The sequence below is a fragment of the Trichoderma gamsii genome (genome assembly GCF_001481775.2).
Source record: "Trichoderma gamsii strain T6085 chromosome Unknown Scaffold_32.2, whole genome shotgun sequence".
Lineage (NCBI taxonomy): Eukaryota > Fungi > Ascomycota > Sordariomycetes > Hypocreales > Hypocreaceae > Trichoderma > Trichoderma gamsii.
Window position 1 is genome coordinate 282,288 of NW_020171369.1, and position 104,897 is coordinate 387,184.

The 104,897-nt window shown below is 44.5% G+C and overlaps 38 protein-coding genes across 38 annotated transcripts; 20 read left to right on the forward strand and 18 right to left on the reverse strand.

Moving 5' to 3' along the window:
- Positions 1-1,748: 1,748 nt before the first annotated feature.
- On the forward strand, positions 1,749-2,330 carry TGAM01_v208094 (acetyltransferase; the record flags this gene model as incomplete). The annotated part of the gene is made up of 1 exon (XM_018809252.1): positions 1,749-2,330. The coding sequence occupies one exon, from the start codon at positions 1,749-1,751 to the stop codon at positions 2,328-2,330; it is 582 nt and encodes a 193-aa protein (XP_018657520.1).
- Positions 2,331-2,621: 291 nt separating this feature from the next.
- Positions 2,622-4,723, reverse strand: TGAM01_v208095 (hypothetical protein; the record flags this gene model as incomplete). Its single annotated transcript, XM_018809253.1, has 3 exons — positions 2,622-3,252; positions 3,311-3,734; positions 3,793-4,723. The coding sequence occupies 3 exons, from the start codon at positions 4,721-4,723 to the stop codon at positions 2,622-2,624; spliced, it is 1,986 nt and encodes a 661-aa protein (XP_018657521.1).
- A 1,220-nt stretch (positions 4,724-5,943) lies between these two features.
- On the forward strand, positions 5,944-8,597 carry TGAM01_v208096 (fungal cellulose binding domain-containing protein; the record flags this gene model as incomplete). The annotated part of the gene is made up of 3 exons (XM_018809254.2): positions 5,944-6,266; positions 6,317-7,103; positions 7,161-8,597. The coding sequence occupies 3 exons, from the start codon at positions 5,944-5,946 to the stop codon at positions 8,595-8,597; spliced, it is 2,547 nt and encodes an 848-aa protein (XP_018657522.2).
- Positions 8,598-9,452: 855 nt separating this feature from the next.
- TGAM01_v208097 (hypothetical protein) lies at positions 9,453-10,430 on the reverse strand (the record flags this gene model as incomplete). Its single annotated transcript, XM_018809255.1, has 4 exons — positions 9,453-9,593; positions 9,647-9,871; positions 9,933-10,189; positions 10,262-10,430. 4 exons carry the CDS (start codon positions 10,428-10,430, stop codon positions 9,453-9,455), a joined length of 792 nt encoding a protein of 263 aa, XP_018657523.1.
- A 1,176-nt stretch (positions 10,431-11,606) lies between these two features.
- Positions 11,607-12,822, reverse strand: TGAM01_v208098 (menadione-induced gene-6; the record flags this gene model as incomplete). Its single annotated transcript, XM_018809256.1, has 4 exons — positions 11,607-11,651; positions 11,702-12,145; positions 12,205-12,597; positions 12,649-12,822. The coding sequence occupies 4 exons, from the start codon at positions 12,820-12,822 to the stop codon at positions 11,607-11,609; spliced, it is 1,056 nt and encodes a 351-aa protein (XP_018657524.1).
- Positions 12,823-14,354: 1,532 nt separating this feature from the next.
- TGAM01_v208099 (hypothetical protein) lies at positions 14,355-15,308 on the forward strand (the record flags this gene model as incomplete). Its single annotated transcript, XM_018809257.1, has 4 exons — positions 14,355-14,605; positions 14,654-14,829; positions 14,971-15,220; positions 15,269-15,308. The coding sequence occupies 4 exons, from the start codon at positions 14,355-14,357 to the stop codon at positions 15,306-15,308; spliced, it is 717 nt and encodes a 238-aa protein (XP_018657525.1).
- A 350-nt stretch (positions 15,309-15,658) lies between these two features.
- TGAM01_v208100 (hypothetical protein) lies at positions 15,659-16,577 on the reverse strand (the record flags this gene model as incomplete). The annotated part of the gene is made up of 4 exons (XM_018809258.1): positions 15,659-15,734; positions 15,788-15,930; positions 15,989-16,450; positions 16,506-16,577. The coding sequence occupies 4 exons, from the start codon at positions 16,575-16,577 to the stop codon at positions 15,659-15,661; spliced, it is 753 nt and encodes a 250-aa protein (XP_018657526.1).
- A 2,237-nt stretch (positions 16,578-18,814) lies between these two features.
- Positions 18,815-19,525, reverse strand: TGAM01_v208101 (hypothetical protein; the record flags this gene model as incomplete). The annotated part of the gene is made up of 1 exon (XM_018809259.1): positions 18,815-19,525. The coding sequence occupies one exon, from the start codon at positions 19,523-19,525 to the stop codon at positions 18,815-18,817; it is 711 nt and encodes a 236-aa protein (XP_018657527.1).
- Positions 19,526-20,649: 1,124 nt separating this feature from the next.
- Positions 20,650-21,564, forward strand: TGAM01_v208102 (hypothetical protein; the record flags this gene model as incomplete). Its single annotated transcript, XM_018809260.1, has 1 exon — positions 20,650-21,564. The coding sequence occupies one exon, from the start codon at positions 20,650-20,652 to the stop codon at positions 21,562-21,564; it is 915 nt and encodes a 304-aa protein (XP_018657528.1).
- A 1,117-nt stretch (positions 21,565-22,681) lies between these two features.
- On the forward strand, positions 22,682-25,737 carry TGAM01_v208103 (beta-mannosidase; the record flags this gene model as incomplete). Its single annotated transcript, XM_018809261.1, has 4 exons — positions 22,682-22,884; positions 22,947-23,393; positions 23,447-23,955; positions 24,023-25,737. 4 exons carry the CDS (start codon positions 22,682-22,684, stop codon positions 25,735-25,737), a joined length of 2,874 nt encoding a protein of 957 aa, XP_018657529.1.
- A 352-nt stretch (positions 25,738-26,089) lies between these two features.
- TGAM01_v208104 (hypothetical protein) lies at positions 26,090-26,991 on the reverse strand (the record flags this gene model as incomplete). Its single annotated transcript, XM_024550249.1, has 2 exons — positions 26,090-26,760; positions 26,847-26,991. 2 exons carry the CDS (start codon positions 26,989-26,991, stop codon positions 26,090-26,092), a joined length of 816 nt encoding a protein of 271 aa, XP_024405019.1.
- Positions 26,992-28,007: 1,016 nt separating this feature from the next.
- TGAM01_v208105 (hypothetical protein) lies at positions 28,008-28,685 on the forward strand (the record flags this gene model as incomplete). The annotated part of the gene is made up of 1 exon (XM_018809262.1): positions 28,008-28,685. One exon carries the CDS (start codon positions 28,008-28,010, stop codon positions 28,683-28,685), a length of 678 nt encoding a protein of 225 aa, XP_018657530.1.
- Positions 28,686-29,545: 860 nt separating this feature from the next.
- On the forward strand, positions 29,546-30,662 carry TGAM01_v208106 (hypothetical protein; the record flags this gene model as incomplete). The annotated part of the gene is made up of 4 exons (XM_024550250.1): positions 29,546-29,656; positions 29,711-29,927; positions 30,035-30,599; positions 30,644-30,662. The coding sequence occupies 4 exons, from the start codon at positions 29,546-29,548 to the stop codon at positions 30,660-30,662; spliced, it is 912 nt and encodes a 303-aa protein (XP_024405020.1).
- Positions 30,663-30,865: 203 nt separating this feature from the next.
- TGAM01_v208107 (hypothetical protein) lies at positions 30,866-36,065 on the reverse strand (the record flags this gene model as incomplete). Its single annotated transcript, XM_024550251.1, has 5 exons — positions 30,866-32,127; positions 32,180-32,449; positions 32,520-32,592; positions 34,413-34,519; positions 34,586-36,065. The coding sequence occupies 5 exons, from the start codon at positions 36,063-36,065 to the stop codon at positions 30,866-30,868; spliced, it is 3,192 nt and encodes a 1,063-aa protein (XP_024405021.1).
- Positions 36,066-38,606: 2,541 nt separating this feature from the next.
- Positions 38,607-38,825, forward strand: TGAM01_v208108 (hypothetical protein; the record flags this gene model as incomplete). Its single annotated transcript, XM_024550252.1, has 2 exons — positions 38,607-38,676; positions 38,731-38,825. The coding sequence occupies 2 exons, from the start codon at positions 38,607-38,609 to the stop codon at positions 38,823-38,825; spliced, it is 165 nt and encodes a 54-aa protein (XP_024405022.1).
- Positions 38,826-40,427: 1,602 nt separating this feature from the next.
- TGAM01_v208109 (hypothetical protein) lies at positions 40,428-41,327 on the forward strand (the record flags this gene model as incomplete). Its single annotated transcript, XM_018809266.1, has 1 exon — positions 40,428-41,327. One exon carries the CDS (start codon positions 40,428-40,430, stop codon positions 41,325-41,327), a length of 900 nt encoding a protein of 299 aa, XP_018657534.1.
- Positions 41,328-41,944: 617 nt separating this feature from the next.
- Positions 41,945-43,307, reverse strand: TGAM01_v208110 (pantothenate transporter liz1; the record flags this gene model as incomplete). Its single annotated transcript, XM_018809267.1, has 6 exons — positions 41,945-41,964; positions 42,014-42,187; positions 42,244-42,326; positions 42,389-42,675; positions 42,749-43,182; positions 43,256-43,307. The coding sequence occupies 6 exons, from the start codon at positions 43,305-43,307 to the stop codon at positions 41,945-41,947; spliced, it is 1,050 nt and encodes a 349-aa protein (XP_018657535.1).
- Positions 43,308-44,709: 1,402 nt separating this feature from the next.
- On the forward strand, positions 44,710-45,663 carry TGAM01_v208111 (hypothetical protein; the record flags this gene model as incomplete). The annotated part of the gene is made up of 1 exon (XM_018809268.1): positions 44,710-45,663. One exon carries the CDS (start codon positions 44,710-44,712, stop codon positions 45,661-45,663), a length of 954 nt encoding a protein of 317 aa, XP_018657536.1.
- Positions 45,664-45,788: 125 nt separating this feature from the next.
- Positions 45,789-47,924, reverse strand: TGAM01_v208112 (hypothetical protein; the record flags this gene model as incomplete). The annotated part of the gene is made up of 6 exons (XM_024550253.1): positions 45,789-45,931; positions 45,985-46,817; positions 46,892-47,308; positions 47,360-47,605; positions 47,684-47,790; positions 47,862-47,924. 6 exons carry the CDS (start codon positions 47,922-47,924, stop codon positions 45,789-45,791), a joined length of 1,809 nt encoding a protein of 602 aa, XP_024405023.1.
- A 327-nt stretch (positions 47,925-48,251) lies between these two features.
- TGAM01_v208113 (hypothetical protein) lies at positions 48,252-50,285 on the forward strand (the record flags this gene model as incomplete). The annotated part of the gene is made up of 2 exons (XM_018809270.1): positions 48,252-48,622; positions 48,725-50,285. 2 exons carry the CDS (start codon positions 48,252-48,254, stop codon positions 50,283-50,285), a joined length of 1,932 nt encoding a protein of 643 aa, XP_018657538.1.
- A 481-nt stretch (positions 50,286-50,766) lies between these two features.
- Positions 50,767-51,111, reverse strand: TGAM01_v208114 (hypothetical protein; the record flags this gene model as incomplete). The annotated part of the gene is made up of 1 exon (XM_024550254.1): positions 50,767-51,111. The coding sequence occupies one exon, from the start codon at positions 51,109-51,111 to the stop codon at positions 50,767-50,769; it is 345 nt and encodes a 114-aa protein (XP_024405024.1).
- A 1,640-nt stretch (positions 51,112-52,751) lies between these two features.
- TGAM01_v208115 (carbohydrate binding module) lies at positions 52,752-54,113 on the reverse strand (the record flags this gene model as incomplete). The annotated part of the gene is made up of 1 exon (XM_018809272.1): positions 52,752-54,113. One exon carries the CDS (start codon positions 54,111-54,113, stop codon positions 52,752-52,754), a length of 1,362 nt encoding a protein of 453 aa, XP_018657540.1.
- A 1,136-nt stretch (positions 54,114-55,249) lies between these two features.
- Positions 55,250-56,243, reverse strand: TGAM01_v208116 (hypothetical protein; the record flags this gene model as incomplete). Its single annotated transcript, XM_018809273.1, has 2 exons — positions 55,250-55,416; positions 55,517-56,243. The coding sequence occupies 2 exons, from the start codon at positions 56,241-56,243 to the stop codon at positions 55,250-55,252; spliced, it is 894 nt and encodes a 297-aa protein (XP_018657541.1).
- Positions 56,244-57,254: 1,011 nt separating this feature from the next.
- On the reverse strand, positions 57,255-58,607 carry TGAM01_v208117 (hypothetical protein; the record flags this gene model as incomplete). Its single annotated transcript, XM_018809274.2, has 1 exon — positions 57,255-58,607. One exon carries the CDS (start codon positions 58,605-58,607, stop codon positions 57,255-57,257), a length of 1,353 nt encoding a protein of 450 aa, XP_018657542.2.
- A 769-nt stretch (positions 58,608-59,376) lies between these two features.
- Positions 59,377-61,089, forward strand: TGAM01_v208118 (hypothetical protein; the record flags this gene model as incomplete). Its single annotated transcript, XM_018809275.1, has 1 exon — positions 59,377-61,089. One exon carries the CDS (start codon positions 59,377-59,379, stop codon positions 61,087-61,089), a length of 1,713 nt encoding a protein of 570 aa, XP_018657543.1.
- Positions 61,090-62,253: 1,164 nt separating this feature from the next.
- On the forward strand, positions 62,254-63,161 carry TGAM01_v208119 (hypothetical protein; the record flags this gene model as incomplete). Its single annotated transcript, XM_024550255.1, has 2 exons — positions 62,254-62,369; positions 62,438-63,161. 2 exons carry the CDS (start codon positions 62,254-62,256, stop codon positions 63,159-63,161), a joined length of 840 nt encoding a protein of 279 aa, XP_024405025.1.
- A 4,851-nt stretch (positions 63,162-68,012) lies between these two features.
- TGAM01_v208120 (hypothetical protein) lies at positions 68,013-68,465 on the forward strand (the record flags this gene model as incomplete). The annotated part of the gene is made up of 2 exons (XM_024550256.1): positions 68,013-68,079; positions 68,152-68,465. The coding sequence occupies 2 exons, from the start codon at positions 68,013-68,015 to the stop codon at positions 68,463-68,465; spliced, it is 381 nt and encodes a 126-aa protein (XP_024405026.1).
- Positions 68,466-69,061: 596 nt separating this feature from the next.
- TGAM01_v208121 (hypothetical protein) lies at positions 69,062-70,874 on the reverse strand (the record flags this gene model as incomplete). The annotated part of the gene is made up of 2 exons (XM_018809277.1): positions 69,062-69,964; positions 70,023-70,874. 2 exons carry the CDS (start codon positions 70,872-70,874, stop codon positions 69,062-69,064), a joined length of 1,755 nt encoding a protein of 584 aa, XP_018657545.1.
- A 1,762-nt stretch (positions 70,875-72,636) lies between these two features.
- TGAM01_v208122 (hypothetical protein) lies at positions 72,637-74,554 on the forward strand (the record flags this gene model as incomplete). The annotated part of the gene is made up of 3 exons (XM_024550257.1): positions 72,637-73,180; positions 73,237-73,678; positions 73,732-74,554. The coding sequence occupies 3 exons, from the start codon at positions 72,637-72,639 to the stop codon at positions 74,552-74,554; spliced, it is 1,809 nt and encodes a 602-aa protein (XP_024405027.1).
- A 6,085-nt stretch (positions 74,555-80,639) lies between these two features.
- On the forward strand, positions 80,640-81,750 carry TGAM01_v208123 (alcohol dehydrogenase; the record flags this gene model as incomplete). Its single annotated transcript, XM_024550258.1, has 2 exons — positions 80,640-80,991; positions 81,050-81,750. The coding sequence occupies 2 exons, from the start codon at positions 80,640-80,642 to the stop codon at positions 81,748-81,750; spliced, it is 1,053 nt and encodes a 350-aa protein (XP_024405028.1).
- A 433-nt stretch (positions 81,751-82,183) lies between these two features.
- Positions 82,184-82,815, forward strand: TGAM01_v208124 (p-hydroxylaminobenzoate lyase; the record flags this gene model as incomplete). The annotated part of the gene is made up of 2 exons (XM_024550259.1): positions 82,184-82,266; positions 82,344-82,815. The coding sequence occupies 2 exons, from the start codon at positions 82,184-82,186 to the stop codon at positions 82,813-82,815; spliced, it is 555 nt and encodes a 184-aa protein (XP_024405029.1).
- A 3,134-nt stretch (positions 82,816-85,949) lies between these two features.
- TGAM01_v208125 (hypothetical protein) lies at positions 85,950-87,100 on the forward strand (the record flags this gene model as incomplete). The annotated part of the gene is made up of 2 exons (XM_018809281.1): positions 85,950-86,083; positions 86,134-87,100. 2 exons carry the CDS (start codon positions 85,950-85,952, stop codon positions 87,098-87,100), a joined length of 1,101 nt encoding a protein of 366 aa, XP_018657549.1.
- Positions 87,101-87,751: 651 nt separating this feature from the next.
- On the reverse strand, positions 87,752-88,741 carry TGAM01_v208126 (hypothetical protein; the record flags this gene model as incomplete). Its single annotated transcript, XM_018809282.1, has 1 exon — positions 87,752-88,741. The coding sequence occupies one exon, from the start codon at positions 88,739-88,741 to the stop codon at positions 87,752-87,754; it is 990 nt and encodes a 329-aa protein (XP_018657550.1).
- A 508-nt stretch (positions 88,742-89,249) lies between these two features.
- On the forward strand, positions 89,250-90,245 carry TGAM01_v208127 (NADPH-dependent 1-acyldihydroxyacetone phosphate reductase; the record flags this gene model as incomplete). Its single annotated transcript, XM_018809283.1, has 3 exons — positions 89,250-89,706; positions 89,766-90,115; positions 90,225-90,245. The coding sequence occupies 3 exons, from the start codon at positions 89,250-89,252 to the stop codon at positions 90,243-90,245; spliced, it is 828 nt and encodes a 275-aa protein (XP_018657551.1).
- Positions 90,246-91,667: 1,422 nt separating this feature from the next.
- Positions 91,668-92,153, reverse strand: TGAM01_v208128 (hypothetical protein; the record flags this gene model as incomplete). The annotated part of the gene is made up of 1 exon (XM_018809284.1): positions 91,668-92,153. The coding sequence occupies one exon, from the start codon at positions 92,151-92,153 to the stop codon at positions 91,668-91,670; it is 486 nt and encodes a 161-aa protein (XP_018657552.1).
- A 1,953-nt stretch (positions 92,154-94,106) lies between these two features.
- TGAM01_v208129 (hypothetical protein) lies at positions 94,107-97,614 on the reverse strand (the record flags this gene model as incomplete). Its single annotated transcript, XM_018809285.2, has 4 exons — positions 94,107-94,960; positions 95,952-96,823; positions 96,873-97,319; positions 97,373-97,614. The coding sequence occupies 4 exons, from the start codon at positions 97,612-97,614 to the stop codon at positions 94,107-94,109; spliced, it is 2,415 nt and encodes an 804-aa protein (XP_018657553.2).
- A 1,459-nt stretch (positions 97,615-99,073) lies between these two features.
- TGAM01_v208130 (hypothetical protein) lies at positions 99,074-100,011 on the forward strand (the record flags this gene model as incomplete). The annotated part of the gene is made up of 3 exons (XM_018809286.1): positions 99,074-99,190; positions 99,246-99,545; positions 99,598-100,011. The coding sequence occupies 3 exons, from the start codon at positions 99,074-99,076 to the stop codon at positions 100,009-100,011; spliced, it is 831 nt and encodes a 276-aa protein (XP_018657554.1).
- Positions 100,012-100,267: 256 nt separating this feature from the next.
- Positions 100,268-100,820, reverse strand: TGAM01_v208131 (glutathione S-transferase; the record flags this gene model as incomplete). Its single annotated transcript, XM_024550260.1, has 2 exons — positions 100,268-100,686; positions 100,742-100,820. The coding sequence occupies 2 exons, from the start codon at positions 100,818-100,820 to the stop codon at positions 100,268-100,270; spliced, it is 498 nt and encodes a 165-aa protein (XP_024405030.1).
- Positions 100,821-104,897: the final 4,077 nt, after the last annotated feature.

Consider the following 104,897-nt stretch of genomic DNA (forward strand, 5'->3'; position numbering starts at 1 on the left):
TCCTTGTATGCGGGTAAGGCGGTATTTCCGGAAATACGCGCGGGCCAGTCGCATCAACTTTGCAGCGTGAGAACCTAGACAGCGTCTGCTGATCCATTTAAGCTGTTTGGATACATCACAATTGCTGCCGACGATCCGATCTGTCGTGGCATCTATTACGGAGTAATATTTTGTATTTTAAGATAATGTTTAGTTTCTGTTATTATCTAATAACCCAACATCCTAATTAGGTAGTTTTCGCTACCGTGAGTAAGTAGTAGTCTAAGTAGAGCGAAGAGGCAGCATGGACATACAAGCCTGGAATCTAGTTGCCCAATCTACGCCGCCTATGTAAATCTTGCTTGACAATTAACAAAAAAGGTCAATACTATTGGTGCAGTATAGTAAAATCCCAATACCTGCATTGATATTCTTGCCCAGGTGATGAACGCGTTGAACAACTCAACGTCCCATTGAAACTGTACTGGGTTAAATATTCCAGACATATTAACACGATCTAAGCATAGCGGAGAGAAAGAGATTTTGACAAAGTTCTAGTTTGACCTACATGAAACACGAAATATGTTATTTTCATTTCATTCATGTTTTATATCGGCTGCACAGCTTATAACATTGATTGTGTACTAATTCATATATAAATTAGACTACTTTACCCTGGATTCGCCGGAATCAATTTCGAGGCACTGCAGTGTACCTCTTCAGCGGCAATATACAACTAACCACTTGTTAACCTTTTCATCTTTGCATTATGCTTCATTTCCCTTTCCCTTTCCATTTTCCTTTCTTTCGTCTATTAAGAAATCTTTTGGCCTAGCAGCAGTCTCGTAGAATCTGGTAGTCCTATAGACCATAGAATTGACTGGGCATGCTTGAGCTAAAATCTCTAGCACGCTAGCCATCTGAGTACATCGGTTCGCAATATCCTTGGTGCTGGCGGCATATCTCAAGAATTGCCTGTTTTCCAAATTTTTTGTGCAACTCAATTGCTTACTCGTCACCAATTGAGTTTTGGCGCCTTTCTTTCTTTTCAAGAAATAGCGTGTTATGTTGTTAAATCATGCATGTACGCAAAATCTGTACGATGCTTAAGATCTCGCTAGTTCAATTGTGGTAGAAGGCATCCTTTGAGGCGCATTTACAAACAAAGTACTACCAATATCTGTTCGACAATGCAATGTCTTCATAATAGTCTCATGGATAGGGACCTAAACTTAAATCTGGAGACGTGAAATCTTGTCCATGGGAGGATTTACAATACTCTGAAATCTGTTCGACCACGATGATAATTTCGGGAAGTGTGAAAATGCAAATTGTGAGATAGCCCAAGCGGTGGGTCGTTTAGTCGCCACCACAAAAAAGAATAAATAAGGATTAGTAAGAGCTTTGCTCATTGTAATAACATGTTTCTGTCTAAATGGTCCTAGAGATTTGAATTGACTCACCATCCCGGAGGGCAGGATTTTGTGTTATGTCTCCTGGTTATGTATCAAAGTCTAGAGGCAAGTCGGGGTCGGGATCGGAGTCGGAGTCGGAATGGATACCCACTGGCTACTTATTAAAGTAGCTCTTATCCACTTGTGTAATGGCAACCAGAAGCCTAGACAGCAAAGTCGAATTTCGTTCAAGGAGAGCTGGACGCAAAATGGTATATAAACTTGCATTTCCCAACACATAGAGAGACTGTGTCAACTGTTTGTACAATAAAATAAAACGAAGTCGTCACTTGTCCTTATCCTTAGCCAATAACGATGGCGCAAGTCTCGGAAACCATCCTTACACTGAAAAAGAGCGTCATTCGACGTTATCGTGCATCAGATGCCGACGCAATTGTTCGCGGCGCAAATACACATCTCGTCTCCCAATACATGTCAGATGCGTTTCCAAGCCCATACACACTTGAAAGCGCTGAAAGGTGGATCAAAATCGCCAGCGAAGAAGGAGCCCTTGAGTTTGCAATTTGCACTCTTGACAGTAACACAGTTATTGGCAGTTGCGGGTTTCAACATCTGAAGGGCGTGGAATCAAGAACAAAAATTCTTGGATACTGGTTATCGCCAGATTATTGGGGTCAAGGCATCATGACGGAAGCCATCGCCGGATTAAGTCAATGGGTATTCGAGCAGGTTCCTACACTACTAAGACTGCACGCCAGCGTTATCGAAGAAAATGGAGGAAGCTTGAAAGTCTTGAAGCGAGCGGGTTATCAGTATGAGGGTACCAAACATATGGCAGTTTACAAAGATGGGAAGATAAGCAATATTGCGATGTTTGGGTTCACCAGGGATCATTACGCCAAGATGGCTGGGAAGGAAAACGGAACTGATAACTAACAGGATAAACAAGACGTCCCACTACGTCATAGAGGATATCTCAAAGGTGTTTTGCTACGGCTAGAATCATTAGAAGAGATATTCGCTACTTATAGTATAATGTAGCATAAAGGCTCAGAATAAGAGCTTAATGGTCATAAAGGCAATCGCTCAATAGTTGATCATTCAGATTGTTTATTATTTACAACTATAAACAAGTAGTCTAGCATTTAGATGATATGGGGCACAAAGAATGCTGTTGGTTGAGAGAATCTCGCTGAACAATAGCCAAAATATATATCCTTTAAAACCTTATTCTAGCCAATTGAACGTATCGATCTCGTTCAAATCATGGGGATGGATTATGTGAGAAGTCGATCGCCGGGATGTCGTGTCTTGAACTATGCCAGCAGCTGTACGAGGTGAAATGTTGAGGACTTGGTCTAAAATTCGCATGATCAGACTGCTCGCCTTGGAACATCGATCTGTACAAGGCACCCGGAGCATTAGCCATTCGGTAAAAGCGTTGAGTAAGCTAAGTTGTTGAATAATAGCCGAGGTAGGAGTTGAAGATATAGATGGGCCGTCATCGTGCGCTAGAAGAAGGGTTTTACATAAAGTGACAGCAGCTGGAACCGCGTAGCCTGTGATGAACCATTCGTAGTCTCCCTCCATACCCACAAGGCAATCATTCCGCGTCCAGAAAGCAACTGTGACTGATATGATATCCAAGCAAATATTAGTTAGATTCTGAGTAGCCTCGGGTTGCATATGGTGCGATAATCTTTCAATAAGGTAGAGATTTTGAAGATGCTCTAGTCGAATGAAGAGTTTGGTGTACAAAACACGAGGAACCGGCGATTTGGACTTTTCGTCGCCATCGGATAATTGAAGCCAGCTAGGAAGTTGACTGTAAGTGTAGACTTGCTTCAGCTTTAATTTGCTGCGTTTGGAGAGACGTTAGTCTTAAGATGTCTAGATCAAGGCGCAAGCGTACTTACATCAAATCAGGCAGAATTTTTCTTTTATTATTTAGGGCAATAATCAGAATTTCTTCTTTCAGGTGCGCAATCAAGCTTCTTGCCCGAAGAGTGGTTGTGGAATAGATTTCACCACCAGTATTCCAGCCATAGTTATCAACTTCTAGCGAAGGAGGGTTTGCAGTTTGAGCAGGCTTCTTGTGCAACAGAATAGTATCGCAGATATCCAGTGGCAAAGCCGTAGAGCAGTATTGTGAGGTGAGAAGAGGAATTTTACCCGAGAATATCGCACCAGATTTATCAAGAACATAGATTGCGGTGAAAAGACGGCGTTCAGACTGCTTTTTCGAATGACGGTCCTGTAGTGAAGAATCAGGCATAGCATGGAGTCGCAAAGAGCATGCTAAAGACACCGTGTCTGAATGAAGCTTCCAAAAATTGGCATCTAAAACGATCTCATTAGCACTGTTGGCTCTATTAAGGCGACAATAAGGAGTTCTCACTATCAGGTCCATCCACAATAGACGAAACGATGCTTGTCCGGTACAAAAGGTAAAGAAGAAATAGATTGCTGGCTTTGGCCAAATGACAGAATCTGATGCAGCTTTTCATGATGTCGAAAAATTTGGCCACTAGGACTCTGGGTCGATATTGACTGATATGCACTCTGTTATGAACAGAGAATATAGCCCAGCTGCTGAAGAGTAGCCCGATTATCTCCCATCTTATCCTTGTGCCGGAGAAGGATGTGTACCAGTCTTCCGATAGATAATCCTGGTCATTGGATAGTGCTTCTGCGGTATTTGAGAATATTGTGAGGGCCAATTCCTTTAAATGCTCTCTTTGCTGATCCTGCCGGAATGCAGAAGGATAAGTACGCCTTAGTTCGGTCAAAATCTGCGTTGTAGAGAACGGAAGCCACCCGTTAAACATATTGATGACGTGAGCTTTACCAAGGATTTGTTCGGCCTCAAGACTCGGCAAGCAAGACAGGGCATCCAAAGCGGTTTGTAAGTCGTCGATGTCTACACCTAGTAAAGAGCTTCTCTCATCGGCTAGTGAGCTGGGGTTTGGCGGCACGCTTTCGTAGTGACTGAGAACATTGCTCTCATTCAGCGGATTTAGGGTTGGCCCATTAGACGTCAGTTCGACAGCTTCAAATATACTGCTTGGTGGTAAAGAATCTAGCGTGGGGTCATTTGGCGGACACATGGAATGAGCATTGCTGGAATTATCGGAGCTCTGTGGATGCTGGGGGCTCGCTGCAAGATATCTGCAGGGCCTCTTCACCCGACTTCGCTGGCAGCGTAGACATGCTGGAAGAGAGCGATCACATGCATACTTTCGTTTCTGGCAAGGCTCACAAGCAGCTAGACGGCCATTTTTAGTTCGTGGAAAAGGGGCGTTGAGTGTTGATTCATGCGGTTGATCCATTATGTGATGGAAGATTGAGTTTCGCGACGGCTCTCAGAAGATGGGCGACATCAGTTTTGTTTTACTGGACAAATACGTGTATGCAGTGGCACGTGATAGCGCTACTTTCAAATATAGCACGTAAAAAAAGAATAGATAACGATGTGAAGACAAGGAAACGAGACGAGGCAACAAGTTCACAATTGAAGTTACCCCAATGACTAGTTATTAACAAAGGGGAAAGAGTTTTAAATAATTACACTTAGTTGAGAGGGCCAAGTAGAGATTCATGATACATACCAAAAGCCTTCATCCGGCCTTCTTTGGCGGGGCTTGATTCGCCACGGCAGTGGCCTGCTGGAACATTGAACGTAGAAAGTTATAAGAAGAAACACAGAACAGCCAAGGAACTCAGCACAAGTTGAAGAGATATGGAGAGCAGGGCTATTAAAACAACAGAAAACTACATTCAAAACACAGCTCACACAGGAGAGTTCACTTCGAGGCGCAGCTCAAAGAGGGGCACGAACGATGGCGGGAAGTCAGCGTAGCCTGACGAACCACTAGGCGCGGAAAGAAGAGCGCAAATGCAAGGGAATTATATGGTGCGAGCAAGGAATCAAGGAAGTTTACGGGAAAACGTCAGGAAGATAAAAGGGCTAGAAACACATACAGCGGTCACTATTGCCAAGAGAAAGAAGAGTGCAATCCATCAGGCCACCGGCTGATTTAGATGCGTGGTCCCAGGATTGATAGTCTAAAACAATCGGACAATTGAATAAAAAAGACGTTAGTCCACCTATCAAATAATATAAAAGTTTCATCATGACCCAAAAGAAGCGAAACGCATCTTTATACGTAAATGCAGTCGATTGCAGTTAACAGCCTAATATACCCCTACGATTCTCACATAATTGGTGCGCATACAACCTCACAACAGAGGTCCACAATTCGGATATAACTCAATTATCCTCGATATTAACCTCTAACTTCTTTACATCGCCAGCTTATACATCTGGCGCATTTAAACTCTAGCCTATAAGGATATATAGGATCTCGCTATGTTAAGTATATATTAGGCAATAGCTGTCTACAGTCTTGTCATACATACGGTATTTAGATTGTGCCGAACATTGGCATATAAAAGCCATTACTTTCCACCGATGTAGAAATGACCGTTGCGTCGACTGTAAACTTTGTCCACTGGCCGGTTTTGACTGCGGTCATAGCATTACTTTGCCATGAAGTACGCTTCTGCGTTTGCACTCCTTCTCGGAGCTGCTATTCCTGTACAGGCCGCATTTACGTGGAAGAATGTCAAATTTGGCGGCGGCGGCGGCTTTATCCCTGGAATTGTCTTTCACCCCAAAACGAAAGGCGTGGCCTATGCCCGAGCAGATATCGGCGGTCTCTACCGTCTGAATTCTGATGATTCCTGGACCGCCGTTACGGATGGCATTGCTACTGATGCCGGCTGGCACAATTGGGGCATCGACGCCATGGCTCTTGATCCCCAGAACGACGAAAAGATATATGCTGCAGTCGGCTTATATACTAACAGCTGGTTTGTACACCGACTCAGGTCTAGACTTGATAACTCTGACACATCTATAGGGATCCCAACAATGGTGCTATCATCAGGTCATCAGACCGTGGTGCAACCTGGTCTTTTAGCAACCTAACTTTTAAAGTCGGAGGCAACATGCCCGGGCGTGGTAATGGAGAGCGCCTAGCTGTTGATCCGGCCAACTCCAATATTATCTATTTCGGGGCTCGGTCCGGAAATGGTCTATGGAAATCTACAGATGGCGGTGTCACCTTTTCAAAGGTAGCATCATTTACAGACACGGGTCCCTTTGTACCAGATCCGAGTGATACTACTGGCTATAATAGCGACAAGCAGGGACTGCTATGGGTAACATTTGACTCAACAAGCGGCACTACTGGTGGTGCAACGTCGCGGATATTTGTTGGTACTGCTGATAACATAACTGCTTCGGTATATGTGAGCACAAATGCCGGCTCTACGTGGAGTGCAGTCCCTGGACAGCCAGGCAGATACTTTCCCCACAAAGCCAAGCTCCAGCCAGCAGAGAAAGCACTGTACTTAACTTATTCCGATGGTACGGGACCATATGACGGCACATCTGGGTCAGTATGGAGATACGATATCACAGCTGCGACTTGGAAAGACATAACTCCCGTCAGCGGATCAGATCTCTACTTTGGCTTTGGCGGTCTCGGTCTTGATCTGCAAAAACCAGGGACACTTGTCGTGGCTTCACTTAATTCTTGGTGGCCAGATGCCCAAATATTCCGTTCCACGGATTCAGGCACGACATGGAGCCCCCTGTGGGCATGGGCTAGTTATCCTGACATGACTTACTATTACAGCATCTCGGTAAGTCAAACTGATGATACATCTTATCATTACCATTGACCACTGACGAATGTCAAGACTCCGCTAGCGCCATGGATCAAAAACGATTTCATCGATGTAACCAGCGAAACACCCCCTGGGTCACTTATCAAGCGCCTTGGCTGGATGATCGAGTCACTTGAGATTGATCCCCTGGATAGCAACCACTGGCTCTACGGTACTGGTATGACGATCTTCGGTGGCCATGACTTGACTAAGTGGGATACCATTCACAATGTGACAATACAGTCGCTCGCAGATGGCATCGAAGAAACTGCTGTTCAAGGCCTGGCCTCGGCACCTGGTGGAAGCGAGCTGTTGGCAGCAGTTGGAGACAATAATGGCTATACCTTTACAAGCGCAAATAGCCTTGGTACTTCTCCCCAGAATATCTGGTCGACTCCAACATGGACGACCTCGACCGGTGTTGACTACGCCGGTAACTCTGTCAAGAATGTTGTCCGAGTCGGCAACACCGCTGGCACTCAACAGGTCGCAACTTCATCGGACGGCGGTGTCACATGGAACATTGACTACGGCGCTGATACAAACATGAACGGAGGCACCGTAGCCTATTCCGCCAACGCCGATACAATCTTGTGGTCGACAGGGTCATCAGGCGTGCAGCGATCTCAATACCAGGGCAGTTTCACGTCTGTCTCCAGCTTGCCAGCAACCGCCGTCATCGCCGCAGACAAGAAGACGAACAGTCTCTTCTATGGTGGATACGCCTCGACCTTTTATGTTAGCAATAACACAGGCAGTAGCTTCACAGCTGGGCCGAAGCTGGGTAGCACAACCTCTATCCGGGACATCATCGCCCACCCAACAACTGCAGGCACTCTATATGTTTCCACTGATGCTGGTATCTTCCGTTCCACTGATTCGGGCACGACCTTCACTCAGGTGTCCACCAGTCTTACAAACACTTACCAGATCGCTCTTGGCCTCGGCTCTGGATCAAACTGGAACCTGTATGCCTTTGGCACCGGCTCAGCTGGCAACCGCCTTTATGCCAGCGCAGATAACGGCGCAACTTGGACGGATATCCAAGGTAGCGCCCAAGGCTTCGGCGCCATTGACGGTGCCAAGTTAGCGGGCAGTGCCACTGTCGCTGGGCAAGTTTATGTCGGTACCAATGGTCGTGGTGTTTTTTATGCTCAGGGCACAATTAGCGGCGGCACCGGTGGAAGCTCTTCCTCCACGAGTAGGACCAGCAGCACCACCGCTGCCAGGAGCAGCACCACACTCAAATCTTCAACTGTGTCGACTAGCCGGACGTCAACTGTGATCTCGTCGACTCGTACCAGCTCATCTTCGAGCCCTACGGGATCAGGAGTTGCACAGCATTACGCTCAGTGCGGCGGCGCTGGCTGGACAGGCCCGACGCAGTGTGTATCACCATATACTTGCCAAGTGCAAAATGATTGTAAGACAACATCTCTACCTCCTCTGCCCCCCATGTTATTCTCCTAGATGAGATTACTAATTTGAGATGCGTAGTTTACTCCCAATGCGTTTAAGCAGAATGAGTTGACATCCTTCTTGTGATACTAGAGACAATTGAACTTGGTGTATTCAGCGTGAATAGTGCAAATATGAATGCCAACAACGAAAATTTGACGTGTGAGTAGGGTAACCGCAATGGTACATATTTTCCCGACAGTGTATGCAATTCCCATTCGTCCTAGTAAACGTCCAAAACGCCTCCATGTGATTCGTTTTCGCGGCTGTGAGGTATCCCAGCAACTTTCCGTTCTGGCAGGTACTCGCTTAGTTGTAAGAGCTACTTATATAGAAGCAACATCGCTCATAACCGTCATTCATTGCTGGGAGAAGGATCAGGTCTGGTGTAACAGATAAGCGAGCAAGTATCTTCTCAAATTCCTACGTGGGCATCAGGAATAGCCAACAATATGTAAGCATGCGTAGCTTATCAAGATATTTCTGTTACTATTTTTGGACACTGGTAGCTAGACGTTTATTGTATGTTTTGTATTAAAATGGATCAGGGTTTCCTGAAGAGCGTACTTTATCATAGCCGCGCACGCCTCTTAGCTTTTGCTCCATTAACCATGAATTGTATATGGCAACGGGAGTGCCATAAGCGTAGCCTTAAACTGATTTTGCAAAGTTTGTGCGATGTTGAATAATCTTGTAGGTGTGATTGGAGACATGTTTTATATGAGGTAGCGTGCAAATTTTGAATGAGCTGACTATGTGTGTGTGTATATGTGCTCTATGTATACTAAGGCTTTGAATATGTACAAAAAGTATATACGTTTGATTTATGTACACTCAAGGTTTACAAATATACCTTGAACATGGAACTTAACATTGGTTGAACTTGCTGTCAGAGTAGAGCCAGCCAGTCATCCGATTGGCAATATCATTGACATATGAGGCTGTGGCGCCCTGGCCATCGTTCAGATTTCCGCTGTTAACTGAGCCCGAGTTATAGCAGCGGGCGGCCTAATTATTACTGGTCAGAATCTGTGTGATATAACTTTGAGTAAATGACTTACTTCATAGATGTTTCCATATTGGTTGATGCACTGAACAAGGCCATCGCCAAGGGAAGTTCCCTGAGTTCCATCGATGACCATTTGAGTAATACTAGACTGCTGAGATGAATCGCTGGCTGAGTTTCCAACAAATGTTGCTCCACCATCAGACTGCATCAAGCCGGGGTTATCTGGCTGAGAAGGATCTGGGTTGGTGCTCGGGCAAACATTGACACAGCCAATGGACTTTGGGAGTGTTAGCTGATATAAACAGAAATTCGTAGGACATGGATGAAAAGAAAAGTACCTCTTGCAAAATTGTTGCCAGAATGAATCTATGATCGACCAAAGAAGCCTGGGCAACTTGCTGGATGGCATTCCAGATTAATCCAGTCTGCTCTCCACTGTTGCCAGGTCCAAAAGCACCGGCGCCATTTGAGCAAGATCCAATTCCCAAGTTGGCACACGACTGCGCCATGGCAGTCTTGGAGTTGTTCCACATCGCATCAAACTCGATCCATTGGGAGACCGGAGGGAAGCTTTGCCAGCCGCCATGATAGCACTCTGTGACCACTTAGCATTCTTGCATTCGAGAGACCAGACATGTTAAAGTATGAAACGGTAGGGGAAAATTACTGTAAGTGTCTGATCCGCCGTTTCCAGTGCCGTCGAAGATATTGGCATTGTTGTTGTTTCCTGCTCCACTGCTGAAAGCTGCCGAGCTGGTAACTTTCTGGCCCGAAGGATTGGAAACAGCTAGCGCCAAGCTAGCGAAACCCAAGGGTACGGCGATTGTGAAATGCATTTTGATGCCTTTGCTTTGACCTGAGACAACTATAAAATGATGATGTGATGTGGGATTGATACTTTAAGTTTGAACGTGGAAATGATCAGCCTTTATATAATTGAGACGCAATGAACATTTCACGATAATGAACGATGAGTGGACCGACCTAAATCAACCAAGGAAAGAGTAAACACGCGATAAATCTGTAACTGTCTTTCTAATACTTTACATACGATACTGCTCAGCGATGGCCGAAATAGGAAACTTGGCTGCAAGATACCTCTTGATAATTGGTCCATCGTGGGATGCATCTATTGGTGGATAATAACAATTTGCCGTGTTTCCCGTATCTGGGGGAGTTGCAACTAATACTAGTACGAGGGAGCCCTAAAGTAGAAGGAGGTTGAAGCATTTCGGCACCTCGGTCCGTTTACGGCGGACTCGTTTTGGTTACGTTTAAGAGTTTTAATATAAATAGTCTGTATATACTTTATCCTCCTGCCGGAGAGGGAAACATTTCGTGTGAAAATGCGTGTGGAACTGGACTATTACTAACAAGGCGCTTGCGGATATCTAGAAGTAGGCAGTCAGCGAAAGGTGAGAAAGAGAGTTACTAAGCCTAAATGTAAACATATTGTTCCATCAATGCGACAGTAAGGGTTCTAGCAAGGCACAGAGGCTATAATATGGCAAGTTTGAGACTAACCGCTGCGAGAGAAGCATATTATAGTAGAGATGACATATTTTGCTCAAATTTGATTTGCGCCGGGAATTTATACAGCAATAATATCGAACGACCAACTTGCAGCAAGTTATGGTTTCATTGTCTGGTCCCTATTTCACCGGCGACGGTGATTTGCAATTGGCATGCATTAACTCTTTGCTTCAATATTAATAATCACCAGTTTACGGGTTTGTACTAAGGTGCGGAGGAGCTGAATCTCGTCTTACACTCTACAATTGACATCAATTGTACTTTAAAAATGGAACGATTATAACCAAAACTTCTTTTAAGTGTAGATAAAATAAACATTATAAGACCTTTCTTGTCGAAATCTACAGCGCTAAACCAGTGGAATCTCATCAGTCAATGGAGATCCGAGACGCATCGGTGCAAACATAACCAATAATGTTGGACCCCGTCGAATGTAATCGATTTGCGACTTTGCTCTTCCTTCATGATTCGGTAGCTTGCTAAATGATTTTAACCACAACTTTGCCAACATGCTTTCTGGCTTCCTAAGAGATGCATTAGTACGTGTATTGCATAAGAGACAGAGTATACTAACCAGATATTCGAGACCGTCCCTTAGTTCATCCAGCTTGAATACCCTCTTATCCAAGACAGGCTGGATTCCATTGGCTTCTATTGCAGCCATCATCTCCTCCATCTGATCTTTAGAGCCGATATGAATACCACGGAAAGTGCAAATATTCACTAGGGCATCTATGATATTTGCTTTTCCAGCTTCCGTGCCGGTTAAAAGTCCAATCACAGTAATAATCCCCTCATGTCTAACTGCCTGTACGCTCTGGGATAAAGTGTCAGTGCCGCCGACATCAATGACATGATCAAAGCCTTCGCCATTGGGTGTAAACTTTCTGGCTGTTTGTCCCCAGTGTTCATCTTCATTATAATTGATGATATGATCGGCACCAAGGCTCTTTAGCAAATCGTATTTCGCGGGGGAGGATGTTGTAGCAACGACTCGAGCACCTCCTGCTTTCGCAAACTAACGTCCTTGTTAGATATCTCTTTGGTCGAATGGTGTTATGAGCAGAGTAAACGAACCTGAATGGCGAAGAGGCTTACGCCACCAGTGCCTTGAGTTAAGACCCATTCGCCCGGCTTCACGGCCTTCAACCCATAAAGTGCATTCCATGCGGTTACACCGCAGTCGGAAAGGGTTGCACCTTCGAGATAGGACAGATTAGATGCCAGGCGCACAAGCCAAGACTCTTCAAACACCCCGTATTGCTGAAATGTGCCATCATAAGAGCCGCCTATACTGCCATTGTGTAATGCAGCCACGGTCATCTGGCCGGATTGATGTCCTGGGTTAAAAATGGCTGTGACTCGATCTCCTTTTGTCCACTTTGTAACTTTCGATCCAACTTCAACAACTTCGCCGGCTCCATCAGATCCGCCTACCACAGGCAAATTCAGATGGAAAGGATAAGCGCCCTATGGATGTGATTAGTAAGAGATGGATATTTGTAAATTGCGGATTGAAACTGCCTTTGGCTTTGGGATAAGATGATCACGATAGTTCAACGAGGCAGCGTGTAGTTTAACCAAAACTCCGTGTTCTCCCACTGTGGGGACTGGTCCATCGGTAAAGTTATACTCATCAAGGTCTCTCCCCTGCCCCATGATAACCCATTTTTTCTGTGTTGTAGGAAGAGCCATTGTGGTTTTGTTGGACAGAAATAGGTAAAAATTGTTGAAAAGGATATAATGAAGATAGCCAATTAATGCAAAAATTGTACTTGTTGTTTTACTTTCTTCTCGACAGCTCAAGTGGTCGAACGTCCACGCTTTTATAGTCACCTATATGGCTACATACCTACAAGTAATGTATATGTAATCATCAAAACGTTTTCCTATGACCCAATTTTACGACATGATGCATATCTTGCAGTATGCTTGATAAGAAGCACAGTGCGACGTAAGGCTAGCTACATCTCGATATCAAATCGACTGTAAAATCCAAGGGGATGTTTTTACTAAACATTATTTGCTAAGCATCCCTAATCAAGTTTGGACGGGGCGCACACGTTGCAATAGACACTCGCATGGATCGACTTATTGCACGATGTAGCTCCTTTTTACCTAATTGTTGTTCCTAGAATTGCGTATGTCAGATCAATTACTGTACATTCTTAAATCCCACGGTTACAGGTGATGCATCATACTATATCATTGGCTGGCCTCAAATTAAGTCGAAATATATATATGCATATCTATGCTCACAACTCTCTTGTATTTGCGAACTGGCAGGAGGTGTATCAGTGTCGAGGTTTTGTTCCACAGGAGATATTGCCCTAAACAGGAAATATTTTCAGCAGCGATTTTGCTGATTAAAGCTAGCCTGGGGCGGTACAGAAGAACACAACACCAAGAATCTCACTTTACAGGGTAGTGGTTGCGTAATTGTAACGATTAGGTGTCATTAACAAGAAATCCATTACAAAGACATTCCAAATCACATGGTGCTCAACGCCCTAGATCAACACAAATTGCGTCGCACTACCTGATACACAGTTTATCTACTGTGCGCTGCAAGACCGGCTGCGCTGCAAGACCGGCTGCGCTGCAAGACCGGCTGCGCTGCCGATCGGAAGGATCGGAATGAAGATCGAGTTTAGCATACCCATGAATGGAGTATACCTAGGAACGCTGCACTTCGCGCAGGAGAGTGAGAGCGAGACGCAAGCGCTTGAGAACGTGGAACGCAATATTGACGGCAACCTGGAAGCGCATTTGAACTATATCTGAAAATCTGTGATTACTTCCTAGAAGTGTACTTTACTATCGTTTAGGCTGACAAAAGAATTACTATATTCGGCAGTTGTAGCTAATAAAATAGCATTGCATTAAGCTTTTGACTACTTGAAACATATAAAAATCTAAGCAACAGCAAAGTAAACATTTTTGCTTGCCGACGAACAATAAACATTGTAAGAATTAGATCAGCGCTAATAAACATTGAAGAAACAGCCCAAAGACAATGCGTCTTTGAGTTACAGCCACTGAACCTAGATACAAATGTCAGAACGTAGAGCTGCTAACGCTGTGATTCCATACAATCTATTGCTTATATAGATAACAGATGTTGTTTTTATGCCATCTATAAAGCCAACAGCCCGCTTGTCGATCCATTACACGTCTTCTTAGTCAAAACGTAACAGCATTAAGACACATTTACATATCTTTTCGAAATGTCGGGCCAAGGCTATCTAGACAACACTGCCTTACACACGCAAGCAAAATGGCGATCAGCCCTCCTCACATACCCGGGGAATCTGAAAGAAGCTTTACGAGAAGCGCAAAAAGATGCCAAGAAAACTATGTATGGCATTGCTCAAGGTATCCCTAGCTCTTTTTTAACCAAGGTTTACGCTTCTGTGAGGCCAGACTTTGTCTGGATTGATGTTGAGCATGGAATGTTCGATCGGATCGTCCTTCATGAGTATGAGCATTCCTATCTATGATAAGAAGTGAAGGCTAACTTGAACAGTGCTATCCATGCCGCTCAACATCATTCAGAAGGCAAAACAATGGCCTTGGTTAGGGTTCCCAAGGAAGACGAGTGGGCTTTAACTACCGCACTTGACGCTGGTGCAGCTGGAATTATCATCCCCCACAGTGAAAGCAAGGAGGAGGTTGAGGAGTTTATGAAGAAAGTTTATTACCGTAAGTGTCTTAACAATGAACATGGGATAATTGAGAGCCACATAAGCTTACCTCATCTGAATTGACAAGCTCCTCTTGGCAATCGTTCGTTTAGTCCGTGGGTTTTTACTCCTGGCATCTCAGATGCTTCACTATATCCAGATGATGCGTTCAACATAAAGAATTCAAACAATCATGTCGCTGTGATCCCCCAAATAGAGAGCGTCAAAGGAATTGCAAATGTCGAACAGATTGCCTCAATACCTGGTGTCTCAGCACTTATGTTTGGGCCTGGAGATTTCATGGCAGATGCAGGACTGCCACTTTCTCTGGGCAAACCTCATCCCACCCTCGTTTCTGCTATGGAGAGCATGTCAATGGCAAGCAAAAAATACAACAAGCCACTCTGGGGGTAAGTAAATTTCTGGAAACAGAAGAACACATAAATATGCTAACTCAGCCTAGTGCCGCCACGAGCCTCGAAATGGTTCCACAAATGATTGAGTCAGGTTATCGTGCGATTATGTTTCTAGATGTATGGTCGATTGCTAATATGGTGAAATCTACAATTGAGAAAGCAAAGGGGTCGGTTGCAACTTAGACAACTCTATAATGAATGCGGATGTCATTTTCACGTAATAAAAGCTGATGTCCCTTTAATTCGCATATATGGATCAAAACATCTTTGCATTTGTGGTACTAAGCCACATGCGCTTTGAAGCCTTTAAGACTCGACATATAAAAAGAGTCCATCAATGCACATCGCTTTTCAGGTTCACCTGAAAGAAGAAGCAGTCAAGTAGGCAAAACGTGAAATTACTCTATTCTATCGCTGCATATTATACATTAATTACCACGGCAGCGCATCGCCGTTCCAGCTGTAAAAGTTCTTCTTTCCAGGGGTAAAGGTTTGGATAACTTTGACCCTAAAACAAAAGTTAACCAAAATTTACTCCTTGGTGGAGATGGCAACACTTACATTCCAGCGACGCTTTCTGGGACTTCAATGTCGTAAAAAGGGTTCATATCGGTCTTCACCAGTCCAGGATGAAGTAAAAGAACAGGCAGACCCTGCCTGGCCAGAACGGTGTCAAGCTCTTTTCCTAGACGGTTCAAGGCAGTCTGGTGTATGTTGTGAGTGAAAGGTCTCGCACAAGGGATATCGAAATAAAGTTTTTACCTTTGAGATGTTGTACATCGCTGTCGCGTCAAATCCCTTTGCGATTCCCTCTTCGTGAGCCGCAGCAACCTCATCGGCCAGCTGCATGGAAGCAAACGAAGAAGAAAGGAGAACCAAAGATTTTCTCTCGTACTTGGATTTCAATAAGAGGGGCGCAAATGCAATAGCGGTGTGATAGGCGCCAAAAACGTTCGTGGTCATGTTATCGATCAATGACTGAGCACCCACGTCAAGTATGTTTCCAAATCCATTCAAAACGCCGGAGTTGTAGATGACAACGTCCAGAGACTCGACCTGCTGTCCGATCTTGGTAGCAGCCTGGTTGATGGAGTTTGAGTCATCGGCATCGAGAGCCAGAATTTGGAGCCTTCCTTTGTTTGAGTCGGAAAGAGCCTGAAGGTCAGTCGCCTTTTCGGGGTTTCTGGCAGTAGCAAAGACAGTGGCTTCAGGGTAATCAGACAGCTACAAGTCGCATTAGACTATAATTGTTGTGTCGGATTCAATGATATGGACATACCGCCTGCTTTACTAAGCCCAAACCAATGCCACGTGAGCCACCAATAACAACAATAGACTTTGCTTGAGACATCTTGGCTAGGTTGATTGGAAATGAGTTGAAAGATTCAGGTTTGTTCTTTGTTTTCGTTCTGAGTTTACTTTAGAGTGTGAGTTGATGCAATGAAGTATCTGTGTTTGTATTTTCAGCGATGATTCAACGCTTTATTTATGAACCACCCTGTATTCTTGTGATTTCTATAGATGACTATTACAAATTGCAGTATCAACTCAATTGGCAATTGATCTAGTAGAACACGAAAGCAATAATTTATAATTCGATGAACAATATTTCGGCTAGCAGCCGCTTAGTCTTCTGAAATAGGAAAAATATAGGCCTATTCCCTAGCTCTTTTCCCACTTAGCTTTTACCTCAATCGCCCAGCAGCTCGCCCAAGCAACCGTCTGTGATTAGAAACTTTTTACTCAGCGGCATTCACGAAGTGGGGTTGCGTGGACAATTGCCAAAGACGGAAAATCATGACAAGGCATGATATGCCATAAGAGGAAATTCTTATTTTGCTATAAGAAGGTAGCGGCGTTCGTATCGTCCTAGCACCTGACGTCATGGCTGCGACGAGAACGAATTTTTGCGCTGTCTAGAGTAGTGAAAGCCGATAACGAGTGCTTTGGTAAAGCTATAATTTTATAAACATTTTGATTTAAGATGCAAAGCAAAGGATTTCATATGTATGCATGCTATATCGTATTCAATACAATTTACACCATTGGTGTTCTATTTCTTTTGTCTTTACGCAGTACCTACAGGTGAAGTACCACTAGCTGTCTCATTCACAGAGAACATGTTCCAAGTATATCGTGTGGCTCGTCCAAGATCAGTAGTGTTCCACTATTAGTATAAATTGATTGTTGTTTATCTACTCTGGTCTCTGAGAGAGCAAACACAGAAGAGTAATGTCTCACATTCCAGAGCACGAAATGTCAGGCCAGCGAAGACAAAGCATTTCCTGGTGAGTTGCCAATCGGGGGTTTTAAAACACCGAATTACAGCTAACCTCATACCATGGATATCTCAATCAGGTAAGATAATAGTCGCATATGGAATCAAATCCCTAATGTCGTAAAGCTCCCGGGCTTTATGCCCTATTGCTACCAGAATTCAGAGACTCGGATTGACAAAGTTCAGCTGTAAGATGTAGGCTTAGGACAGCGCGCATCATAAAAGCCACATACATCAGCAGCAATGCTTACAAACTGCTGATCCAATTAACGACTAAGGATAATACGAATAACGAGCATATGGCTACATGTATCATAATGCCGTTGGAACAGGAACGGAGACCAGGCTGATATGATAACTCAGCCCCTTAACATGCGCTAGCGGTGAAATGCGGCTTTTCCCGCCTAGTGATTACTATTCAGGCTCAGCTTATAGCCTAGCTGCTTAGAGATTAGTTGTCGGCGCGAACATTCGTAGAGAACTATTGGAGCACGACATTATTATTTCGGGAACAAAAAGGCTTATTTGGCTTATCGACCGAGTTGATGTTCCCTTTAGGCAAATGCTTTAACAAACGTTGGAAAGATACTATTTCCACTCTTTTTCTCGTGGCTCCACAGCATGATTGAATGCGAAAATCTTCGCACCTAGTATTGGATGATTAAGTCTAAGACATGCTGGATGACATAGAATAGATGTTTGAATAGACCACGTGGCAAGAATGAAGTGACTATATCTCTTACCGAAGTGAGTATTGGCACTTATGGTACCTAGTTACACTAACAGTAGACGTTACTCGCGGCATATGAACTCTCATATCGCTGCTACCCTAAATTACATACCTATATATAGCTATGTAAAACTGTTCGCCATGAAGCGATGTATAAAACCTTGAATCTTGGCGTTTATATCCCACTGTATATGTAAAAACCAGGTTTTCACCCAGCTCGATCACACCCCTCTAGCAACGTAGACTTTTCTCTCGAAGAATTGGCATGGGGGGTAATTCAAGCTTTCCAACCTTTCCAACCTGTGAATCACGTAGCAAGTAGCGTGAGGCGGCTAGCAGTTATAACCAAGTGTCCTGTGCTTCCTACCAATCGTTAGTGCTCCTAGAGGAATCTTATTTATCGATTGATGACTCTCACTTCACAATGAAGCAAGATGGAAAGTGAGTGGTATGTGTAGTAATAGTGCGATACAAGGTACAAAACATCTAGATCAACGAATAATACTGGGGATCAATGTGTTATGTCAAGTTGAATATGAATTGGATTGGTCTAATTATACTACTTATATTTAAAAGCGCGTTACTGCTTGTCCGCCGCCGCCGCCGCCTCCATTCGCTTGACAGTGTCTTCTGTAGTCCAAATCGCGTTGGCAATGTAACGGAAATTCACCATCGCAGCTTGATAACCGTCGCCCTCATCATTTTGACCAGCGGCAATGGCATCACGTACAATCGCAACCTCGAAACCGGCCTCGACAATGTCGCGCACATGATTCTCTAGACACAGATTCCCCACGGGGCCTGCCATAATCACCTTCTCAACGCGTCGCATACGTAGCTGCCTAATTAGATCATTTGAAAGACACGACAAGCCTTTATGAGGAGACGTGTTTCCTGTCTTTCCATCCATAAGGTATTTCTTCAGTCGCTCAGGGTAGTCGGCACCTGAGCCATGAAAGCCTTCCAAATCGACGGGGTCTTTCCGACCAACAAAGCCTTTGGGAAGCTTTACGAGGTAGTCTGTAATTGTATTGTTTGGAGCATTCCACTGATGATCAGATGGATAATAGTAATGAGGCGAGTGGAGGACATAATAATCGTTCTCTTTCGCGCACTTCAAAAGATCCTCGATATGATCAAAGACGTTAAGCTCTTTCAACTTGTCCGCGATCATATGATAATAGCTTCCAGTTTCGAGGAAAAATTCATTTTGAATGTCTGTAAGAACAAGGGCCGTGCGCTTTTTCTCCAGCTGCATTTCTGGATTGTGGTGCGTAAAAGTGAAAGACATCTTTGCAACGTGGAGCGGATACTTTGCAACAAGGTCGAGTGTCAGTAATGGAGTTGTATAAGATTTGATTGAGATTGAAGACTAGTGCAAATATGTGATTTCAAGAAATATATGTTGAGATACTGTTGTATATGCTGAGAATCTGTATATCGAAAAAGTTGATTGCATGCAAGAGTTGCCATGAGATGGGAGACAGAGCGACATATATATAGATATGTACGTAGTTATAGATAATTATTGAGATAGGTTTATGCATCCCTCAACATCACACATTCGCAAGCTAAGTCTACAGAGTACAAACCACGAGCATGTAGGTAGTACGTAGTAATCGGCAAATAGTCTGCATCTAGACGTACTATTTAGGAGGGTGGAACTTTAGCCATTAATCAGCCATTATATTCGCCATGCTAGACCAGAAAGGGAGATTCGTTGGTCATCAAATTGGCTCTTCTGTGCACGCCACTCTGCTACTGGGCGTCGGACATAGTTTAGTATCAATCTCCGAAAAATAGTGAAACTTCTATTGGAGCGAATTTCTAGACTGTCCTTTTCGTGCCGGCCTTGAATAGCTATCGTTGATCATGCCATTGCCACTCACTTGGAATCAAGAGGTCTGCGATTATATAATTCGTTTGACAAATACAGACAACAATGCTTCTATCCTCAACCATTTTTAATACAATCTTGAAATCTTCAGCGTAGCGCTCCGGAAAGGTAGCAATGAAATTCATAGTAATGTTGATTGATCTCGGTACTTGGAGACAGTTCAAATGAATGACTTAGCATTTTTTTAACTTTAAGCGTGTATTATACCACTGTGAATAATTAGCGTTATCACTATTGACGAGCCGGTTCTTCGCATACTCCGCTACATGCGTACACAGAACACTGTTTAGACCTAGAGTATACGGAAGATGTGAATGGAATTATTCATCATCAATTAGTCACCGGCTTGCGTGATAGTATTTCTTAATGTTCATATATGATGTCATGCTTGATGGAGGACTGGTGAATAGGTATATAAATAGGCTGGTTATTGGACTTTGAAAAGACCAAACATCAACAGGATAACTGCAAATTTCAACATTCACATCACAATTTCTAAATCCAAATCTTGAAATATAATGGAGCGTGCGATTACGGGTCGAAAAATTGCCATTGTCGGGGCCAGTGGCCATCTTGGCAAGCCGACTCTCAAGGCACTACTATCCAAAGGTGTTCATACCATCACCGCAATTCAGCGCAACGAGTCAACAAGCAACTTTCCATCGGAAGTACTTGTGAAGAGAGGATCATTTGAGGATGAGTCTTTCCTTGTGGACGCTCTCCGGGGTCAAGATGCGGTCGTCGTAATTGTCCCGATTCCTAATATGGATCTTGGAGACCTATTTGTACGCGCAGCTGCCAAGGCGGGAGTTCCATATATCCTGCCAACAGAGTTTGGTGTTGATGCTCCAGAAGTTGAGAATGAGCATTCTATGATGGCACCAAAAGTAGCGAGACGCAGACTCGTTGAAGAGCTGGGAGTGAGCAGCTGGATTGCAGTGATAGTCAACTTTTGGCTGGATGTGAACATTCAGATCGGTCTCTGGGGCATCGACGTTAAAGACCGAAAGGTGGAATTGTTTAAGAACGCTGAGGCTAAAGTTTCGACGACGACTGTCTCTCGGTCTGGAGAGGTCATTGCTGCACTTCTCAGCCTGCCAGAGACAGAGTTGGCTCAGTACAAAAACAAATCTTACTATTATTCATCTTTTGAGCTCTCGCAGCGAGATATCTTTGAAGCTGTTAAGCGGGCCACGGGAACACAGGACGCAGACTGGGATATTAGAGAGAGGGATGCTGCACAGGTGATTGCAGAAGCTGAGCCGAAGATACGACAAGGTGATGGCTACGCAGAGTGGTATAGACTATTCGCCAAGTTTTTCCAAGGCTTCAAAGGTGGCAACTACGAAGACAAGGCTATCGATCTGGAGAAATATGGTCTGCCGAAGGAGAACCTTGATGTGGTCGTCAAGCAAGCAATTGCTGAGTTGTAATTAAATTGTTGGCTTTTGATAGAGCGTGGATCTGTTTAGACTTTCATTTTTTCTGAATTCAACACTCTTGTACTATCATAGCCTTAAAAATGTGCTTTTGCGATATGATGCGAAAATTCTTGAACATGAGAAGAGCTGTTACCAATAATACACTAGATCTTCTATGTAATCCTCGCCACTTTTCGCAAGGCGCAAGTAAATTGGTAGGACAATGATTGTATGTGTAGTTGTAGCTTAGGATGCTGAACACCTTAGAAACAGGCATGGATAATAGACTAACAAGCCCGTGCTCCAAGAAGAATGGCCTTACATCATGCTATTCCAATTGTCAATTACCTAATAATCACTCAGTAGTCGGCCATGTCAACTCCAACCGAACACGATACCGTCACCTCTAAGCACACCACAAGCTGTGTTCTGGATGGCGCTTCTTGGCCTCCTCGGCTAAGGCTAACCCGGGTCCGATTGTCGCACCCCGCAGTATCAATGCAAGCCTAAAAGTTCACTGCAACACCCCGCATTTCAACGCTACGGCCAAGCCAACCAGCTGCGTCACCAGGTTCTCTGCAGTGCTGTTGGTGAGTTTCCTTGAAGCTTGGTCTTTTGATGCGTGGCTTCGAGCAGTCTAAAGAAGGGCTTGCGATATCATGAGCGTTGAGCTGAGTGCATATAGTAGCGTTTTACTTTTAGCTACTGCAGTTGTTTTGTGCTCTAAAGTTCATGCTGCTCTTCTTCCCAGGTTACTAACAACTGTCATGCATACACGTACCACCTTCTGATACGACCTCAAATGGGCCTGTTTCTTGCCGATCATCCAGAGTATGGTTGCCTAACTGCCAATTGGAAAAGCAGTAGGGACACGGTCACTGGGATAAATGCTTGGTCACAAGGCCTAATGCCAAGTTGTGATGGCAATTTAAGTTTAGAGGAGGATACTTGATGTCATCTGCCACCATGCAGTATCGCGTTTAGAGCTCGCCAACATCGCTTGCAGTTGGTATAAGAGCTTGTCTTCTATCGTTGTTTTGTAAAAACACTACATCTGTTCATCTTTGAAGTGCCGCCTACCCCTCAGAGATAAGCCGAAGGCTATCGATACGGGTCGTTAAGGTACATCATGGGGCTGTCTTCATACACACGGGCCGTTGGCACAACTGGCGTGCTGTTGGCTCAGGTTGCAAAAGCATCATACAATGTTTTAGATCTCTCAACGCAGCAGTGGACTCTTACAAGCCCAAATTTCCCCAATATCTCCGTTCCTGGGAAGGTCCCATCACACGCCCACGTCGACCTCTACGCGGCGAACATTATTAGTGATCCGTATGTCATGCCAGAGGCCTGAACGCCAGAGTATAGTATAACTGACATGACAATCATCACAGTTTGATCGGATTAAACGATTTCAATCTCCGCTGGGTTGGCTTCAACAACTGGACATATACCAGTGACATCAATGGACTGTACGATCAGCATACTGCGACCAATGTGCTGCACGTACAGGATCTGACCAACCGCAGGCAAAACCCCAAGAACCTGACCAGCTACCTCGTCTTCAACGGGCTTGATACCTACGCTGCCATCGACTTCTGCGGAAACCAGATTGCCAACGCTGACAACCAATTTCGTCAGTGGGTTTTCAATATCTCCGAAGCTCTGGCATCCTGCCAAGACCAGCAACCTCAGCTTGTTGTCAGATTTGGCGCTGCACCCAATATCTCGGCAACCATTGCAGCGGAACCCGGGCAGGAGACATGGCCAAACGGCATTGATGAGGTTTATGAGATTCCCAACAGACAGTTTATTCGGAAGGAGCAGTCTGATTTTGGATGGTGTGTTGACTCTTACCCATGCCGAGTTCTTATATAGCTGACGCCATCTGTAGGGACTGGGGCCCAGCCTTTTCTCCTGCGGGCATTTGGCAGCCTGCATACCTCGTCCAGCTTGATGGACCGGAATCTGTATACGTTAAGAATTCGGCGTTCGATTTATACCGACATGGCCAATTGAACAATTTGCCACCAGATCAGACGGCAGACTGGGTTTTTAATGCGAGCGTGGATGTTGTCGGAAACATCCCTCCTGAAGCATACCTGAGATACTCAATTGTGGACTTGGACACTCAAAAACAGGTGAGCAGTGGGAATCTTAGTAACATTGAGAATGGAGGCGACGTCATCACCGGCATTGCGACTCTCGACGCTTCTGAGTACGAGCTCTGGTGGCCCAATGGCCTCGGTGCGCAGAAGCTCTATAACGTGAGCGTCGAGATCATCTCAAGCCAAAAGAACATTGCCGCTGTCACCAAGCGAATGGGCTTTAGGACTATAGTACTCAACATGGAGCCTATTAGCGACTTACAGCTTTCCCAAGGAATCATTAATGGTAGCAATTGTATGTCACCATCTGCTCTTGTTCCCATGCGCATCATATGTGCCAGCTCAACTAATTTGGAGCGCAGTCCACTTCGAAATCAACGGGCACACCTTTTATGCCAAAGGCAGCAACTTTGTTCCTCCAGACCCTTTCTGGCCGCGTGTCACACCTGAGCACATACAGGAGATCCTCTCTGATGTTGTCGACGCTAATCAGAACATGCTGCGCGTCTGGTCCAGTGGTGCTTACTCACCTGACTTCATGTACGATCTGGCCGATGAGATGGGAATTCTGCTCTGGTGCGAGTTCGAATTCAGTGTTTCTTTGTATCCAGTCGCGCCAGCCTTTCTTGAAAATGTCCGCCAGGAGGCTGTCTATCAAGTGCGCCGCGCCAACCACCATCCGTCTTTGGCACTCTGGGCCGGTGGAAACGAAATGGAGAAGGATGAGCTACCTGCTGTGAAGTCTCAAGCTCCGGATCAGTATGAACGCTACCTGGGCGAGTATCTAGAGCTATTTCTCAACACATTGCTACCTGCCGTCTATGGCAACTCTCGGAGCATCAGCTATATGCCCTGCAGCACCAACAACGGCTACTTGGAACTCAACTTTAGTTTGCCGATTCCCTTTGTTGATCGCCTCTACAATACCACGCCTGGTTACTTGTACGGAGACAGCGATTTTTACGATTATAACGCAGCCGATGCGTGGGACATTAATCATTATGTTGCTGGTCGATTCGCCAATGAGTTTGGTTTCCATTCCATGCCCAGCATCGAGACTTGGCGTGAGGCCATTCCCGACGACCAGCTCACCTTTAATTCAACCATGACCGTCTTGCGAAACCACCACTACCCACCCGGCAGCCTTACTACCACGAATACGGCTGACCCTCTCAGAGGAATGGGCGAGATGACACTGGGCGTTCAGCTGTGGTATCCAAAGCCCATGAAAACCGACCCCGTCGCCAATTTTTCTGCTTGGTGCCATACCACCCAAGTTTTCCAGGCTGATTTTTATCACACCAAGATTCAATATTATCGTGCCGGTACGGGTATGCCTCATCGGCAGCTAGGTTCATTGTATTGGCAGCTTAACGATATCTGGCAAGCGCCGACATGGTCAAGCAGGGAGTACGACGGTCGATGGAAGGTCAACTTTTATGCGACAAAAGACATATTCCAACCTGTTATCATTGCCCCAGTATTCAATGTCACTACAGGCATACTGGATATATATGCGATTTCCGATTTATGGAGTGATGTCTCGGGTGAGGCCAGTTGGGAATGGATCGGCTATGATGGCAAACCAGTTGGGTCAGCCAACTTATCTGTCGAAGCGCAAAAATTCACAGTCGGGCCAGTCAACTCAACAATTTTGGCAAGCATGAATATACCTCAACTGACAGGCAACGGCAGTCTGCCAGCTGCCAATGCCGTCCTGATCGCCAACATTACCGCTACCGGGACACCACCTAATGCTCAGGGCACTAAGACTTATACCCACTCCAATTATTACACAGCTACACCTCTCAGTAAAGCTAAGCTGGTTGATCCAGAGTTATCAATCCGTCAAGAGGAGAATGGCTTCACTGTCACTGCTGAGAAGGGCGTCAGTGCATTCACATGGATCGCACTGGACCCGAGCGATTCGAGCGCCATCGTCACGTTTGAAGATAATGGTTTCTGGCTTCGACAGGGCCAAAGCAAAACGGTTGGATACAGTGTTCGTGGATCAAGCCCTGGCTGGGAGGGCCGTGTTACAGTGAGCAGCATCTGGAACAATACCCTACCTTCGTGATAGAATATGTTCTGCCGGCGCTATTGTTATGTACCTATTAGGTCCTTATGAAATACCTCTCCTGAAGCCAAATATTATCTTGTTACGGATGCAAATGCTGGCTTTTCGAGTATTGTTTTGTGTCGGTAGTAGATCATAGAAACTAGGCTTAAGCAAACGCAACCCCCCCGGGTCAACCTGCTTATTCTGGAATCGAACAAATGTCTACTACGCTACACAACTACTGATCCGATAAAATTAGTATCATTAGAATGCTCTTACAGCTAGGACTGTGTTAGCATCTGAATGTTTATTAAGAGCAGAAACTCTGCCCTTGGTAATTAATATATGACCCCCACAGCTATACTGTTTATCAAGTTCGACCTTTGCTCGTAATGGATGCCTGGAGAAACCCTTTCGAGACAGCCTCATGAAAGCCTCTATGCCATATGCTAGCCATTTTTCGATATGCCGAATCATTTGGGTGCGTTCCGTCAACCAGCTCATCAGCGTTAGGCCCATCTGCGCCATGCATATCTACGAGGACTATCCTCTTGTGCTCTTTGTATTTTTGTAAAGCTAATTCTTGAAACTGTGCATTTGCCTGTACTATTCGCTGCTCAGTCAAGGTGTCCGAGTTCAGGAGGAGTGTAGACAAGATAACCGTAGAGCCTGGGCATGTGCTCCAAATGTACTCCAGTAACCCACTGATGCGATTCCCGATTTGTCCAATGTCCAAATCTTGTAGACAATCGTTGGAGCCAGCGTTGATGGTTACGAGATTGGGCATTTGGAGAGGTATGGATATACGTGCTTTTCGGTCGATCTGATCAATCGTAAATCCCCGCCATCCTTCGTTCCGGTTATTAGGCATCGCGCCGGATTTTCGCGACCCTACCATTTCCACGGTATGACCGTCCGTAGTGAGCATATCGTAGAGGAATTTCCGGTAGCCATTTTTGTCAGAGGAACCAACGCCATATGTAATCGAGCCGCCAAGTGGCATTAGACGCAAGGAGGCAGGCTTTGTGATGCAGGCACTACCTATAAGGACAATGGAAAACAAGATACCATTAGTGAATCGAACCGTATAGCTTGGAGGTTTGGCTTTGCGTTGGTTACAGACATACTTGAAGTAGGGCGATGGGACTCTCCTGACAATGGAGATGACGATTCAGTGCTATAACTTGAATGCACTGTACTCGTATATGTGCGGAGGGGTTGGTGGCTACTTCTAAGTAGCGCGGGACGAGCGCATAATGCAAAACCGGACATTGTACGGGTTCAAAGACGCTGGAGTGATCTGATCTGCCAGATTAGAGAGGCCATGCCGACGTCTCTACGAAGGAAGGAAGAGAGTCGATTTCAGCGAATGCACAGGCCGTCACTAAGAACAAAATGTACAGCAAGGGCGTCCATAACATTGGCGCAGAGCTAGCAGACATTTCAGGCTAGACCCAGAGCTCTGTGCCATTTCCCCGTAGTCGAACCAACAACTGCTAGAGGTACTTACCTTATGTACTAGACAGCGCTGAGGGTTTTTGTAACGGTTCCTACAGTTCTCCAGTGAGCTTTTTTGCCTTCAGAGGTTACGGAAGCGGCAAATCGTATATCACTTCATGTTTGCTAACAAAAAGACGAGTCGTCATTAGAAAGCGGGATGGTGCGTGAAGATGATTACCTAGATATCTGCATAGGTACAGCTTGTCTATATCTGTACCGCACCTTAGAGATTTACACAGGCGCAAGATAAACATGGATGGCAATCATTGCGGGGGGAAAGAGCGCATAACTGTAGTTGATATACAAAGCTTCTGTTTCTTGTGGCATCTGCATATATCACCACATAGCCCTGAGCTTGTTGGAATCATTACATTCGGCTTAGCTAAATTCGAGTAGATGGCAACTTCACGATAGGCACGGAGAGGCTAAGGCTCTGTAGCCACCCTCTGCGCTGGCTTTGGAAATATTCCTAATCAATTGACCCTTAAAAGAATTGGGATCGCTCACCATTGCCGTAAACTGCGCCATGTACACCATCCAAGAAATGTCAAGGAATGTAATGCGGCGTTCGTTAATGCTTTTGCTAGCAACCTCACATTTTTAATGATTTGAGTGCGAGTGAATTATTAATGCACTTTTTCACTACCATTCAGGCGGCATACTCTCGAGGGCCATTCAGCTATCTAGGACGGCAAAGCCCAACCCAACTTTGCTTTCTTGCATTGATCAAAGTCGCACATTCTGCTGAAATAATTACACACGATACTCTCTATCTACTATTCCCGACAATGTCCGCTACAGAGCCCGAGTCTCCCCTTCTGACCTCGCTCGGCCAATTGATTGATGGCCGTCACTCTGTCCGGCGGTTTTTACCTAAAAAGATATCTCCTGAGATATTACAAAAGTCGTTGGCGTTAGCTCAGTTAACCGCATCAAACAACAACCTGCAGCCTTGGCGAGCGATAATATTAACTGGCAAGCCATTAGACAATCTCAAAAGGGCTCTGTCAGACGCATGGCACGAAGGATGGCCTAATATACCCGACACACCTCATGATTATATGCATCACAAAGAGAACTTTGGCGCAGAGCTATATGGGAAGCTTCTGGCCATTGGTCGGGATGATCATGAGAAGAGACAAGCTGCATTGGCAGAGAATTTCCAGTTCTATGGAGCTCAAGCAGCAGCAATCGTGTATATGGACAACAGACTCTCCAAGTATGATTTGATAAGTTCTGGGTTCTGGATGCAAAATTTCACACTTGCCCTTCGAGCACAAGGGGTTGAAGCCTGTTATATGGCTAGTGTTGCGGGATATCCAGAGCTCTTACAGCGTGAATTGGGGCTTCAAGGAAATGTTAATATCTTGAGCGCGATTGCGATAGGTTACGAAGACTTGAGTTACGTGGGTAACAGTCTTAGGATGCGCCGAGATCCGTGGGCAAATAATGTCGAGATTCGATGAGGAAGAAGCGCTGATAGATGTCTTAAGATTTGTTAATTCTTGTCTAAAATCTGAAAGTACTCGGAGTGAATCTTTGATAGAGCCAAATATCAGGATAGCAATTTCTTTTTAAAATTGCACGGCGAGCAGAGCGCGATATCCATAAGTAAATGTATCACACCCGATACGTTTGCGCACCAACAGTAATATGTGTACATGAGAGACGGTGTCCTGTATGAAAATGAAGGTATCACTAGAGCTTGTTGCATTCTACTCTTATCCATTATATTATCACCATTGTACAAGTGTATCGTCCACGATAGCATTGGCTTGTCCGATAATGCAAAGTGATGTTCACATATCGTTGCTTAAATCTTACTTTAGTGGCTGTCCCTCATTTGTTATCCACTAAAAACTTACACACCTACTAGCAGTGCTCTAGCTTAAGGGGGGAATAGGATTCATAATCTCTACTGTAGTGTTGCGCACCTAAAGATGGCATTTCGATGTATTACCTCCTGCGCGAATGCATGCTTCGAAATCCAAAACACAATGCTTACAATTATTCCGAACAATGCGACATCATTTAACAAGAGGCCGTTACATCAAGACAAGCTTATTCCTTCTATCATTAATAATTGGCAGCAATCAAACGCAGCGATTTGGAAACAAATCCAGTTTCTTAGGCTGCTAAAACAACATATATACTCTCGTATAACCTCCAACAGCAACAGACAGAAAGTCAGCGTGTATCTCAATGATTAATAGCGCACAGACAGAAATCACGGCTTACTTCAATATCTAGACAATTTAGCTTCTGCAACAGCATATTTATCCTATTCAATAACGAAAGTACGACATCTACATATAACAACAGCACTATGCCTGTCACTAAGAGTATCGGGTTCCAAACTCGGGACGGCCTTACCTTGAGGGGACAACTCACCTTGATGGACAAGCCAAATGCGCCGCTGCTTATTATGATTTCCCCAGTATGGCTACATCTAGAGCAACTACAAAGATTGGCCTTACTAACATATAAATAGTTTGGCGTAACAAGTGCACACTTGATGAATACGCAATCGAAGGTTTTTAACAATGGTGGATTTGCCACATTAACTTATGATCCGCGAACATTCGGCAAAAGCGACGGACTGCCAAGGCAACACATTAATTTTGAGAAGCAGTCAGAGGACGTTTTCGATGCTGTGACGTACGCAACATCATTAACGCCAGAAGTGGACGCAAATCGTATCGCTCTCCGTAAGTGCCAACGTCTATTTTGCCCCCCCGAAAAAAAAAAGAAAAAAGAAAAAAGAAAACAAAAAGCAATATTTGATGGTCGTGTATAAATACTAACGTACTAAAAGTCGGGGGTGGTCATGGTGGAGGGATTGCCATCCGAGAAACGGCAGTTGATCCAAGAGTTAAGGCTGTCATCTTGCAGGTTCCAGGCCTATCAGGAGCCATGGATGCGCAATTCTATCCTCCTGGATTGCTAGAGCAATCGAGAGCAGCGGTGACCGAGTTTTCAGAAAAATCTACAAGAAAACAGGAATACATCCAGTTATTCCCTTCAACTGCCGAAGAAGCCTCCACAAACCCGCCAAAAGTACTGCTGCCAGGGCCTCCGCTGTTTGAGTTCTACAAATTTCTTCAGACGATTACTGACGGCAAAGATGTTGACTGGGAAAACAAAGTCACCCTGGAAAGCGCCTATTACAATTTTATTAATGAATTCCAAGCATACTTACCAAGAGTTGCGCCTACTCCTCTCTTATACGTAGCTCCTAGTGGGGATCTCCCTGCTGAGCCCCATGAGGAAGCATACGCGACAGCCAACGAACCAAAGGAATTCTATAAGATTGAGCCATTCGATTTCGCAGGTTACATGTATGGAGGTGCAAAGAAAACACAGATGGATATTGAAGTCAAGTTTTTGCAGAAGCATTTGATGCAATAGATGTTAACCCTAATAGGGGAAAAATACTAGGCTAGATGACTTGGATAGCAGAAACTATATTTTATTTATATCATTTTTCACTCTATTAATAATGTAATTTCTATAATGCTTTCTGTTTAAACACATACGCCTTCTAATGTAAGCCACTTTCAAGATATAACTCAATGTCACCGGGTCTTTAATATCACATAACATAACATTCTCCTTATCCATTACTGATGTCATATTAGAATGCCGTTTAGGGCTGATCTAGCAAACTTCCCACGTTCGTTCCAACGCCAGCCTCCAGCGTAGTCATAAGCGACTTGAAGTCGGCGAATAGAGTGTTTGCTCGTTTGTGGTCAATAAGTGATGAGTTATACAGCATTGAAACCTCGTATTGATTGCGTTGCCGTTTAACCATCAATATGACAGCCCAGTGGTAGTCAGTATTGAAATGATCCAGATCTGGCCTGGGGACAATCTTGGTTACATCTGAATCGCTGGCATCTGTGTCGCACACATCCTTGGATTTGTTCAACTCGGATCTCAAGTTGACAAAAGACTGAACCCAAGGCCGCCCATCGGCGCTGGGGACTACACCAGGAGCAAACCCTTGCTCCCACTTGGTTGTGGTGGTAATGTCATCTTGGACTCGCTGTAGTAGCTCCGTTATAGGCTCCTGCTTGCTCTGTACGGATATTCGAAAGGGTACCGCATTGACCAAAGGCCCCATGACACGCCACACGTCGGCAAATGTATTGGAAGATCTTCCGTGGCGGCAGAGGCCAAACGTGATGTCTCGGTGTCCTGATAGTTTTGCCAGGGCCATTGCCCATGCGGCGAGGATGACCTGTGTTGGGTTCCTTGGCGCATCGCCGTTGGGCTGGGGATGGCTAAATGGAACTGGAAGCATGTCTTTTAAAACATTCTCGACACTGCCGCTAACCACGGCTTGGTCAAGTGGATGGATGTTGGCCACATTCGCACCACGCAAATAATTCTCCCAGAATTTCATGACCTCTTCCTGCGGTGCAATGAGATGCTGATGTTTGACAAAGGCGCCAAACCACGGGCGTTCGATATTCTGGGCTTCTGCATATTTGACCGGGGATTGCAGGATTCGCGATATTTCTTTGTCGATGAGAAAGCGCGTGAAAGCATCGCAATGAGTATGATATAAAGAGATTGCGAAAAAGTTGCGGCCTTGGTGGGCTGCATCTCCAAGAACAAGAGCGTATCGCGCGGCTGGCGCGCCCAGCTGAAGCTTCTGAGCAGTTGTGCTTTCAAGGAGAGACTGAAGGCTGGAAGGATAAGACCAATGCGACGCTGTTTCTTTAAGCAAGGCCAGTGCAAATTTATTTTCGCCTATACCGATGATAGTGGTACGAAAGATTGGATTTTTCATTTCCAGCAGGTATGTGAATTGCTTCAAGCCTTGTTTCAGATTGGGCCCTTCAACTTCGTATATGTAGTTAATACATCCTGTGCCGCCATTCTGTTGATGATGTAAAAAGAACTCTATAAGAAACGGTGTTAGCAAGTCTCTTTTTGACTATTGTCCAATCATGACTCTGTGTGAGCATATACTCGAGCGTGCATAATTCGATGGACGTGCCTTGAATAGAGCTCACGGGCGCAACTTGCGTAACGCTATCTTCTGCGACCCCAACTCGTTCCAGGGCTGAAGCAAGTTGGCCAGAGCTTATGCCAACCATACTATCAGCAGCGACGCTTTCTATCGTTTCGATCGACCCGATACGTGTATTTTTCTTCGCAGTCCCACCATCTGTGCTTTGCTGATACGCACTGATAGTGTCCCACACATTTTTAAACGTTGCATCTAATTCATCACAAACAATGGTCAGCATTCTCGAAAAGAAGCGATTCGTCTGTGTTCAGCACTGCCTTACTGTTAAGAAAAGTGGCCAAGTCGATTGTTTCGATAAAAGACGCGATTTCGCCTAGAAACTGAATAGCTTTGATCTGGGCCGAATTAGCAGCTGCGATTTGTCCATTATGGAAATTTTTCAGCTTACTGAATTACCCCCCACTTCAAGTAGCCAGTTAGCATTTCTTTGAACCTTCTGGGCTGTTATAAGATGGCTGGCTACCTCCAGGGTTACGTACAGGTCATGAAATTATCGTTATCCGCAAATTTATCAGTTTCAATGCCGAGGACATCTGCCCATACCTGGCGCAAATTATCGATAGACGTCATCTGGATTCTTTTGCACTGCTGCAAATTGGCGAAGTTCAATATGTCAAGATCTTTGCCGCTAGCAAAACAGGTCAAAACTTGAGATGCAATGGATTCCTAACGTACTCTTGCCTCGCTTTTATATATACAAAAAAAATATAGGGGATGATTTATCGCCACTTAAATAACAGAAAAAGCTTCAGAATGAAGGTTGGAGATTAGGCAAAGTAAGGGGTGAGTAGTCACATGTCAAGCATCATCACGATATTGCGTCTGCGTCAGATATGCTTCCCATGTCATTACCGATCTTACAAGCGATCGTAATATTACAGGTAAATAAGCTGTAGATGCTAGCGTCCGATGTGTTATTCCAGTGAAATAATCTACCCGTGCGTTGGTATGGAACAAGTTCGCCGACGATGCCTCCATATTTCCTGACAAAGATTACGGAAGACATTATACATGAAACAATTTGGTCAGGTAAAGCAAGCATTATGTTACTAGCTATAGGGAGGCGGCAGGTAATTATTTTCGTCCAGATTTAGACAGGCAATTTGGATGAATTGGTCGGTTGAAAACGCTAGCAGGGCTCTCGATCCTTTTCCAGGTACATGGTAGATGTCAGATTTTGTTGCTACAAAGGTGGGTATAGTTAGGATGCCTCCGCAAAAGACCTTGTTGACTTGGACATACAAGGTCTTTATCATGTTACCTACACTGTATATCAGCGGCGAAGGAACACTCCCTGTTTAAAAGATCCTTGTATATTCGCAGCACTGCCACTATACTTATAACACTGCCTAAGCACTAGCAACTCGGCGTTTCAAAGAGTCTGCCTATATGACACAAGCACAAGTTCATACATATGACAATGGCACAAAAGATCTCCTAAATGACCGAAACAACCAGCAAAAGGATGATATCCTCGAAGGTAAATTACCAATCTCATATCAAGAGTTTGGTAACAAATTTCAGAGGTGCTTATCATTAATCTCTTGTTGCTCGATCAGACAAACGCCAAGCCCTCGGCACAACACTGCTATTCCCAATTTAATGATTATCACGTTTCAATTAAAGGTTTCAGGCATTTGTCTTCTAGAACCAGGACTAAGAACAGTAACCCTTGCTGTGCTTACTTAATACTCTGTTGGTATTGATATGCAATCTTACTTTTCAAAGTTAACAGCCATAAAATCCACCCGGCTCTTATAAACTATCTCAAGGACATATTAGTTACCTATATAGAAGAGGCATCGTTAACTGCGCAGGTGTAGTATCATGTTTAAATTAGAAACACTTCCGTGATGCTAAGCGGCCCGTGTAATGACTATATCACTTTCTCTGGTTAGATTGTCAGCATTCCCTCGCGTCTATCTTTGTTCCACCAATGGCCCTGTCTAGAGGCGAAAAACTTTTTTTTTTTTTTTTTTGGCAAATGAAGTTTAGAGCAGTCCTTTCGCAAATTGCTGGGATAGTTGAGTTCTCATCGGCTTCCCCGTTGGGGTATATGGGATAATGTCAATGAATATAATCTAGGCCGTGTATGAGTCAGCTCCGATTCTACAAGATGGTGTAATAGATGAATAATAGTCTCGTGGATGTTTACCTTTTGAGGAACTTTGAACTGTGTTAAATGTTGAGCAATGTGGCTCTTTAATTCCGACGCAACCAGCGGATGTCCCACTCTGTGTGATGCCAAAGACACGGCGAGTCCTTGTGAAGTAAAATATTTGTTAGCGCCAGATAACAGGATTCGACAGTAAATCGATATTTGCTCACCAATCTCATCGCCGTACATGTTGTCAGCAATACGAAAGCACGCGGCCCCTGAAACTAGCTCGTGAGACAAGGCTACGTGCTCAATCTCGGCAGGACCAATTTTCTCTCCGCCTTTATTGATGACCTCTTTCTTTCTTCCAACCAATTTTAGGTAGCCACCGGGCTCAATGGTGCCAAGATCGCCGGTGCGAAAATATCCGTTGGGAAGAAAAGCCTCACTATTGGCCTGAGGGTTTTCCACATATCCTTCCATAACATTTTGGCCGAGCACACAAACCTCCCCTATAATACCAGGGACTTTAGTCAGCGTAGTAATCGAGGCTTCCTCAACGTTAGGCCCTGGTGCCAGTGCAGTAGATGGCAATATCATCACATCTACGGCATCAGGAATGGGAAAATGGCTTCTGCGTCTCATATTGCCATCTTTCAAGCGGTTGCAGAATATTGCAGGAGCGGTCTCAGTCATGCCGTAAACTTCCAGCAATGGCGGGCCCAACGCGACCAAGCGCTCATATAAATCCGGAGAGATCTCGCTACCTCCACATCTGATAAACCTCAGATGTGGAGAGACACGACCACCAGGTCGCGGGAAGTTTAGAAGCAGTCGATGAAGAGTCGGCACGGCATGAAACCATGTGATGCCGTAATCAGAACATCGCTGCCAGAAGGCGCCCGGTAGCGAATTTGGAATAACGGCGCAGCCTCCCGAGAACAGCGTAGCAAGTAAAGAGCCACAGAGACCAATGATATGATAGAGCGGCGTAATTATCATGGTTCTATCACTGGACGAGAGCTGATGGTTGCCAATAATAATGCGCATAGCAGTGAGAAGATTGGTGTGACTAAGTAGGACCAACTTGGGTGCACCTGTGGTCCCGCTTGTCGAGAGCATGACAACTTTGTCTCCAGGTAGCACCTCATCTCTTGAGAAGATTGCCGCTCCGGCGTCAACAGCGACAGGTGTGCAGTGGCTATTGGTGATTTCATGAGGCCTCAGGGCGAGTTCCAGAATCTGTTCACCTCCGTCTTGCAGTGTACTCGTTTTGTAGCACAATGCTACGTGCACTCCCAGCCGCTGTGCTGCTAGGAAAGCTGGATCGGTCATATATGAGCTATCACCTGGGCCCCGAGCTTCGGGTAGCATCACCACCAAATCGAGTTTCATCTGGGAGAAGAGATCCCTGAACTCGCTTTGCGTGTACTGTGGGTTTAGTGGGGCCGCAATACCGCGCTGGCGTATGATTGCCAGAAGTGTAACCGCAAATTCTAATCCGTTCGGCAATACAAGTGCAACTCTGCTGTCTTTTGTAACGCCAATACGAGCAAGATCACGCTGCAGCGAACGTGTCATTATCGCTAACTGGGTATATGAAGTTGCATCTTTGATCGATGTAGATCCAGCAGAGGGGGAGATAATCGCGGGTGAGCCGTTGCTTTCATAGTTGCTTGGAAAGACCAGGGTGTCGGTACAAGATGCCATGGCGTACGGGAGATTGCGGATGAAGTGTTTTCTGTATCTCCAAATTCAACCTGATGCCTTTTTAGGATCTCTAAGCACTTATAAAATACAGTCTGACCCTTTTTATAACTATGTTCGGCATAACACTGGGCGCGTCTCTGACTGCAAATGCTCATTCTGTCTTTGCAGGTGTTAGAATATTAAGGGGGTGCTTAGTGTATCCGCTTTAAAAAAGGGTAAGATTTATATAAGGCTAGTAGATAAATAATTTAAACGAAACATGAAAGCCTTTAAAAACTGTCATTACACGAGGCTTATTTACCTTGGCAGTGGCTATTTATATCTCTTTTGCCGTTGTCTAGATGAGACATTCGCTGTCGACCTTTCGGCCAACTTAAGTACCTAGTTGTCAACAGATACCAATAATGGACTTCCATCTTTAAATTTAGATCATTTCGTAATACTGGTAGTGTAGAATCTTTGGAGCTACAAGCAGATATCTAGTGCAAGTCTCAATCCGATATATAGAGGATGGCAACGCTGCCTGTAAGTGTTTCTTACCTCACACAATTAAGTAGAAATACTTTCGTTGTTCGCTGTTCATTGTCGGTCACTGTTAGTAGTGTGTTAATATCTAACACCGTCAAATGGCATGCGCGATTGAACAAGTTACCATTCGTAAGCTGTGTTTACAGCTAATTTTGCTGGGCACCCACAACAGCGTTTGAGGAAACGGTAAGGTCATTTAAGTTTGTGATGGAAAGAAGAAGAAACAGTGCCCTTGACATACAAATGATAAATTTGTCCATCTGCGTCACCCAACTTCAACTACCGTAAGGAGTATGCCAAAGTCTGACTTTACTCTATCTTCGACATCGATTTTGCTTACCTTATAATTTGTAGTAGACTACTTCTCCGCTTGTGGTTACTATGTTTCGTGGTAGGCATCAATGCTCTTCCCGTACCTGTATCAAGATCGCACAGGCTGATATGTTACATTGGCGTCAAGTAAGTGGCACGATAGTAACGGAGGTGATGATACTAGACAAAGTAACAACAATTGCGAGGTGGTTAGCTTACATCTCCTAAATCCCAATAGTGTCATAAAACTTTCTTTCAATAATACAATTATCTGTGAGTTTTCTTACTTTGATAATTACGACAATCGATAGTCAGTGCGCCTGATAGGCGTTCAAGCTCCTTGTTTGGATTCTATATAAACGTTTGTGAGAAGTGGGTAATGTCTGCGATTCAAGTACCACATCGGTAACGATACGCAACTGAAAACATGTTACAGGTGTTTGTCATGCAAAGGAAACAAGTCACTAATATTTGGTGGCTTATGTTATGCACATGGAAGTTGAGGTAGTACACGTGAGTAATCTAATACGCGTACCTATATCCATTAGTATGTGTTGCTAATTCTTAGTGGCTAGTATGACTCAAGTCACAAACCATTTAATTTCACAATAGAACAATGCTAAGTACAACCAGGCAAAGAGTTATAGAGATAGCTTTTCACAGTACAATGCTTAAAGTGGCAGCTAGCTTTCCCTCTTCATACTGCATATACTTTTGCACAGATTTTTAGACAGCTAAGCTTCAAGAAGTTCTTTTCTTCTTAGGACGTGACTATACGCATCGAGATTTGTGTAGTATAAGCAGCGTCGAATTATCTAATAGCTCAAACGTGTGATACGTAGTGGCCGTACTATTGCTCCTATAATCTTAGAGTGCATACACGTCTTTGCTGTATTTTAGCCTACGGATCATAAGCGCCTTGTATTCACACATTGTTTCTCTTCGAGAAGAGATATTACTAATGTATTCGTAGGTCGAAGTCAGGTATTTGTAAGTGAAGATAAAAGATTTGTAAGTCGAGGCATATACCACCTAATAAGACAGACATGCAGGAGATGGAATTATATACTAGCGCATAATGTTGCCACCATCAGAAAGAGCATGCCATGACTGTAGGATGAGGCCTTAATGCACCTCCCATCTAATGTTTATGCGGGTGACACATCATGATATTGCTTTGTTTTACAACTTCTCCGGCACGATGTCTGTCTACATCGCCTGTGAGTATTTCTCTTATCCATAGGCCCATTATGGTATTGGGTGTGCGGGCGCACTTGCTTGTCATCTCCAACCACAATATTGGTTATAAGCGGGGAATTGGCGGGGATGGGGCGCCTTGTTTGGAATACGATACTCTCGGATTTCTGTATTTGGTTCATGGTCTTCGATAACCGACATACGGCCCGTGTTAGATCGAAAAAAAGTTCCAAGAATTCTTACCAAATTGGTTCAACGCGATAGACAGAAGATAGTTCAGGAAATTCTATCACGTATTCTAAGTACTCAATTGTCTTAGATTGCGTCGAGAGCGACAAGGCAGTAGATACTGAGGCTGGTCATGCGATCGATAGCAGCAAACGGAAATGAAAGGGTGGTGTATAGGCAAAGAAGGATATAAAGAGCAGATGATGCTTTCAATTCCAACATGAATACAACAACAGACTGCATTCCATTACAGCAATCATTCAAAGTCTTGCCAATATGCGCGTTCTCACGTTTATTTCTATCGTTTTCCTTGGAAGTGCTGTCGCAGCTCTGCCACTCGCTACAAGTATGCCTTTACAACTCATTATCTACGCTTATCTTACTAATAAATGTCATATAGCTGAAGCTGATGCAGCCGTCATTAAGCGCCAATGTGGGCCACCCCCGTTGGGCTCGCACTTTAATGAACGCTGTATTCCGGTCGCCAACGCCTAAGGACAGGCATAGTGTGAAGGTGCAGGAGCGAATTCTGTGCTTTAGCTGGAGAAATAATCCAATGAGATGAAACCTAGGATATACCAGCTATGAGCAAATAAACAAAGATTTTAGGCCAGTCTCACGAGGCCCAAAGTAACTGACAAGGGTTCGCTCTTCTTCTGCCGCATTACTGTCACAAGCCATCTGATGCATGTTGAGGCTGCTTTGTCGTAGATGTATTTATACAATGGAGCACTGCCTTCGAGGGTGTATAGCGTATGCACAAAGGGAAAAAGACCTATTAAAGCTGTGGCTATGTCAAGTGGCCCTTCATGGGGTGTAACACATATCCAGAGTAAAGCGATAATGGCGGAACGTACTTGGACCATTGTTGTTCCACGTAACTCGAATCATTGCTCTTTTATAAAGCCTAGTTACTATCCGAGTCTCAAACTGTTGGACATCCTATAGAATTTGATTCAACTCGTATCACCCACCAGCACTAACTTCCATCGTATTAACTGCGTTAATGTAAGTACGACATGGGAAAGATGTCAGCGGGACATCTGGATGAACAGGAGTGAGTCTGCGGAGGTTGTAGCTTCTACTGCTAGTTATTGTTTTCGAAAGAAAAAAAAGTAACGAAGGACACCGGGCAAAGTTTGAAGCTTATGCGAAGGCGCTGTGAGATCATAACCTAATACCAATTTCGAGTAACACTAGAGTTACTTCTTCGCCGCTTACGCGCTATTATTTGTGCAGATATCTATTTATGTATATAGTATCGCATACCAGGACCAAACCTATCAGATGTCCGAGATTTCATTCGATAGCGATTGATGTTCATAGAGAGATTAAAGCCTCAAGTCGCTGGCGGACATCCTAGTTGAGTGGTAAAGTGGTGGTGTTTACACTCTTTTAGTCCAGCACTACAAAATACTAAACGTCTGGCTAGCTTATGGGCAGTAAGCTGGCTGTTAGACTATATGTAAGTAAAGCCTAAAAGCATAGCTTGCATCAGAGATCATTATACATGAATTGATCACGCCAGTTATTGTAGATATGCTAGATCCATTTCATCGAAATGTACAAGCATCGTATTCGCTGAGAAGTAAAGAACTGCGCAAGGCATGAATTGAACGTCGCTAACACAATCCAAAGAAATTGTGCATTTATCTTTACAAAATTCGACTTTTCATGAAAGCACTCCCTAGCGGATGAAACTTATGGATTTTAGCGCTTGACGAACGCTAACCCTCGCCATCTTTCACAAATAGGGAATTATATTAGCTATAAGAATAGCTTTCTTGGGATGTCGCACCAATTGGCTGGCGGCTCGTTCGGAGGTTTTAGACCTGTCTGCAATGAATCAGCGCTAAGCATCTCGATGCGAGCGCTATCTATAACATAGTAGACCATAAGCGCGATAATTTAACATTTAACATCCATTGCATGTCAGAGTACTTAACATTGAGAAAGGCAAGGATACATATATATTCTGCCTAGATCAAATTTTGGGCAAATATATATCGTGTTTGCATACTGAAAAATATTCACCCATACCTCTGCCTTAAACAACTTCAATATCGTGATACCAAGTGCCATGAAAAAGCCAACAGCATGGACTCAGTAGCGCCACTTCCGCCTCCTCCCAACATTATTCAAGGCAGCCTCGCCTCCGGTGAAGGAATCCTGTGTCTTGGTCTCCCCAGAAGCGGTACTTTATCCATTGTCACTGCACTTCGGCACCTGGGCTATACGCATGTCCATCACGGTGCGGAACAGGTTTTCAACTCGACAAACTGGGCAGCCTCTATACGTGCCTCGCGGGCTTGCTTTCCTGTGTGGCATGGGGCTGATAAATATGAAACTCCACCTTTTACTAAAGCCGACTGGGACGCATTTTTGGGACATTACCAAGTTGTCAGCGATTTCGCTGGCTTCTATGGAGAACATATAGCAAGAGTATACCCAAGGGCCAAGGTCATTCTTGTTCAGCGCCCATTTGACTCTTGGTATCCGTCTTTCGACGCGGCGATTCTGCAGGCGCTTTTTCAACCAATTCGTGCCTTTCTTTTCCAGCGAATCATTGCACCTATTACAGGAATAACTGCTTTCGCGGCGCACCCCTACATGGTGTTTGGAAGCTTCAAAGCGCGCAATGTACGGGAAGCAAGAAACAACGCTCGAGCGGTATACGAAGAACACTACGCGACTGTGAGAAAGATTGTCCCGCCGGAAAATTTACTCGAATTTAACATTGAAGATGGCTGGGCTCCTCTGTGCACGTTTCTTGGAAAAGAGGTTCCTGACATTCCATTTCCATACGTAAATGATCGAAACGTTATTTTGGATATGGTCAACACGCTGTGTTTCAGTCTTACTATTAAATCTCTATGGATTGTCATAAAGCGTTTATCACCAGTCTTAGGTGTGATGGTTGGATACTGGCTCGCACGTCAAGACATGACAGCGCTTGGAATGATTCGCCGGATTAAGGACAACTTACCCTATCTTTAGAAGCAATCATGAACATAGAGCTTCTTTCTTTTACCTAATTATTATGAGTTCTCTTTAAACATTCAATGATGATGCGATAGAGATTATGGATTTAAACACATGATCCTAGACGTCTGCGCAATGGCCAGGTAACTCTCATAGACCAAAGAGGAGAGAATTTCCACGAGATGTTTGAATCTACCAAGAATTCTCTTTATTTTGATGTCTGTTTGATGAACATCTTCTCTTAGAAGAAAGACAAGGTGTTATAGCTTTCTATATCCTAATATGGTGATTTCAGACATCTTTGTCTTCAGCGAAATTGATTCAGAAGCCGAAACATAGAGTTACTTTATATCATCCCTGAATTCTTTTCAAGTCATACACAATCTAAGCTCATTGTCGTCTATCTTGACAAAGTTAATCATTTAGTCCGTCAACATGGCAATAAGCATTTCCCCTTGAAAACAAACAAATCTTCTAGCCCCCGTCGGCTGAAAAGAGGAGGGATACCATAGGAGAAGCATAAGCAGGAGTATAGTCAATGAGAGGGTAGTGGGGAAAAGCTTGAAAAGGCCTCTTGTTCCGGAAGAGTATTCTGCTTACTACTTGACCCTTTGCACATATTCACCATAATATTAAGTGGTATAGAAGAAGTCTATTATCATGGTTAGCTGAATAGTATGTAAAGGGCATGTGATGCGTACCTGGATGCAGATCCCCAACGTCTTCTAAGCTTTGTTGCCTGGAGTCAGAGCTCTCCGCCGAAGCCTGTACTTCTTTCTTCTTGCTGTTTAGTTGCCCAAGGTGCCAGCGAAGAACTAAAGAAATTAAGACCACTGCTACTGACATTCCCAGCGAAGCAGCGTTGCCTTTTTTGTCTGGAGAGCTTGTCAGACATTCTGCGCTAGATTGATTGTCAAGATTTGCTGCTTACAGTACGGTGGGTCGTTGTAGAGCTGATTGCCTGCAATTGAAAAGGCTTGTGCGCACATATTAAACAGTGCCAAAGCAGCACCTCTATGATCGCCAAGTTAGATGATCTGCTTTTTTAACGTAGCAGGCGATCGGTTAATTCTTACCGCCTAGTGTACCCGACGAAGTTCATAGCTGCCCAAGATATAACCAAAACAACTTTTGGAAACATGCAAAACGCTATGATGCAAGTCGCAGCAAACCTGGCATCGCGATTTTCGAGCCCTATGAGCATTGCGTAGCCCACAATGCCCCCAATCGTGGATAAGGCAACGGTCAATCCGCGAGCATTTGTTTTGTCTGCAATTCTAGAGAAAAGTAGTATGCCTAAGCAGGCACATCCATAGACAATGACAGTAAATAGTTGAGCCCCGACTGAGCTGTATCCGAAACCCTATCGATTATTAGCTTTATGAGATATCATTTCTGGCTTTAATAGGTCGGTAGGAGCCTCGGTGGGAGCTTACACGGATGAGTGCCGGTAAAAAGCTAGAGAGCGAAGATATCGTGAAAAGCGATGTGCAGTATAAGATTGTGAATAGCCAGAAGTGAATGCTCAAGAGCAGTTCCAATATTTTCTTTGGCTGTATACGGGCTTCAGATGAGTTGTGTGACCGCTTGCTTCTTTTTATCAGCTCATCTTTCTCTGCTTCGGAGAACCCGTAGCGGACTTCTGAGGGTGAAGTTGGAAGAAAGGCCAAAACAACAAAGGAAAATCCAATGGGCAAGATACCCTCAATCAGAAAGATCCACTTCCAAGCTCTCCAACCATTTACTCCGTCCAGATTCTTGCTAATCCCGTATGAGAGCAGCCCGTTGAAGGCACCGGCGAGAGTTGACGTCGAGAAGAAAATGGCAGCTCGAGTCGCGAGCTCGTGGTACTCATACCAAAAAGAAAGGTCTGTAAAAGAATATAAGTTTTAACACTTCTCCTCTAGCTTCGTAAATATTGCCACTCGGTGAGAGACACGTACAAAATGCGCCGCCTTGAACGAAGGCTTCGGCGGCACCAATCAGAAATCGCATGGCTATTAATTGACCACTGGACTTAACCAGTATCGTGAGCACTGTAAGAAGGCCCCACTGCACATAATGAATGGAACAGTTAGCCAAAGATGTTTCTGGGGTTTTGGAAGGGTGTCACATTACCGTTAACATGGCACCACAAAATTGCACCGGCGCGCGGATTTTCTTAATCAGCAATGTTCCTGGCAGTTGAAATAAGACGTAAGAAACTAAGAACATGGAGGAAGCATTAGAATAATCTTTTGCCGAGAGATGCAGTTCGTCCTCTAGGCCAGCAATTTGAGCATTCGCCAAATCAGAGCGATCCTAGTCACGTATAATAAATAAGCCTTTGAATCACACAGTAGTATTGTTGAAAGTTCTCATTTACCATGGAACCAAAGAAATAGACACTTGAAATAAGTGGAAGAACAAACAAGTCAAGCTTGAATTTGAGCTTCTTTCGTTCCTTCTCGTCCATTGTTGAGTCAAGTGGGGACTCGATATGCGAGATCAGTGTCTCATCTTTAGCCTCTGTACGCGAATCCTCTGGTGTGTTACTAGACATAGTCACTGCTGCTTGATTGGTTCAAATGATGATAGATATTGAAGTGAATGAGAAGTTGTTGATTGAATCGTGATGAAAGTGATTTTTCTTGAAATTCATCGTCTTTGCTAGCTACTATTTGTATCATTTACCAGAGACTCGACAACTTCACAGAAGTATACCGTATAGAGATCTATAACCAGGGATAGCATTGAGATCAGCGACGGCAACGTGAAGCGAAATTCGGTATAACAAGCGAAAGCAACCCGATTGGTTTTGCTTGCGCTGCTGGAAGTGGCTTGGTGTCTTCCCCGCCAACCTTATTGCATACCTTCTTTTCAGCCGAGGACATTAGGGGGTTTCGGATCATACTTGACAGCATACGCGGCCCTTGCTCAGCCTCTACTATGCCATATGCATCCCAAGACGAGCATTCGTCCTATAAGCCTTGAGCAATAATAATATTGTTTGTTTTGAGAAGCTATATTCAATCACTAATATGCGCTTTGATGCGTCTCAGAGTATATGCTGGCTGCGTGCTGTCTTTGCTCTGGACGTTGCGTGACTTTTCCTCAGAAGTAATCTCGAATCCAACTTGTTAGGATCTTCATCTTCCATAGAGTACACACTAATCTATAAGCCATTCGCACGGGTCTTCTTCACTCGAACTAAGAATAGTACAATCACATGCAACACGAGTCTGTAGCGAGTTTCGCATGCAATGTTATCACAGCTCGAGAAGTAGGGAAGCGAGTTTCGCTACTCACATATAAATTATGACTGTTGCCTCAAGAGATGTTTCCCCTGATTATCATTACCAAAGCTGGTAAAGCAGGTCGTCATTGGGCTATTTCACACGCAGCAACCATCCTCATCATGGAGAAACTTCTCAGCACTGCCCAAATACCTACAGAGTTTTTAAAACCCACATACATGATAGGAAAAATTCCTCGAAAGGCTCTTATATCGGAACCACGAGTGTCTTACAGCCTTTATATTCCGCCAGAACAATACAAAGATATCTCACGCGGTCAAGCAAACGGCGCGTCACAACCCGCACTGCCCAAGCTCCCCTTACTGGTTTTTATCCATGGCACTCTACGTGATGATTCTTATGTCGAAAGAGGCCTTATCCCTTTTGCAGAATCCACGCCTTGTGCCATTATGGCGCCGCTTTTCCCTGCCGGACTCGATAGTTCTACCGACTTAGACTCATATAAATTACTTCGATCTCCGACGCTGCGATCCGATCTTGCCCTTTTGGATATGCTAAACGAGGTAGCTCATCGCTGGCCTGGAATAGACACAACAAGAGTTTTCTTGATGGGCTATTCAGGTGGTGGACAATTTGTACATCGGTTCCTCTACCTCTACCCCGAAAGGCTATCAGCTGTGAGTATTGGGGCCCCAGGAACCGTGACTATGCTGGACCACTCAGCTTCCTGGCCGGCGGGCATAGCAAATACGGAAGAGCTTTTCGGGATACGCGTCGACAAGGACTTGATCAAACAGGTTAAGATTCAACTCGTTGTAGGCGATGCTGATGTTGAAGTTCATGGAGGAGCTGAGTTTTGGTCGTGGCTACAAAAGTTCAAGGCTGCAGCAGGCACTGAGTTATTGAGCAGCGCGCAGCCAGAGACGGAGTTGAGCATTATCCCAAGTAAGGAAATTGTTCAAAACAGGCTGGGAACTTTGAAGAAATTGCAGGCATTGTGGAGGGAACATGGCATAGATGCGCAGCTTGACATTGCGGAAGGGGTGAAGCATGAGAGCCTCAAATGTCAACCGTATTCTCTAAACTTCTTGCAGTCACTGATTAGGGAACGATAATTATACTAGAGCATGAATCGACGCCTTTGTGTATCTCGATTTTATAGTGGCGCTGCAGGTGTTTTTCCATTTATTAATAGGTATTTCTCGGTTTGTTATCTTTCCCAATTAGTGGCTAAGTAGTGCTACATCCATTGCTCGTCAAAGTAATTATTTGAAGGTGAGGCTAGAAACGCAAAAAGGTCGTCATATGTATTAGGAAGCCAGTCATTCCAATCGGATGATAGAGCGTCGTGTCGGGGAAGCCTAGGCTGGCCTTCTGGGTCGTCTAAATCTGATGTTAACTACAACATAGTTGCGAAGCAAGTTGTGTAAACTAACCAGTAATCGCAGGAGTGGGAGCTGTGCGCTCACGAATTTTCCTTGCAATTCTTAGGCTATCGTCAACTACGGTAGCACTTGGATCTCCGCTATCGTTAGTAAAGTATTCTGACGAAACTTTGTCCTCTGCGTGTCGAGATAGCAGTCGGATCATCCTCGCAGTTCGAAAGGGCTCGTCTAATTCTTCCTTTGACCAGGCCAAAAAGGTCTCGTACACTTCTTTTATCTTATTGCGCGCCAGGGTTCGCTCATGAGGCTGAATGTCACGGCCAACGGCGAGAAATTTGGCCAAATACATCCCAGCGATGCATAAAACACGAAAAAAGTGTTTTGGGTAATGCGCTGTCTCAGCCTCGCGCTTTTGGAGCTCATGTGATACTACCTCATCTGTTGGAGGCTGTGGAAAGCATGAACGTAAAGATGTATAAATGGTTGTAAGCTGTATGGCTGCATGAAAGCCTCTGTACCAAGTTGCCCACTCTTGCGTATTTGTTGTTTTCCCTAGCTCTTTCGGACTTGATGTCAACGAAGGGATGGAACACAGGCGCAGCCTTGCAGCCAAAAAGTCGATATGGTATCGCTGGGAGACACGGGTTTTAATATCGGCTCCTAGCAGATCTAAATCACGTTCGAGAAGGCCCAACAGAGACAGCTGCACCTGGCTCGAAGAGTGGACGCCGTAAAGAGTCGTGAAGACTCTCATAGAATGTTGCTGTAGCTCACATCGCGCCCAAAACTCGTCAGAAAAATGCGACTGTAAATGTGATTTGACGATTGGTAGACGCCCGGCGACGAGGCTCATTGGTGGCGGAAAGCCATGATCAGTTGCTAGCCTAAGCAGTTGACACGTCAATAGGTAGCCCCAAATTCATGCCATATGTGAAGGGAAATTATTGGGCAGTCATACTCGGTACTGATAACGAAACAGGCCAACCAAGATTTCAGGTAAGCCATTGAGTGAGCGGGTCTACTGTCTTCGGCATGAGCAGGTTCGTGGATGCCCATTTGCTGCACAGCTGAGACAGCAAGGCTGCAGTAATTCCAGCTTGGGTCATCGGTTTGACTTGCGACGGGCATTGGCCAGGTGCATAGCAGTAACAATGCTTGGACTGTGTACGGGCAGCGGATTGTTCTAACTACATGCTCGGATAACAATATGTGGAAAGCGGATCGCAGTTGCGAAAATTGTTGATTGTAAAGAGGATGGTTCCGCGCCGATACCAACAAAAGTGCCCAGAGAAGAATTTCGCTTGTTTGATGTATAGATTCTGCGGAACTTTCAATGTCTATAAACGGAACGTGATCAAAATAATGTTGATGAAAGCTGTAATGCGTTAGCGGAATTGTCTTTCTTGCTCTGAACACGTAAACTTGCTGCTCCAAAAGCTCATTGACAGTATGAGAGTCAAGTTTCACACCGCCAAGCTCATATGTCAAAGGGATAGCGGGCATGCGATTGTCGGTAGGCAATGGAGTATGAGGTATTGTATTTTTGACGCTATCTGTTTCCAGGCCTTGGATTGCAATCGTTGAGCCAGCACCTACGGCTGCAGAAGAATTCTTGTATGAATGAACGAGCCTTTCAAGCTCCTCTTTTTCTTCAATCGCCTTTTCTAAGGCACTAAGGCGGTAAAAAGGACGGAGTGGTTAATAATGTGGAATGTCCATATATCAAGGGAATGTGACCACCATTGCTTACCCTCTAACGATTTGTCTCTTGAATCTTGGATCGAAAACACATGCTTTAGCTTGCTTCTCACATCTAGAACAAGGAGCTGGGAATCGTTGTTGTGCATCACATCGTAGCTTAATCAAAGCAATTAGTCAAGAATAATTGTGGCTCCCCGATATTACAGTCGCCACTTGGGGAAGCTTACCTTAACCTGCCGGCACGTTGTGCATGCCATAGAAGTACGCGAAGCTCGCTTGGTGTCTGGCATCGTCGGACTTGTAGATGGATGTTCCGATTCTATCTACGATAAGGTGTAATGAAGAAGTCAGCTGGATCGCCTATATTCGCTGTAGCTAGAAGAAGGCGGCATGTGCTGCCGATTTTCGCTTGTCGGGCCGAGTGTCAAATCCGGTAAGCCCGAGCGGAATTCGCTTCAATGCCATGTCCAACAGAGCAAGGCTACTAGATGTTATTCAGTGAGATGAAATTTTATATAATTCATGTTAAAGAGCCAAGTAGGTATTGAGAGATGTTGGTATTTTTACAGTTATTTTCTCTCCCGCGTCATATGGTGATATCAAAAAAAATTTGAAACATGGTATCCAGCGCCACCGTGAGTGCTGGGCTGGAGCCCCTGTGCCGCATTATTACCCCCATTGGCATGCTAGGGTACGGCTTTGACGAAGCTGAAATTCAAGATGCTCTGGAATCTTCAGTTCAGAGCGGCATACCTACCGCAATTATCTTGGATTCTGGTTCTACTGACTCTGGGCCAGCCAAGTTAGCTCTTGGAACTATGACTTGTCCCCGTGCATCTTACGAAAGAGATTTGCGAAAGCTCATCACCATTATTAAGAAATATCGCTTTCCTGTTCTCATTGGATCAGGAGGAGGGGATGGGAGTGATGCCCACGTCAAAGAACTGGTGAATATCGTCGAAGAAATATTAGCGTCGCCCGATAACAAGTCAGAATTCCTTCACCTACATCTTTAATTGTCTAAACTGCGCGTACTGACTGTTATGGCTTGTCCTAGTTCTACTCAACTAAAAGTTATAGCAATATATAGTGACATTGGTAGCGACCTTGTCTTGGAGCGTCTTGAGGGTGGAGCTATCTCCGGCTGTGGTCCCTGTGTGCCTCTTTTAACGGTTGAAGATGTCAAGGCCTCGAAGACTATTGTTGGCCAAATGGGCCCAGAGCCATATGTACGAGCCATGTCTGCTCATCCGGATTTCGACATCATTATCGGTGGCCGATCTTACGATCCAGCCCCGTATGTTGCTTTCACCGCCTATCATGCATTCAACCAACGCTACAGTCAAGTCCTTGCTCTGGATAGCCACATATTGGGAGGTTTCACTCATATGGGCAAGATAATGGAATGCGGCGGCCTATGTGCTACACCTAAAAGTCCTTCATGCCAGGCGACCATCTACCGAGATGGCACCTTTGATGTGAAACCCCTTATGCCCGGCGCTATTTGTACTCCCACCACCGTCGCGGCACACACTCTATATGAAAAGTCTCGCCCTGATCGACTTTATGGGCCTGGCGGATACATTGACTTGTCCGCTTCCACGTATTCGACGCTATCTGACAATCGCTCAGTGAGAGTCAGTGGAACTACCTTTCACTCGTCCAAGAAAAGCGGCGAATGTTATACAGTGAAATTGGAAAGTGCCAAGATTATTGGATATCGAACGATGTTCATTGGATCCTTCATAGATCCTATCCTCATTTCGCAGCTCGATGCGCTTTTCCATAGAGTGAAGGGCTATGTGACTCAGCAACATTCCCACATCTCAGAAAAATGGGAGCTGGGATTCCATACGTACGGATACGACGAAACGAACAAAACCGCTCATGTGGGCAATGTCTTTCTTGTTGCAGAAGCACTCGCTGAAACACAAGCAACAGCTACCAGTATTGCTTCTACTGCGAGGGTGGCATGCATTCATGGGCCGTACAAAGGTCAGAAAGCAACAAGCGGCAACTTTGGCTTTGGATTGGGAGGCAAAGGAGAAATTGAGACAGGCCAATGCGCGGAATTCTCGATTTATCATTTAATGCAGCTGAAAGAAGGGGAAGAAGACGCTGTTGAAGTTGACCAGCTGAATAAAGCCGCAAAGAAAAGTCTGTTCTCTTTTGAGGCTTTTCTTATTGGGAAAGGAGATCGTCTCCAGCGCTGCTCTTCACGGCTACATAATGACCTTGCTTCAAGCCTTGAAACTTTATTTCCGCAGCTTACCATAAGCCCTGCCTCTCCAACCACAGCCGAGGCCCCATTCACCCTTCCCCAGACAATCGGCGAAGCAGCAAAAGTAATAAGATCCAAAAATGCGGGCCCTTACGAAATTACGTTTGACATCATCTTCAACAATAAAGAGACTTACGACCATGTGAGAAACACCGGTATTCTGACAACCGAATTAATTGCAAAGATATACAATATCTCTGTGGACGACATAGTGTATTGTGGGTTTTTCGACCAAGCTCTGGCATTCAAGGCCACAATTCCACGCATGCGCAGCGGAAAGCTCGTTGCATCGGGCGGCTTCATGGAAGATGACGTTCATGGATCACAGAAGTATTTGCCTCTTATGAGCTTGAAACTAGATACTATCTGATAAGTACTGGAAACCGATGCAGCATAAGGTATTAAGAGCATAAAGTGCAATATATGGTGGTTGTTTCCGTGAAAAATGTTCACCCAATCTTCTAGACTAACATTATATAGAAATAGACTAGTAGAGGCTTACAAGAGCCATGTTAAGCATTAGGTAGTTCACAAAAGGTTAAGAGGCAGGGTTACATACTCCAATTCTCCTTTTTTTTTGGTGTTACAATTGTCTCATTATTTGCCATTCTTGTTCAAGTTTTGTAGAACTACTCTTTGCCTCGGTTTATCATTCAAGTCTCCTTCAGTTGTGTTTCCCAAAGACGCGCCGTCGCCTTTATAGTTGTACCATTCCAACTTAAATATATGACCTAGCCCCTTGTAACAAGATGACCCCTAATGAATCGCTTGTTGTATTACAATAATCGCCACAATAGCGATCATCGGCCAACCCTTACGACCGCATGGCTCAACGGTATCAGATTGCTACATTAAGCACAAACGTGGCACTGGATGTAAGGCACTCCGTTGCCGCTGGTATAGGCGCATCCTCCGGAGCCGTCGAATGAACCACTAACTGGACGGCTACAGGCAGCATCTGCATAAGCTTGGCAACAAACATTACTTCCACTCCAGTTGTCTGCAACATTCAAATACCATGCATTTGGCAAATTCCACGATGAGCAAGGCGTCCAAATGTTCCAATCGTCAAGGTTGATCGAGCCGACATATCCGTTGCCACAGCCGTTTGCATAAGCATTAACTTGGAAGCCACCTGTAGCAGCAACTGAGGTTGCAAATGAGATTGCGATAGCAATAACAGAGGATGACCACATGTTGTGAATAAGCCAGACGATATATCTATAAGTAAAGTTCAAAGTTAGCATGCTGTATTGAGACATCAAGGGTTGATTACTCACTGTCACGAAATAAATCTCGAAGCTGATGACCTTGAAGTGAGGATATGGGAATCAGATAGGTTGATAGCTTGATAGTAAGAAAGCAAATACATGATAGGGAAACCCCAACCATATATAGCAAATGTATAGCTGTATGAAAATCACCTATGTTATAAACGAGGTTATCGCGATAGTATACTATTGCTTTTCTATTTTCTATTACTATTCAGATATATACCTTCTTAATGGAGAAATGGTTTCGACGAAACAAGCATTAAAATCTGATATCAGAATTTAGAACGATAAGGCTGACATCTAATTGCCTGATAATATAATCAGCTGGCCTGATTCGAAAAATATGGCTTAATTTTCCATTTTATGCTCGAAGCATAGTATATCATAGTATTAACCCTAAGAAAATATCTTCTCAAGCGAATTTTGTCTTTCGGCACCGATATGCATCTCCGTATACTATCATAATGAGTATTGTTGACAAACGTCAGGATGAACCTCTGTACTTTTACATAAACACGGTTTTACAATTACAATGCGTCTTGGTGTAACGTTGGTCTTTTTGCATTAGGGGTCAATGCGTTCGGTGAAAGAACTTACCTAGCCTCCAACCACACTTCTTACGCATGGTTTCTTTCCTGCGAAAGTAAATGACTTCGAATATAAAAGGAAACTTCGCCAACACGGCCCAAAAAAATGCATCTAAGCTTATGTCTTGAGAGTCCACAGAAAGGACGTATTCCATTTGCCACGGGAGACGGCTTTTCGATATCCGCCTCTCTGCTGCTTTACTGTCCGGTAGCCATCTTCTCGAAAACGCAACGCTTGACCCGAGGGCCGGTCCAAACTTCGGAATTACTTACTTGTATTATAAGCTTGACAACTCAATATCAGGGCCCGAAAATAATACGGGGTCCAGCTGTGCCGCCTGCATAAGCTTGATACCGGAATGTTTAACATCCACTAAAAGGGCTAGGCTCGTCAACATATACCTATTTCGACTAATTATGGAGCGGCAGCTGCTGGGTATCTGCAGTAATAGTACTTATCTAGCAAAGCAGCATACGGCCTCGTCAGTGAGAGATGTCTCGATAGCCTCACGCTGTGTTAGGAGATACCTTGCCTAGTCATGCGATCTGAGAATGGGTGCGAACACCTGCCACCCAAAAACACAGCTTCCGAGTTTGGCATTTTTATCAGACACTCTGCTAGTATATGAACCCTGCGTTATGCTAGGCCAGGGATACGTGGCGGACAGAAACAGGCGCGCTAATAGCTTTGGTGCAAGCTCAATCCAGACGCTAATTTTCTGCATGAGTTTAACTGTATCGCGAATAACAAACAGTTATCTCCGGATTGCCGGTCAAATATTCGGGGAGAGGAGTATGCTCGCCTATCCACAGACACGACGTGAATGCCATCTTTTTGCCCACAATGTCTGCCAATAACTCGTGGAAGCGAGAGTAATAAGCAGAGAATCGGGAATAGGTCCCGTTTGGGGACAATACAGCAAATTGAGCAAAGGTTTGCTATCAGGTAAGACTGAAATTTCATTTGATCATACTCTAAAGCTTATTAAATTCCCACCAATTAACGTTAAAAAGAAAACCAGTGCCACTGCCAGTATAAGCAAAGAATAAGTCCCGAACTCCTGTCGCATTGCTTACGGAGCAAGTGACCGTAGTCCATGTTTGCCAGCCACCGGTACTGCGAACGGCACATGTACCGATTAGGGCTCCATGCAAGCTGTCCAAATGCAGCTCAATGTTGCCACCGGTGGTTGCAGAAGCGACACGAGCGGAGAAAGACTTGGCACCATTGGCAAAGTTGACGCCTTCGACTTTAATGTAGTCCCCATTGTTAATGTTGCAGACGTCCAGACCTCCCTCGCTGCAAACTTCAGTGGAAACACCAGATGACCCAGCGATCAACTCCGCCTCTTGACGTTGATAGGGATTCAGCGTGTCTATTCTCGGAGCGCCGGTAGTTGTCATGTTCATCTGGGGGATAGAGCCGTCCGCATTATACACAAATCGCTCAACAGCCACGGACCTGTCATAGCCACCACCTCCGGGTAAGGCACCGTTATGATAAAAGAAATACGAATTTCCCTTATAGTCAATAACACCTGGGTGGTTTGTGAAGCTTGAACCCTGAGTCGGCATTACAACGCCTCTGTATGTCCACGGGCCTAGGGGACCTGGACTTGTTGAATAGCGGATGTCCTCGGAGCAGCAGTCCGCAGCAAAAACATTATAGTAAAGGCCGTTTCGCTTGTAGACCCAGGGACCCTCCTCAAACGAGGTTGTGCGATTCTCACTCCCTGAACGAGCTCCAAAGCCAGCGACAGTAAGCTGGATCATTGCGGGACTGCCGCTATATGAAATCATATCTTGATTCAGCTTTACATACCATAGATCTGGGTTGGCCCAGTAAAGGTAAGCCTGACCATCATCGTCGATAAGGACTGTAGGGTCAATTTCGTTGTTTTCTACCAGGGGATGACCAAGCGCGTCGACATAAGGACCAGTAATTGTGTCGCTTACGCCAACACCGATAGCCATAGCTCCTGTAGCGCCGTGGACCATTGGGGCATAGTAGTAGAACTTATTATTTCGGCTGACAACTTGGCCGGCCCAGGCATTAGCACTAGCCCAACTAAAGGTTTTGAGGCTCATAACTGTGCCGTGGTCCAGCCAGTTCGCCATATCAGCAGTCGAAAACAGTCGCCAGTCTGTCATGTTGAAGAACGTCGAGCTTGGCAGGTCATGATCGGTGAAGCAGTAGAGGCGATTGTTATATACAATTGGTGCTGGGTCTGCAGTGTATATAGTCTGTACTATGGGATTATCGGCTCTAGCTGTGCCAGTGTCGTCCAGAGACACCAGTAAGAAGAGCACAGACAAAGACGCTTTGAGGGTCCACATGTTGGCTCAAACGCAATGATTTCAAGCCAGGATGCTATGATTTTTGGACCTATATTTGAAATAAGAGAATTTCAGAACCCATCCATAATGAGTTATAGATATTCCGATTACCAACAGGCGCCATGAGGTCTCCTTATATAGATGGCATTGCTTTAGCTAAGGACTTTTAATTGAAGTAGACGCTGCTCGGCATGCTCCTCCCAACGCCAGATCTTTGCCGATGATCTGCGGGGAGATTAAGATCAATTTTACCTCAGAAAACAGGAAGATAGAGCAAGCTTTCAGGCTAATTGATTTAGGCTGTTCAGGACGCCTCCTCAGTATCATGCATCATATTAACAGCGTACTGTTACTGGAGCGGCAAACGTTAGCAGCCGTCATATAGGGAACGCTAAAAAACAATAACACTAGAGATCCTAGTTCAGGTATATTACTACAAAGAATTAATGTGGGCCATTATATTTCCCGGTTGTAGTACATGTACGACTCTGAAGAGGAATCTTCTGCCCTTAAATCTGATCTCTGCGCACCACGTTGTATTTTACATTGTGCATTGACACCGAGTAAAAGTATCTCATCCCAGGTAGTAAATATAATATTTTGAGAGAAACTTGGTCTATAGGACGATATAGAGCAATATGTATTGTGCCGAAAGCGCATGTGAAAGAGAAAGTTGTACTAATAATATAATTATAGGGTATTAACAAGGTATTACTAGATAATTGCAGCGTACATATGTTGGGCGGTGTAATAAAGGTATGCGTATGGGTTACTGATGCTGTTGCTAGCATAGCTATTGAGTGCCAGATGACATCCGTAAGCTTAGAAACACAACTACATCGATTATACAATAAGAATACATTATTCCACTCTATTCCACTCCATTGGAAAGGATTAGGCGGACATGCTGATCTGATACTGATCCGACACGGCCTCTCCAAACAACATGATTATCTTGCACAATAGGACACATGGGGTGCTGAAATTGCCTTGCATTCATGAAAGATTGAAAGATTTGGTTACTAGGTATATTATTGGCTGCAGGAGTAGACTTTTGTATCTATTATAGCAAGGTACAATCATCTCCTGACCTATCTGGCTTCACCTGGCAGTAAGACACCATTTGAGTTTCAAGCTCACATTGGCACGCCGTTCAATATCACTTTCAATAGCATTGATTCTTCAATCTCCTTGGCATGAGCCTTCAGTTCATCCACGTCCCAGTTAACCCAAACGAACCTTCCCTTCAAGAATTCGGCTTCAGGGGACGCAAGCCAAACGTGGAAGCAGCCTGGAAGTGCAGCTAGTAAGGGAGTTAGCTATTGCAATTCAAGAAAAGGATATACGCAAACTATTGGCATGAAGATAGGAAACAGTTGGATGTTGAAAGGTAGTTAGCTTACCGTCGTCTTGGCCTGGAAAGCCGGAAATTTCGTTAAGATCAGTTGTAACAACGCCAGGTTGAACGTTAAAAACGCTAAGATTTGGATGCTCAGCCTGTAGGAAGTCGAACATCTTGATGATTGCAAGTTTGAAGGATGCATATGGCCAATATCCAGCAAGCGGATTGATATGTGCAATGCCTGAGGAGATATTCAAAACTTTGGCTTTGGGCGCCAACAAGGGTACCATTGTCTGGATCGCGTTGAACGAACCAACTATGTTGCCCTCAATACTCTCGCGCATTTCCTTCTCGCCGTAATTCGCGAGAGGGGCTCGTGGCTTGAGGATTCCAGCGTTATTGACAAAGACGTCAATCTTGCCGCCGCCAGCCTTGTGGATAGCGCTGGCGAAGGCAGCCTCCAACGCATCACGCTGGCTAACATCGGCACTTTCAAAAACCACGGTGGTAGTTCCTTTGGGGTTGGCCCTAGAGATTTCTTCAGCAGCTGACTGTAGTATCTCAATTCGGCGCCCGAAAATGGCGATGACTCTAGCACCGGCTTCTGAGAAGGCAATAGCAGTAGCCTTGCCAATACCGCTACCACCCCCCGTAATGAAGACAGTCTTTCCAGCAGCACTGAGCTCAGCTCGGGAGGGCAGGATTGCAGGGTAAGGCTTGGTATGCCAAGTCTTGGTGAATGATTTAAACATCTCGTTGCCTTGATAAGGTCCGTCGTAGCCAGCCATCGTTGCGTTGGTAAATTGGTAGTAAGTCGACAAGATTTATCTACCGTTTGCTGATTGGAATAATTAAGCTGATAGGAATTAATAGAAATGACTAAAGTTCATGAGAGGACTCAGTTGTTTATATCGTTTTGTATTGTCTTTAAAAAGAGAAACTGCTGAATTAAAGGCTGTTAAGTTGCTCTCTCCTTCTCTATATATATCTACTGAAATACTATGTTCAGCGGACATTCTCTGCTCCTAGGCCGTTTTAATAAGCAAAAAGGCTATTCCAATCCTATTTCACGTATAGTTCCTGCCAATAGTACTATTGAGTGGTTCCGCGGAAGACTGTAAAGCTGCCGAAGGCTTTAAAATGAAGATACATTCAAATAGCGGCTTACAAAGCATAGGGGATAATCTCGCGTATTGGTAACACTGTTCAAGATAGATGACGTTAGGAGAGCTTCCGCGGCTTTTTGCTTATTTAGCCATAGTTCTCTGCATATATTTGACGACGCCATTAAATGACTTTGCAAATTTTGAAGAAGTTATTTAAATTACTATCATAGTGTGAATTCTTTCACCTCTATTGATCTAGCCCATTCTTATCCCCCAAGTACTGTCACTGTGGCCATTACTATCCGAACTGTTTTGTGTGGCTAGAAATGACGATGTATAGTCAACGTCGTTTGCCATTATGGCTGCTTCAAGGCATCGTCGTTGAGTATGCTGATGCAGTTCAGCACAAGTAGCCTGAAAAGACTTTAGCATTTCACTCCCTGTCTCCTGAACCATCTTATCAACTGTTTGCAAACCAGCTTCAATGAGTCGGATGTCTGATACCAAGTTATTGTGTTGCGGCTTATGCATGCCATTGGCTGTTAAAATCACCATAGCTGTCATATAAGTGCACCCTGTTGCCCTAAAATGCCGTTGCGAGTCAGCTTCGCTGAAAGCGTTCAATATAATTTGCACGAGCATGAACACCTGGGGATTGTGACTGTCTATATCAAAGATGCAGCCTGGAATATCTTACCAGAAGTTCCAACTGTCCGTCATACCCAATACTCCAAGTAGGACCATCAGATCACGCGCCTCATCTACCACTGCCTCCCACTGTTGTGGCAGGCGGGGTACTATACCTTGCCTACCATACCTGCGTAAACTGGCCACCCACTCGGCATCCCACGCATGGGCTTGGTTTACGATAGTTGTACAGGCTAGAGTAGTGGAGTGCAATGCTCCGATAAAGTGTAGCATACCCGAAGGCACTCTCATTATTGCCGCAGAGGCGCTGAACTCGGGCGGGATAGAAGCTTTCCACTGCTGAAGGGCGCAAGCTACGCTCCGCAGCGCATGGGACCGCTCGTTTGGACTATGTTTTTGAGAGCGCGTGGAATACAAATAGTCATATATACCGCCTTCAATTACGGCTAGCTGGATGCGAGTTACAAAGTAATTCATCTGAACGGTTCCGTCAGCGGTGGTGATGAAACCCGAATGTATGCCGGAGTCGCTAGCATTACTCCAGTCTCCAACCTGATGTTCAATAGCTGTTGGCGAGGGTAATTCAAGGTCGATGTCGTCATCAATTTGAATCGATGGCTGTTTCGAGCGCATGCTAAGGTCTTTGTCGAGAATATACGCCAGCCAGAACACACAAGCGCGCTGTTTCGCTTGAACAGTATCCAAGTGCGCCGAGTAGCTGCGGTCATGTAAGCCGATCGCATGCGCTAGACGCATTACTGTGGCAATCAAGATCAGCGAAGGCTGGAGATCTTGCGAGGCCTGGAGTAGCATCACCATGCCGACCAAGACCTGGACATTGAGCAACTGGATATCGCCCAACATGACTTTCGAGAGTACAGATTCTGCTCTATTAATACACTCAGTCGAAGAGGGAACATTATGACTGTCCACAGGAGTGTACCGTTGAGCGAGAGCTAAAACGACGTTTATGGCAGCCCATGCCACCGGGTCTCGTTGCAGGGGTCCAACATTGTAACAATCGTGAACCAACTGCAAAAGAGCATTGGCATCAAATAGGGGTAAAACTGCGTTGAAATCCTTGAGGTAGATTTGTATGACAGGTAAAACGTGATCCTGAGGGGGAAGAACCATGGATTTGGTAGAATTGTTGCCGTTTGCGTTTGCTATTATCGCTGACAGCTTGGATGTGGTAGTCTCAGTCTCCCGCTCGAATTGAGGTTGAGCTTGAACATCGGCCCCCTCTTCAGCAACTTCTGAATGGTTAGTGAGATGCTGCATCATAGCGTCCAGTTGTCCTATATGAACTTGTATATTGCTGGCACCCCCGATATTTGCACAATTCCGTCGTTTCTTCGGCCTAGCCTTGCGGCTGGGTGCTGTAAAAGTACAATCCATATTGTACGTGATGCAATGTGAGCAGCAAGGCTTCCGCCTGTCGCACTTGATCTTGCGCCGGTAACAGAAGTCACAGGACTGTCGCTGCATTAGCTTATCGCTTCTTTTGTAACAAGGAGGAAATGGCAGCTTGTACCTTTCTAATAGTCGTTGAATCCTCCATTGTCGTCGAAAGAATATTAGATGTGGATATACCTCAATGAGAATGAATATGCCGCTTTCACTCGTTGTGAAACAGATTGTGTCCGCTTCAGAACTACAGCTTGTCGACCAGATCGAGGTCGTTAAAGAGCCTCCGCGGAAGCACATCGCTGACAAATGACTTCTGGTTGACTTTAAAGTTGAGTGGGGTGTATTAACTCCTCTAGCGTTTTGAAGCATCCGCGGAGCCGGTAGAGCATATCAAACCTGGAAATTATTGGGGAGCTAATGCTCTAGCGCTCCGCGGATGCGCTTGGCGCACTCGCTGGTCGCTGACAGAGTTGAAGGGATCGACTTAGAGTGTGTCAGGGCAATTAGACTCTCGCTTCAGCCAGCCTTGCGCTTTCAATGGGTTCCGTATGCTCCTCCGATAATGCAAAGGCTGCGTACATGCTTATTTATCGGATGATAAATAGACTCTTGTGTTAGTCACAACTGCCGGGTTAGAGAACTTTTCTTTTCAGTATATGTTGTTCCCTTCCTGCTGTAAACAGCATGACCGACTGGAATGTCATGCCTTCAGTGTTCTCTTTCAACAGTTTATCAGTCTTCACTAGCTGCCAGCACTATGACCTACGAGCCTACTGTTCTGTTCCCAGAGCCAGAGGTTCAGTCTGCTGAAACAAAACACGAGCATTGGGAGAGGAAACTTAACGCAAACGACATTGACACCGCCGAAGTCTCACCCAACAAGAATAGCGTCGATCCTAAGCTAGAGGCCAATGGCCGACAGATCCATGGTCTTCGCTGGCTGATTGTCTGTGTTGCTCTTTACATCAGCTGTATCCTCTATGGCCTTGATACCACTATCGCCGCAGACGTACAAGGATCCATTATTGAACATTTTGGTCATGTTGAACAACTGACATGGGTTGGGGCAGGATTTCCTCTGGGCTCCGTGTGCGTTATTCTTCCACTCGGAAACCTGTATAGCGCTTTCAACATCAAATGGATCTTCTTCACGACTGTAGTGCTTTTTGAGGTTGGTTCAGCTCTTTGTGGTGCCGCTCCAACGATGAGTGCTTTGATTGTTGGTCGTGTTATCGCCGGCGCCGGAGGTAGTGGCATTTATCTTGGCTCGCTGAATTATTTCTTAGCCATGACAGCGTCTGAGGAACGTGGCTTGTACATGGCACTCATTGGAAGCTGCTGGGGTGTTGGTGCTATCCTAGGTCCTGTTATTGGCGGAGCATTTGCAACATCGTCAGCCACCTGGCGTTGGGCATTCTACATCAATCTTGTTATCTTTGCCATTTCGGCTCCCGCATATATCTTCTGTCTGCCTTCGATCCGCCCTTCCCAAGATGTCAGCATACGGGCACGGATCGCCCGTCTGGACTTTGTCGGTTTTATTCTTGGCGCTGGCGTTTGGGTTGCTTTTCTGTTAGCACTCTCGATGGCAGGTGGCCAATGGGGCTGGAGCGATGGAAAAAGTATTGCGACTTTGGTGGTTTTTGGAATCACTTTGCTTGCATACTGTCTCCAGCAGTACTTTGCCCTCTTCACATCCAAAGCTCACCGTGCATTTCCTGTTCATCTATTACGCGAACGCACACAAGTCCTACTTTATATCGCGACCGCAGCCGGCATCACAACACTGTACGTTGCAATGTACTTTATTCCGATTTACTTCCAGTTTACGAACGGAGACAGTGCCCTCAAGGCAGCTGTTCGTTTGCTTCCCTTTGTTATCGTTGCTATTTCGGTAAATCTTGCCTCTGGATATTTCCTCAGTGCCATCAAGATATACATGTTGATCTACGTCATTGGTGGCATTTTCTTGACGGTTGGCGGTGCACTCCTTACTGTTTACCTGGAGCCACGCACGTCGGCCGGAGCTATATACGGCTTGTGTGTAGTCACAGCCATCGGCAGTGGCCTGGCTATGTTGTCTGGCTATTCCATTGCCACGCTGACCACGAAGCCAGAGAATGCTGGGGCAGCACTCAGCCTACAGAACGTGTCGCAACTAGGAGGCCAGGTCATTGCTCTTGCTGTTGCGGGGCAGATTTACCACTCAACTGCTGTCAGAAGTCTACGATCCGTCCTGTCCGGCCAGGACTTTTCAGAACAAGACATAGAGAGCGCTGTTGCAGGCGCGCAGAGCAAAATACTGGAAAAGGTACATGGCGTTTTGCAACAGGAGGTTATCTTGGCTCTCGTCCACGCAATGCAGCAAGTGTTTGTACTAATTCCGGTGGCAGGAGGGATTATGATGCTTGCAGCACTGTGTATGAAGCGAGAAAAACTTCTTGGGGTCACTACTGTTGCCGCCGCATAGAATGGCGGCAAACGTATACGTGTATAATGATCCACGTCTTTAGTATGCTAGCCTAAGCGTCTCTGTCTAGGGTGCAAGGGCCGTGAGTCTCATTTGTACAACTATAGAGGGTTGAGTAACTGCTGAATGAAGCTATTCAATGTATATACAAGAAATCTGGTTAATCGGTGTTGAATACATACAAAGTTGTATGCGTCTCTGGCCTAATGCTTGGCATAAAGAGGGGAGGTAGCAAACTTATATAACAGTAATCCATTTAGGATAGTCCACTGCCCGCTGCCTATTGCGTAGCCCTTCTCCTACTAGCCCATTAGCCTGTAATTTTCTTGCGGGCTGTAACAGTTTTGCATGGAATAATGATCTCCATCTGATCCCCTTTGCTCCTTTTCCTAGCCGGAAGATGTGCTACGGAGTCCATTAAACCTACTAATACGTTATCCGCATACAAAAGCTCTAGTGTTCATACAATTATAGGATCTCAAAAGTTTATATACTACAGCCAGGAGGCCATAGTAAAAGTTTTTTTGCTAATTATAACTAAACAGCTTTTCATTACTATAGCTATAACTGTATGCTTTCAAATTCGATAAAAGAGAAACACGCTTGTCTATTTACACGTCCACACAAATGTATCGCCTAGCCATGAATTCGTGCAGGTAGATCCGACGCCTGGATACCACTTCTCAATGCTGGCAGCCGTCGTGCCTTGACTAGTAGCAATAGTGGCGCATGAATCACCGGACTTGGCGAGGTAGAACTTCTTGCAATTATTCCCTATTCCCTTCTTGAAGGGCCTTGGCGTGGTGGTGCCGTTGCCCGCGGTTGACATCATATAGGTAGGTGATGTGACTGGCTCAGCTAGAAAGATTGGCAAATTCTACGTCGACTGCCTTCTCTTTTGACTTGCTTCATCTGGTTTTAGATAAGGTATAAGCTAGGAGGGATACCGGATAGACTGTCCCTTAAGTTTTAGTATAGTGTATTTTTCAATAGCTAACCCTTTTATTACTAAGGCTACTATTTTACTTTCCACCGCTATTTCTCCGCTCTTTCCGTTGCATCCGCCGCCAGGCCTCTTTTTAAAATTCCTATCCGTTCGGATTGCTCATCAGCAAGTTTTAATACAGCTAGCGCATGCGTTAACACCCCATAGGGATATTGAACATGGTAAACTCCCCTTTGTCGAGGAGCGACGGCCGCCCCCGACGGGCGTGCTCTTTCTGTACGAGACGTAAAATTCGATGCTCTAAAGAGACACCTAAATGTTCGGCGTGCGAAGTGTACGTGTGTTCCCTTACTTACCCCACGTCCGCGGCCTACAGAGGTTCAAAGGCTCATTCTCCATCAGGCGGAACCGAACCTGTCGCTACAATGATCAGTTGCTTGAATCGACTCAGTCGCCACACTCACAGGCCAGTGGTAGTAGTGGTGTCGTGGTTCTGCCGGCCGAAGTTTATGACGTTTGGCCGCCGACTTTTTTGCCGAGAGCAAGTCTCCAGGCTGCTGCTATCCGATTTATGGACCATGGCCTCTACCTTCGTAGCCAGGCTCAGACTAGCATTCCAACCGTTACCGAATTGGATCCAATTCCTGGCTATCTACGGCCATTGCTAAGCAACATATCAGCTCTGCGTCAGACGGCAATCTCTTACTATCGACTTGCGAGTCGATGGCTGCCCATCATTTCGAGGAGAAAGATATTCAACCAGCTGTTGAACCCTTTGCTACCCCTTCGTGCTGATGCAGTGTTCCTGCTTCTATGCATGAAACTAATCATAACACAGCCTCACTTGGAACCCTTTTCTTGGCCCAGTGAGTATTATGCGGCCGTACGATACCGTATGGAACTCGAACTTGCCGGGCTGGCATCGCTGGAGATTCTCCAGGGCTGTATCCTGCTTGGAGCTTATGAACAGGGAAATGCCATCTATCCAGCCGCGCACACTTCCATCGGAATCTGTCTCAAGCATGCGTCAGCGTTGGGAATGGGCTGGACCTACTCAACGCCGTCGAATATCGATGCTGAAGAGCGGAACAGGGGCTGGTGGGCTATATTTCTGCTTGAGCGGTGAGTAACACTACTGAACATATCCCTGTATTACAGTTATAGTAAACCAAATACCTATTGCGGGTTAAACAGCACCTTAGGCCTCGGTAACCCCCATCAACTATTCATGACGCCAGAGCCGGATCTAGATGCACAGCTGCCATGGCCGGACCAGAACTGGGAAGATCACGCAGTTCCTAACAACTCATCATCTACACTTTCATCGCCGCCGACTGTAGTAGGTCGCTTCGCAAGCATCTTGCAAGCCAGTTTCGTGTTAAGCCGCGTCTTTGGCCACTTATCAGATTCATTCGTCGGGCCCCAAACCCGTCTAGATGATGTAGAACAATTCGAAAGGACGCTGTATGCCTTGCTGCGTTATGCAAGTGCGGCTCCTGGAGCAGATGCTAGGTCCGTATGCTATCAGAAGGCTGTGTGCTGCGCGTGAGTTGAGGTTTACTTTAACCGGATGTGCAAATAGTCTGTTAATAATTCTTTAGTGCTATTATAGCCTTACACACTCCACATCTTCAACGCGAATCCGGATGTCCACTCTACCAGCAAGCATGCAGTGCTTTAGACGATGCCGTCCATAGCGCATCTGATGCAGCGGAGTTATACCTTTCGAAAGTCGCTACTGATTCTGAAGCGGGAGATACTTCTCCATTTATAGTACCTTGGTTCTATATGGCCGGAACAAGAGCAATTTACTCTAGCGCATATAATGACCTCCAAGTAATACAAAATGCTCTGGCAAAGCTTAACTCTAGATGGAAGGCCGCAGGTCTGTAGAAGGTATTCTTCCAAATCAATCAAGGAACCAACTGACAAAGCACTCTGTAGGCATATACATGGAGCTTCTTGCGGCAAGCAAAGCAATGGAGCCAATATAGTTAGGAACCATATCTATGCAGACAGCTTTATATAGGCCTGACAAAAGAACACGTTTCAATAACTTTGACATACGGGACTCAGGCTTGTTCTTACATAGAAAACATGATTCTCTAATATCTCAATCTTTAATTACTATACAAGTATCGAAGTTATGCCTATCTCACTAACCCTACTCGAACATATTATCCCAAAACGCGCCCAATTGCCAGATTTTCCCCAACCGGCTCCAACGAGGCAGTTCTTGGATCGCACTGTGATCCTTTAAGTCACTCTACGTACTCTATTGGTTACATTTTTTGAGATCTATCGCTTTTCCCCCTCCTAGAACACATCGAGACCAGACTTTCTAAAGATCAGCTATTCCGACACACACGTAGTAGTTTTACCTTAGACTATGAAGCACTGATTGTATTTGCTAGAAGGAGCCGCCCACATTGCTGTGGTAGCCGAAAAGGTTTATGTATGCTAAACTGCTTATATTCATGGATAGCCTTATCTAACCTAACCCAAACTGACTAACGAACTTGGCAGGGCTGTTTTCAATGCTCACTATGCCCTTGAGAAGTTTAGTTGAACCTATATGACTTCTTAGATATTTCACCAAATCTTGAGATAACCGAGATCCTATGTTCAGTGGGGTCTTATTAGTGGAGTTCGCAGCAAAGTGACCACAATAATAGGAACTTGAACGGCTGTCAGAACACAATTCATCCGCTCTGAGTTCTTCCGACGGACTCTTCTCTTTGTGAGGTTGCGTCAGGTCCTACAAGCCTCGTCGTCTGGGTTAAACAATAGTAAGAGAGCCCACCGACAAGTATTATAATATTTATAATGGTGTCTCAGATCCTGGTGCGAGGTAATCTCCCCCGCAGTCACATTACGGGGTCGAATGCAGTTAGAAGCTAGAGACATATTTCAGGAGATCATAACGTCTCCTCTATGTCATGCGTAGTAACAACTGGCACATCTTAAATTTGTGCTTGTCTAAAACATTAAGGCCAAAAAATATTTGGTCTTCCAAGAGCTAGACCGAATTTCTACCTCGTATTGCAGATTGGAGAACGCTGCATGGTCTCCATGTCCCTCCGTTGTCAAGTTGAGGATACCATAGATTGTCCATACTGGTTCAAGAGAACTAGTATCTCCATGCTCGAATGACGATTCACTTGTCCGGTGGCGACGTATGCCTTGTTCATCGCGTGAAAAAACATGCAAGACCGCCCTTTGTGTACCATAGACCGTCTCTGAGAGATAGTCGCAGTTAAACGTGCAGCCGCGCGAGGACAGCAGCCGAAGGTTATCACCCTCGATCTTCTCCGTAGTTATAGAGTCTCTTGGGCTCGTCTTTGCTATAAAGACTGAGTTAGTGCGCTCAGCCAAGTGAAAGGTGGCCCCAGCAACTCCATCGACAAGTGATGTACATGATGGACACGGCTGCTCGAAAAGCCGTAGCTCAGCAGTCTCGCCCACTGGCACTGGTGCACGTTTATCTTCTGCCCAGCGCGGAAACATCATGTTATATATCATCAGCGAGTCCTTTCCCGGAGCAAACAGCTCTGACAGTTTGACTTTGCTGCCAATTCTTTACAGACTCGACAACGTAGTCTTCCTTGACGTAACCACCGGTGGAAGCGCCCGCCGCTGAGCAGCCACCTCCCCGGTCAACAGCCGTAGCTCCTCTTCACGCTGCGTGAGCTCATCTCGCGCTCGCCGATACTCGTCCGATGGGTTGGGTAGATGTACATTTTGGTCAAGGAGCTCGTCTCGCCACTTGTTCATATCACGGGGCTGACCAACGACAACCATTTTCGCGCTCCTCTGAGTTTTCCAATGGAAAGACCTAATGAGTAGGAATAAACAACCCAAAAGAATTAACAGGGACAGAACCACAAATAGTAGAGGAAACTTATAGGAGACGCGACGCAGGCCGCTTCACTCCATCAAGTTGGGACGTCTTCGGATTGTCTTGCTCCTGCTATACTATATCCAGTGCCTCGGGGGATAGCGATGGGTTGTATATCTTTGATTTATAAATTCCCACCCGATAAAAGTGCGCAATACAAGTGATCGATTGGTAATAGCTACTTTTTATCCTACAATCAAGAAGACCGGACATTCGTATGTGTGGGTACAATTGAAACAATACTAGCAGATCCAAATTGCAAATCAGACACTTTACCTAACTAACCCCTCCGTCTTGTATCCGAGATCATTTCAAAAGCCTGGTAGTGAAATCTTTTAGTGGCTACTAGTTGTTAACGAGGCATTACTGATACCTACAGTCCCTGGATTCTCAATCAATTGAACGAGAGGAGATCGTTTGTTACTCGACGCTGCTGCTGTAACACGCGCTTATTAATATATTTCATGATGCGTATTCTAAATGTGGTATCTCCTCAAGGGTAATTTTAGATAACCTTAGAGCATTGTATCTTAACACACCGAGCAAAAACGGCCGCTGATGGACGCTAAGAGGGGGGCGGAGCAAAGAGCGGGAAAGCGGGAAAGCGGGAAAGCGGACATTTCTCCGTTTTAACGGATGAAGCGGCCGCTGTGGCACAACAACAAGTACGAAATTCGTACTACAAATGCAGGAAGAGCCAGGAACAGTAGGTTTTACGGAGCTTACAAATTGAGCCTGAGTGCCAATGTCACAAAGGGAATGCCAATAGTACGTCAGAGTACGTTCGAGAAATCTACCTGCCCAACCAAGTTACACACTTCACTGACCGGGCGAGGTTACTCACTTAGTTACTAACTTACTTGGTCAGCGAAGGCTAACATATAAGAGTAAATCAATATTGGATGGCGATTGGTAAGACAGTCTATATCGGAGGTTTGATCCATATGAAGCTTCAGTAGATTTCTATAAGAAGCGGTTCACTACTCAATACAAGCTCCAGTCCTGTACAAGATATCATCGCCTTTCTATCCGCCAAACAACTTTCAATCTTATCCATTGTAGTGGAAATACCAATATCAAGGGACATATACGAGCCTTTATTTAAAACAGCAAGACATCATGAGTCTGGATCTTAGATACTCGGACGCTACGGCGCTCGCCGAGCTGATTCGCACAGGCAAAGTTTCTGCCGTCCAAGTCATGCAGGCTCACCTCGACCGCATTAAATCTCTGAACCCGCAATTGAATGCTATCGTCACCGTCGACGAGAGTGCATTGGAAAATGCTAAAGCTGCAGACGCAGCAGTGCAGTCCGGTAAAAAGAATCTCGGCCCCCTGCATGGTGTCCCCTTCACCGTGAAAGACTCAATCGATACCGCAGGCGTGGCAACATAACGCGGCTCGCTACTTTTTGAAGGCCGCGTGCCTTCGTCTGATGCCGTCAGCGTTGCGCGGATGAAGGCCGCGGGCGCTATTTTACTTGCGAAGACCAACCTCCCGGAATTCTCATACGCCTGCGAAAGTGAGAATCTCCTTACAGGCAGGACAAATAACCCTTGGAACCTTGAGAGGACGCTAGGGGGCTCTAGCGGTGGAGAGTCGGCGGCCATCGCGGCCGGATTATCTCCTATTGGCTTGGGCACTGACCTTAGTATCTTAGTACGAGGCCCGGCTGCGATGACAGGCATTATGGGATTTAAGCCAACCCACGGGCGTATCCCTATGACAGGCATATGGCCACGAGAGCCTCGCTGTTTTTGGCACGCGGGACTGATGGCGCGAAGCGTTCGCGACTTGGCTCTCGCATACTTGATAGTGGCTGGCCCTGACGGGCAAGATGCATTTTCGTTACTAGGAGCTAATTTTGATGCTGGTGTCGGAGCGACACCTAAATGACAGCTCAAGGTTGGCTGGCTGGTAGAGCTAGGTTTTGGCGCTATCGATTCCGAGATTGGGTCAACTGTCCAGGCTGCGGCCGAGGCTCTTAAGGCTGCAGGCTGTGCCGTCGAATCTGTCCGCATTCCGGCTCTGGAGCGCGACTTCGCCCTGGATGTGTTTATACGCATTTATGTTAATGAAATGAAACCCGCCATGGTGCAAATTACCAGCGGGCAACCCGAAGAGAAGATTTTCAAGAATGCTAGAGGTATGCTTAACACTCCCGAAACACCAATGGTTGATTTCGTTGATGCTGAGCAGGCTATTGAGAGGCTCAAAGATGGTTTTGCCGAGTATTTTCAGAAGTACGATGCACTCTTGTGCCCCGTGATTCCATTACCCTCGCATGGGCACGCGGTAGAAGAGCTTACAATTGACGGGCAGACCGTCAGTAACTTTAATATTTGTTCTACCACCACGCCTTTTACTGTAACAGGGCTTCCAGGACTGTCAATCCCATTCGGAGCAAGTCACGAGGGCATGCCAATTGGTGTCCAGCTTGTAAGTACCTGGTACGCCGAGTCTACAGTCTTGTATCTTGCATCAGTCCTTGAAAAGGTTAGCCCTGTTAGAGGGTTCCACCCGAGTATATAAACAGAGTTGTTGAAATATTTTGCAGCTTAGAAATTTAGACACTCTTTAATAATATTTATTCACTATTTATTTATTAGTAACTATAGGTCTCTTAACCGTTTTACTAATATAAACCTAGAATTATTACCAAGTTTATCCCCTAGGAAATTTACCTTGTATTAACTATTTAGTGTACAGTTTATTATACTCTTAACCGCTCAGCTAATATAAACCTAGAATTAAACTCTAGGTTATCCCTTAGGAACTCTTTATATTACTAACTATCTAGTGTATAGTTCGTTATATATATGCTGCATCCGACTGTCCAACTGGTAGTAAAGCTCTCCGATACTTATTAGCTCATGGTATATTTTCCGTAAATAAATATATTTTGCCTTGAAGACAGAACATCTGGGGAGTGATTAACTCTTAGTATAAGCAGAGGGAAAAATCCATACCGCGCCGATAAGACAATTCGAGCATCTATTCTGTGTTTGTTGAACTTCTTATAATCAAACTACAAAAAACAAATCAGACGTACGTATTTCATTCGGAATATACTAATATAAGCTAAGTGAATGACGTTCTAAACCTTTCTCCGATCCGCCACCACCCTTTCACCAGCCGCCATTATTTTCGAAGCTCAATGAGTTGCAGCCATTGTCATTTTCTTGCCATGCCTTACAAGAGGCCGCACAAGCGGTACCATTTCGGGGAACAACGCCAAACTCGAAATAGTCTCGCAGGATCTGGTTGGTACAGTCGCTCCAGCCTGCTGGGATGGCACAATGGCCTACCGAATCCTGAATCACTACTGCAGAGCCAGGATGGTTTGCTGACATGGCGATTGCATTGACAGGAGGCGTAACTGGGTCTATTCGATTTGACAAAAATAGAAGTGGTGCTGCTGGTACGCCAGGTTTGAGACTGGAGTCCGCCGGGGGCGTAACCCACGGCCCACGAAACTGATACTTGGGCTGAAGACGGTAACCCACGCATTGGAACGGAATCGTGGCCCATTTTGCACCAAAGGTGATGGATTGGTTCATGTAATTTCTCAATTCGTTAGAGTAATAGGCAAGATCGTGTTCAGTCTGGTTACCCGCGGCATCGCTGCAAGAGATACCATACTCAGCTTCTCCGCTGAGAATTTGACTACCAGTGGCACAATCGGTTTGGATATCGTCAGGCGTGACTGTGCTTGTAAGCAAGGTGTAGTTACCCTCCAAGGCATCTGAAAGCAACTGTGCCAATGGTGGAAAGCTCAAGATGGGCCTGTAAAGGGCTTGCGATATGCTGTCGCGAATGTCACGACCAGTCAGAGCTGCGATACTTGTGCCCCCAACGCTGTATCGAGGAAGCGCGTCCATGTCTGTGATAAATTGATCCACGCGCTTTCTAATGCTAGCACCGCTCACATCTTCGGGGGTACGAAGCGTACAAATATCGCCAGCCTCGAAACATGTGTCGTAGAAATAGTTGACGACAGCCTCCGTGTCGATTAGGTCATGATGCCATAGCTAGATATATATAAATCAGTGGAATGGTCAGGACAAAGCTTCGGTTCGGTGATCTTACTCCTCTCATATAGTCCTCAGCGTCGACAACGCCATCCAGGACCACTCGCCCAACGCGCCCGGGGAACATAGACGCGAAAGTGTTTCCAAGAGCGGTGCCGTATGATAAGCCCAAATACTGAAGTCGAGGAACTTGGTTCTCTTCCGTCGTAACCTCTTGCTCATGCTCACCTCTGCGACGCTTGCGCAATGCGACTTCCCTTTTCCGGAGCTCATCAACGCGATCCACCATCTCGACCATGTCACGGCAGACAGCAGCGGTAGTGACATGCTCCAGAATACTAGATTTGCCAAGCGTGGTCTCACAGAGAGCACCTAATCCTTTAGAATATGCCAGAAAGCGTCGTAAGGCGTCTTCACTAGAGTCAAGGGTGCTGAGCCCGCGAAGTACTTGTTGGTAGGCGTTCCTCGCAAGTGTGTCGCCTCCGAAACAGTCCAGTTGAGGGGTTGTGTTTCCTATACCCCGAGGGTCGAATCCGAGATAATCGTACTTTTTATTGTTGTCAATCACCTTTTGCAGATGCCGGCCGGAGAGGCGTACTAGGTTGACTCCAAGATCGCCTGGACCCCCCGGGTTTAAAATAATGGTGCCACCGTGGTCGGGGTGGTCGACCGGCACTGAGGCCGGGAGCGTGGCGATGGCAATGGCGATGGTTCTATTGTCTTTGGGGTTGTTCCAATCCAGTGGCACCTTGAGGCGCGCACAACGGAGCCCATTGAAGCAATCACGGTAGCGCAAGTCTTCCGTTGGTTCAATTGCCGTCCAGTCGAACTCGATGCTATTTGCATACAAAGCACCTGCAGTTGTTGCAGCCAGGCCAGCGAGTAAGATTGCGGTGGATCGCAGCAGCATGATTTAGGTTGAGCACTTCTGTAACAGTCTGCTTAAGGGCCAGCTCGATATGGTTAAGTTTTCTTTGTACTGATAGGTACTTAGAGCATGGTGGCTTCCAGATATTTATATCCAATGCCGATGACATTAAAGGGGTCAGTTCCTAGCAACTCTTGAGCCCGCTTAACTGTGATTTGCATGGCCGTAACAAGCACGGTATCTACTGCCTGAACCTTGTGTCAGATTGGTGGGCATGAAGAACTCCATTCAAACAAGAGACTGGCAGATCAGGGGACCCTATTTTCATTTCTTGGCCTTCCAAAAGGGGTAAATCAGCACTTTCTAAGTCAAATACTCCTGTTAGATCGACAACATAGTCCATATAGTTCTCAACGATATTGACATCGGGCTACTTTAGGTCGCATACGAATGTCACTTTTGATTCTGGTGACAATAGTAGTTTTGCTGCTATATCACGCCAAGCACAAAACCGTGCAAGTACGCCATACTTGATTTACACTTGAATTATTATAAATATTATAAATCCAGCAATGATCACATCACTTTATGGTTAAAACCTTCACTTACTATTTCCACATTATATGTCCTCTTTCAATAGTATTAATACAAATAATTATCTATTCATTTCATCGAATTTCAAAAAGATCTCTTCCGTATAAAGTGCTGAGTCGCTTTTCCTTACTCTTGTGATCCTAAATACAATAGATTTTACAGCCGCGCCTGTGCCCGCCGCAGCCATAGGATTGGAGAATAGCCACACTTTTGACATGGCCTTCATTGTTTACGTATTGCCACAGCGCAACGCCAGACCGCTAGGTCTCTCATAGCTAGAATACTTAACAGTAGTTCTCTGTGACATGTAGCCAAGAAGAAAGGGGAACCATATGGAAGACGTAAAATCGACCGTGAGGTCTTGTTCGGAGCTAAGTGCTATCACTTCGCCCGGTGTGTTTTCGAGGTAGTGTAAAGAGGTACCCCATACTATGAACAGAATAATGATAGGGGTTTCTGAGAGAGGGAGAGAGGTGGCGAATATTTCTATCCGCCGATTTAGATACTCTACTGTTAAACTGTGTAGAGCGCATATCCAAATGGCCTTTGCTGTACCGTCTCGCAGTTCAAGGCTAGCGCTAACAGGCCACACTAAAAATTGGCTGAACACGAAGTGCAAAATTTCCTCTTATGGAAGTGAATGTACCCGGCATATCAGCTCAAGTGCCGAATAAAAGTACTTGAGAAGGGATGGGCATAGCATTCTTAGACCGCTAAACACGTCACCTAAAGTTTGACACATCCACAAGTCCCCCATGCCCTCCACTTTATTTACAGCAACTTCATTTCTGCACACAGCCTCCGGTTGAATTTGGTAGTGAGAGAGTAATGCTGCCTAAAGGGACTCTAGCCAGGGATAATAGCCATCCCTTATTGGGGCTGTGAACGCAACGGCGACTGCAAACCACTTCCTCTGAAATATGGGGAAAAAATGATCTCTTTGACCGCATCTCGAAAGATAGTGGCTCGCTTCTCTAGCTTATTGATGAAAGTACCGAATTACCACATCAAGCAGAAAGCCGTACAATTCGCGTTTGGATGTTTCAGGGGCAATCAATCCATCTGGAGCTGAGAGCACGTACTGCTCGCATCGCCAGGCCAAAACGGCAGTATCGAGCAACATAAAAGTCTTATTCTTGTCGCTGAAGTAGGACGTCCCCTCTTCATCCAGTACTTCCTTATTCTACAACAGCAAATTGAAGTCGTCACAATGCACTTCAATGCTATTTCTTCCAAGACAGCAGTTACTAGCGTGCTGTTCGCATGGCTGATGTCTCAGAGAGTCAAGGCTGGCCTAAACGGCCTATGTCCACCAATGGGGCCTGTCCTTCCGCCGGCCACGAGCCTTCGTACAGACCCGGGATTTGACCCTGCAGCAATTACACTGACAACGAAACTTCAAGAATTAACATCCGGATTTAACTACTCAGCCGTGTCGCTGGGTGTCATGTCTATCCACGAGGCAACTCCAATGTTCGAATTTCACCACTCTCCGCAAAACTTCGATCCTAGGGGTGTCTCGGAGGTTAACTCAGACACTATTTACCGGCTAGCGAGTATGACAAAGCTATTCACCATCTTGGGCCTGTTGAAGACCGAAAAGGTCAACCTCGAGGATCCCATCACTAAGTATCTTCCTGAACTTCGCGATATCCATAAGGAGGCAGCTTTACAGGACGCAATCCATGTTGTCGACTGGGATAGTATTACGCTAGAAGCCTTGGCTGCACATCAAAGCGGAATAGGCGCCGACTGTAAGGCATTACCTTCAAAGGACTAGAAAGTTGTCTCCAAAGCTAACAATAGCCAGTGACAGTAGACATTGCAAACTTCCCAGGTGATTGGACGGCGAAAGGCTTTCTACCAGCTGATAACAAGACACGGCTTCAATGCTCCGGCTTTTTTGGACAAAGACCCTGCAACAGAAAAGGTACCATCTGGCCTGGTCGCCAAATCTCAGCTACAAAGGATTGTCCAATGCTAAAATTCAAGGTAGATTTTTTTGAAAACTTTGGCAAACGCCCGCCAGTGCACGCGCCATTTGAAACGCCGCTTTATTCGAATATCGGAACGACTCTACTAGGACTCGTCATCGAAACTGTCACTAACCAGACATACGAGGACTGGATTCAGCATACTATCATAAATCCAATCAGAATGAATCAAACATTTCTAGCAACCCCTGAAGATTCGTTGGGTTTCATCTCTGTCAACGCCACCGATTGGGCCGTTGAGCTTGGTGTTGAGGCACCGTATGTTGCATCTTGTTTTCACTTCCAGTTTGTCAAACTAATGATTTTCTTAGCACTGGGGCGATTTACTCTACGACGTCAGATCTTATGGCTTTCGGCAAAGCAATTCTAAGCTACGAAATGCTTTCCCCTATAAGAACTCGCAAGTGGATGAAACCTCTGGCGTCGACTTCTTCCATTAGCACCCTCATCGGAGCTCCATGGGAAATTTACCGATCTAGTAAAGTAACCAAAGACGGCCGTTTAATAGAGTTTTATACGAAAGCTGGTGATCTCTTTACGTATAATTCTGTTATCGCTCTGATTCCAGATTACGACTTGGTGATGGTCGCTCTTATGAGTGGACCTGAGGTTTCTGGCGACACAGCCTACCAAGTGATTGGAGACGCAGCGACCGCTTTGCTTCCCGTCATAGAACAAGCTGGTAAGGCCAAAGCTCAGACCCAGTATGCGGGGACATATACCGACTCCTCGACCAACTCGACTCTCACACTATCCCTCGATGACAGCCCTGGTTTCAACGTCACAAAATGGCAAGTTCGTGGAGTGGATGTTATTGGAACATCTTTGCTTGGCGACTCTCCAGTCGTACCGCCACAGGTCCGATTGTATCCCTCGGATCTCTCTACCAGTAGCCAAACAGCGTGGAGGGCTGTGTTTGGCGGCAGTGCCGATGATGTCGCTGCGGAGGACGCGCTGTATCCCTGGGATCAATTTAGCTGTAGCTCATGGGCATCACTCGACAAACTCGTCTACCAATTTCAAGGTCAAGATCTCTTTGTTTTTGATATGGTAGAGGAAAAGGGGGGCGATGCCAGGGCCAGCGCCATAACTCTTCCGGCTTACCAAGTGAAACTGGCCCGCATAGCCGAGTAGGATTATTGAGATGATCGGCTTCTATCAACGTTGATTGGAAAAACGTGTACAGCGATCCGGATGTTGAGCATCAGATATCTTTATACAATTGCTGCTGAGCTTTGGATTGGCTGGTTATCTTGAATTAGAATGGACAGTAATATAATATATCCATGATATCAATTGAGTCAAGTATTTCTACCTTTATACTATAATTCGCAAACAATTACCACTTCAGGTGGTGTAAGCACTACCACACCATTGAAACAGTAGGTAGATTTAAGTTTAATGTAAATTAGCGTTGCCGGATCGATAATCCCCGAAGGAATAACTAGCGTTATCTGCTATTATCCCCTGCAAGGGGGCGCAGTACATTCTTTTAAGTTGCGGAGTACATTCGGGGTATTTTCGCCCGGTAATCTTTTTCCTCCATCCACTTTACAACTCTATTACAGAGCCATATCATGCCTGGCCACGGCAATTTTCAAATACAACTATCCCTTCGTAGCCAAGAAGCTACTGATCTAGCCTCAATGGAGTGTGCTACCATAACTTCGAAAGGTCCGTTCATGAATCGCCCGCAAGCAACAGAGATAAAGGGTTGGAGAGAATATGAATCGCTGGGTGCAATTCAATGGGAAAGACATAGAGCAACCATAAAACAGTTATACATCGACGAAGGAAAAAGACTCAAGGATGTTGCAGAGATCATGAAACAAGACTACGGTTTCAATGCCACGTAAGTTTTTTGCCGCCTCTCTCCCTATTCCCTGTTCTCGATTTAAATATGTGTCAGCATTAAGATGTACAAGATACGATTGAACAAATGGGGATATTTCAAAAACAATCGGAAGCTTGATACGAAGTCGGTTTCGCAAACAAGGAACGGCAGGCAAGCGAGAAACAACCTTACAAATACCGTTGCCCTTGCTACTACACGTCGGCCCATCACACTCCGCGACCCAGAGGTTTACAATACACCGGGACAAATTTTCTCTTGCATCAGCACCTACATGTGGGGTTCTTGTGAGGACCAAAGATGGACAGCCACTGACCTCGCATGTGCTACTTTCTACGAAAATGCCTATTTCCGGCCCTCTGCAGAGCTGTTACAGTCAATCGGATCGCTTACAAACCTTCTCCAGGAACAGAGGTACCAACAAGCGGGGCCAGTGATGCGACGAGCGGCTATACAGATGGAAACTGTTTTGCGAGAGCAGCCTGTGGATCTCCTCACTTGTCTCTTAGAAATCGCACTCCGACTGCACTCGAAGGCTCCCGACTTGGCGGCTTTGCTTATGCGACATTCAGCAGATGTAGCGAAAATCCATTTCTCATCGCCCAAACACCCCGTACGAATTTTCACACAGCAACTAGCCAGCCTTGATGGTGTCGAGGTCGGCGCATTGGCGGTGGAGGCATACACATGCCAACTGAAAATCTGGCAGGATATCTGGGACTGCAACACACAGAACGCTGATGACGGCAACGAAGCAGGACTTGTGTGGATAACAGGCTTGGCTCTAGCAGGCGGTCTCGATAAGCTGCCGTTAAGCCTAATCCCACGCTTGGACGGAATCATGCTGCGATTAGTCGAGGCTGTAAAAGGCTCAGAATGGTGCACGCAGTTACTTCAGTCCACCGCAGAGAACGGTCAATTTCAATTTTTTGTAGGGCAGTCAGAGGGAAAGCTAACACAAGTAACCATGCAGCCACTCGGCACACCGACTAAAGTAGCCAGTGCTCAGCCTGTCGCTCGCTATAGTCTATCCCATCTGAATGCCCGTTACCGGCAGTTTGCAATCGAAGATCGGTCTGCGCGCGAAGCTATGGAAATACAGCGCGTGCTCCAGACGGAAATGGGGACCTTATTCATGGGTATGGCCAGTGCCCTTGAAGGATGGCTGGGTGAAGTCGGGGAGTACAACAAAGCAGCGGCAGTCGTACAATACCGTGAAAGGTTTTTGGCTGCTGGATTGGCCGATGTCATCCAGGTCACGTAAGCGTCTTTTAACCGGAGGATTGTCTATCAATAAAAAGAACCAATGGTAAGTCCTTTTGCATCAACTTATCAGATTTTGGCTTATAGTTACTCATTGCTTAGGGACGAATTCAATCTTGGGTTTTACTTGTCTAGTCAATGCGTAAGGCTATCCAAAGCACAGCACAAAAAATGGACCGGAGTAAGCAACGAGTAATATCTCTGCTAGCGATGAGAATATACCTAGGCTCAATCACAAAGCCGAGGAAGCAGCTTGATTATAGTAGATCTCCACACGCTAATCTCAGACGGAAGCAACGTCTATCCTGGACCAACTGAAACCATCACATCGTGAACCATAGTCTGAACCTGGTCGGTAACGATGTCAAGTTGGCGCAAAACTAAAACAGTTGAAGTTATATTGGCGATCAAGCAAATCGGGGTCATAGCAATACAAACTTAGAAGATTGGACCTTCCTCCTTGTGCAAAAGGTATAACGAAATATTAGCCCTAAAAGACTAATTTCTGCATGTTTGTCTACTAGAGTAGAGTATTTGAGTAGGACTAGGTATATAGGTATATAAACCTCTGAATACTTTACTTAGATCGCCAGCAATCCAGATCAACTGCATGAAAGAAACAACAGCAGCTGCAATTGCTACGTGATCGATTTCGTTCGTCTCATCAATCCCTAACGCTTAATCGAGTCGATTTCCGAGCTTCTTTATCAATTCATATGCAAAGTCTGGCGTTCTATCTACTAAGTCCTTGAAGCCCTCATTCTGAACCATGTCTTCAACTATACAGGCGCAATAGTCGACTAACAAAGTGCGTAACCTATCTCCTGTAATCGTGTTTTCAAAGGAGTAGCTGGCTAGGTTAACAACATCTCCAATGCGGTTCGGGTATAGTGTAAACTCCTTCAAGCTGGCGTAGATCTTATGCAAAGAAAGTTTTCGTAGCTCGGGTATATCGTATTTATCCGCTAGGGTGTAGAGACGAGCGTGAGAGAGGAAAACTTCGCCATATTCTTCGCAGCTCTCTCTGTTCTTCCGAGGCGTATGAAGTACCGTTGGAGACAAATATCCTGTGCTGTTGTTGAATGTCAGAATCATAGTTTGCTTCTTCGACATTTTTTGAGGAACCTTCCAACATTTCGAGCAGCTATTCTGTTGATCGCGACCACAATTACTGCAATACAGAGTACCGAAGCTTTTGCGACATGAATCACATGGTCTGCTATGGCTCAAACGAAAAACTATTCCGCAATGATCGCATTGATCCTTTTTCTCATCTTCAGTCCCGACATAGAATGAAGAAAGAGACTTGGCGGTATTATCCACTGGGGCGTTTGGCGCCGCACTGTGTTCAAGATTTGCGAGCTGAGCCGAAGTTGCAATGATATCTGGCTCTGCGGGAGAATACTCTCCAGTATAAGCCCATTGAGCGAAACGAAGGAATGTTTTCTCATCAACATCTTCCCAGTGAACACAATGCTCATTTGCTTCTTTCATACTTCCATTCAAGAGATCGTTCAAGCTTTTCGAGAGCCGTGACACAGCACTTTCATGAACAGTGAACAGCTTCTTCTGATGTCCAATAATGAATTTGAAAGGCTGTGAAAACAGGATGCTGGTGAAAAAGAAATTAGTGTCGATTGCAATCTTTTGGCAAAACACAGCTAATAGCATTCACAAACCTCTCATACTTTGCTTCCATATTTTTCTTTTCAGACGGTATGTTTTAAAGTAAGAGTCGCGCCAAGCAACTATAAGAGCAAGTATATGTTATTAGAAGATAGGACTTGACTGCGCAAAATAATAAAATATTCACTATTACAGAATATAAAAATTTCAGCAGCTGGCACATACGCACACTTATATATATATATTTTTTATAACATCGCAGGGCTGTTTGGGCGGCCTGCATGCACACTATCAGGTTGGGCTGCAACAGCTGTTTATTGGATAGCAAGCCTATACTTCCTACCAGGTCTGCGGGAGGCCTACAGGTTTACTTCAGATAGTTGTGTCAAAGCCTTGAAGTAATTCTTCTTTAAGTGACGTGTAACTTACTACCCCGCAATCCCTTTTCTTTGCCAAAAATAACACATATCTATATGTGAGAAATTCGACCTAGCCTGATAATTGTTAATTGATGCAACAGTTTGATAACACAGAGGCGGGGAAGCCTGAGCAGTAAGCAGCTACCCAACATCATCTACAGGTAATATACTCAGTGCTCTACAGTATTAAAGAATTACTCTTAGGAGTAGCACAAGGCTTATTCGAGGATGTGCACTGCATGAAAGATTATGCACTGTCTAGAACCTCGCACTTGTTTATTGCTTATATACCTCTTTATCTCTTTCAACAACGTCAAAGCATTCTGTCTCTGACTTTGTGCTATCCCCAATAACAGAGGTACAGGGCTTTTAATACCAGATAAACGCCAGTAGGCCTGTAGTACAAGGCAAGTTTAGTTGGCTCTAGCCTATTAAGTACTAGACATCGCTATAACCTTCTCAATTAGGATTTCGCAGCAAGTACTGCGAAGGAATCCTTCTTGTAGCTTATCTAAGAACTAAACGTACTAGCTAGGGTGGACCAGCATAGGAGTTACGTAGCATTTGTGGCGAAGCATATGCCTATAAAAAACAGGTAAGTTTGCAACTGACTTCTAGTTGTTCATAAGACATAGGCTTTCGCTTATTCTATATTTTACTTTTGAGAGCTGGGCTACATATCTCCTTTGAACTTTGCTGGTGTAACATGGAGCCAGATAACGACGTCAACGATTTACAAAGCATTAACAATAAAACGCTTGGTACAAATGCAAACGCATTTCCAATTGTAACGCTTCCAAATGGGCAGAAAGTTCCAACAGGAACTGTAGGAGCGTTGCTTGTGAATATTAAAACCTATGACGCAAGCGAAGAAAGCCAGAGAAAGCAAATAGAGCCAGCATTACGAGCAGCGATACCTATACTACAACAAGTTGGCATGTTCGATCTCTTTAGACCTGAGGAGTGGGTTAAGGGAGGAAGTCCCGGAAGGGCGTTTGTTGGAAAAGCAGCAATGGAAATGCATGTGGATAGCAAGACAAAGGCTTGAAGAAATTAAGATGCTCTCATCAAATACAGGATTCATCAGCTAGCTAGCTCTACCAATGTTGATGTTAGACTCTAAACAATATCAGCTATGCCGCTATATTTATAAGAGAAAACTTCACTGAGGATTGTATAACTTATGATGGAAATTGTAGTTGTGAAATTTTGTGAATCTGTGCGTTATTTTGTATGGCTAGCTTTAGTTAAATATTGTAACAAACTATTTTTTTTTGTGGCCTGGAGAATTATGTCTTAGCCTGCAGTAAGTTTTCTGATAAGAAAGCTTGCTTAATAAAGTGTTGAAGTCTCTCTATACATGACCGGGATCGACTTTGCATGCTGTTTACTCATTTGCGGCACGGCCTCGACTGGCTCGCCAAGGTTGGCACGATCGCCGCAAAGTCAATGACTTAGATAAAATAGCAATGTATACATTCATTCACAACGATAATTCCAAATCATTCTGTTTGACCTATTTGGCAGCTTACATTAGTCGTGCTGCGCGATCATCTGGACGTGACTGCGCAGGTACAAGTTACCCTGCAACTCCTTGTTTAGTCACGGTAACTACACTGGGGTTTCTGGCCCGGTCATCATGATCTATCCGCAACGTATCCGAAGACCCAATGACAAACTAGCGCTAAAGAACTGTGGAGAAAACTATGAAGAACGCAATGACGCAAATGACGGAGCTATCTGTTTTTGCGTAGCTTTTCGACCCTTGCGCCAGTCCAACATGAAGCTGCACGCGGTATTTCTGGAATAATAGAAGACGGAATACCTCCCTTCGCCTCCATAATCCATATGGAAGATCGGCCTCTCAATTATACCATGCATGGGTAGTTGCTCTCTTCGCTAGGATAGGATCTTTTCTCTGCCCCATAACTAGCCGTTCCTGCGGTCTAACTGCGCTGGCACAAGGACCCAGTGCTGCGTATAAATTACCGGTCCTCAATAAGTGTCAAGGTGTTCTCCTCATGATTCTCGTTCCTAATACTTCTCCAGTTTGATCTTTATGCACATTATGAAGTCTGTTATCGTTAAAGCACGCCCTCTACGATGTGAAATTATCGACGTTCCCATCCCAGAGCCAGGACCAGATGAAGTCCTCATCAAAGTCATATATTGCGCCAGTAACCCACGCGACTGGAAGGCGCCCGATCACCTTATTCCTGGTGTTGAAATAAATCAAGGGAATGAAATGTCTGGAGTTATCGAGGTTGTTGGAAGCAATGTCTACGAATTCCGGAAAGGCGATCGAGTTGCAGCAGCGCATCCTATGCAGACAGAGAATGGCACTTATGCAGAGTATGCGACTGCTCCTATAAATACGTGCTTTTTGCTGCCTCCAAATATCTCATTCGAAGGTAAGTGTCTAATAGGTGATTCCACATATTGGCAATGGTTTGCTCATTCACGATACAGAGGCTTGTACCATACCGTTTGCCTTATGTACAGCAGCCATTGGATTATACCAACGTCTCAAAATACCGTTTCCGACATCTCCAGAGAGCTCACGTGTTCAAACTCCGCTCATTGTCTATGGAGGAAGTTCTTCCATTGGAGCCTTTACACTGAAACTAGCAAAGATGGGACGCTTCGAAAAGGTCATTGTAGTATGTGGATCTGGTAGGCCATATATAGAATCCTTTGGCGTTGTTACAAATTTCGTCGATTATCGGAATGGTAACGTCGTTAATGATTTAAAAGCTGCCCTTGGAGGACAAAAGTGCTTTCATGCTGTTGATGCCATCAATGATGGTAACAGCTTTCGACATCTATCGGAAGTTTTGGCGCCAGAAGGAGCTCGTATGGCTGTATATCTACCCCGTCTAGATTACAGCTGCATTCCCGCATCAATATCTATTGCGATCACTTTCTTCGGCACCGTCCACGGCCAAGCGACTCCAATTAGCAATGAAGTATTCGAAGAAGATGTAGATTTTGCGTACGTTTTCTTTCGACTGGTCGGTCGATGGATTGCTGAGGGCAAAATGAGTGGGCACCCATATGAGGTTCTGCCGCGCGGGCTGCAGTCCGTTGAGGATGGTTTACGGATATTGAAGGAGGGAAATGTGAGCGCTAAGAAACTCATCTATAGAGTGGCAGATACGCCTTGCCTTTAGTCTAAATGGTTTTGTTTTGAAGTAGGATAACAAATTTGAAGAGCTATAACTGTTTATCGAGTCCCTTGAAGCAAGCAGATGTACGCCACATTTGCCAACTCACTAAACGCTCTCGCTGTTGATAGTATGGATGTTACAAACTGTATTAAACATTACTCTTTTTGGGTGGTCGTTCCATTAAAAAGAAGTATATGTACTTTAGGTTTCTTTCCCCGTAGAATGCTCTGTTGCTCTATTCTTTCCGATCCGTATCCGACGCGCTATTAGTGATCCAAAGTAGGCCATGTAATCACGAGGCATATGTAGATACATCATCGCAGCCTAATATGCAGAGAACACCATATCTATAAAGGCATCCTAGACTCCAATCCCAAAATCCTTTGATGCATCACCCTCCAACCAGCAACGGCAATCATTTTTAAAATTCTCCAACATGGACTCAGCTCCCGCAGTTCATCCCAATCACCAGAAGCTCATCGATCGCGCACAAGAATTTTTTGCTGAAGTCGAAGACTTGTACGTAAAGAATCTTTTTTTCTCTTTCACGATAAAAACACGTTTCTATTGCGTCAGCTGAATATCGCTTCTTGTAGAACTCCAGGCAAAGACCTTGAAGCTAAACTGAACCGGGACTATGGTATCGGAAATACCTACTATGACGATTTCTGCCATTTGATTCGACAGGCTCTAGCGAATAACGAGGGCTGGGTTGCTGCCGACGAGATAGACGGGCCAAAGTACCGCCGCACCAGGATATGTGCTCCGTCCGAGTCGAACCGCTTCTTCAGCATTACGACGGTTTACATGGAAAGCGATATAGAATATCGTGGCCAATACCACCTCCATCCTTATGGCGAAATCAATTGCGTCATTCAAATAGATCCATCAGCCGAGCTGAAGGGAATGTCAGGGTGGCAAGGCGCTGGCTGGACATCTCCGGGGCCCGGCACTCATCATTATCCTGAAGTCCGTGGAGGGGCGCTGGTGGCTCTTTTCTTCCTACCTGCAGGCCGAATATCGTACAAGCTCGCGAAACCGGGAGATCCGCAGCCGATGGCTATCTGATGTCTAGCAAGCGCCCTATGTAAAATGGGTTGTCTAGTGAATCTCGGGCTTACAAAGGGAAGCCCCGCATTTAGATCGCGTTGATAAGTGGTCCAACAGTTCTTGAATCTTACTTCAACACTACGACTTGGCCAAAATTCTTGTGACTTCATTTCTTATGCTACTCTTGTACTCTTTGTATCTTTCGAATATTTGAAACCCTACTCTCGTCATCGCGATGCCTCGAGCGAGAGTGTCCGAGGGCCGAAGGCGCGTTGCGAAAGCGTGCACGCTTTGCCAAACAGACAAGAAAAAGTGCGATGGTCTCTGTCCCTGCGGACAATGCATCAAGCGCGGGCGGTCTGATTCGTGTGCCTATTCATCCCATAAACGCATCTACGGACGTCAGCGCCGATTGTCAAAGGACGTGGACATGGCCATCGCGGTGCCTACCCAGAACGATACTCGAGAGGCCGAAAACTCACCAGTTGGATATGCGAACCCGCATAGCCGGCGGCCTTTGTGTTATGACGATAGGGAGCGGAATAGTCCATTGGGCAAACATATCGCGATCCCAAAACTTCCCAACATTATGCGTGACACGAAAGGACGAGCAAGTAAGTGATCACTAATCTGTACAGAGCCTACGTATGGCCTCAGGTGACATGGCTAAACATGTCTTTCATTGCTGTAGTGTACCTTGGAGATTGCGCAGCGCTTTCTTTTTTACAAAACATACAAGAACTTATTCAAAATGAACAAGAGCTCGCGGATGCAGCAAAAGATCTCTCTTCTCTCTCAGTATTAGAAGAGGCTGAGTCGAGAGAGAGTGAAAGCGTCCTAGCTTATAGTAATGCTAATCTCGGCGACTTAGAAGCTCTGGTTAAAACGTTCTTCACCGCGGTACGAATTCTCTTCCTCCTTGCATTTTGTACATAACGCGAAATGGTTGAGTGTAAAAAAGTTATATGCTGCTAACAAAGTAACTGGTTTCAGACATGTGGCATCCTGGATATTATGGACCGGTCTACAATTGACAACTTGCTCAGCCGCTGGATTGGTGGAAATATTTCAGTTACAAGCAGTAGCGCCGCTCTACTGTACCTGGTGCTTGCCTATGCAGCACAAGTACGTAGTGAATCCACGCAAGACACTTACCGATCACAATCATTCTTCTATCATGGTCGACGAATTGCGCTCATGGAGTTAACGGAGTATCCCACCATGGAGACTGCCCAAGCTTTCACCCTGATAAGCTTGTATATGCTTGGCAGTTGTCGGCGCGATGGGGCGTATTTGAACCTGGGTATTGCGATTAGCGCAGCAAAATCTCTAGGATATCATCGATCAGAAGCTGCTCTATCTCAACAAGGAGATGACAAATGGCTGAGGTATGAATACTCTTCATAAGTAACACGTGCGGCATCTGCAGCGCTGCTGATAAGAAAATGGCAATATAGACAGCGAATATGGCGTACTTTATGCTATCATGACTTATTTTTTTGCGCCATGATGGGTCGCACCCCTTTGACATCTGCTACAGATTCATCGGAAGAAGAGGACAAGCAGCGACCTGATCCGAACCACCCCGATAAGTGTCAGCAACTTGGGCTCTACGAATCTGCAAGAGCCTTTTCCATTCTGAAACAGACAGTGCTCGAAATATACACCAAGCATTCAGCGCCGCTAGAATTGCTTAACAATCTTTCTCAGCAGCTTCGTGAGATGGGAACTGAGTTGCCTGTTGAGCTTCGCAACATCAGCCCTTTGGCATTTCCAGAGCATAAATGTCCCAAGACGAAGCAGCTTATCATAAGAAATGCCAGTGTCGCATGCAATTATTATTTTAGCATGATGCTTCTGACAAGACCATTTCTCATCGCCTGCCTCAAGGCAAAATATAACAAATCCCCAAGGACGACCCGAAGCCAGAAGCAGCGTGGCGACATTGAGGAATCCCTGGAGATCGATAAGAGCGTTATTGTCGGCGCCATGACTTCATTTGACACAGCTCTCAAAACGATTCAGCTTCTACATGAGCTGTACGTCTCGGGAATACTCTACAATAATATGCCCCTTGTTGTGTAAGTGGCCGCCTGGAGGCATGGGCCGCAGAATACGTTTTGGATGATAGATTTACTGATACTGTATGAGTAGCGCATGGACATTTGTATCCGCGTTAACTGTCTGTGCTGCCTACTTTGGCCGTTTAGGCGACGCAAGAGAATGTGAACTTGCAAGTTACAGGGCAAGTCAAATATTACAACATTTCATCGCACATAGTCCACAGGCAAGGCAATACGATCTTATTTTAAGGAGACTGTCCCGAGTCGCACTGGGGTGCATAAATGCGTCAGAAGATCAACTTCATAGCAACAGAGACCTATTCTGGTTCGACTTATTTAGGCTAACACCGGCACACCTATATCACTTAAAGGAGGAAGAAAAATCCTTGAACTCGAATACTAGTACGCAAAATCGACTAGCAACATCAGAAGGAAGCTATGTTCTTCCATTAAATGTTGACCCACCGCAGCACACTATGCACCTAAATCCTTCGGATGATATTTTTAGTTTTCCAGACGGAGCCTATAAGGAATTTGATAATTATATGTTAATGCCTGAAGGCCTGCTTTTTGAACAAGGTAGTTTCTTTTTTGATACTGAAATATGATTTCTTTTGTTGTTCATCTGTAATTTAACTTAATTTCAGTTGCCATTTGAGAGGTTTAGATTAGCATCTGTTTTCACATATTTACAGAATCGGTAGAAATGTCTTTGATGTTGTAGACACATATATTTGATGATACGTTGTAAATACCTAATTTAAAACTTGTCTCGCTTCCTTCAAGACACTAGAAGCTCATAATGTAACATCCTAGTAGCATAACGAGTATTTTCCAGACCAACTCTCTCTAGAAGTACTAATTGCATGGATTTAACCTAACCCCGTGATTTATTGATGACGGTCGGGCTTAAGCCCAAACTTGATTTTAGAATGCGGAAGCAAACATCTGCCAATACTACATAGATATATATATGACAAAGTTGCCGCTGAAGAAAATGATGTTGGAAAAACTGCCTAGAGTAACAACTACTATATAGTATCACTACTGTTTCGCTAATCACCTCGTGTATGTTCAACGCTCGCAATCATGTCATCCTCTTTCAAGTACGAAGTCAAAAGTTCCGCGCGCTCTCTACAGGTAGCAGTGAGTACGGAACCGGCGACCAAAGGCCTATATCAATATTTGGGCAGGTCTGGCCTCAAAGTTTCGAGAGTCATTCTGTATGCTATCCTATTCGGTTCATATCTAGGTTCTGTACTAACGTCAACAGTGGTGCAATGAGCTTTGGAGCACCAGAATGGCAGGGTTGGGTTCTTGATGAAGAACAGTCACTTCCGCTTCTGGAACATGCATTCAAAGCCGGCATTCGAACTTGGGATACTGCCGATCTCTATTCCCACGGCCGATCCGAAGAAATCATTGGTAAAGCCATCAGGAAGTTCAACCTTCCTCGAGAAAAGCTCGTGCTTCTCACCAAAATCTATTTTGGTGTCACTCCCGACACCTTATCCAATCAGCCAGGCTCGACTATAATCAACGATGGCGAGCTTCTTAATCAAACGGGACTGAGCCGCAAGCATATTCTCGACGCTGTTGACAAATGCACTGAAAGACTTGGAACTTATATCGATGTGTTACAGATCCATCGTTTGGACCGTTCCATCCCTTTCGAGGAGAGTATGCGAGCTCTAAATGATGTGGTGGTGTCTGGAAAGGTAAGGTATCTTGGAGCTTCCAGTATGGCCGCCTGGGAATTCCAACAGCTCCAAAATATTGCCGACCGGCATGGCTGGCATAAATTCATCTCAATGCAGAACTACCATAACTTGATATACAGAGAAGAAGAACACGAAATGATTCCGTACTGCAATAACACTGGCGTGGGTTTGATTCCCTGGTCACCTGTTGCTCGTGGTGCCTTAGCCCGTCCTTGGGGTACTCGAAACACTCTTCGGGAGGAGAAAGACCAGGGCCTCCAACTGCTAGTTCGGGGAAGCGACAATCAGGTCAATGAAGCGATTGTCAATCGCGTTGAAGAAGTTGCAGAGAAGATTGGCAAAACCATGGCTCAAGTTGCAATTGCATGGACACTGAGCAAAAACATGTGTCCCATTGTTGGCCTGAACAAGAAGGAGAGGATCGATGAGGCTGTTGAAGCAACGAAATTTCAGCTAAGCCAAGAAGATATTGATTACCTCGAAGAATTATATTTACCTAAGGCACGGGTAGTTTTATAATGGTTATGCTTCTTGATTCTACTCTTCGTTACTGCAAGATGTAACACAAAATGCAAACCAATGCTTAGGCCGTTGACTCAGCTATAATGTTGATAATTCTTCTGTTTTTGTTGCGTCTCACATTGTTTGACGAAATGTCTATTGCTCTAACTAGCCGAAGTGACTTTCTGTTGGTTTGAGAGACCAAGTATAGAATTACTAATCAATGACGCTGAAAACAACCGATGCTCCTTTGAAAGCAGCCTCCAGAACTACACACAGGTTCGTCGATTTATTAACGACCATCTCCACACCCTTTCGCGAGTGATGCAATGGATGTGGTTGACGATATATCCCGAGAAATACCACGAAGCACACAAGGAGATGGTGATAACGAGAGGAGGTGGGAAGTCACAGACTTGCCTATAATACGTGGCATTGAAAACGACCAGAATAGGCTTTGCTGAAGACATGGTGGTATATTGTAGCAAAATTCAGTAAGTTGCATCATCATATTCGAGGTTATGAGAATATCAGCGCAGTATATACCATCGTAGATCCTAAACCTCGCTTATAAAATTCTTCTGGTTCCCCATGGCACGTTGCATCTCCTAGTCAATTACAAATGCTTGCGTACTATGTGATGTAGCAGCGCAAAGTTCCCAATGGAGTTTAAGTCCCCTTGGTTCGATTCATGTGCCTCCCATTATGACCAATTGCAATCAGAGCGAGAAAAATATCCCCAGAAAAGTCTGGGCTTTTCATGTCGAGGTTTTGTGCAAATACGTGCAATGAGCTCAACTGCTCCCCAACTTCCTTGCCGAGCTTAGCTCCTGCAGTAGCAATCCATGCCTGAGGCGATTCGGCCAACCATAGACCCAGCCTTCTGTCAAGCGGGAGGGACTCAAAGAAAAGGCAGTTTGAGCAAAATCCATGCTTCAAGCTGAAAAACAACAAAGCCACCGCATGAGACATGAGTATGGTCCTTCGAACGCTTTCACCAAAGAGCCATGTTTGCCATGGAGACAAAGCTGCAGGTAGCTTGGGTTGCGCTTCTAGCAACAAGGCTTGAGTCCATACAGAGAGTAAATCAGTAAACTTTTCAGCATTTGCTTGTTCCAATGCATCCAGGCTGAATAGAGATGATGTTATGTGGATAAGAAGGGCTTGAACCGCAGTGAGAGCTTCTAGTATTGGTGCCGCTTTAATGTCCACTTTAAGTAGACGTTTGAAACCTGGATGGTTGACACCTCCAGTTTGGTTCTCAGCCAATACTGCATAATGATTATAATTGCCATGCATATGTAAACTCGGATGGATGAACAGAGCGGGTTTGCCTTTCCACAAAAGTTCGTGAACTGATTGAACAACGATACGCATTGTATCAAATATAAATGTCTCTTCATGTTTGTAGATTTCTGGGTTACCAGAAGGGAGAGATGCCAATGTTTTAATGACGCAGTAACCGACCTCCACACTATCGAATGTACTGGAAGCGGCTTTAAAGTCTTTTTTCATATCGACTGGCGATGCGCTGAGAGGCTCAAGGTCGTATACACATTGAAGTCCCTTCTTCGAGCAGCGGTCGCACTGCGGAACTTGGATGGTGCACTTGCGTTTAGAGGATGTGCAGTTGCGACATGCTTTCCGAATAGTTGCCATATTGAAGTCGGGCCACAATTCACATGGATTTGAAAGTGAGGTCTCCGAGAAAGGAGGCTGAGACACTGGGGTAAAGAAGTTTTAAGCTGTGGAAGGGTCATTTGTAAATTAAAACTTCGCTAGGCTATTTGAGTTTAGTTCCCGCAGGTATAGTAACAATGTGGAGAGCAACTCCACCTTCTAGACAACAGAGCTGTGTGGTATAGATGGGTGTTTTTATTTGTTTACACTACAATAGGTAGTGACAGAGCAGAAAATAGATGTACCTAGCCGCCAATTCAACTCGAATAAGGCATTTGTATAGCAGACGTGGGATTGGAGCGCCTGTATTGTCTCCACTTTCTGTATCTTTAGTATAGGTTTAGAGTCTCGGGCCAATTACAATGCGCTCTCTGACTTCTATTATTAATTCATCCAACTTTGAGTGATGAAAAAGTCTTATATAGCGACTATTCTCGCCATGTAGTATGCAGACAGAGTTGTAAACCGTCAGCTTATGGTCTTGAAAATGACACCGTCGAATCATTTCCCCAAGTCAGTACTAATTACCGGCTGCTCTGCTGGCGGCCTCGGTGCAGCCCTCGCGTTGGCCTTCCAGAAACATGGGTATATTGTATTTGCAACAGCTCGATCTCCCGGAAAGATCCCTGCTACTCTGACGGATCTTCCAAACGTCCACGCCCTTTCGCTGGACGTAACATCTGACGAATCTGTCTATGCTGCTGCCAAATCTGTTAAGGCAGCACTTAGAGGCAAGGGGCTCAATGTGTTGTTCAATAATAGCGGCATAGGCTACAGTTCAAGTCTACTGGATTTAGACCTAGAGCGAGCTAAGCAACTCTACGAGGTCAATTTGTGGGGAGTCATTCGCACGACACAGGCATTCGCAGATCTTGTAATCGAGGCAAAAGGGGCTATTGTCAACCAGGGTTCGATTTCCGGGGAGAGCTATGAGCCGTTCAATTGTAGGTACAGTCCACCAACTCATAATCCCCATGGCTGTGAACTAACTATGTACGACTAGCAATCTACGGCAGCTCCAAGACGGCATTATCTATTGCAGGAGAGGCATGGAGACTTGAGCTGCAGCCACTAGGCGTGCGAGTTATAACTGTCCAAACGGGTGTTGTTGAATCGGAATTTTTTGCAGATTTGCAGGGCTTCAGTCTTCCCGAGACCTCGTACTATCGCCCCATAGAAGACCAGTTGCGGCGGAGAGCTGAAGGACAGGCTGGATATAAGGCGATGAGGGCAGACCTATACGCCGAGCAAGTAGCAAGGGATGTGGCTAGTGGGAAGAATGGGAAGATTTGGCGGGGAACCATGGCAACTCCTGTCAAATATATAATGTGGTGGCTTCCGACATGGCTAGCTGTAAGTGGCTCAAAGCACTCTCGACCTGTGATATATCACTCCACCATATAAGCTTAACTGCTTTGACATAGCTAACAGGTATACTTCGTATAGGACTATCTTTTAACAGGCCTTAGCCCAGGGCTTGTAGAGTTATACAACAATAGAAAGTAGGTATAGATTGCCATATTAGTTTTTTAATTTTATTTCACAGGAAGTTGTAATAGACGGATGGACATACGCAATGGAGATACTAAGCACTTTTTATTTGTGACACGATGGACGCAAGCATCTGAAGGGAACGAGAGAGTTGTTTCATTAAGTATTTTCCGAGCCTCTTGAGTAGTCTTTGAGTTCAACCCATCAGATTGTCAATGCATATTACATTGAATGGAAGAAACACCCTTTGAACTGCGGAAGGGGACTGACTAAAGTGAGCTTCAGTCTAGCTGAGGAGGCTGTGGAGCATCAAATGATGACTTGGCATACTACGCAGGCTCGTTTCTCAAACCGACTGAGGAACGGTACATGGAACTGAGTGCTGCCGTATACATATACGAATGATTTGCTATAGCTTGAGCCAGCCAACAACGAGGCAGCCAACAATAAATATGAAAGAGGCTTCAGGGTTATTGATTGCAAGTGAGTCCTTCGGAATATTCGGAATATTGCACGAAAGTTCATCTGCATTCAATCGCTCCGTAATATATCGAAATGAAAAGAACACCATGAATTGATCTTGAACCTTGAAAGCATTAGGATTCCTCAAACGCGGGAGAAGGAAAAGACAAGACTAATATCTTCAAGAATACAAAAGCGGAAAGGTCCAAATAGTGATAAACAGTGGCATTAGTGATAAGCTAAGACCTAGACTGGTTTCACACTTTAAAATGCAAATGCTATATTGTTGTAGCATTTCCGGTGAGGCGATCCAGACTTACTTTAGGAACGGGATAATCTATGTTCTCTTTCGCGCTCAAAACAGAGATTTTCGATGCTATGCAAAAATTTCTTGGAAGCGATCTCGGTATGCACTTGATGGCCGCCGATGTGTATATCTCTTGCAGCTTCTTATACATATGTAATATGATCCTGTGTATCGCGGTAGATAGGTTACAATTCGCAGGTTGGTTTTCATCCGCTATGAGTATCTGACCCTTTAATCTGGATAATTAATCTAGGTCAATGTGAGGCGTATACTAATAGGTTCTTAAGCGCATCTCTGAAGACATACTTTGGATTCCTGCTAACATTAGTAAGAAAGTCTTATAACTTTTAATTACATTATTCTTTACTATTTCCACAGGCGTTGTGACCTCTGGCCACATTGAAGTGTACTGCTAAACCTCGCCTTTAGGATCAGTGCTTTGCTAGTTACTTGGAATTGTTATGTACCTGCTATAAAAATATAATGAAGAAGCTGCATTCAATCCAATGCTGCCCTCTGTTTCCCATAAACTTAGTGTTTGTTTTCATTACAAGCAATGCAGGCGTGCTTGGCTACCATCGCCAAATTAGAGATTTTAATACTAGTATCATTATCTAGTTTGCAACTTTGGCTGTTACTACCTATTTAAAATAGCTTTTCACTTGCCCCAGCGTTCTTCCAAGCCTTAGCCATTAGTACTCTTGCCCTTTCAGTCCCTAAGCTATCCAAAAACTCTACAATCCGACAGATCTTTCCCTCTCCATCCACATCCAAAAGAAACATATACTCTCCAACATAATCCCACTCCTTCCCATCGTCGCCTTCTTTCAAACCTTTCACTTCCTCCCTGAAATTTAAAACAGCGCTGGCCCAGATAATAACTTGGCGTTTTGGAAAGTTGACATGGATCTCCTTTGCTGTAACTGGAAAGCCAGTTGCGATTGTATGAAGCTTGATTAAGTGGGCAGCGAAGTCTTCGTTCGTCATAGGCTGCGGTGGGTTTATAGATGATGGAGCGAAGATGTGAGTGCATCTGGCGGCACGGAGGGAGGTGTGAGTATTGGCTTCAAGGTTTGCGAAAGCGTTGATGAATGCTATAGCAGTGTCATAAAGTGCTTCTTCAGTTGCCATGGTTGCTAAGTAAGATCACAATAGTCAATCGAAGGAATGCTTGGATTTGACATTGGGTCGACAGCTACAGATGTAGAAACTTGTACTCTTTATACAGCAGGCTTACTATAGTTTGGTCGGATTATGGAGTTAGCCTTCTTAAACCCTAAACTCCTCTATCGGAGTTAGCGCATAAGATGTAAAGGAGCTGAGCTCACTAATACTTTGTCAAACAGTCAGTAGATTAAGAAGTTGTAGTGTATAGTAGCTTACTACAGGTAGCATGTCCACAACCGGCAGTGAAATAGTCTACTGTATCTGTTTCTTATAGCTTAGGTATGGCTGCGCTTACTGTCGGGCCACGAGACCAAGTAGTCAAGAAACGTACCTTCGAAACAACGCTCGCATCTTGCACCAACGGCATAGCAGCGCGCCAGTTGCTAGTTGCACCAGCTACCATTATTGCACCATCTTAAGAAACCAAGCTTAACGCAACTAATCTCAAGCTGCTCCTCCAGTTTAGTGGCATTTGTGACCGTCTAGTGCTTAACCTCTTGTGGCTGCCTGTCTAATAGCTTGGTTACAGCTTCAAATGGCCTGCAGTCTGTTGGAAGTTACCGTAAATTTTATTACAGCTTATTCTAACACTTGGGATTAAATGTCCAGAAAATTGTATAATGAAGGGAGGGTCTTTGCTGTCGTGTGCAAAAGAGGTAAACTATGGTTAATTTTAGAGTTGGCATAAGCTGTTGCAAAGGAGGCGTACGTCATCATGCACAAGCTCAGAAACAAGAAAAACACATTGAATAGGTAGCGACAAAAAAAGATCGCTCTAATAACACCTACGGAAGATATTCGGTCCAGGTTTAAAACTGATTCTTGGAGCTGAAGTGGTGTGTTGGTGAAACCAGGGTACTATAAGTAGTGCCAGTACTTATTTTCGCAAAAAAAGCAGCCACTTGACCTTTGCCAAGTAACCTGGTTAACATGTATACTACATACACCTTACTACCAGTAGCACAATATAGGCCAATCATTGTGTATGATTCAACACATGTATTTGTGATGAGCCCGGCCATGATTCTACGGATAGCCGCATTAGAATGTTTTCCTGCCCCGCCTCCCACATCTTGGAGGCTCGACTGTGCAACCGCGGGTTTAACTACTCTTTCGGGACAGCAGCTCTGGATAAACTGTCACATTTGTCCTTCTTGACTGCCCGACCCCCAACAACAAGATTAAAGTCACTGTTCTACGCAATTAATTTAGTGCCTACATAAGGACGCCAAGACACCTTATCAAATCTCAGCGTGTCTTGCTTCTGCAGACGAATCTATGTTATTGTCTGCGAAGAACTCAAACTAAGCCCGCTGCAATAGGACGTTGTAGTAGACCATCAAAAGTCGGGTATTATAGCAAAGGGATAGCGACAAGTACCAGAACGCCAAGCTACAAGATCAAAGCATTAAACACAATCAGCCAAACCATGGCGGAGGAGGAACGAATTCAAGAAAAACATAAGAAAAGTGTCGGCTTTTTACTATGGAAGTTTGAAATCCTTTGCTGGGCAGCGTCTGTTTTTTCGTTGGCGTGGTTGTGGCACTGCTACAATTTAAAGGGCGCCCGCTTCCTGAGCTGCGGCTGCATATCACGCCGAGTGCCATTATTGTGCTTCTCGCGACTTTCTGCCAGGCGCTCATGATGGCGTCGGTGAGCACAAGTATTGGTCAACTCAAGTGGGCAAGGGTGCTCCGTACGCGGCCTTTGTTTGAGATGATTGTGTTGGACGTACTTCTTCACTCTCTCTATAGCTTTAGTATTTACAAGAGCGCCTATGGTTGTTTCGGTTTTCAGAGGGTTGCTGGGTTTATGTTCGACATTGATCTTTTCGATGACTAGTTTGACGACCTCTTTATGAATCGATTCGTGGAGAAAGACGCGGGAAGTCGACGAGCATGACTGCCCACACTAAAACTAATTCATGCCTTTGACAATGCCATTAACCAGCTTTGGAATGTTAGAATCTGGATAGGCAACTAGAGCGTTTTTGCCGCCCAGTTCTAAGGTGGTGAGTTTGAGCGTATCAGCGGCGCTGCGAGAGATAGCTCGCCCCACAGGGACGCTGCTAATAAGAGTGACCTTTTTGATAATGGGATGACTTGACAGGACTTCGCCGCTCTCTCGGCCGCCCGCAAGTATATTGATAACACCAGGTGGGAAAAGGTCACTAACAATCTCCATCAGTCGGAAGGCGGATAGCGGTGCCTGCTCCGAGACTTTGATGATAACTGTGTTACCCATTACTAGTGGCGTCACTATCTTAATAGCCATGCCCAAGACGGGATGATTGTACGGGATGATGCGCGCTACCACGCCCAGGGGTTCTTGGATCGTGTAATGGAATATGTCGTCTGTTAAGCGGTTGGTCTCCCCCGTCACAGCCGGAGCCAGGCCGGCAAACAAGTCAAAGTTTATGGCGGAGTACTCGACCTCGGCCCGCATAATGGAAATGGGACTTCCTATGTTCCAAGCATCTAACGCAGCAAGTTCCTCGGCATGATCGCGCACGATCTGTGCTACCTTGCGCATGATTTTGCAGCGTTCCAGCGTTGAGACAGCGCGCCAGCTATTAAAGGCCTTGTCAGCAGCTTCCAAAGCGAGGACAGTGTCTTCTTTTCCGGCAAATGCGACTTTGGTGATTGCCCTGCCATTTATGGGGCTTATAATCTCTTGATAAAAGCTATCCATGGGCTTGTGGAACAAACGGTTTATGTACAGCCCCAGGTATTTGGGCAGATATTGCGGAGCACTGTTCTCATTGATATATGCTATAGTTTAGGTGATAGTGACTTAGAAAATTAGGATAATTCCAGTTAAGAGTATATAACAAAGCAGTTGTAACTTCCCAAGTTTCAGACACCGCGGCCAGTACACAGTAAGTATTTGTGCTAACCATGCCTCTGTCGGAAACAATTTAAAGAAATCGAACTTTACCGGCAGGACTAATCCAATGCAGGACCAATACAGTATCGATTCTCACGCGCCGAACTAGTTAGCACGGTTAATCTTAAAGCAAGTTCTAGGCTAAGAAAAGGCTTGAAGACAGCCACACTGACTACCTTAGATTCGTCCGTATCTTTACCTGGCTAGTAGGCTTGTGGTTATGGGCCGATGACTTGTTTGAGCATTTTGGAGCTTGAAGCTTCTCTACGGACGCAGCTAATTGAGTGCGAGGGATAGCCCGAGCCGATTCGGCTTCGGCATGTCGGTTTCGGTCACCTCGATATATTATCCTATTGGTCAAGGAGTCGATCTGCTTCTAACTTAACGAGCATGTTTCTGTTGTAACTAGATAATTTGACAGAATCTTGGAGAGTCTTAAGAAGGATGATGGTGAATGTATTTTGGTTGTTTAAAGTTGGATAATATTGATAGACATTGTTAATTTTTACATTGTTGAAGGACATAACTCCCATTCTTCACTGTTCCTTATTCCGGCGCCTTGGCAGTTGAACACAATAGAAATGGATTCTGCTCCTGCAGAGGCACTTGAAATTAGTTGGCATTGGGCCTTGGCGTATTTGATTGGGCCGGGATTGCTCCTTATAGGAATTGTAAGTGTTTGGTGGAGAAACGCTTTTCTCCATCGGGGACCTCTTAGTTGTTGATAGCTAGCAAGCTGACCCGATGGCAGTATAGGTATCTAGCGCAAGGCGGATAGAACTTTATTTAGCTCAGTCCTTTAGCATCCATCCCCAACAATAAAACGCCATGTTACATCCTGCCATCCCGGCCGTTTCCTAACCCTTGCTAGCATACCCTGTTGGTCCTCTTGCAGAGGCTTCGCAACTGCCTCGGAAAGATTGTTGTTCAGTCGAGGCACAGAAAGTCTGTCGCCCTCCGGCGTCTCAATGTCGAATCCCAGCACGAGAGCGGCCACGGTACCTAGGATCTCTGCGTAGGCGAAGTGACGCCCGGGGCACAGGTGCTTCCCGCCGCCGAAGGGGTTGGCTGCCCGTCTTTTCAACCTCTCCTGCTCACGAGACAGGTTCATGAATCGGCGCGGCTCAAATAGGTGTGAGTCTTTGCCCCACGTCTCCTCGGCAAAGTTAAGGGTCATAGAAGGCATGAGAACAGAGACATCCTTCCTGAGCAGGTATTTCCGGGGCTCCCCGCCGTCCTTGGGAGTGTAGTTGAGCATTACGTCGTTCAGGATAGTTCGAGTGTTCATCTGCCGGTTCGTAAGTCGCATGACCTCTCGGTAGACTGAGTTCAGTAGAGGGCAGGCAGTTGAGAAGGTGCTGACATCGAGAGTGAACTCGCGGGTCTTCCCATCCTCGCCCCTCGCTTCACTGACGACTTTCGACAGCTCCTCTTGCAAGTCTGCTACCAAGCGCGGATCCCGGAATATGTAGACGACCATCCAGAACATGGTAGGGATTGCATTGGTGACCGCAACGAAGAGTAGGCCCACTTCATGGTCAGCAACGTCATCAATGGGCAAGCCCCATCTCCGGTTCGTCGTTGCCCTTTGCTTAACCACCATCGAGACATCCGAATTCTCGTCGGATCCGTTCCTGAAGTACTTCCGAAGAGACTCCTGGAGCCGGCGCCGTGCCATGTATCCCTTCCTTACGAGAATCGAGGGGAACGGGGTCAAGAGCAGTTGTTGTTGAGCCGTCTCGTACTCCCTAAGCATTCACTTTAGTCCTGTTCGAGAATCTTTGGAAATTTTATTACCATAGGTCATCATGCAATGATGGGTTGTTAATTAGTGGGTTATCGAGCCCAAAGAGCGCTTTTGTTGTGGCTATGGTAAAAGTCTCTCTTAGCCAAAGATAGAGCGTTTTGGTCTCGAAACTGGCATCCACCTGATTGAGTACACCGAATAGGCTCTCCAACACGCATACGTTCATCTTATAGAGTGCCGGACCTGGTGCCAACAAATCGTAGGGTTTGTGCTGGTCCTGCAACCAGGTAACAGAACCGTCGGTCGGAACATGTCGCATTACGTGGGCGAGATTCGGGCCAAAGCCGACCATTTTCTCCGCAAAGGCGATCTGGAGGGGATCCATGCTGAAGGCCTTATTTCGGTGGACAGCCTGTAGAAGTTGGGGCGAGGAAACGATGTACATCTTGCTGGCTCCCAGCGGGAGGGTGTAGATGGGCAAATCTGGGCGGGTCAAGCTGAAACATCCATTAGAGAGATAATACGGGAACGAGAATTCATGGTAGCTCACCCCAGGTTTCCGATATACTCGATTTTCCCGAACACCAGTCCGATTACATGGCCAATGAACGGAATCCGTGGTTTTAGGAGAGGAGGCTCATGAGGGTGCAAAGGAAGGGCTAGCTTGGATAAGAGGAAAAAGCACAGCGCCACCACGCCGACAACAGCAGCTATAGCATATTTACTAGCCAGAAAGTGATCCATTCTATTCAGCAAACTATCCTTCTCTAAAATCGATTGCGTCGCCAGCATGAAGGGGTAGCAGTCGATGGGCCGCCGGAGCAGGATAGGGATTATTAATAATCCCCTACATTTGGGCGGCCCGAGTAAGCCACTCAGCTTTGCGAAACTCAGTAACACCATCGCCTATTGTGGAGACTGATGGAAATTTACCTATTACAGCGTTATCAGAACCGAGATAGGCTAATCACCGGAACTCGCTAAAGACTAAGGCAGCGAAGGCCAATGATGCTTAGGGTTTGTTAGCGTTGGTTTGCTGGAGCTGCCTAGCTTGGAGGTTTCGGAGTGTGGCTGGGCTTGGAAGGTGAAGGTATGCGTATCCTAGGGCTGTTGACGACAATCCACGATGGTACGCTCTATTATCAACGCAACAAGGGACTTGCCTCCTCAGATGCCGAATCGCAGTTCCATGAACCAAGACTGCTTCCTCAAATTCAAAGAATAGCGGGCGGTACGTTTGAGTATGGTGATGGAAACGGCCGTGTTAATTACGTTTTGCGAGACAACACAGGTAGTCTTGAAGGCTACTTTAAACGACTGGATACGGACACATGGACCAGCTTCCCCACTTTTGCCGAGACTTTTGGCGGGTATATCTAGCGGGACACTCAAGGTATCGACTTAACTAGCGATGGTCAAGCCCATACTCTGACTGTTGTGGGCGACTCACAAGCGCTGGCGTGGCAACAAAACCTGTGCAAGAAGGGCGTCACCGGATTTAAGCGCATCTATGAGGCACACTCTAAACGTCGTCCAAACTTGACACAAACGCCTGACTTTCAGTCTTATGTTGCCAAGATTACAGGCAGTGGACTGTCAGACCTAGTCCAGATCTCAGCGACATCCGTAGGTACTGGATGAGTTTGGGATACGGCAAGTTTAGCGCTATTGTTGCGATGGGCAAATCCCTAACACTTTCGATAAGGGATGATTTTAATCAGGCTCGAGTTTGACTCATACGTGTAGATAGCAGCGGCACGACCGACCTTCTTTACATTCTTTCCGCTAGCGGAGCAAATCTCTACTGCAACTTTGATGGCCACTCGTGTAGTGTTACGATCTTTATCACACAACTCCCTATAACAGCCCCACCATCCTCCGTCTTTACTCTCAATGTCCTCGGAAAGGGACTGGATGCCTTTGCTAGGCCGATACCTTGAGTGACAATAAGTTCAAATATCTTGATCTCATGAGGAGTAAGAAGCCATACCTTTTGCGGTCTTACAGCAATGGCTTGGGCGCAACCAAATCTGTAACATACGCTCTATCCACATAATTATATGTTGAAGATGAGATTAGGGGGCCACTATGGTCGATAAACTTCCCGTTTCCAGTGCAGTGTACATCTAAGGTAGAAGCCAAGGACGCTATAACAGGGAATCAAGAGTTACTGAGTATAGTTATCACAATGGTCGCTTTCATGAAGTCAAGAAACAGTTCGTTGGATTCGAGATGGTCTAAAAATTTCATCATGAGAAGCTCTATCGGAGAGAACGAAGTCTATGAGCCTCCAGTTATGTACACTGAATCTTGGTTCAGAGTTGGACTGAGCCATGAAATTCGTGAGACTCTTTTTTTTGAGCAAAGCGTATGTATCATTCAGATTGCAGGGCCCTGGCAGCGACCCTGCAGAATGCTTGCAGGCTCTGAAGGGAGTCAGCCTGCGGTCTGAGACTTACAGCCAGGACGGAACAGATAAGGCTGGTCTGCCTTTTATGATCTCGCAGCTGTCATACGATGTTGAACTGGTCCAGCCACGAGGGTCCAACAAGCATTCTGTGGCCCAGATGAACACACGAGAGAAACTTTCCATCGAGAATGAAAGAAACATGCAAGACCCACGAACCACGCATGGAATCATTCTTAAAACCAATTCATACGACGACGTGGAAGAGAGCCTGCAAATTGTTTGTCCTCGTACCGAGCAGGCTGCATTCGATGACGTAAACAATAACCAAAAGGCTGGAAATATAACACTCACTCACTCAGAATTAGTACGCCCGCGAAGTCACAGAACAATACAACTTTCGCAAACCGCTGGCGTGGAAGCAGCAAGAGCATGAGATCCTCAGCTTATCGTTCGCTGGGATTCTGAGCGTTGACGCAGCTCGCGAATACGACTTTGACGGGCTACCCAAGAGGAAGTGTGCGACGACATGGAAGGCTATATGCAGTGAAAACAGAGCCTTTTACGAAGACTCTTTTCTCCTGAACAGGCTCGCCGAGGCATTTTTGATTTTGGATCACACATATGCTCTTGCCTTCACACCCAAGATTTTGGACAAAATCGAACTGGGTCTACGCAGTTATAAAGTTTCAGGTTCAGTTGATGTTTTGAAGACAGGCAAGTATGTCAAGTTGAAAGACAGAGATGGGTGGTGGTGTTGCGATGTCAGTCGCTGTGGGTGATTCTCCGCCAACGTCGTTTCCCGAACCGTGACCACGTCTTCCAGCAGCTTGACCGCCTCTTTTACCTGACCATGGCTAAGATGCGTTAGAGCCCTTTTTTAATTGAATTTGGAGCTGGAATAATGATATATAATTCTTAAGTAGGCGCTTGGCTTTTTTTTTTTTTTTTTTTTTTTTTTTTTATTTATTCAAAAGGGAAGCGAGAAATAGTTGATAATATGCTGTTTGGCATATCTTAGTATAAAGATTAAACTCTCTAGAGTTGAGGAATAACCCTAATGTTTCGCCTTGGAAAGTGAAGATGAAGTTCATCGCCTTTAGGGGTAAAAGAGCTGATAATAACTTCCTGGGAAGATAGCCCAAGTAATTTACCACTGTTGAAATGCTTAATAGCCGAAGAAATATTATTGGTACGCCATACTTTTACTGGTTGCCTAATGGAAAGCTCGGTACTGTCTGCTGTTAAGTTACTGCTGTGCTCCAGAAATCCGGCTTGTTGAATGATCTGAGCAGCCTCTTTCCCGCTTAGTGTAGGAGTTGCGGCTCCATGCGTTCCTTGAGTAGCATCCTGATATCTTGCTAAGTATAACATAACATGTGGGAATTGATCTGAGTTGAAGATAGCTTCCGGTAGCGAGCCAGGCACGTTTGCAATATAAGTAGGAATAAAGGCAGCTGTAGAAAATATCTCATTGGTGCCCGTCCTTATTGAAGTTTTGTGGGTACTTACTGTGAATATCGCCTAAACTGATTGAATTTGTCCCTAAGATCCACTTACGGCTATCGCTTAGGAGATTTTTGAGTAGCATGTAGTTGTTCCTTATTTGTGCGAGACTATCTGGGCGGCGTTGAGCGCGGGCTTCTGTGCTAAAGTCTAGACCCTAAAGTTCTAGATGATCTTGGATAAGTCTTTTACTGAATAGGGGAAGATCCACTGGAAATGTCGCAATAGCATCTGGTAAAATAGAGTTTTCGGCCTAGTCTTAGAGAAGACTCTGAATAGCCTGCTGCGCTAGATCAACAGCCCCGAGAGGGGTACTAGGAAACAAATCCTTAATTTTATTAATAATAAGTCGCGAGTCGAAAAATAAATCCCTGCTAATGGCTAAAAAGGGAATCCGCCGATAGCGTATGCCGAGAAGCTTAACATTAGGTCGTGGCCACATTATAGGTTGATGACACTCGCTGAAAGAGATGTCTCTTAGTTTTAGATATGTAGTGACCTTTCCGCCCCAGGGAGATCCGGGAAAGGTGTAAAGGATAATGCGGGGCATGTCGGTTGCCATGTTTTAGGGCTGGTTTGAATGAGTGTATATACAATAACAGATAAGTAGTGCCAATGTTTTTCAATTTATAGCTGGTAATGTATATTAAATGCGGGTTCTTCGTTGCGCCCGAATGCCTCGGAGCCGGCCTTAAACATTGCTCCGTGCCCAATAAATTTATGAAACTAGTTTGTAAATTCGATCTATAGTGTATACTTGCATTCAGGTCACACGGCCCAGAGCAAGCCGCCCCATCTATCACTTCTGCCCTTCGATGCGACCATACACTAACTCTTTAGTACAGTTAACAACTTCGGCCTTCTCTACTGTAGCCAGGGCAAGCTTAAAGAGGCAGAGGAGATGTATGGAGGAAGATTCCTTGCTGTAGTCTTGGGTTATATGGCGCTTACGGTGTTAATAGTATTGTGTAATTGCAATTGAGCTAGGGAAATTAGTGGCTTTTATATATTGTTGAAAGAGAAAATGAAGTATTTTGAGATAATAAGATTAGCTATTAACTAGATTCTTTAATTACTGTATATACTATCTCTTTTTAAAATTATCCAGTAGTTTTAAAGAGTTGTCTAGGATACCTTTTCTTTTTATTAGGCAGCTAGAATAAAATGGCCAACAGCAACTGGATTATACTATCTCTGGTGTCCTATTATTTAGTGGCTCTTTTTATATTAATTGCTAGTAAAGTAGAATTTTAGTGGCAAGGTATCACGACCCAACTCTTATGGTCGCACCAACAGGCCTACAGGGTAGACGGGGCCGGATTAACTTAGGACCGGCTAACTAATTAAAAAAGAATTAAGGAAACTTCTCTTAATCCCTTATTGGATTAATAAAATAAATATTAATCTATCCATAGATTAACTTATAATTTATTAATTTAGTCTAGGCAACTGGATATATAAGTTCACTTCACTACGCTTATTTAAATAACTTAAATAGCTAGTTATTAACACAAAATTAAAATTATAACACACTTTACACTACTTACTATTTAGTAATATTTATTATTATTATTTATATTACCTAAAGATCTCCTAATTACTCCGCTAATATAAACCTAGAATTAAACTTTAGGTTTATCCCTTAGGAAGCCCTTATATTACTAACTATTTAGTATATAGTTTATTATATATTAATAACTCTTATTTAAATAGTTATTAAACCTATAGGCAATATTAATAAAATAAGTCACATAAACTTTTAAAACCTAGTTAATAAAATAAATTACTTTAATAAGGAAGAATAAGCACCCTAGTTTAATAATTTAAACTATTTAGTTAATTAACTTATAGCCCTAGAAGCAATAGTCTAAGGAATAGTAACTTAGCGCACTAAAGACTAATAAACTATTACTAACCTTTAAAGAGAAATTATATAACTCTAAACTTAATAAAATAATCCATTAATTATATAATTACTTATAATACTAGGAGTATTACCTATAGTAGCTCTAATATTACACTTAGGAGGTAACCTAAAACTTAAACTTAAGAAGACCCTAAGGGTAAAATAACTTAATAAGTTTAATGGAGATACCGCTAAACTTTATAAATTTTAATATAATTTATATATATACTTTAAATACTATTACTTAATTACTTTCTTAGTAAATAAAATTAAATAAAGAATTTATTTTATAGGAACTTAAATAAAAGATACTGCTGTAAATTAGTTTACCTTAATCCTTAAGGATAAATAAAAACCTTATAATTAGCGAATATAACTTATTAAAAATATATTCACTAACTATAAGGAGTTTAAAAAATAATTAAAAAAATCCTTTAGAATTACTAATAAAGCCTAAGAAGCTAAAAAAAAGCTTAAGGACCTTAAGTAAAAGGGCCTATATTATAAACATACTTTAACCTTTATTTAATTACTTACTAAAGTTAATTAAACTAAGGAATTAAAAAAGGAAATATATTATTATAGCCTAAAGCTAAAAGTTAAAGATAAAATCTATAAAATAGATTAATAGGCTATTAGCTTTACTAATCTTATATAAGAAGTAATTAAAATTAATAACTACTAGTAAAAAAGAAAGTAAAAAAGGAAGGTAAAGAAGACTAGGAACCCAGTTAAATATTACCCTTAGCCTAACTAAGGAAAGAAATAAAATAACTATATTATAAAAGATAATAGTACTTAACCTAGAAAAATAAATATTAATAATATTAATAAAAGGAAGTTTAAAGGCACCTATAACTCTTATAGTAAATTAGGCTATAAGAAAGCAGACTGCTGTTTTAAGATAACTTACGGATTCTATAGTAAAAAGGGCTATAATAAAGCTTACTGCTATACTAAGAAAAATATAAAGAAATCTAAGACCACTAAAGATAAGGCTTAAATAAATACTATTATAGAAGTACCTTATAATTACCTTAGCTAAATAGCTTATTATAATAATTTATATCTTATATATAAAAGTAATAAGGAAGGGTTTAAATATTACTTAAAGAAGCTATAAGCTAGAAAGTCTTATAAAACTATATAAATTAATACCCTTAATTTTTATAAAAAGAAATATAAGAACTATAGCTCTATAGAACCTTATTCTATTTACACACTTTATAAATACTTATCTTATAGCTTATAAAACATTAATTACATATATGAAAATAATAAATTAAAGGAATAGGAACTCTTAAATAATAAAGTTAGTAAAAATAAAATTATCTATAATAAAAGTAAAAGAATTTATAAATGTAATTTCTATATAATTAATAGGAAATACTAATAGTAAATTAATACCCTTTTAAATATATACCCTTTTATAAAATATAAGAAAGCCTTAGACCTAGAATTAGTTACTTTTAAAGATATATATAATAGTAATAATTTTAATAATAATAAATGTTATTAGTATAGCGCTTTAGAGCCTTAATATAATATAATATACTTAAAATATATAGGAGAATATAAATGCTTACTATATATATTAAAAAAAGAAAATTATAAATATATAGGATATATATATTATAAAAGTATAAAAATATTATATTTATATAATAAAGAAATGCGTAAATAAAGGAAATATTAATGTAAAGTCTATAAATTAATAAACCTTAACTATAACTATAATAAATACTATACCTATAGATTCTATAACCTTAAATATAATTATATATATATTTTAAGGGAATAAGTAAAAAAATAAGAAAGATAAGAGGAAAGATAATAATACTTTAATAAAAACCTACCTTATAAGATAACCCTAGAAGAGGCTTAGGAATAAATTAAATTTATTAAAATTAATATTAAAGGAGTATATAATTAAGTCCTTATTTAAGACCTCCTTAATACTTTAAATAAAAACTATAAAATATATAATTAAAAATAGTATAATAATATCTATTGCTAGATATATATTTTTAATAAATTAAAAAACTAGCATAAATATTAACTAAAGTAAGTTAAGTATAAAGAATATATAATAGGCTATTTTTTAAATTATATAGTAATATATTATAGTATATATAAAAAAAAGAAAAGTTAATTTTATTAAATTACTTAAAAACTAATATAAAAAGGTTATAATTTTAAGAATTATTTAAACTAAAAATAAGGTAATAAAACCTTAATTAAGAGATACTACTATTT